The sequence below is a fragment of the Oncorhynchus keta genome, chromosome 19 (assembly GCF_023373465.1).
Source record: "Oncorhynchus keta strain PuntledgeMale-10-30-2019 chromosome 19, Oket_V2, whole genome shotgun sequence".
NCBI classification, from domain to species: Eukaryota; Metazoa; Chordata; class Actinopteri; order Salmoniformes; family Salmonidae; genus Oncorhynchus; species Oncorhynchus keta.
The window spans coordinates 59,567,889-59,710,093 of NC_068439.1; the positions used below are offsets into that span (position 1 = coordinate 59,567,889).

Below are 142,205 nucleotides of genomic sequence, written 5' to 3' on the forward strand. Positions count from 1 at the left end.
TTGGTCATGTAGTATATCTCTCTAAATTACATATATTTTTGTCTCTGTCTTCCTGTCCTTCCTAATCCTTAATACTCTTCATTTTCTCTCTCTTTCTTTGTATCTCTCTTTCTTGTCTGCTCACCTCTCTCCTCAAATGATGAACAGAGATATGGAGAAAACAAAACAAAAAGAGGGAGGGAGAAGATTCACCAAGGTCACCACGGCTCTTCACACCTTATCTCTGTTGTATTCTTTGTCATCCTTATATCTGGTGTTTTCTGTATACACACACCTGCTTCCCAGGCCTATCACGGGGCACATCTCAGGTGTGAAGCCACCAGGGTGGTGCTTACACAGGTGGAATACTGTTAGTCAGCACCTGACCCTCTCAGCAGGATGTCTCAAACTCAGACACCTGCTGACGACAGCAGGAACCTCACACACACACACACACACACACACACACACACACACACACACACACACACACACACACACACACACACACGCACGCAGACAAACAGGCAGACACACTCTAAAGATCGGATTACCTGGCCTACCACCTCACAGTTAACCTCTCTCTCCACAGGTGGTATAATCTTACTCTGGCAGTCGACTTTATACACAGGATTTTTAGGTGCAAATTTCCTCCCACTTCATCCCACCTCTCTTCTGTTCTTCCTCTCTCTCACTCTCTCCAGTTCCTATACCCATTCTCCTTCTTCCATTTTCTCTCCCTCATTCTCATTCTTGTTCTCTCTATCCCCTGTCCTCTCTCTGCCTCTCCTTCTCTCCCCCAATTCCTCTCCACCTTTCTCCTTTCTCTCCCCTCTCCTGTCCCTCCTACTTCTCCTCCTTCGCACATACCTGTCCCTCTCTCTATGCCCTCTACCTCTCCCCACCCCCCTCCCTCTCCCTCTCTCTCCTATAAAGGTGGATCGGTTGAGCAGCAGCCAATCAGCCAGACCAGTGGGTCTCAGCTACGGCAGGAACACCACTCCAAGATTACACACGATAATGACTGGCTTTGGGGGACCGCCATAACTGATGTCTTCCAATTATAGATGTATAACTATCGATCTGTCAACACTAAAGAAAGGGAGGCAGTAGAGGGATGGAGGGATGGGGAGAGTAAAGCTCTGTAAAGAAATGTTTACTTAACCCACGCAACATGGAGTGAAGGATGAACATGTATTGTAAAAATGACAGAGAACAACTCATCACTGACCAACTTGACCTTAGAATGCAGGCGGAAGATTGAGGAATGCAATAAGATAGTTATTCTCAAAACTAACTGTGGGTAGTGGCACACACTGTTTTGGGAGAGCAGGAAGCCGATAGAAACCTAAGTTAGGTGGGTATACCTGAGTACAGGACAGACCTCTCCCACCTGGACAAAGGAAACACACACACACACACACACTCACACAAACATTTATATCCCAGCCCAAATGCCCTCTAGTCAACTGCCCTGGTCAAAATACCCCACTCTAGATACACACTTTCAAATACCCTCTAAATGCCCCCAGTCTAAATACCCCACAACAACATATTTTAACATCCCATCCAGCCCCTGCCCCTGCCCTGTCCGACTCAATACTCACTCTCCCTGTTTCCTCCAGAGCCCTGCAGCCAGCTGCAGTCAGTCAGTCAGTCTCAAGGACAAACGCATTCAGCTCTACCCAGCTCTCTTCCTTCCTCTCCTCTCTGTGCCTTCAGCTCTACCCAGCTCTCTTCCTTCCTCTCCTCTCTGTGCCTTCAGCTCTACCCAGCTCTCTTCCTTCCTCTCCTCTCTGTGGCTCAGCGATGCAGCAGCACAGACTTTTCTCTCTTCTCCTCTGGACCAGCGCTGAGTTCACGTACCCCACTCAGTCCTGAGTGTGTGTGTGTGTGTGATAGGGGAAGAGGATCGAGAGGAAGTAGAGGACACAGCTCTTCTGCATTTGCCATAGATACAGGGATCGCTGTAGCAGCCTTGCGAAGGGGAGGGAGAGGAAGGGAAAGAGAGAGGCAAGAGCATCATGTTTTAGTGAGGTTCTCTGTCAGCATGAGTGAGTTTGATGCAAGTACACTACATATACAAAAGTATGTGGACAACCCTTCAAATGAGTGGATTTGGCTATTACTGCCACACAGTTGCTGACGGGTGTATAAAATCGAGCACACAGCCATGCAATGTCCATAGACAAACATTGGCAGTAGAATGGCCTTACTGACGAGCTCAGTGACTTTCAAAGTGGCACCATCATAGGATGCCACCTTTCCAACAAGTCAGTTCCTCAAATTTCTGCCTTACTAGAGCTGCCCTGGTCAACTGTAAGTGCTGTTATTGTGAAGTGTCTAGGAACAACAATGGCTCAACCGCGAAGTGGTAGGCCACACAAACTTACAGAACGGGACCGCCGAGTGTTGAAGATCGTAAAAAGCGTCTGTCCTTGGTTGCAACACTCACTACCGAGTTCCAAACTGCCTCTGAAAGCAACGTCAGCACAATAACTGTTCACTGGGAGCTTCATGAAATGGGTTTCTATGGCCGAACAAGCCTAAGATGACCATGCGCTATGCCAAGCATCTGCTGGAGTGGCGTAAAGCTCACCGCCATTGGACTCTGGAGAAGTGGAAACGCGTTCTCTGGAGTGATGAATCACGCTTCACCATCTGGCAGTCCGACAGACAAATCTGGGTTTGGTGGATGCGAGGAGAACGCTACCTGCCCCAATGCATAGTGCCAACTGTAAAGTTTGGTGGAGAAGAATGGTCTGGGGCTGTTTTTCATGGTTCGGGCTAGGCCCCTTACTTCCAGTGAAGGGAAATCTTAACCCTACAGCATACAATGAAATTCTAGACAATTCTGTGGTTCCAACTTTGTGGCAACAGTTTGGGGAAGGCCCTTTCCTTTCAGCATGACAATGCCCCCGTGCACAAAGCGAGGTCCATACACAAATGGTTTGTTGAGATTGGTGTGGAAGAACTTGACTGGCCTGCACATACCCCATCGAACACCTTTGGGATGAACTGGAACACCGACTGCGAGCCAGGCCTAATCACCCAACATCAGTGCTCGACCGAACTAATGCTCTTGTGGCTGAATATAAGCAAGTCCCGCAGCAATGTTCCAACATCTAGCGGAAAGCCTTCCCAGAAGAGTGGAGGCTGTTTTAGCAGCAAAGGGAGGGACCAACTTCATATTAATGCCCATGAGTTTGGAATGAGATGTTTGACGAGCAGGTGTCCACATACTTTTGGTCATATTGTGTATATCAATCGAGTTCGTGAGAGAGTACTATTTATGAAGCGTGTTTTTTAAATATTTTTTATTTTGATGTTTTCTTAGGGAGTATTTTTCTGTTGCTTTTTGCTTGAGAGAGCAAGAAAGAGAGACATGGTAAGACAAACTGAACCCACAAACTGAATCTGCTCATACCAGGGGGATTGTTTCACTCAGGCCCTCAAGTTTAATGAACATTACATTGGCAATGGTAACACTTTTTTTTAACAAACCTATTTCAGTTGTTATTTACCAGGTAAATAGAAGACTGTAAAGTGTAACCAATATCATTTTTTCACTTTATAAAACATGTTACGGTCTACTGTACACTCTGGGAATTGTTATTGTAGAGACATTGACATGAGATGGTTGCTACACATACATAGCAAGTACAGCATGATTGGGAAACAGAATTTTGTTTGGCTTCTTTTTAAAGCCCCCCATGCAGTCTTTTTAATGTTACGTTTAAATGATTACTGTATGTCTAATAAAACACTGTGTATTTATTTAATGCAAAATAAGTATGCCTCCTTTTGCCATTGAAATGCTCAGTCTGATCGCCCAACAGCCCTGATTGGCGGATAGGATCGTCTTGGCCAGAGCCTACCCCGCTAATCCCTTCAAAGTAGGATAGGCACGCAAATAAAAGATGACTGGTCATTGGTCAGTATAATCAGATCAGATTGTAATGTCATGATCTTGTCCAAATAACTCCACACCACTTGAACAGGCTGAAATTCCTGGAATTATTTTTCAAACAGCTCTTACACAAAAAGGGCAATATGATCATTTTCACAATTTCCAAGTGTTAATTCAATGTCATAAAACAAAAAACAGGAAATCAAGTTAACTGCACTGCCTTTTTAATAAAATAAACACTATTCTGGATTGTTCAGGGTTGAACATTCTACTTCAATACCATACATACAATGATTTTATTTCAAGATTCATTTCCTGAATTATTCCCACTTCCCTCAGGAATACCATCTTTACGCCGGCAATTACCATATAACCACCGGTTATGGATGAACACCATCAAAACAAAATAAATGTCATAACCGTAAAATAAAATAAAAAAAGCATAATGAGTTGTTTGTTTGAAACAGCTGTGTAGTGCTAGGGCAAAACCTAAATGGGCAAAACCTAAATGGGCACCCGGGAGTTTGGGGGGGGCAGAGCAGAGTTTGGGAACCTCTAACCCTGGCAATTTGACTGGTACTGTATTCAATCATTTCAATGCTGATGTAGAACATTCATCGAATTTATGTTAACTGATGTGGCTAATGGAATGTATTTCTTTGTAGTCGGTTGAGTTGAATCAAAACAAATCACACCACAATTTGATGGGTACACTTCCTACTTTGCTCCTATGGGTACACTTGCAATGCTAGCCAGTCAACCCATTATGCCACTATTGACTTGAATGGGGATGCCCGTCTAATTCATTCTGTTTCTATGGGAGCATATGCAGTCAGGAGCAGAGAGGAGAAAAAAAAATTGGCATCTTAATTTTTATTACCAATAACCGTCATCTACAATCAAATATCACTGCCCGATATCCCAAAAGGAACCATATAGACCCATTTATAAAAAACATTTACCAGTTACATTACATTAGCATTATACCAGAGAAACTACAAGTAGTATAATTGTAATTACCTTAACCTAATGCAGTTAAGGTGCTTCTACACCTGCATTGCTTGCCGTTTGGGGTTTTAGGCTGGGTTTCTATACAGCACTTTGAGATATCAGCTGATGTACGAAGGGCTATATAAATACATTTGATTTGATTTACTTTGCTAACACTTCAGCCATCATCTTTTTGTACTAAGCCACAGGAATAATGTTATTCCATTATAATTACCCTGGAATAACACCAATGTAGCGTCGCAAAACATATTTAAAATCAAATATAAACTTCCACCACACACATTATTTTGATGCGTACAGTGATATTCACCTAAAATATATTTGTCATACTGTGCAATATCAGAACAACCGTTGATTGAAGAGAAATTATATTCTTGTGAAACTGAGCCATTTAGTGTGCTGTGCAGTACACACAGTCCAACTACACAACCTGGCTAGTCTCGTACAATCAAACTCAACAACGCCTGGGTCTTTTCTTCCATTCCTTCCCTTTTCCCTGGTAGAAACATTGAACATCCCAACTACAAATCTGAGGTGGGAACCCCAACGCTCCATGCACTTCCCCTAACCAGGGTCAAAACTTCCCTTATGAGTTTCAGCCCTGGTTAAGAGTGGAAGTGCATGGAGCGTTGGGGTTCCCACCTCAGATGATCCTTTCGGTCTTCCTATTAGTTAAAACTGTTCTTGCCGACTTGCATCCGTTCCTTCATCCAGCTCTGCTGCTCCATCAGAGTTTCTTTCCCAGAGAGAGTTGACCACAGTCCTCCCTGCTCTCGGTAGGGTCCATCTCCATCGAGGCCTACTGGCCTGTTCAGTTGGGGCCTAAAGCCTGAGGCTCATTTAAAACCCAGACCCGCTCCCTTGGGTCTCTGCGTGGCCCGAACGGGCTCGGTGATGCCCCTGCCCTCCGGACCCAGGCCCATGCCGGGGCTCCAGCCCATACTCTGCAGCATCCGGTTGCCCATGTTGGTCTCTGGGATGGGCCCCGCACTCTCACCTACCAACCCTAGAGAAGGAGAGATAAAAGAACAGGAACACAGAGTTACAACAGAGAAAAAGACAGACAAGAGAAGGAAGGGGAGACGGAAAGAGATACGAGCAGATTATCTTGATGATGGCTTATTGATTTGGCTCAATGGGCCGACAGAGCTACAGTATTTAACCCTGACCTCTACCACTCCAACCTAATGATTTAGCACCGGTCTGCTCTACAATGACTGGGTCACAATAGACATCTCGTCTCTCTTCCTTTCCCTTTGCTCTTATGTAGCAAGGAGAGATGAGGGCAGTAGAGCAGACTCCGGTTGCATCACTTCCTATTGTAGCCATTGGTAAATACCTTCATATCCTCCTCCTGGAACCAAGATGGGTACCTGGTTATGACCCATTAACCCTTTAATTCCTCATTCTCATCAAACACACAACTTAAGAGGTGGAGGTGAAGGGTGGGAGGGGAGCAGGTGTGGTTTGGGATACACAGCCGTCATTGGCTTAGGGTTAATCTGGTATCTCTCTGTGACTGCAGAGCCTGCTAACTGACTGCTGTCCAATCCAGATTAGAGAGGAGGGTTGAGAGCGAAAGATGGATTTAACAGGGGATGGATGGGTGAGTCAGGAGTGTGACAGTACAGTGGTGTGTCAAAGAGTTTACCTGTGGGCGGAGGTAAGCCAAGGGGTGCTGCTTTGCGTCTCCTCTTGACATCCCCCGTACACAGAGACCCCAGGTGACCACTCGTCTGCCTGCAGAACCACAACCAGGAAATAAGCATCCATCTGTTGGCAACATTCTAGAAACAATGTGCTGTTGTGGATGGAACAACTGTATCATATGTCTGCTACATCATTCGCTGATTGGACCATTCCTCCTGTACCTGCTGGCCGTCTTTACTGAGCAGCTCCTCCGATGGCCTCTGTCTGACCGTGAGTCCCAGTGCATCTAGAGAGAGAACAAATGAAAAGCCATTAGCAAATGTAAAATGCATCTGGGCATTATCAACCACAAATGTATAATACCCAGTACTGTTCTGAAAGTGCAGCTAAGTGATAAACATGTCTTACCTGTCCATGTTCTCTTCTAGATCCCGGACTAAACCATGGGCTGTGGAGGACACAGATTTGTTTAGTTTATTTGCACAGTCAATTCAAATAGAGAAAAATACAGAATGAGGGAAAAAATTAAATGTATAGACAGATATTCTACAAGTCGGGTGACTGCGAGGGAGGTAAGGGAGACTGACTCGTGTGAGTGGGGGTCCTGGTGGTGTCGTCCCAGACGCTCGTTGAAGGTTTGTCCTGGGCTGCCTTGAGAAGCGTGGCCCCGGGGCCCCCCATGAAGCCGGCTCAGCCTGGCCTGGAACCCTGACACAGGAGAGGCAGCAGAGCGCACACATCATGGACTGGAATAGGAGAAACACTATGGCAGCTGTAGAGAGGCTAAATGATAAACCCTGTGCAGGAAATGCCCCCTACTGGCCATATGACAGATCACAACTCGTTGTATAAAACAAATTCTACAATCATGCAAAGAAAGAGAGAAGCAGGACTGGGCCCAGAGATTCAAACAAACAGGCAGATATATAAACAGACAGGTCAGGGTCCAGCTACCTCTCTGTGCTCCGGGGCTCATGATGGGGAAGGATCCGGTGAGGATGCTGTTGAAGACCGGGTCAGCCAGGTCCAGTTCCTCCCCTGCCTCCCTCTCCCACCAGGGAATCACCCCCGCCACCCCACACGCCCCCCCTGGCTCCCCCTCATAGAACCAGTCACTCTGCTCATCATCACCTGGGAGATCGGGAGGGGGCAGAGGTTAAAGGTCAGGGCTGAGAAAAAAGGTGCCATACAAAACATTTACATTTTGACTAACCTTTTATAAGACATGTTTTATTCTTGTTGATAACACTGCTATAAATTACATACATAGTGGAAGTTAACCCAGTGGTTAGAGTGTTGGGACAGTAACCAAATCGCAGAGTTGACAAGGTAAAACTGTCGTTCTGCCCCAGAGCAAGGTAGTTAAACCAATGTTCCCCGGGCACCGAAGACGTGGATGTCGATTAAGACATCCCCCCACACCTCTGATTCAGAGGAGTTGGGTTAAATGCAGGAAGACATTTCAGTTGGAAGGCATTCAGTTGCACAACTGACTAGGTATCCCCCTTTCCCCTAGTGGGTGCGGGAAATGTTTTTTTTAAAAGCCTAATTTAAAATGTGTTTCTGCTTATAAATTTCAGATATTTGAAAGGATATGTTAGTCAACTTGTTTATAATTAGATACATGCATCTTGTCTTCGGTCATAACTCGCTGACCTATAAAAATCAGTACTCACAACAATAAATGTTACAAATTGATAGAATGAATGCATCAATAATATAGTTGACGTCAGTAAAGTTGTCTGATCCATTACTGCTTCTCTCACAGCATGAGACATCCAGGGAATGGGAGAAAAGCTCTAACACAAGGTCATGATTCTTCCCTTGCTGAAGGCTGTACAACGATCCAACATGTTTCAAATTAGATTTCCACTCGTCTTGGATGCATAATGTTGGGATTTTAATACTGTCTGCTTTTATGAAAAGTGTCAATTGCATATAACGTATCAGGCCACTTGCATTCCCTCAAAAGATGCTGAAAGATATCATATTTCAAAGTTTCTGTTCCAGAGACAAAATTAACATTACGTGCATCATTGCACTGAAAGAAATACTTAATTATGCACGAGTTCAGTTGACATAAGTCTACATGTGAAAGGTTATAGGCCTACAGTCACTGTGCACATTTCAGTTAATGATGAAACTCAAGTTGAAAGGTGTGGTAGACCAGTGGGTGCAGCCACACCCCTTCTTCCACCAGTCCCTGTAAATGACAAGATTTGGTCAAATAGATGGTTACCTTGCCTCCCCTCATCATTGGTGTACAGTCCACCATCACTACTGTTGCTCACACTGCTGGTCTCACTAATAAAAGAGAGATAGAAAGAAAGCGATAAAAGGATAAAAGATGGGAGTGTAAAGGAGAGATGGGACAAGAAGAAGGGAAAAGTCTGAAGTCAATTTTCAATGTCCATCATACAGCGAAACCTCTGAGGTAGGAGACCTTAAACAAGCCTTCTAAACCCTGCTTTCAACCAGGTGAGCGTACATGTGAACGTATAGGCATACACAAAGGAGCAGGGAAACACTAACCACCTGTCACTCATGTCCTCGTCCGAGCCCTTCTGCTCCTCAAACTCCATCTTGTCCTTGGGCCCCGCCTGCCTCATAATGGCGTCCCCACGCTCCACCAATACGCCCTCATCAGTCACCTCCAACCCGAGCCTGTGGGCTGCCAGTTTCCTCTTCTTCACCCTGCACTTCCCGCCAACAGTGAGCTCCATCCCTGCACTGCCCTCAGCTGCACTCACCCCAGGGATCCTGCACCCTCCGTGGGGCTTGGGGACAGGCGGGGGACCTAGCATGGGAGTGGTGCTATTGGAGGTCACTGCCTCCAGAGGGGGATCGACGGCCATGCGTTTGACCTTGCGGCGGCGTCTCAAACTGCGGGACCCCTCCGCGCACCCCACTCCTCCAAGGTCCTCCTGCCAGAGGGGGCGCTTGCCACGTCCTGTGTCAGGGTTCAGAGGGGTACGGCGCTTGGGCCCTAGCTGCTCGTCAGAGTCACTGTTGTCACGGGGGTGACTGTTACTGCTGGCAACGCTGCCTGTGGTGGCACGGTAGTCCTGACAGGGAGGGAGCGAGGGAAGAGAAATAGATTAAGACAAACAGTTACAACACATGTTTAGACAGTTAAACTGACAGTATCTGTGCTCTTAAGGAATCTTCTTACTGTACAGTTACCAAGGTACTGTTCCTTTACAATTACAAGATATGCGAGGTTCATTGAGGACCTGGACCGTCCGAGACCACCTCCCCACCTTATGTTCGTCCAGGCTGGACTCGGAGCCCTCACTGAGGTGGCCAGTCTCCCAGGGAGGGTGGGGATTGTCAGAGCGTCTCTTCCTCCCACGGCGTTTCCGGGCCTGTCTCTTCAGCAGGCAGCCCACAGCCAGCACGTGGTCCCCCCCATCCCCAAAACCCCCCCGTGCCGCCTGCTCCGAGCTCTCCTCCAGCGCCGACACCAGGTCATGGACCAGCTCGTCCATCGTCCGGCTAAAGTGCCTGGGGAAGGAGAGAAAGGAGGTGTGAGTGTGTGTGGTTCAAACAGTGAAGAATATATGAATTTGTGTGTATAGCCAAAATCGTGTGTGTTTGGAAAACTGTCCCTTGGCATGAGTATAAGACCTGGCATCAATCTAATAGTAGTATCTGTGTACATACCAACTTAACCCCAGCTAGCTATTGCTTAGGTAAGTATTAACTGCAGCCAAATGTTGGATGAACTTCCACGCAGAGCTTGGGCTAAACGACCCAGGCACTGCCAATGTGTTAATCCAATCCATGGAGACCTGACCTACATTTAAAAGCTAGCTAGCATAGTTGGCTAAACCAAAAAAGAAAAACAAGCTAGTTAGCAGACACACTATTTATTAGCTGACGTTAGTGGCCCATTTAGCTGTCAAAATGTAAACATCTGATAACTAGGTAGCCGATTAACGTTGTAATGTCTTCAAAATATAAGCAGCTGTCCAGTCAGGTAACTAGCTAGGCTAATCGGATGGCTAGCTAGCAATTTTCTCAGAAATTACTTACCAGCTGGTTCCCGCTTTACTAAAGGTCTTTAAATTAGCTGCACCTGACATTAAAGCCCCCCAAAGCCTGTTACTTTTAACCAAAAATGACGGGAACACGCCTAAATAAGGGAGTAACCATTTTTATAAAGCTAGCCTAACAAATCTGCGAAAGCCCAGAAGAAACACGTTTTCTTCTGTGGTGTTGTTGTGTTTGGCTACCAACATTAATGGTGCATTACGGCCACCTACTGGACTAAAGTGTCTCTCCAGCAACTTTGTGGAAGTACATGCTTTATACACCAGAGGCAACATTAGGCTATTCATTCTTGAAGTTCTTGACAAAATTGCTAAATATGTTTGCTTGGGGATCATTGTTGGACAGCAATCTTCAAATATTGTCACATAGCAGAAATGTAGAGACTTGGTGTGGGTCTGGTTTACGACAAGCCACAGTGATAAGAATAGGAACAGGATAGGATCTAAGAATTGACCTAGGCTTTGCTCTTTTGTTCCAAACTCTTCACTCCTTCCCAAAGCGTAGGCTTACCCACAACGTGACAGTCTCGGAAATCCCAGACCTAGGGCAGCAACAAAGTGTAGGCCTACCCACAACGTGACAGTCTCGGAAATCCCAGACCTAGGGCAGCAACAAAGTGTAGGCCTACCCACAACGTGACAGTCTCGGAAATCCCAGACCTAGGGCAGCAACAAAGTGTAGGCCTACCCACAACGTGACAGTCTCGGAAATCCCAGACCTAGGGCAGCAACAAAGTGTAGGCCTACCCACAACGTGACAGTCTAGGAAATCCCAGACCTAGGGCAGCAACAAAGTGTAGGCCTACCCACAACGTGACAGTCTCGGAAATCCCAGACCTAGGGCAGCAACAGCACTGTTTCTGCACTATAAGCTCAAACAGTATTTGGTACATTGTGGGTGGCAGCCCAGCTGTCTAGAGACTAACACCATGACGCAGCAGTAGTGTACAATTGTTCTGTAGGTCATAATTTTTTGTTGTTAAATATAACATCTAGAATACAATAAAGCATTTATGACTGAAATCAGTTTATTACAAATTATATAATGGTACAAATCAATGTTCATGATGATGCACAAACTGGTATGTAAAATCCATGGCATAACATCTGTAAATATATTCAGTACAACACAAATATTAAATAAATCATTTGGAAGAACAGTGTGAACATAACCTCAAAGTCATAAAAAAAAAAACATGTTTTTGATGTATACCACCAGATATTCACGTACAGTTTGGTTAGCACTTTGCAGTATTTTTATACACTTATACTTGAGTTACATGCATTGTAGCAAAAACAAAATTAATATTGAGAAGTAAGTAGCCCAAAGCTGACATCACCCTTAGCAGCAGTGGTGACATAGTCAGACCAATAGCCAGTCAGATGTCTGTTCTGGGTAGGTGACAAATCCATACATTCTCAATAGCTTTAGGGTCAGTGAACACCATGGCACCATTGATGACTGTAAAAAAAAAGAAGCTTTGCATTTAGCATAGATATGATCTGTTGTAGGCTTAAGTACTTGACAGATATCAAACTGATAAGCAATACTCTAAAACAGCCTGTTAAACCTACATTTCAGCTACAAGTCATTGTTTTTACTGCTTAATTAAACATACTGCTTTATTTTCAGTTCCACGCATGGCTTATGAGGTGTATCTCAAAATGAAAAAGTGCACATTTGGCAAACTAGCCTGAACTCTCACCCAACTAAACTATATAATTATGTTACACATGCACTTTCACAAAATAGTTTTAAAATAGTTTTTTTTTGTCTGTTCTTATTCTTTAACTTACATCTATACAGGATTCCTCACACACAATCCCACATATCCCTGCTGCCTTTGCAGATGGAGGGAGTAAACTGTGACATTGGTTTAGCCCACAACAGCTACATAACTCACAGGCGCTCTTAGTGCACACACACACACACACACACACACACACACACACACACACACACACACACACACACACACACACACACACACACACACACACACACACACACACACACACACACACACACACACACACACACACACACACACACACAGTGGGTATAATAAGGAACTGCTCCATTCTACCTTTACAGAGCTACTAGCACACTACAATACAGTCAATTTATGAGACGGCCTACAGTCATCTTGGGCCAATTTACTAATTTGAAGCATAGGAACAATCTAAGATTTGACCTAGGCTTTGCTCTTTTGTTCCATACCATTCAAACGTTTGGGATCACTTAGAAATGACCTTGTTTTTAAAAGAAAATCGCATTTTTTGTCCATTAAAATAACATCAAATTGATCAGAAAGACAGTGTAGACATTGTTATTGTTGCAAATGACTATTGTAGTTGGAAAAGGCAGATATTTAAATGGAATATCTACATAGGTGTACAGAGGCCCATTATCAGCAACCATCACTCCTGTGTTCCAATGGCGCATTGTGTTAGCTAATCCAAGTTTATAATTTTAAAAGGCTAATTGATCATTAGAAAACCCTTTTTGCAATTATGTTAGCACAGCTGAAAACTGTTGTTCTGATTAAAGAAGCAATAAAACTGGCCTTCTTTAGACTAGTTGAGTATCTGGAGCATCAGCATTTGTGGTTTCGATTACAGGCTCAAAATGGCCAAAAACTCATCAGTCGATTCTTGTTCTGAGAAATGAAGGTTATTCCATGCGAGAAATTTCCTAGAAACTGAAGATCTGGTACAACGCTGTGTACTACTCCCTTCACAGAACAGCACAAACTGTCCCTAACCAGAATAGAAAGAGAAGTGGGAGGCCCTGGTGCACAACTGAGCAAGAGGACAAGTACATTAGTGTGTCTAGTTTAAGAAACAGACGCCTCACAATTCCTAAACTGGCAGCTTCATTAAATAGTATTCGCAAAACACCCGTCTCAACGTCAACAGTGAAGAGGCGACTCTGGGATGCTGGCCTTCTAAGTATGCTCTTTCCCCTCTTTCTGATGCTGTATAGTATATACTGCATTTATTTGGGATCTGGAACATTGTATGACACACCATCCTAACATTCTGTACGCACAGCATTCATATAGAACAAATCTTGAGCATATTCACAATATCAGACAATCAAGTTGAGAAAAGGGAGACTGGTGGTCCGTCAGTTCATTCAGTAGCTTTTTTTCCAAGCTGTAAAATATCCAAGTCATTCAGGAACATTCAATTAATCATATTTTACAAGAAAAGCACAGAACACTGCAACCAACCTCTCTAATGCTGCTCTGTTTTGCCATGTCATTGAAGTAGTGCATCACATGTTCTCATGGACACCTAGGACTGTTTTCATCAGGATTATTACTATGGTAACAAAGTTGGTGCAAGAATGTAGCCTGTCTTGTCTTGGGCATCTGGCCAAGCCTACAGTACTGAGCTACTACACATTGTACAGGACAAGTAGACAAGGCATATGGACATTATTTTGTATACAATCCACCTATTAAAGCAACAAGTTACAACTTATTTTACTCAGCTTTGCCTACTTTTAGTTGAGCTTGTACAAATGTGGAAGAAGCCATTCTAAACAGTGGTACTCAGTTACAGCGGTACTCAATTACAGTACACCTTTACCAGTCAAAACAGATACAGTATACTGTATATCATGATAGTTTTACATTACAAATGACAGTGTGGTGAAGGGAGGCAGTCGCCACCAGCAGATGCTACAGAAACCTGGGAACTCTGATCAGGCCATAAAGTTTGCCCCTTTGGGGCCTCGAGTGGTCCTCTTGGTGCTTTCGTTGGCGTTGGGTTTGGAGGTGGTGGGGCTGGTTGAAGGGCCAGCACCACGCTGTCTGTCCCCAGGCCCAGGGGGCTTACTGGGGGATTTCTTCTGCCGCGAGGGGGACCTGGTGGCCTGTCCTCCTGAAGCAGCAGTAGCCATTGCTGCCACCTTAGGGTTCCCACTGCCAGCTCCACCGGGTTCCACAATGCTGTTGATCACTACAACAACAAAGGGAACATTCCATGTTCTATTAGATTCCGTAGGCCTGCTAGATCATATGTGTTCAGCTTCATTTAGATGTCCTGAATAGGTCATGCAGACATGAAGCCGTTCAGGAAAAGCAAATCAACATCGCATTCCCAGTACATTTTAGGAAGATTATTATTATTTTTTTTATCTACAAAGAAAAACCCATGTGTAACTCTTACTTTCTAGTTGTTTCTGTACTCTTCTCAGCTCGTTCAGGATGGAAGAGATTTCCTGTGACAGTAGAATTAAAATGATTACGATTACACATTTTCCCATATAATGTCATCAGTTTTACACTATCAACGTAAGATGTGACTGTCTACCAATTCTGTACCTTATTTGATGTTTTGAGGATGGGGACTTCGTTTTCAGCATTGATCTTCGCTTCGATCTCCTCCCAGGCCTCAGTCTTGTTGTGGAATAAAACCCTGACAGAAACAAAATACAAAATACTGTATAATCCTTCAGAGCCAGGCAGAGAGGAATACATTGACTAGCTCTTTTCCATTTAACATACAATGCTAAAATTACACAAGGTAAGAGCCAAGGTACATCATGTTCCCTTACTTCATTTTCTCAGCCAGCTGTTCTGTGTTCTCCCGAATGGCCTGAGAGAGCTGAGAAACAGGGTTCAACATCAGATTGTCTAAAATCACCTAGAGGGAGAAAAGGGTGAATGTCAAACACCCAAAGTGTTCGCAAAGTAGTTTCACACACATTAATTAATATATTTAGTCTAATTCCCAGAAGACCAAAATTAACTGCAACAGCTCATTTTGTGTAGCCTGCGTGCCAGTTTGTTTCTGAGTGAGCCTAAGTTTCCAAATCATTGATAATTAGTGAAAGTGCAATTCTAAAGGGAGGAGAAACAAGGGTGACAGGAAAGTGACCTCTTCACGGTTCCACCGTGGCTTAGAGCTTGGGTCTTGGTCATTCATGTTAGGATCCAGGTCCATGACAGCGGTAGAACCCGGCGATAGCAGAACCTTCTGGTAGTTTAAGCTGGCCTCAGGAATATGTTGGACCAGCTGGAAAGAGAATAGAATCAGTGCATGGTCCGCACGTTCTGAACAACTGACATGACCATGACTACTGAGGGAGTCAGTGCCTCAAGGCCTTCTACTGTACTCCAAGGGCACAGTGAGAATAAGAAGTTACAATAGCTCTGTTATTCTGTACTAGAGAAAAATCGACCAGTGTGACTAGTGCTTTGTGATCGCATGCACCAAGGCAACATGCAGGAGTGAGAGCAGTTGAACTGTGAGCAGTGAATTTGAGTTTTGCTGGGATAAAAGCCCATGAAGAAAAGCGACATTAGTGGAAGGTGAAAAGGTGTCTGTTGCAGTGACAGTGAAAGTCTGAAGGGAGCCAGTGGGAAGCAATTATGGTCCAGAAAATCGGTCACCATAAAAACTCATTAAGAACACATAGAACATCCCAGTATGATAAATCCAACAGCATACGAGTGTTTGGATTAGTGATGATAGCCTGAAGAGTGTGGGAGGTGAAGGAAACAAATATCAACCTTTGCAGGAGACAAACAGAGACAGACACAGACACAGACGTATCTGAGGTATGCACCTGAGATGGGAGGACCCCTCGCAAAGATGTACATGGCCTCTGTACAGTAGAGAACAGAAACATGCTCATGATAATCTAAAAAAATGATAAGGGATCCTTTGCACGCGTCACTGGACTTGTACATCATTTTGATGTAAGATCTTAGTGGCACATGGTTAAAATAACTTATAGAGAGGGAAGAAAATTCCCACAGGCTCCAGTGCAGTTGTATTATGCATTAGAACATTACAAATGGATGGAAATAACTGTACATAGCGTGAGGTGCAGGTCAGGTGCATGTTTGAAGTGTATTATGGGTAGTGGGCGGGCTCACCTCTTCCCGGCTAGAAATGGGGATGGTGGATGCGGGCCCGGGCGTGTTGGGTGCAGAGCTGGGGGAGGGGTTGGTGCCCATTCCAGAGGAACTCTGAGAGTCCCCGTCCCCCGCCACGTCATGGATCTCACGGGCCAGGATGGCAAGGTCCTTGGCCAAGTCCTGACTGAGCCTGGGAAGACAGAAACACAAGTCACGACCACATAAAAAAATACATACGTACAGAATGCATGTTCTACAGCTGCCAATCATAAGGCTCAATATGTGGTTTCAGCCAGGTGATCCATAGTGCCATTATGTCACCCTACTTTGCTATCTCGGCGCTGTGTGTGGTCCAGTTCTGGTAGTGGTCATCCTCATTCTGGACCTCATCCACCTCCAACTCCAGTGAGCCGGACTTGGACCGGGCAACTTCTGCAGCCGCTTTCTCCTTCTGGGCCCGGGGGGTCTGTGTGGCAGCAGACATGTGGGAGGAGCGTTTGTGTTTGGGGGTTCCAGAGCTGGCCTCATATTCCTCTTCAGATGTGGAGGTGTAGTCTGAACCCTTCTGCCTTTGACGGGAACCTACCAGATAACAGCACGGTTTTTCATTTGATCCATATCTCATGCAGTTACAGGATACATACAATTTTTTTGTTTTGTTTTAAAGGGTCAGCCATGAAGTGCGGCAACCCCCCTAATTTGCTCCAGGGGAAAGGTGTTTAAAATTCAAATAAAAATTTCAGCTAAAAAAAAAATCATAGTTTTTCTGCAGAAATAGGGACTCCCAGCAGCACCACCTTTATAATATGAACAACATTAGTCATTGACAGACCCTTGGGATTGCAAATACTACGCCACAATATTAAAAACGCAATACGCCAGCTCTGCATAATATGGGTCATTAATTATCAGTGCGGTCAGAAATTATTCACACCCCTTGACTTTTTATGTTTGGCTGTGTTACAGACTTAAATAAAAAACATGGATTAAATTGATTTTTTTTTGTGTCACTGTCCTACACACAATATCCCATAATGTCAAAGTGGAATTGTGTTTTCTGATTTTTTATAGATTATTTAAAATTAAAAAGCTGAAATGTCTTGAGTCAATAAGTATTAAACCCCTTTGGTATGGCAAACCTAAATAAGTTCAGTAAAAATGTGCTTAGTAACAAGTCACATAATAAGTTGCATGGACTCACTGTGTGTGCAATAGTGTTTAACATGATTTTTGAATGACACCCTCATCTCTGTACCCCACACAAAGTTATATATAAAGGTCCCTCAGTCGAGCAGTGAATTTCAAACAAAGATTCAACCATAAAGATCAGAGAGGTTTGCCAATGCTTCGCAAAGAATGGCACCTATTGGTAGACGGGTCAAAAGAAAATACACCATCCAATCATTACAAAGATACAGGCATCCTTCCTACAAAGATACAGGCATCCTTCCTACAAAGATACAGGCATCCTTCCTACAAAGATACAGGCATCCTTCCTAACCCAGTTGCCGGAGAGGAAGGAAACCACCCAGGGATTTCACCATGAGGCCATTGATGACTTTAAAAGTGAGAGTTTAATTGTTGTGTTAGGAGAAAACTGAGAATGGATCAACAACATTGTAGTTACTCCACAATATTAACCTAAGTCAATTAGGTGAAAAGGAGGAAGTCTAAAAATAAACAAAGTATTCCAAAACACGCATCCTGTTCGTAACAAGACACTAAAGTAATACTGCAAAATATGTGGCAAAGCAATTCACTTTTTGTCCTGAATACAAAGTGTTATGATTGGGGCAAATCAAATACATTACTGAGTACCACTCCATATAAAGCAAAGTTGTGGCCTCATCATGTCATGGCTATGCTTGTAATCATTAAGGACTAGGGAGTTTTTCAGGATAACAAATAAACAGAATGGAGATAGGCACAGGCAAAATCCTAGAGGAAAACCTGGTTCAGTCTGCTTCCACCAGAGGCTGTGTTTCTATTGAAACGGAAGCAGGCAGCAGAGGGCATCATCACACAGCTTCGTAGCAACTACACGGAGCTCCTACAGGACAAGCCAAAATACAGCCTACCAGCATGCATCTCAAAAAGGGAGACTGAGTCACATTCACTATGAAGGGTGGAAAAGGTCACTTCAACTCATTGTCAGGCCTTGTTTCAATACTCAGTGGCCCTGTGTTTTTGTGTGCACCTGAATTAGTTTTCAAATCTTAAATGTGATCATATACAGTCCCGTGAAAATGTATTTTCCCCCTTTCTGATTTTCTACATTTTTAATACTGAATGTTATCAGATCTTCAACCAAAACATAATATTAAATAAAGGGAACCGGAGTTTACATTTTTTTATACTTATTTAATTAACAATGTTATGCAACACCCAATAACTGGTTGTGCTGCCACCTTTAGCTGCTATGACTGCAACCAAACGCCTCCTGTAGTAGTTGATCAGTCTCTCACATCACTGTCGAGGAATTTTTGGTCCACTCTTGCATGTAGAACTGCTTTAACTCAGTGACATTTGTAGGGTTTCAAACAGGAACTGCTCGTTTCAAATCCTGCCACGACATCTCAATTGGGATCACCTCTGGATGTTGTCTAGGCCATTCCAAAACTTCAAATGTGTTGCTTTTTAGCCATTTTAATGTAGTCTTGATGGTGTGTTTTGGATCATTTGTCTTCAGCTCACAGACAGATGGCCTGACATTCTCCTGTAGAATTCTCTGATTCAGAGCAGAATTCATGGTTCCTTCTATTAAGGCAAGTCATCCAGGTTCTGGGGCGGCAAATCATTCTCAAACCATCACACTACCACTGCCATGCTTGACCATTGGTATGAGGTTCTTACTGTGGAATGCAGCGTTTGGTTTTCGCCAGACATAATTGGACCCATGTCGCCTAAAAAGTGGACTCCAGTTTGCCAAAAAAGCACCTGGATGATCATCAAAACTCCTGGAAGAATGTTTTATGGACAGATGAGTGAAAAGTATAACTTTTGGGACAACATGGGTCCCATTATGCCTGGCGAAAACCAAACGCTGCAAAACCAAAAACATTACAGGAAGCTTGTGTACGCAGTCATTGCAGATAAAAGGTGGCACAACCAGTTATTGAGTGTAATGGGGCAATTACTTTTTCACACAGGGGCATTTGGTGTTGCATAACTTAGTTTATGAAATAAATTAAATAAGTATGTCTTGGTGTTATTTGTTCACTCAGGTTCCCTTTATCTAATATTAGGTTTTGGTTGTAGACCATTCGGCATGAAAAATATGTAAAAGTAGAGAAAATTAGAAAGGGGGCAAATCCCTTTTCACAGCACTGTGTAACGGCTGTCGTGGGAAGAAGGTGAGGACCAATGCGCAGCGTGGTACGTGTTCATCTTTTTAATAAAGTAAACTGAACACTGAATAACAAAACAACCGAAACAGTTCTGTCTGGTGCAGACACACAAAGACTGAAAACAACCACCCACAAAACACAATGGAAAACAGGCTCCCTAAATATGGTTCTCAATCAGGGACAACGATTGACAGCTGCCTCTGATTGAGAACCATACCAGGCCAAACACAGAAATAGCAAATCATAGAAAACTAACATAGACAACCCACCCAACTCACGCCCTGACCATACTCAAACAAAAGACAAAACAAAGGAACTAAGGTCAGAACGTGACACACTGTAGGACTTTTAAATCATGAATAACAATTCTTTAGTGTAATGTGGAAAGGTGTCTGTTGCACTGACAGTTGCAGAGAAAGTCTGTATTGAGCCAGTGGCAGGCGGGCAGTTATGGTCATGAAAAGCAGTAACCTTAAAACAGTAATTAAGAACACATACACAACATCCCAGTATCATAAAAATATGAATTTGTATCATGACAATCCCCAGTCAGTCTTAAATTTGATCATACTGTATACACTTCTAGAAAAAAGGGTTCTTTGGCTATCCCCATAATATAACCCTTTTTGGTCCAAAGTATAATTATTTGGGGTTCCAGGTAAAACCCAAAAGGGTTCTTCAAAGGTTTCTCCTATGGGGACAGCTGAAGAATCCTTCAGGTTCTAGATACACTCTTACAAAAAAAAGGTGCTATGACTTTTAAATCACAAATTACAATTCAAGATACAAAAACGTGTTCTCTGCATTGCTTTGTGCAAGCAAATAGCATGGCTATGCAGATTGAGGAGTTACTCAATGATAACTTCAATAATACTCACTGGTTGTGCTGGAGTATTTAGTCCCGCTGGAGCGTGTGCGGGTGAGGGGCTGCTTCCCAGGGGCTCCAGACCCTCTTGTGGCCCCCTGCTTTGCCCCTGCTTCACCCACTGATGTCTTCCTGACCGGCCCAGTTGATTCTGCACTCCGGTTGGAGAAGCCAGGCCGGGTTGAAGGGGTGGTGATGGAGGACTCGTTGTCACTAGGCGTAGTGAAGGAGCCTGCTCGCTTCCTGGGCATGGCCAAGATGTCCAGTCTGGAGAGGAGCTTCTTCCCGTCAGCAGACACCTTGGAGGGAGCAACGATGTGGTCTGAGTTCTGGGATCCCCGGTCAGTCTCAGTACCATCATTGTCAGAGGTCTCTCCCAGGCGCGCCCTGCGCAGCATGGATGCTCTGGTGGGCCGTGGTGCCGACAGGCTGTTGGAGCGGATCAGTGCCTGCTGTGCTGCACTCTTGGGGGTCTTCCCATTGTCCTCTTTCTGTAGGGGAGCTATGAGCTTCTTGTTGCGGCTGGCGGGCCGGGAGCCGGTCTCATGGTCAGAGGCAGTGTCAGGCCAGTGCTGGCCAGAACTCTGCTGGTCCTCTGATAGCTCCAGGGAACCGCAGTTCCCCGTGCTGCGCCGCATCTGGAAGCGCTTGGCCTGCTCGGCCTTGCTGCTGGAATTATCACCGGCAGCTGCGTGGCTGCGGCGTTTCTCTGACAGGCGCTCGCGGGCCGTGGGCTGGCGGTGGCCCTTCTCCTGGACAGACGGACTGGAGGAGGACCTGGCAGCCGTCCTCTTCTTGGGGCCTGTGGTGACGTGGGTGTTCTTGTTGCTGACCAGGCTGACGGTGCTGGCTGTATCCACATCGGATTCCCCAGACAGAGAGTCGTCCATGTGACTGGAGGAACCTCCTCTCTTAGAACTGTGTCCGGAGCCTGAGGAGGGTAACTTGACCTCCAGGGAGGAGAGAGAGGCGTCTGCTGCTTCCCGGAGGAAGGGCTGTGGGTCCTTTGCAGTCTCTCTCCTCTGCTCCATGTCCCTCAGGGTGGGGTGACTGGAGATGTGGGGGAGCCTCTTAATCTGGATGTCGTCACTGGGTTGCTCCTTGGTGAAGCTCTCCTGCCTGACGAACGAGGAAGTCCCTAGAGAGTCTTTACTGGGGTCTTTAGACTCCTTGTCCTGCTGGGAGTGGAGGTTGGGGGCTGAGTTGTTCGGCTTGATGCCCAACCTCCGGGGCTCGTGGCTGCTCAGGTGCCTGATGAGGACAGTGGTGGGGAAGGTTTTGGCAGGGGCATCTCGCCCCCTATCAGGCCCCTGAGACAGAAAAGGGCTTCGGGCCAGGTCCGGCTTGCCTAAGATGCATTCCTCAGAACCAATGTAAAAAGAGGTGGACTTGGTAGGCTGAGTCGGAGATAGTTTATCTTGACCCCTATAGTGAGGTCCAGCGTCCCCGGGCGAGGTAGCGCCACTCGTCCTCCCCTGGCTCTTCCTGGTCCTCTCCAGTACAGAGCCATCGTCAGAGCGGCTGGCATCACTCAAGCTGTCTGGGTCTACATCATCCTGGATGCACAGCCTCTGGGTGGAGTCCTGATGCCGAGGCGTACCACTACTCCTCTCCAGGGGGGTTTCTGGGCCTGGGTAGGGGGGTTCGTGGCGGATCAGGATGCTTGGGGTGGGGCTTTCTGGCTTGTCTCCGTCTCCAGGGGGAACCTGGGGAAGCAGCCTCCTGATCCTACAACTCTGGCTCCCCTCTGACTCAGAGTTATCCACGCTGTGGCTAGGCATCAACCGACTCATCAATCGTAAATCTAGGAAAGAGAAACATATTTTAATTCAGAAACATATTTTAATTCCAGTTGGTTCCATAAGTTCTGAGCAGAGCGGTCAGTGGGTGCAGACGACTCACCTCCGTCTGCAAATTCCCCTTGAGGTGGAGTACAGTCTGGTTCTGCACAGCTGTCTGCCAGACTGGCCCAGCGAGAAACCCACTTAGGCCCCTCCTCCTGCGCTGCAGTGTTAGAAGACTGCACCTGAAACCGTGTAGGAAACTATTAGATGCAGTTATACAGAGCACAACGTCGAAGGATACCCACCATTATAATCTCCTTCCAAGAACAATCCTAACATTGTAAGGAGAGACACTGTAGAAGCCAAAATAATAAACTTATTAAGTCCCTTATTTCTCCAGTAGCGTAGGACGGTGAGGTTACCTGGAAGGGGCCTGAGGGGGCCCCACTGAGAGCGGCTGGGTTAAAGCCATGCATAGACACTGCTTTCATTTGATCCACAGTGCTAGCGTCACTAGGCCGAAGCATTGCCGGCTCGTCCTTGCCATCATTAATGATGGGTCTATACACTCCGGCACCACTGTACTCCGGTGAGTCGAGGACACCAAACACCTGTCAGGGAGGGACAGAGCATGCATGAGGTAGGTAGGAGAAGAGAAGGGACAATGGGACTTTGCAAGGGGAAGAAGGAAGGACGGGGTGGAAGGGGATACTGGGTAAGGAGAGGAAGTTCTGAGCATGCGTCCCTCAAGGTATTCCTATTAAGGTATGGTATTGTTTATTCTAGAACTATACCACTTGTTAGAATTGTAGCAATCCAAACAGTGGAGAAGATACAGTACAATAATTATACGCAGCATGTGAAAAGGTCCACCATCCCACCAAAGAAGTCATGGTGGTGACAGACTTTAAAAATGGAGAATGTTTAAGGTGAACCTCCGGCTGCTACAATCTCACCTGGTCGATCATGTTGCGAGCCTCCTCTACCTCTTTGTCCTGGGACTCTGTTTCAATGGTGTACGTGCCGGCATCACTCAGACTGTCCTCTTCTTCGTTCCTCACCACCCTGGAGGCTTTTGGGTCCACCCCACACACCCCCAGACCCAGCGGCATTAGAGGGGTCGTGGAGGGGACGGCTGAGCGAACTGGAGAGGCAGTCTGGACAGGGCTGCGGGACGGGGGCTGAGAGAGGGCTAGGGCTGGGGAATGAGGGGCAGGAGTTGGAGAGTAGGAACGTGGTGCTGTAGTTTGCAAGGGGGTGGAGGGATAGGAAATAGAGGAAGGGGGGTCTAAGGGAGACGGAATGCGGGTGCGAGAGGGTGACATCATCATCACCGGGGGAGCGGACATGGGAGGAGACGTCTTATCTCTGGTGGGGGACAATGCTCTGTGGGCTGCATCCTTCATCAGGAACTCTGCTGCAAACTCCTGGGCCAGCTTGGACTTCTTCCCCACACTGCCAAACAGCTTGATGGTGATGCCAGAAGAAGCACGAGAGGAAGGCCCAGAACCGGAGGAAGAGGAGGCACTACCTCCACTCAGGGGCTCCTCTGTCTTCTCCCTCTTCAGGGAGCTCGACCTCAGAGGCCCGCCATGGCCCTGGCCCTTCAGAGGAACAGTCACCTGCTGGGTGGGGGGGATGTGTCCATGCATGGAGTTTGGCCTCTCCCCGCCCTTCCGCCGCTCCAGCTTGGCCTTGAGGGTGGAGTAAGAGTCTGCGTGGGCGGGGTTGGCCGTGAAGGACTGGGAGCGTTTTTTGCGCGGGTTATCGAAGAACTCGATGATGAATGCTTGCTGGCTGAGTTGCTCCTGGGGGTCGGGCTTAGAGGGGCCCATGGTGGGGGAGCGAACCTCAGGCGGGCTTTCAGACAAGGGCCTCTCAGGGACCACAGGAGAGACTGGGGTCTGTTTGGGAGGAGAAAACTGAGGCTGGAGTAACATTTGTGATGGAACTGACTGGACTGTCTGGTGTGGTTGGACAGACAGCACTGTCTGTTGTGACGGCACAGACTGGTCAGACTGAATTGAATGGTGCGACTGGACTGTCTGCTGTGACGTAACTAATTGGTATGACCGCACAGTCTGTTGTGACGGTTCTGACAGCTCTGACTGGGAAAGCTCAGACTGGATCGAATGTTGCGACTGGATTCGGTGGTGTGACTTGCTTTGCTTCCCTTTCCCTAAAACCGGGTCCTCAGAATCACTCTGGGTCCCATCGTCATGCTGGTGTCCTAGAAACAGATACATTCAAACCACAAATGAGGAACAGAAAACACACACACAGCCCCTTCCCAAACCTCCCCAACACCGTACAGAATTCTATGAACATTTATTTTTTAAAGTACCACTCTCTTACCTTTGAGGCTCTTGATGTTTACGGCCTGGTCACTCTTGACACTGTAAACATCCTCACATGTTGGACGCCTTCTCATCATTCTGACATCACTGTGCACCAACCAATCTGCTACCTTGCACTCGGCTGACATCTCCTCAGTGGGCGTGGTGGCCAGAGTTTTGCCCGACACCTGCTGCTGTTTCCTCTGGCGCGAGGAGAACTTGGTGACATGGTCCTTGATCTTGATCTTGCCTGGGGTGCAGTCGTCAAACTCTATGGTGAAGGAGGCGTGGCTCTGCACCACGGGGGGAGTGGACGAGGTGGGGGTGGAAGGGGCATGGGGCGTGTCCGTGTCCTTGGTGGGAATCTCGTGGAGCTCTGCCCCCGGGGACTTGGGATGCAGCGGAAACTCCTTGGTAGGGATCTCAAAGTAGCTGGGCTCCCGATGGTAGGAGAAGCTGGACTTGCCCTGGGCGTCCCTGTACTCTAACAGGGAGCCATTCACCTCTGAATCTAACGCTGAACCTTCTTTAGGAATCTCTGCAAATGGATAGGTATGAAAGCACCAATGAGGCTACACAAGCAAATCAAAAGACAAGCATAAACCATTCTTTGTTCATTTCTATTGTTTAAAAAAGGAAATGCAAACATTTTTACATGATATTTCCTCAATGAAAATGGTGTGAATCGAAGATTCACTGACCTGGGTGACCCTCCTCTGACCGATGTCCCTCACTGTGTTGTCTTTTGCTGGCCGCATCCTCCTCCCCCCACCATGAGGGCTGGCCATACAATGGAGTGGGCCGGGAGGTTGGAGTCTCTGAACACGCAACACACACACACACACACACGAGAGGACTCATTTCTCTGCAGCAGTCATCATCTACTATTGGTCCACTGGGAGTTTAGAGAAAGAATATTCAAGGTTTGTCTCTAGCCCACTAGAATACATCAAATCAGACACACATAAAGCTTGTTATTTATGACATAGTATTTCATTGAATGTGTCCAGCACATCCAGTTGATCTCGAGGCAGCGCTCGTTCAAGGTTTTTACTGCCGAGGCTACAGTAAACAAGGAGAGTAATTGTGTGTTGATTTGACGGATTCAGTTGTTATCCACTGGATTATACTCATGCCGTCACAGCCTCGCAGGGAAAGCATAACATATCAGGGACTCATCAGCCAGAGGTCACAACACAGGCAGCCTATAAAGCCTTTAGTCGATAGACAGTTGATCGTGACCTGTTTATGACGTAAGGATTACTCTCTGGCAGAGCGATTGGCAGTGGGGATGCCAGTGTGAATTACAGAGCAAAAAAAAAATCAAGCAGGCCATCAGTGCTGAGCTGAGACTATGGGTGCGGTAGCCATCACCATGGAGACTGGAGGTGTCCGCATGCAGCCGCCGACGAGGGAGAGAGAGGGGTGACAAAGAGGGGGAGCATGTTGAAATAGGATGAGCTGATGCTGACATCATGGTCGAGGGACATTTATTTATTATTGAGGAGCAGAGCAAAGTTCAAATACTCATCATCCTCACACACCTTACCCTTCCAGATATTACCGAGTCACAGTTTATAAATCAGAATAATCCTGGATCATTCAGCCAAGTTAAACAGCTGTGTTAGTATCATCCCAAAAGAAATAGAAAAACACACCATGTCCCTCCACAGCAGATGTGGAGGGGCGACATCGGCGGATGCAGTGGATTGAGACGCAGCCCAAAAACAGATCTCTCTAGCTTAAGCTGACGGATTTCGATGGGGATTTTTGTATTTAATCAAAATCAAATATTATGTTCATTAGATTGACGCAATCTTAAGGATTAATCAGTGAGATAAATGAAAAGAGAGCAACCCACTATGTCCCAATTCCCGGAGTTGTCATGAGCTCAAAGCCTCTATAACCTATCATGTAGTTATCCAAACAGGTCTATCAATATGAGCACGACATGTATCTAGACATCCTACTAATGAGCTTTGTTTTATGAGAGAAAAAAAACACATACCGTGGAAATATACGGTGGAAGAGCATTTAAACAGGTTTGAAGCCTTCGCTAACGCTCACCTTGACACAGAGATTTCCTGTCCGTCTTCTCTAGCTTGGACCTGTCATCCAGGTGCTCAGCCCTCTTCCCCTCTGAGGCTCTCAGACCCATCTGCAGCTGGCTGGTGTACTTCTCATGCTGAAACAGCAGGAGGCGCAACACAACTCAAAAAACAACACACTCAGGTTTCCTAAGAGCGCTCCAGCTAAATGACGCGATGGTAGACCAGTATGGACTGAAAAGCTAGTCCGGGTTAGGGTTTATTGTTGAATACAGTTGAGGTTTGCATTAGCATAGAAAGCTGACCTTGAGTGCCTCCTCTGGGACTTTGTGTTGGCTCTTCTCCAGGACGTACACATGGGAATGTAAATACTAGGTTAAAGGCAATAGCCAATCACATCAAAGACAAGCAATTTCAACCAAATTCCAAAGCCAATGTTGATTACGCATGTATGGCACAAGAATTATGCACTGATGACGTGAGTGAGGGAAAAAAAAGGATATTGTATCCGAAGCGAATGACATCAGACAGCTTGAGGGTAATGTAAATCTGGTCTGGGATCCTCAGGTCATTCACAAAGGTCTAGAGGGGAACACAACATAGTTGGTTACTGTAAACAGGAGATGTTGAAGGATCACATGTAACATGAGTCTCCACGAGGTCCTGGGATAGACACTGTGCACCACTCATCCACCTTCAACACAAGCAAGAATTTCAGTGGTATTTCAGTCCAGTACAGAAGAACAACTGTATGGCTAAGGCGAGGGTAAACTAGTGGCACAGCCCACTGGACCATATGTGAAGAGAAAACAACCCGGATGCAAACAGGAGATGTTTGCTCGAGATTTAACAACGCATAGATACAAGCCCTTAGCCTAACGGTAGCGCTGGGCTAATTTGACATTATCTATTCTGTCTAGTGGAAGCTACTTGGAAAGTGTCCATGTTGCCCACCTACTACTGAGGGACGTCTACATCAGCTGCACAACAGACAGTTCAGGAACTATATAGCAGCTAATATCCCGCTGCGACCCTACAATTGCCCATCTCACAGCACTATCCAGAGGCTTTTACAATTTAAAGGGAAAATGGCTGCATGACTACTCAGCAGCACTGTTGGTCTACAGTTGTCATGTTGTATGTCATTATGACCTGGGTAGTTGGGTTCCTGGATGCTTATTAGACAATATACCATGAGTATGACACAATAATACTTGTTTACTGTTCTATTTATGCTGGAAACCAGTTTAGAATAGCAATAAGACGTCGTGACTAAGAACAGCTCTTAGCCTTGGTACATTGCCTTTGGAAAGTATTCAGAGCCCTTGACCTTTTCCACATTTTGTTACGTTACAGCCTTATTCTAAAATGTATTCTATTGTCCCCCCCCCCCTTCAACAATCTACACCCAATATCCCACAATGACAAAGCAAAAACAGTTTAGACATTTTTGCAAATGTATTAAAAATGGAAATATCAAATGTACTAAAAATGGAAATATCAAATGTACATACGTATTCAGACCCTTTAGTCAGTACTTTGATGAAGCACCTTTGGCAGCGATTTCAGCTTCGAGACTTCTTGAATATGACGTTACAAGCTTGGCATACATGTATTTGAGGAGATTCTCCCATTCTTCTCTGCAGATCCTCTCAAGCTCTGTCAGGTTGGAGCGTTGCTGCACAGCTATTTTCAGGTCTCTCCAGAGATGTTCGATTGTCCCTGCCGCTGAAAAACACCCCACAGTCTGCTACCTCCACCATGCTTCACTGTAGGGATGGTGCCATGTTTCCTTCAGCCGTGACGCTTGGCATTCAGGCCAAATAGTTCAATCTTGATTTCATCAGACCAGAGAATCTTGTTTCTCATGGCCTGAGTCTTTAGGCGCCTTTTGGGAAACTCCAAGCAGGCTGTCATGTACCTTTTACTGAGGAGTGGCAGAGATGTTTGTCCTTCTGGAAGGTTCTCCCATCTCCACAGAGGAACTCCATCAGAGTGACCATCCGGTTTTTGGTCACCTCACTAACCAAGGCCCTTCTCCCCCGATTGCCCAGTTTGGCCAGGCGACCAGCTCTAGGAAGAGTCTTGGTTGTTCCAAACTTATTCCATTTCAGAATGATGGAGGCCACTGTGTTCTTGGGGACATACAATGCTGCAGAATTTTTTTGGTACCCTTCCCCAGATCTGTTTCTCGAGCCAATCCTGTCTCGGAGCTCTAGAGACACTTCCTTCAACCTCATGGCTTGGTTATTGCTCTGACATGCACTGTCAACTGTGGGACCTTATATAGACAGGTGTGTGCCTTCATAAATCCTGTCCAATCAATTGAATTTACCACAAGTGGATCTCAAGAATAATCAATGGAAACAGGACGCACCTGAGCTCAATTTCGAGTCTCATAGCAAAGGGGCTGAATACTTATGTAAATAAAATATTTCTGACATTTACAAAAATGTCTAAAACCTGTTTTCACTTTGTCATTATGGGGTATTGTGTGTAGATTGCTGAGGAACATTTTTTATTTAATACATTTTAGAATAAGGCTGTAACATAACCAAATGTGGAAAAAGTCAAGGGGCCTGAATACTTTCCGAAGGCACTGTATATTTTAAGCAATGAGGCACGAAGTGGTGTAGTATATGGCCAATATACCAAGGCTAAGAGCTGTTCTTAAGTGGAGTGCCTGGATACAGCCATTAGCTGTGGTATATTGGCCACATACCACAAACCCCCAAGGTGACTTATTGCTGTTATTACATGGTTACCAACATAATTAGTAAAAAAGTTATTTCAAAGTTTTGTTGTTGTTGGTCATACCCGTAGTATACGGTCTGATATACCATACCACGGCATTCAGCCAATCAGCATTCAGGGCTCTAACCGTCCAGTTTATAAACACCCATGTAAAATAGATAACCAGCTTAAGCAAGCACTTAATGGAACGTATCTACTATGCTAAGCTTAGAACTAGCATTTACATTGTCACTGCACAGTAGCCTACATACAGCATGAGCAGATAGTTTCTGTGTTTCTAACGTCATAGGACAGCTCTTATTCATAATTCTCTGCTTCTTTCAGCTAGCATTAACACACCCATGTAAAATAGATAACCAGCTTAAGCAAGCACGTAATGGCACGTGTCTACTATGCTAAGCTTAGAACTACTTAACAGAACACTGAAACATCTAGGGCCTTTTTATCTCTGTGTGTAGTAAGGGGAGTCCTTGTACCAAAGACCGTTTAACTTTCTATTGAAAGTATTTGAGCTTGTACCTTCCTCTTTACCCCTCCCTCCCCTGGGTACTCACTCCATTGAGGCTGCCCAGGTCTTTGACCAGGTGCTCATCGGTAGCAGGGTTGTAGTTGATGACGGCATGCTGCTTGTCCACACTTCGAGACTGGAAAAGAAAAGGAGAGAACCATGGATGGTTTACTTCCACTGTGCCCTACAATTACAATCTCTTTTTAAATAAATGTCATACTACAGATGGAGGACATTAATTTGATCACCCTATTGCAGGATACATTTCCTGCAATGCAGAAAAAGCTAAACTTGTAGTCCATTTGAGGTTTAAAAAGACTTAATTTTCCCTTACAAACAATGTACCAACCCCTACAAAAATGTCCATGAATTATAATCCACATTTTATCTTGCTACAAGATTATTTTCCTGCTGTAGAAAACTGGCTCAAAAGAAAACTGGCTCAAATTAAGATCCTACACCTGTACCTTAAGATGTACCATTACTACACATGACAGTGACTGTAAATCCTATCATTTACATTCTGCAGTGATGCAATTTGCAAGACTATTTTCAATACCTCCATTACTCATACGAAGTAAGCAACATGTCAATACTGTGTATGATACTCTATACCCTCATGCTAGGAAGTTAACAGTTACAGGCGCATATGTCAAATACTTGATTCAGTCCCTATGGGAACCAACGGAACAGAACCAAAAGTGCAAACTCGTGCCAAGACGACATGTAGCCGAACTCCTGTTTCTCAACTACATGTGAAGGAAAGACTCAATTCAATACAGCTCATGATAAAACTCCTCAAACTAAAGCCACGTGGATTCCATTAACCACACGTGTTATTTTCTCGTGGGACGCGACTACGCAAAAGTTACAACACTCTCACAACCATAACACCATTTCAAAGACGAATAATTCAATCCCACCAGACTATCTAAAAGCGTGTGTCTCAGGAATCTGAGCGATGCATGTCCAACGGGCCTCTATACAAATGCAAGGGAACTGGAGAATGTCTCACTAGATAATTAATAGCATCTAGTTGTATTTGGTGAATTGTATGAATGATGAGCAAAAGAAAAAAGTCCTTTACATTCCCATCCTCCTACTCACTACTGCCTTGAACATGCCTGGCGGGCGTTTGCCTTGATAGTCACTACTAAAGAGCAGTGTTTCTCTATCCATTTCTCAATACATTTCCCACCCACAAAACAAGTTAATGGGTACAGTTACTAAAAAGTTGGCCATGTCAGTTGAAAAGGATTTCCCTACTATGACAGGGGAGAAGGCTAGAGGGAAATGTTCCCATGTGGTTACATCCGGGAAGTGAAATGGGTCAGAGACGAAACTCAACCACATCATGACAGGAGCCACCATCCAGACAAGTATCCAGAGTGCTTCAGATAGAGACCAAAAGCATTCTGCCTAGCCAAGTTTATAGGCTAGTTCAGTGCAAACATCACTGTTAAACACATAATGATGAAAGACCTAGTGATACTGAAGCCTGATACAAGAGACAAAGGGTGGTAGTCCAACTCAGTCGTGAACCACCTCAGGTGGGGGCCCCATACCACTGAACAAAATACTCTATGGCAGTAATGGCACTAAAATGGCTAAGGGCCACAATGCTACTATCAAAACAGTAGCTTTGTACAAGCATTGTATCCATTTTCAATTAATAATAACATCATTCATTACAAATAATCCAGTTCAATAAAATGGTGTAGTTGCACCAGTGTCATATATTCAAAATAGTGTTTGGAGCTACACAATACCATCATTGTTGACAGATATAAGAGGTAACTTTCACCGCTAAACAAATAAACAAAGGTGATAAATAGTGCTGGAATCAGAGACACTGCTGTGGCTCGACAGGTAGGAAGGACAAAGGCCTGTTATCTGTGGCCAACAATACGGAGGAAGTGTAAGTTACACACAACACAGAGAAGACAAGACCTTTGTCCCCTTCAGAGGGCTTCGGGAGGATAATGAGACTAACATTAAAGTGCAGGTATACTAACAAATTGGGTTTAGATTGAAGGAGCGGGTGAGAAAGCATTAGTCCTATAACACAATATTGTTCCCGGATGGCAACAGGCCAACCATTCGCCGTGTGAGGAAAAAGTCCATATCAGCTGTTGCTATTGGCAACAGATGGCCACATCGGAAGACACTGTGGGGCAGACAGCTCTGCATCATCAGGATCTCCGAGCTGGCGCCACGGCAACTGGTAGGAACTATATACAGTATACTGTACATAAAATTTTAAAAAATAGGCCGCATTTTGGAACATGCCAAGGTTAATAACTCCCAGCACTCTAAACGTCCTCTTTTCACTTCAGACTTTTGTTGATAACCGAGGTCTTCCTCTAGTAGCAAATCAGAGTGTATCTAGGTGTTGCTTTTTGTCATATCAAGGGCTGAGGCTTTGACTGGCCAAAGCCTGACACCAATAGTAGATAGTCAGTCGTCTTGTTCAGAGTAACGTTACAGTCATCTGAACTATGCAGTGAAATGGTACATCAATGTGGCTATAAATATCTGTATGTAAAATGACGTTGCTGTTCCACCCACACATCAATAAGGAAGGTAGTGATCTCCAGCCGACAGACAAGAGTGCTAGCCCTAACCAGATGACAACCTTATCGTCATACCATCTCATTGACCATCCCAAAATAAGAGACCTTTGTTGAGAGGCGTCTGCTTCCTTCAGTGATTTCTGTGATGTTTGACATCCATTTCCCCTTTATGCCACCCCTTCGTACTGTATGGTAGCCAATCAGATTGTCATAAAAAGAGCCTTTACCATTACAAATAGTCAGCCAGTGTTTCTGGAAGGATTCTGAGGAGGTTCCCATTTTGTCTTAGCCCAGCACTAACACACCCGATTGAACTAATCAACTAATCACTGAGCCCTTGATTAGTTGAATCAAGTGGGATACAAGAAAATTGGGCACCCCCTGGATGCTCCTCTGATTGGATTTTAAAAATACTAGTCTATGCTACTGCACTGTAGAAACCCTTGCACAGGTCCTCCAGACAGCAAACGCTGACAGGATCTGGATAAGAGTGAGCATGCTTTCAGAAGGAGGATAGATTGACATATTTTGAGTGTTGATCAATTCGTTGTCTTTCATGCTACACAGGAAAGAGACAGCGGCTGAAGAGGCTTTTCTGACTGGGTGGATGACTCACTGTCCCATGGGCACAACAACCTTCTGCTAATGGTGCCCATGGGACAGTGAGTAAACTACCCCATCAGACAACCCTCTTCAGCCTTTCTCGCTTTCCCGTGTAGCATGACAGACAACACAGTTTTATTTACTGCCCTACTCCAGCCACAGACATCATCTCTGAATGATCTTAGTAGTCACTGAGTTTTACTCACAGACTCCCCCTCTTCCTCATGAAGAAGAGGACTACATGGTATACAATAGTATCTCTAGTTATCTGCGCCTGAGGGTAAGATGATGCATTAGATTAGAGAGTAACATCAATATTAAGCTTTTTAAAGGAGGCTGTCAGGGCCAGGGCCACGTCACCTACTTGCAGCATCAGCTCACAGTCCTCCCGGCCCACGAAGATCATCTCTCGTGGAAGACGGTGGCGGGTGCCAGAGCTGCTGACCAGGAACCATGATGTCACGCTCATCTTCACAGGCCCCCTGGGAAACCCCTTTGCATCCTGGGACACACAGGAGACGCATACAGTATGTCAGGGTAGGACACGTGCAATGTACAGTATGGTATCCATTCAGGGAGGTAGCCATCACCATAATTATGAACAATCGATCATACTGACCAATTGTCCCTTAAAATATGTTTACATTTTTTTTTTGCCATCATAAAATGCATCCAATGGGCAGATCTCTCCATTAGATAGACATTTTGTGGCACATAAATATTTACATTGCTCCAGTGTTGTGGTAACACACAAAGTCCAGCACACTGTCAAGTCTTGTAGACACATCAGCAAATAGAGTTAAGCGATGTCTAGAAAACGTCAAAGAACCGTAACCTATTCATCAACTCAACCAACAAACTATCAACTGCTGATTTCAATGCTGTCACTATCCATTGTACATCGATCTGCTCAACGTAGGCCTTGCTATGGACACCCTTGAGGGAGCAGGGCATGAAGTGATTGACCTGTTATTTGAGTTCACTCACAGGACTATTCATACTGCAGTCCCAACATGCCGTGCAGGATGCTGATTCACAGGAAATAACATGAGAGAGGGTGGTGGTATCAGTGAAAAATCAAAGGCAGGCTTATACTTGGGTGGAAATGAGATTGAGAGCATTTTTTCAAATGACACTAATGAAGCATTCCGTGAGAATGATCAGTAACTACTGTCAGTGTGCCTTTACAATGGTTCAATGTCACCAACAGGGAATGGTACTGTAGCTAGGTCAGTGGTGTAGGTAAGCCCATAGCCCTCTGTTTAGAAGTCAGCTCTGTTATGACACCACAAGCTTTGGGACTGGTGGCAAGGGATGTGAAACAGAGGGCCCAAGATGCTACGTTGTAACTAAAACACTGGAACCACGCCCTAGACCAGAGAGGGCCAGCCCTCTCCTAGAGAGCTACTGGCTGCTCAGGCTTTTGTTCCAGCCCTGCTCTAACACGCCTGATTTAACTCATTAGCTGCTCATCAGGATGCTGAGTCACGTGTATTAGATCAGGGTTGTAAAGGACAGGGGGATACTGCTAGCACGGCAATAGCGATATAGCACTGAAATGAAGAGGGGCTTTAATAGCAGCAAACAGCATCACAGGCCTTTGATCTGTAATCTGTAATCTTTCAACAGGGAGGTTTAAGCTTAAAAAAGGGCCAATGTACTGCAATGGACAAGGGTGGTGTTGCTCTGATACCAAAACGAAGGCAACAATGCTCACATTAGAAATAAATGGAGAGAGGAAGATGGAGAGGTCTTTATAGCAGCTAGAACGTGGATGGAAGATCCCTGCCCTATTCCTGCAGCACTGTGATATTACTTCTTAAGACCACGGTTTTGTGTAATATCACATTTCATTGAGGTTTCACACATTCAATAGTTTGTCCCTAAATAGAATCCTCACTACAATAGCTCCGTGTTACAGTGAACACCCGAGAAAGTGGCATTGCTGCTAAGTAAGCCTTACAGACACCCAAAACCAGAGCTGCCCATAACAAATAACAATGTAGGCCTATGGTGATGAATATTATTACTGCATAATAGGTAGCAACATACTGACTATAAGAAAGCAAATGTTAGGCTCATCTCAAATGGAAACAATGGAACATATTTATGAAGCAAATCTTAATGATTCATAAACACACGTATTATTCATACTAAGAATAGGCATCGCATCAATTTCCACACTACATTTACAGGCCGGTGTCAGTAGCCAATGAGATGCACGTGATAGCCTACATAATGTCTGCATGCCCTCTTTAAAACATGCACCGTTATAGGGTCATTGAAATCCCAGTTACATTCAAGCTCAACCTAAATTTGTCCTTGAGGCGACCTGACTCGCTTCTTCAATAGTTTCTCCAACGCCTTTAATTTGTTCATTAAATAACCAGATCAGACAGCGCAGCTGGTGCCGGATGCTCGCGTCAGTGAGAAGCCAAACCGACTGGATGATGATGCCTGCCTTATATGCCCAGCCCAGCACTATTGTTAGTTCAAATAGTCCTACTGCGATACAACGTATACAATTGACTGGGCGCAATAGCCTAATAGCTATAGGCAGAGGATGCAACTGTCGATATGATGCCATGGACAGAATGCTACAATCAATGTAGCTAACATTAAAAAGGCGCGTTTAGCGCCAAAAGGCTGGATGGAGTAGGCTACTGCCCCATTCAGTGAGGACCAGCTAGATCTTTATCGTTTTAATCCAAAATATATCGCCGTCGACCATACCAAATAATATAGGCCTAGGCCACTGACATTATGAAATAATGTAATTTTCTAATATTGAAATCCTCACGACCTACCTACAATATTCCAGATGCTGCTCCCCACAAAAAAGCAACAAACGATGTCACCATCAAATAGACAGCACCAGCCGTGTCGCACCAGCCCAGTCTGTGGTCAAATGTGGCTTCAAATCGATCTCGTTACGCGGGTCCAGGTGAACAACTTGCACTTCGGGTGAGGATATCGATGCTGCTGTTACGGCATTTCTGTCTGACCAGCGCGCCGCCTCCAAACGCCCAGCAGGACCAACGGCGAATATCAGATGCTCAGTTATCTGGTGGTGCACCTGCTCTAATGTATGCCGAATGCAGGATTATATAGCTATGTCTATCCCAAATAAATATGAACAAGCGTTGTCTAACGAAGATTCTTTGCAGATTCTTGCTGAAATATTTTGGGATGTTGAAAATGTAGTTTCAAAATCATTCACGTGAGGGGCATTGGACACCGTTATGTGATGACGTCACGTCTTTTGTTTTCATTATAATAAAAAAATAATTGTAGTGTAGGCTGACAGCGAATTTTGAATTGCTGATACGAATTCAAATGTTGCAAAAGTGTGTTATTATTACGGATATTGACTGTGCCTTCTCATCCCACCCGGACTGCCAGGTAGGCCTGGTAAACTACATGTCTGTAGCTCGCGCTTTTGGATAGCCTGTAAATCCACGCCCTTGATTACATAGTAGCCTACAGGAGGCTATTGAAATTGGTGTAATTTCTGTTAATGGTCAATTATAAATAATGAATTCAAATCAGCTTCCTGTAAAACTATCATGTCATGGATGATTTAGATGCTTAATTTGTCCATTATGTGCCTCAAAAAATCTAATGCTTAACCTTTCATGTGTGTTCTTATTTTGTGATCTTGTTATGATTACACTTTATCCAAGATGGGCATATCTTGATTAAGATTAACGGCAAATAATGCAACCTTCACTATTTACTACATTCAATAATAAACTGCATAGCCTTTTGAGCCAGAAGATGGCGCACTATGCGTGCCAAATATGGCTTTGCTGAAATAGAATTTCCTTGTGGAACAAGCTGAAGAAATAACATCCCAAATGTAATGCAAAATGTCCTTCAAATCTAGGATTGTTTTTTTTAGGATAAGGGCTAGGGGCCAATTGAGAATTCAGCAATTGGCTGTGTTGCTCCCTCCACATGGAGCTCCAGAACTAGACTCACAGCTGGACCCCGAAAACCCTGTGTTTGTCTCCCTCGACCTCTGCTCCCTATCCTGGGCTGGCCTGGGGATTCTGCACTTGGCTCTGGGCCGCCATTGTCAGCCCAATACAGAGATCCAGAGGATGAGCCAACAAATTATGTGCTGGACAATATTTGTAGGCTACTTGATATACTCTTTATACAAGTGGGGAGCTTGAGTGAATTGAACAAATCAAAATCATAATATTTGTCCAAAAAGTCTTTATTTCTGAATCGCAATGAAAAATAATGCCACATTTATGCCCACACAGCAAAGGAAAACATTCTTTGCACAGGAGGTTGGTGGCACCTTAATTGGGGAGGATGGTTTGTGGTAATGGCTGGAGCGGAATCAGTGGAATGGTATCAAATACAGCAAACACATGGTTTACATGTGTTTGATGCCATTCCATTAGCGCCGTTTCAGCCATTATGAGCCGTCCTCCCTTCAGCAGCCTACACTGGTTCTTTGTTCACAAAAGCTGGTGCATTCAATTGTTCAGTTTCTCATCTACAAAGGGGGCATCAAAGGGAATGAAATAACTTAAATATAAATTCTTTAACATTTTCTTACCCCCCCAACTTACATGGTGAATCACCAGGGAAGGACCGGTCGATAAGCAACAATTAGGTCAAGGATTTCAAAATAAGGAAGTAAAAAAATAAGTAAATATACAAAACTGGAATGGGTCAACAAAATTAAATATATGTTTTACATTCATTGATAATTTCTTTAACATTAATTATTAATTGTATTGTTCAGTGAACATTTTGAACATTTTCCTAAATAAATAATTTATATTCAGAGGGGTTTCAACTAACTTCAAATTAAATAAGGCCTTAACATTTAACAAAACTAGAATCTAGGGCATCTGGACACAACGTAAATTACCATTAGCAAAATGTGGATACCCTCACTTGGATTCAATTAAGACCATTGAGGTATTTACATCTCAAATATTTGTGATTTAATATGTAAAAAGTTAAGATTCTCATTTGTTTTCCTTGACTAACATACCAACATAGCCAGTGAGTTTGTGACAAATCACTGATACAAATGCATTGAATTGTTGGCCTCACAGACCTATCCGCACAATCGCTTGTGTACACACACACAAATACATAGTCATCCTTCCTTGATGGTGGATAGTCACAGCCTTGGTGTGTTTCGCTGCACCAGTAACTGTCTATGTACAGTAGCTGTCTGTCTAAAAGGGTTGAGTACTGTAACAGACCTCAGTGAGGTGTTGCTAAAAGAATTGGGGAGAAAACACCCAATAACTGGAAAGGATCGCAAAATAATAGAACAATTAAACGTACAAACAAATAATAGGCTACCTGTTGACAATCTAACAGCAAAGAGAAGGTCAATTTGTTGGTAGAACAGAACATCCACACCATTCATTTTGTACACTCAATTCCAAAGGTTCGTATCAGTACATGAGCATGCCTTTCAGATGATCATATCCCCCAGTTGTCAGTCAGTGCGACTCCGGTAAGGTTAAGGGTCAGGGCGAGGTTGTAAATCTCACACAAACTAAACAAGACTTTGGTCACAGTTCTAGCTAAAAGAAAGACATTCATTTCAAACCATCCATTTTGTATCAGCTTTGCCCAGCCCCCTATCCCATCTACCCTCACAAGGATTCCAGTCACAAATATGTTTGCTCCTTCTTTCCTCTCATATCACAGCCCAATGTTATTGCACAATTACATTTACTTAGACCAGGTAGTCTTCCCACAGTATACAGAAACTGTCCACCAAGCTAAGGGTCTTCAGAATATGTACTGGAACATGGCTGGTAAGAGTTTTGTTATACATTGTTCGGACTGTGACCTGTGCTCTCAATACCAGATAGGTGTGGAGCAACTGCTTGGTTGGTAAATTGTTTTAAAATCTTTACAGGCGAGCTTCAGACTCTTCCGTTGTTAAAGCCATGCATGTGTCAGCATTCAATGGCATGCTGGTAGAAAAACACATTTGTTTTTTAAAGTTGATTTCTATTATCAACATGTAGCTAGCAGCTAACAGGTCTACGAGCATGGTTCTCTGCTAGATATAAAAAGTGACTTTTATTAGCTATCTCATCTCAATGTACTTTGAAGTTGTATATGTCTATAGCTTTGATAGAGAAATATAAACCAACAAAGGGGTTCCTTACACATGATTTCAACAGAGCCCATTTGTTTAATGGGTAAATGGATATAGTGGCCTTTCTAACAAAATAAGTACGTACATCCAGTCATTTCACCATACAACCTAATATGTATCAGGGAAAATACGTATCTTCCCTACTGTGGTTGCAGCAGCAACTTTTGCCCGCTGAGTTGTACCGGAATACCAAGATTGCTATTCGCATGAAAACAATCTATTTCCCAAATCATAAAAGTAACCAGATACACCAACACCCCACAAAAATGTCCTTTATAATCCACACACCGTTTTGTGAATGTCACTCTGCGCCACGCCAATTCACAGATGGTGTGATCCCGTTCACCAAACTTTCACTGTACTGTAGTCACTCTAACTAAGGAAAGCTTAGGCCAGAAGGTGAGGGAGGCCAGTAACACTGAAGAAAAGTAGAATAACAGATAATTCTATAGACTCCATTTCAGTACTCTAGTCCTCACTGCTACTAGAAGGTGTGTGTGTTTGGGAGGATCAACATTTGAGAGGTGAGAGACAGCAGGGTCATGTTCAGAAGTCACAAAATAGGAGAAAGCAAACAGGAGGTGCTACGGCAGGGATGGGCAGCTTTCCAAAAACAAAGTATCTGATTGTTTAGAGTAATAATAGTAGAATACACAAGGTGCAATTTTGAAATTAGGTTGTGCATAAGCAGTTTCTCTTGTTATATCAGTCACTGACAGTCCCTCAATTAGCCCATGTCAGCTAAAATATTATAGATTGGTAGTTAGTCTAACCAGCTATCTAAACTTGTAGTAATTATGGTCAATGTAACGGCCGGGGCCCCCATTGATTTTATTAGTCACTCTCACTCAGATATATTAAAAACTGCAAAACTGCATATTAAAAACATTTCTCTCCACCCTATGACAAAATGTGTAGAATAGTAGCAAATTAGCTGTAAAACTGAAACATTCTCTCTCCTCCCATAGGCAAAATGTGTAGAATTGCAATTCTAACTTAGGGCCCCTCAAAAGGCCAGGGCCGGACTGACTGCATGTGTGGGTATGGATTTGGGTAAGCAGACCCGCGAGCCACTGCGGCCCCTCGTGATGAGTCCCATTTTTTTGTGGCCCCCACCCTCACCAAAGTTGCCCATCCCTGTGCTACGGGAACTTGTTTAATAAGAACACGTATTTTCATTTTCTATTTCAAAACGTTTTGCTTTGTGATGCCCTACTGAACACAACCCAGGTGTGGAGCTTTAGTGTTACCTCTCACAAACCTCTGAATATCTGTGAGTCTTTGAGAGCACAATGGCAGTGGTGGCTAATAGAAGATGGGAAGAAGGAGGACTATTTCAAAAGATCACGCTATGATGCTTCCTTTGCTCCATCAAAATATAAAGCTAATCATTTGTAGAAATAGATAGTGTACCGTTTAAAAAGCTCATTTTCAAAGATTGTTTATAACTGTGCTTCTCTTTTGAGGCTAGCTGCATATGTATCATTGACAGGAAATCATGTTGCCATGAAGAATTAGGTTGGCCGGTCACCACTGTATCTTAGTGACTTTTGACCTCTAGTCCAAGTGTGTTCCTATTGGCAGGCAACCGACTCCTCCCCTCTAAGAAACACAAGTACAGTATTTGAAACACTGGTGACAACAAGGGAGACTCAATAGTCGAAAGTGCCCTTCCACTCCTGATCTCCTCTCCTCCCCTGGACTCATCTGAAGAGGAGAACAGGCTAAGAAGCCACACTAGACAATTGAGATGTGCCCCAACAATTACAGAACAAACAGACAAAAAAGAAGATAAACATGAGTGAGGTCATAGATGGCCTATGAGGATGAGGTCTGTTCAGAGATTGGGGCATTAAGGTGAGAGCAGTATGGTCTATAAGAGGGTGAGGAAAGGGTAGGGGGCCTAGGCTTCGGTTTAGGTTCAGGCTGTTCCACTGGCAGAGTAGGAGAACTGGGGGAAGTGGGGTCTCCTGTCGCTGTCGAAAGACTCCATGCTGTCATCTGGGAAGGAAAAGGAGGGCAAGTTTGAGAAAGAGAGTTAAAGCTAAATTAATTCAAAACTGACATTCATGTTCCAAATTAATACAACTCAACAACAAAGCAATTAAGGCAAATTGTGGTTTAACTAGTAGTATGAAAGCTACTAAGCCCACTAGGGGTAGTCAGTGTGCTATAAATCCATAAACTCTTTAAAGCAGGGGTGTCAAACATATGGCCCGCGGGGGCACAAATTACTGCACTCAGTATCAGAAAATAGGCTGATCCTCTTTGAAGTCTTGTAGATCGATGCATTGCACGTTTTTTGTTTATACAGCCTTTTTGCATAAACTACCACCGTACCCCACTTCTCTGTTAACCTACAGAAATACCAGATATCAGACACCGTCTCAGGCTAACTCTGGAGATCCCTTTGAGCTCAACAGAGTTAGGTAAATCTGCCTTTAGCTATTTTGCACCTTGCTTGTGAAATGGTATACAGAGTTTGCTGAAATTGGATGAATTAGTGCCTCTAAAGTGAGAAGCGGGCAGGCGAAACAAGCAGAGAGGCGGATGAGAAGAACGGGACAGGCAAAGCAGTGACTGTATTCTAGCAGGATAGTCCATCTCTCCAATCATCTTCGCTGATAGCGATGTTGTGTTTCCATGAGTGGATTTTTATTTTACCTTTATTTAAGTAGGCGAGTCAGTTAAGAACAAATTCTTATTTACAATGACCGCCTACCGGGGAACAATGGGTTTTTACAACCTTGTTCAGGGGTAGAACGACCTTGTCAGCTCAGGGATTCGATCCAGCAACCTTTCGGTTAATGGCCCAACACTCTAATCACTAGGCTACATGCTGCCCCATACGCTTAACATACAACATATATAAGGGGAGGGAGGGTACTTTGTCCTGGAGGCGTGATGGTGATGGTCTGCCCGGTGAACTCCACATCAAAATAGCGGGTGTCTGTTTCCGAGGTGACCTGGGGCTTGAAGGGCGGGACCAGCTGAGAAGAAAAGGAAGGAGTCATGATAGTGGGTACCTAGATGTCATAACACTTGTCATAACCATGAGAACAATGAGAACTAGTGGAGGCTGCTGAGTGGAGGACAGATCATAATAAAGGCTGGAACGGAGCGAATGGCATCAAACACAAGGAAACCCTGTGTTTGATGTATTTGATACCATTTAATTTCTTCCACTCCAGCCATTGCCACGAGCTCGTCCTCCCCAGTTAAGGTAGCACCGACCTCCTGCGATGAGAACACATAGAAAGCTAAGGATACCTTCTTCTCATACACGTCTTGCCACTCGATCCCAGCGAAGAACTTGTGCTGCATTATCTCCTTGGCGTCATCAGGCCCTCCACCTAACCTAAAGACACACACGCACACGCACACACAGACACACACACTGACTCAGTGTCTTGCACTACTTTACCTATAATTAAGAGCCATTCGTTTTCAGGCTGCCATAGCACTTCATTTATTGAATGACCATTGTTACAAGCAAGGTGTTTTGAGGTTGTACTTTCAATCAATCAAATGTATTTATAAAGCCCTTTTCACATCAGCCGATGTCACAAAGTGCTATACAGAGTGGAGGACAGCTTTAGCACGTATTGGTCGTTAGCACGTAGGGCGCTCCGATTGGTGTTACCTTAGTCAGTGTTACACCTGTGCTGGTTGCCATCTCGTTAGTGGGAAGGCGTTTCATCTGTGCTGGCTCAGGTGCTATTTAAGAGTGTCTGGCCCAGCGCTCCAGTTGTCTTGAGAGATGTGGAGGGTCAACACCTTTATTTGGCTCTCCTTATTTGATTTCTAGAAAAACATTAATGTCTGATTTCCCTGATCTAATTTTGCTCCACCTTTTTTGTTTGCTTCCTATCTTTAAGTTTGGTGTAAGATTTTCTTTTTGCCTCTTCTTGGGAAAATTTAGTGGACGTCTTTTAGGTTCCAGTTGTTATTGCTCCTAAACCCCCCGTTTCGTTTTGGTTGTTGGTCAGTGACTCTTTGTTAGTTCCCCTTCTGTTTAGCACCATTTTTGGTTTTCTTGCTTGGGTATGTAACGCCACCACATACACATGCAGAAACATACTTCACACACACCCCTGTCTTACCTCTGCTTGGGGTCCTTCTTGAGCAGGCCAGAGAGCAGGGACTTTCCCTCGGGCCCCAGGGTTCTAGGGAAGCGGATCTCCTCCATCAGGATCAGCTCAAACAGCTTCTCATGGTCCTGGTTGTAGAAGGGCAGCCGACCGCACATCATCTCATACATGACCACACCCAGACCCCACCAGTCCACAGCACGACCGTAGTCATTGTCCTCCAGCACCTGTGTGTTAGGAAAGGGGGAGGTAGAACATGAGTGTCATGTACAGGTGGCTAGTAGATCCTCTGGAAGGGCTTTCAAACCCTTAACTTCTATGTTAGTGGTTCTGATTCACTGATGATAGCTTTATATCAGTGGAAGAACAGGGTTGATGGGTAGGTGTTTACCTCGGGGGCCAGGTACTCTGGCGTCCCACAGAAGGTCTTCATGGTGGCCCCGTCCTTGATGCCCTCCTTACACAGGCCAAAGTCTGTGATCTTGATGTGGCCGTCTTTGTCCAGCATCAGGTTTTCCAGCTACAGTAGAGAGAGAGTTAGGGAGGTTCCAATAAGAACACATATTTTTATTGTCCATTGCGAAACGTTTTCCGACTCCTTAACTTACCTTCAGGTCCCTGTAAACCACGTTCTTCTCCGAGTGGAGGTAGTCCAGCGCCGACACGATCTCCGCTCCGTAGAACCGGGCCCTCTCCTCGGAGAACACGCGGTCTCGTGATAGGTGAAAGAACAGCTAGGTGGAAGGAGATGGCGATTGTGTCAATTACATTGTCACGACTTCTGCCCGAAGTCGGTTCCTCTCCTTGTTTGGGCGATGTTCGGCGGTCGACGTCACCGGCCTTCAAGTCATCACCGATCCATTTTTCATGTTTCATTTGTTTTGTCTTGTTTTCACACTCACCTGGTTTCAATTCCTTAATTACATATGGTATATTTTCCCTCTGTTTCCCCCCCCGTCCTTGTTCGTTGAATTTTTCGTTGTATGTATTGGTGCCAAGTATGTTATGGTGTGCGGCGGGTTTTTACCCACTTTTTTTAATTTTGTATGTTGGTTTTCGGAGTTTGTTAGCATTTATTAAATAACTCTGTTTATACCAATTTCATTCTCCTGTGCCCAGTTGCATACATTTAGGGTCACATAAATCCAACCCATTTCCCCTCACCCTTACCGGTATTAAGTTCACTCCCATCAATAGTCTTACATGTAGATTAAGGAACCATGTCTGTTCTATTTATTACAGTTAATCTGCAAGGTTCAGAGTATTTCACCTCACTGATAAGACCTATACCCCCGGTAAAATGCAACACAGTACTTACCTCTCCTCCATTGGCATACTCCATGACGAAACACAAGCGGTCAGGCGTCTGGAAGGAGTACTTCAGACCCTTAATGGTAAGGAGAAGGAAAACGTTTAAGAAACACAATGCTACCCATTTATATTAGGAAAACAGTAAACAGAGGGAACACATTTGCTGATGCACACCAATGGAATGGTCTCTCACCGTTAAGAAGGGGTGTTTGGAGTTCTGCAGTACTCTGTTTTCAGTGAGCGTGTGAGCTACTTCATCCTAGAAAATAGTAAGGAGATGAGCATGATCCAAGTAAAGGAAATACCAGTATGTGCAGACACAAACTGAGACAAAGACACACGCATACACTCGTCTACTCACTTTCGCCACAATCACTTCTTTCTTGAGGATTTTCATAGCGTAGTACTTTCCTGTGGCTTTTTCCTTCACCAGGATAACCTTCCCAAAAGTGCCTTTTCCCAAGAGCTTGAGGTATTCAAAGTCGGGCATAGTCTAGGAGTTGAGAACAGAGTTGGATTAACTTTATTTGACCATATCTAAAACCCTGCTGCCGGTATTTGTCTTGTATTAAAGTAACAAAAAATGCTAAGTAGAAAGGGTTAGGGCTAGGGTTGGGTGTACGCACCACTTTAAGTTTTGGTTTGGTGAGGTACATCTCCATGTCCATGGGGTCTGGCGAGGAGTCCATCCTCTCCTCCTCCTGTTTCTGCAACCCATCAGCAACCTCCTGGATGGCCTTCGTCCACTGCTCCCTAAGGATGGAAGGAACCAGAGGGGGATGACTCTACGGGCTCTATTTTCGGCTGGTGCTAAGGAAGCGCAAGTGTCAAATGAACATTAGTTTGCAATTTCGTCAAGTAAAAACGGACGCACTTTCATTTCCCCCGCCTTAGGCCAGGTTTGGTAATTTACCTGTCTCACATCAACTCGCTTGCGCTGAGGTGGGAGGGATGGAAATAATACGCCAATTTTGGTAAGCAAAAAAAATACAAATAAAATTCAGTCAGTGAAACTAGAGATATTTAAGGCCAACCAAAATCTGGTCTTAGCACTAACTCAATTGGTTACTGGCATTTTGCCAGCAGAGGCACAAACATTAGCCTTACATTAGTGTACATCACTAATGTTTTATTCAAATATCAGAGCAGCAAAACAGTCACAGAACTTCCGCTTTTATATTTATTCTGGACATTCTTTTTTTTCAGCTTCTGTGAAAAGTTTGGACTCATTATGTGTGATGCGCATGAAAGGTGTCTGTAACTTTAGGACGCCTGTTTAGGAACATCAAGTTATTGAAAAAGACTGCTTATAGTTTTTGTTGATCAAAAAATCTTCCATTTTCCTCTGCCGGACCAAACTGTCAAATTCTGGGAGATCTGATCGCTGTCCGTGGTGCTTTATCCGCTTGTAGGCTATATTTGCCCATTTGTTTACCTTTCACGTGGCAAAGCATATCAACGGCAATGATAGGCTATAGCTATATATACACATTACATGTCAAAAGTTTGGACAAGCCTACTCATTCAAGGCTTTTTATTATTTTTTTTTACCATTTTCTACATTGTAGAATAATAGTGAAGACCTCAAAACTATGAAATAACACATATGGAATCATATAGTAACCAAAAAAGTGTTAAACAAGTCAAAATATATTTGAGATTCTTCAAAGTAGCCACCCTTCGATTTGATGACAGCTTTGCACACTCTTGGCATTCTCTCAACCAGCTTCATGAAGAATGCTTTTCCAACAGTCTTGAAGGAGTTTCCACATATCCTGAGCACTTGTTCGCTGCTTTTCATTCCCTCTGTTGTCCATCTCATTCCAAACCATCTCAATTTGGTTGAGGTCAGGTGATTGTGGAGGCCAGGTCATCTGATGCAGCACTCCATCACTCTCCTTCTTGGTCAAAAAGCCTTTACATATCCTGAAGGTGTGTTGGGTCATTGTCATTTTGAAAAATAAATGATAGTCCCACTAAGCTCAAACTAGATGGGATGACATTTCGCTGCAGAATGCTGTGGTAGCCATGCTGGTTAAGTTTGCCTTGAATTCTAAATAAATCACAGACAGTGTCACCCGCAAAGCACACCCACACCATCACAACCAACTGCTCCATGTCATCACAAATGGGAACCACACATGTAGAGATCATCTGTTCACCTACTCTGCGTCTCACAAAGACACGGCAGTTGGAACCAAAAATCTCAAATTTGGACTCATCAGACCAAAGGACAGATTTCCACCTGTCTAGTGTCTATTGCTCATGTTTCTTGGCCCAAGCAAGTCTCTTCTTGTTATTGGTGTCCTTTAGTAGTGGTTTCTTTGCAACAATTAGTCCGTGAAGGCCTGATTCACAGTCTCCTCTGAACAGCTGATGTTGAGATGTGTCTGTTACTTGAACTCTGTGAAGCATTTACTTGGACTGCAATTTCTGAGGCTGGTAACTCTAATGAACCTATCCTCAGCAGAGGTAACTCTGGGTCTTTGTTTCCTGTGGCGGTCCTCATGAGAGCCAGTTTCATCAGAGCGCTCAATGGTTTTTGCAACTGCACTTGAAGAAACTTTCAAAGTTCTTGAAATGTTCAGCATTGACTGACCTTCAAGTCTTAAAGTAATGATGGACTGTCATTTTACTTTGCTTATTCAAGCTGTTCTTGCCTAATATGGACTTGGTCTTTTACGAAATAGGGCTATCTTCTGTATACCACCCCTACCTTATCACAACACAACTGATTGGCTCAAACGTATTAAGGAAATAAATTCCACAAATTAACTTTTCACAAGGCACACCTGTTAATTGAAATGCATTCCAGGTGACTACCTCATGAAGCTGGTTGAGAGAATGCCAAGAGTGTGCAAAGCTGTCATCAAGGAAAAGGGTGGCTACTTCGAAGAACCTCAAATATAAAATATATTTTGATATTCTTTGACACTTTTTTGGTTACTACATGATTCCATACATGTTAATTCATAGTTTTGAGGTTTTCACTATTATTCAACAAAATTAAGAAAAAGCCTTGAATGAGTAGGTGTGTCCAAACGTTTGACTGGTACTGTATATTTGGGAGCAGTATTACAGTGAGTGGACATTCCCACTTTCTCTTCTTCCAGCTCCTATGAAAAGTTTGGATGTGTGTAAAACCCTCCATAGTCTACGTCGTCTTAGGCCTAATATCATCATATGCCCATGTGGAAGAATGATGGTGCCTGTAACTGTATTTAGACATCCTTTTTAAAACAAGTTGTTGTTTTTTGTTAAAAATGTTTTATTAGAATTATTCACTGTCTTTTTAGGTCTCATCAATAATGAATTTAATATTGATTATTGACCATGTTTGGCATGTCCATGGCTCAGACATAATGCATTTTACAGTAGGCCTATTTCAGTGTGAATCCATTTTGAAGCCGTGCAATTTCTTATGCTCAACATATTTAGAAAATATGGGATAGGCCTACATTTTGTTTTTTTTGTTTCTGTAGGCTATTTAACAAACTAGGCTACAACAGACTAACACTCGAATTGGAGTTGTGAAAACACAATACGTAAAATCCTTTACATACACAACTTGAAGCAACCACATATTTAGCCATGGAGCACATTCTGGTTGGCCAGCCAGGGATCAAGCCTAGACACACCCACAAGTTACTTATCAATCAAAACCCAGCCCTTTCGCGACACCGTCAGCTACTGTGCCCATAATTCTGGTTCTGAAAATAGCTAAAGTACTTCAGACACACCCCTGACCCAACCACCATACATCCATACACCTCCACCTTGATGCCAGATCGGTGCAGTTGGGGTAAAGGAGGGAAGTCGAGGAAGCACGTGTGTAACCTACCTATCCTCGGGGCTATCCACGTGGAAGGTGCGCTCTATGACAGTGGTCCACTGCAGGCAGCGGATGATGAATGTGTTGGGCTTAGGGCGCTCTGTTTTCATCAGCTGACATTCTGCTGGTCATAAGGAAGAAGAAAGAGGGAGGGAGAGAAAGACAGGGAGCGAGCGAGAGATATGTCATGCGGTCAAGTGAAACATCAGGGATGCACAGAGTGTAGTGCAAGGCTAGAACAAAAATGTGGAACCTCGGAGGAACTCGAGGACCAGAGTTGAGAAACACTGCACAATTATTTTGTAAAATGTTGTGGTTAGGGCAGAGAGTGTCATAGGTTGCCTTACGTGCTACTGAGAAGTTATTGAGTGGCGTCTCCAGTTGGTCGATGTCTTGCGGTCGCTCCTTGTAGCCAATGAACGTACCGTCGCTCTTCAGCAAGAAATACCTGGGTCTCCAAGTCTTTATGTACTCTCCTGAGAGCAAAAGAGAGAGACACAGAGAGTGAGCGAGTGCATATACTCTGTCATCCTTGGAAAGTGCAATCCTAGAAGAGCATTAACAACACAGTGCTATTGCTGACCCTAGGGTGAGCTAGTAATGATAGCACCTTGGACAAGTGTGTGAGAAAGACAGATTCTCTCACAGTCTGGTTGACCGCAAACTGAGGCCTTTCTCCTGGTGGTTTCAGAGAAAACGGAACTTCTCTCATTAGGCCTTTTCCTTCTGCTTTTTATGTATTTGTATTATTGCTTGTTTATCTCCTCTTTACACATTATGGTGTGTGTTGCCAACCTGTACTGTAGCTTTAAGACAGGCAGCTAGTAAACACTGGTCTCACCCAGTTTTTTTATTTTTATAACTGTGGCTAGAGGTACTTCTGGTAATCAACAACCAGATTCTAGAAAACAGGAAGTGACACACTAACAGCATGGGTAAACACTACAGTTAGAAAAGAACAAACCCCAATCAGGTCTAATGTCAGTGCTGCTGCTGCTGACTCATTTGTTAACCGCTCAAAGGAGGTGCGATGAGATCAGAATCCTCGGAAAATAGTTTTCTTTTCACACGCACACACTGCAATGGCATGCCTAATGAATAAAGCAGCGGAGTGTGTGCATGCTACCGAGCCTGTGCACGTTTTCGTGTGTGCATGCACGTGGCATGGACCGGATGGTGTTTTCACATAGCCAACAGCTGCAGGTGCACAGGATGCTCCCGGGGCAAAGAATGAGCTAATGAACAAGCTGTTAACTTATAAAGTCAATCCATCTCTGTCTATTAAGTGTTGTTGCATGGTGCCTGTCTAGACTCACACACCAATGCCACTCATCTCCAACCCATTTCTTTACAAACAGCACATAACCCTGAAAACATGTTTGAAGGTGCATGTGTTAAGTGGGTGAGCCTATGATAATGTACCGTGCAGTGTGCTGCTAAATAGATACTCTAAGGACAGTGATTTCTAGTGACAGAACTGGACAGGTGAAAGCAATCCATCCATACACCTCCACCCTAATGCCAGATCGGTGCAGTTGGGGTAAAGGAGGGAAGTCGAGGAAGACGCAGTAGAAAATTGAGATGCACACTAATAATGCATAAATGATGGAGAGCTACCCAGGCAGGCAGGAGGTTCAGTTTATTGGGATCCTCATTAGCTACTACGCAGCAACTACTCATCCTGGGGTCCACAAAACGTACAAATACATGACAAAGTACAGAACAGTAATAGACAAGAACGACATGAGATAGTACATTCAATTCAAAATAAATATGAGTTATATATAGGAAAGACCACAAGACAAAATATATATATCGCTCTTTCCATGACAATAATATCACCTGTTAAATCCACTTCAATCCGTGTAGATGAAGGGGGGGAGACAGGTTAAAGAAGGAGTTTTAAGCCTTTAAACAATGGAGACATGGACTGTGTCTGTGTGCCATTCAGAGGGTGAATGGGAAAGACAACATATTTAAGTGCCTTTGAAAAAGGTATGGTAGTAGGTGCTAGGAGCACCAGTATGAGTGCGTCAAGAACTGAAACGCTGCTGGGTTTCTCACGATTAACAGTTACCCATCTGTATCAAGAATGGTCCACCACCCAAAGGACATGCAGCCAACTTGACAACTGTGGCACGCATTGGAGTCAACATGGGCCCGCATCCCTGTGGAATGCTTTCGACACCTTGTAGAGTCCATGCCCCAACGAATTCAAATCAAACTCTAATTGTCACATGCGCCGAATACAACAAGTGTAGACCTTACCGTGAAATGCTTACTTACAAGCCATTAACCAACAGTGCAGTTCAAAAAGAGTTAAGAAAATATTTAACAAATAAACTAAAATAAAAAATAATCAAAAGTAACACAATAACAAGGTGATATACAGGGGGTACCGGTACCGAGTCAGTGTGCGGGGGTACAGGTTAGAGGTCATTGAGGCTGTTCTGAGGGCAAAGGGGGGGTGCAACTCAATAATAAGGTGTTTGTAATGTTTTGTTCACTGTGTATACATATTCAGTACAGTTAAATGAGATCTTTAGAAAGAGGAGAGGCTCTAAGATAAACATATTGTATCTGTTTTTAAAGTTAAACTTGCTTTTTGCTTGAGTAACCTGTGGTGGCAGAACATTCCATGATGACATGGCTCTATACATAACCGAGCGATGCATTAAATCTTTTTTTGGTTTGGGTACAGTGAAGAAAGCCATAGTGACATGTCTGGTGGGGTAGGTACTGTATGTCTGTTTGAAGTGTATGCAAATAGATTATGCATGTGATTAGGCATTTTCAACACACAATTACTTCTTAAAAAATAGTAGTCAGTCAATTTCTCAACCATGAAAGACTATCATGCATGTATTAGATCATCAATGTAATTGCCTGCATCATTTCTATTCCTCCAAATATTACATTTTTTATATATAGAGTTCCTCTGTGGAGATGGGAGAACCTTCCAGAAGGACAACCGTCTCTGCAGCACTCCACCAATCAGGTTTTTATGGTAGAGTGGCCAGACGGAAGCCACTCCTCAGTAAAAAGGCACATGACAGCATGCTTGGAGTTTGCCAAAAGGCACCTAAAGACTCTCAGACCACGAGAAACAAGATTCTCTGGTCTGATGAAACCAAGATTGAACTATTTGGCCTGACTGCCAAGTGTCACATCTGGAGGAAACATGGCACCATCCCTACAGTTAAGCATGACTCACTGTCACAGTCATACGCTGGACCTAGTTTTGTCCCATGGAATAAATGTTGTGGATCTTAATGTTTTTCCTCATAATCCTGGACTATCGGACCACCATTTTATTACGTTTGCAATTGCAACAAATAATCTGCTCAGACCCCAACCAAGGAACATCAAAAGTCGTGCTATAAATTCACAGACAACACAAAGATTCCTTGATGCCCTTCCAGACTCCCTCTGCCTACCCAAGGACGCCAGAGGACAAAAGTCCGTTAACCACCTAACTGAGGATCTCAATTTAACCTTGCGCAATACCCTAGATGCAGTTGCACCCCTAAAAACTAAAAAAATGTCTCATAAGAAACTAGCTCCCTGGTACACAGAAAATACCCGAGCTCTGAAGCAAGCTTCCAGAAAATTGGAACGGAAATGGCGCCACACCAAACTGGAAGTCTTCCGACTAGCTTGGAAGGACGGTACCGTGCAGTACCGAAGAGCCCTTACTGCTGCTCGATCGTCCTATTTTTCTAACTTAATTGAGGAAAATAAGAACAATCCGAAATTCCTTTTTGATACTGTGGAAAAGCTAACTAAAAAGCAGCATTCCCAAGAGAGGATGACTTTCACTTTAGCAGTGATAAATTCATGAACTTCTTTGAGGAAAAGATTATGATTATTAGAAAGCAAATTACGGACTCCTCTTTAAACCTGCGTATTCCTCCAAACCTCAGTTGTCCTGAGTCTGCACAACTCTGCCAGGACCTAGGATCAAGAGAGACGCTCAAGTGTTTTAGTACTATATCTCTTGACACAATGATGAAAATAATCATGGCCTCTAAACCTTCAAGCTGTATACTGGACCCTATTCCAACTAAAAGACTAGAGCTGCTTCCTGTGCTTGGCCCTCCTATGTTGAACATAATAAACGGCTCTCTATCCACTGGATGTGTACCAAACTCACTAAAAGTGGCAGTAATAAAGCCTCTCTTGAAAAAGCCAAACCTTGACCCAGAAAATATAAAAAACTATCGGCCTATATCGAATCTTCCATTCCTCTCAAAGATTTTAGAGAAGGCTGTTGCGCAGCAACTCACTGCCTTCCTGAAGACAAACAATGTATACGAAATGCTTCAGTCTGGTTTTAGACCCCATCATAGCACTGAGACGGCACTTGTGAAGGTGGTAAATGACATTTTAATGGCATCGGACCGAGGCTCTGCATCTGTCCTCGTGCTCCTAGACCTTAGTGCTGCTTTTGATACCATCGATCACCACATTCTTTTGGAGAGATTGGAAACCCAAATTGGTCTACACGGACAAGTTCTGGCCTGGTTTAGATCTTATCTGTCGGAAAGATATCAGTTTGTCTCTGTGAATGGTTTGTCCTCTGACAAATCAACTGTACATTTCGGTGTTCCTCAAGGTTCTGTTTTAGGACCACTATTGTTTTCACTATATATTTTACCTCTTGGGGATGTTATTCGAAAACATAATGTAAACTTTCACTGCTATGCGGATGACACACAGCTGTACATTTCAATGAAACATGGTGAAGCCCCAAAATTGCCCTCGCTAGAAGCATGTGTTTCAGACATAAGGAAGTGGATGGCTGCAAACTTTCTATTATTAAACTCGGACAAAACAGAGATGCTTGTTCTAGGTCCCAAGAAACAAAGAGATCTTCTGTTGAATCTGACAATTAATCTTAATGGTTGTACAGTCGTCTCAAATAAAACTGTGAAGGACCTCGGCGTTACTCTGGACCCTGATCTCTCTTTTGAAGAACATATCAAGACCATTTCGAGGACAGCTTTTTTCCATCTACGTAACATTGCAAAAATCAGAAACTTTCTGTCCAAAAATGATGCAGAAAAATTAATCCATGCTTTTGTCACTTCTAGGTTAGACTACTGCAATGCTCTATTTTCCGGCTACCCGGATAAAGCACTAAATAAACTTCAGTTAGTGCTAAATACGGCTGCTAGAATCCTGACTAGAACCAAAAAATTTGATCATATTACTCCAGTGCTAGCCTCTCTACACTGGCTTCCTGTCAAAGCAAGGGCTGATTTCAAGGTTTTACTGCTAACCTACAAAGCATTACATGGGCTTGCTCCTACCTACCTCTCTGATTTGGTCCTGCCGTACATACCTACACGTACGCTACGGTCACAAGACGCAGGCCTCCTAATTGTCCCTAGAATTTCTAAGCAAACAGCTGGAGGCAGGGCTTTCTCCTATAGAGCTCCATTTTTATGGAACGGTCTGCCTACCCATGTCAGAGACGCAAACTCGGTCTCAACCTTTAAGTCTTTACTGAAGACTCATCTCTTCAGTGGGTCATATGATTGAGTGTAGTCTGGCCCAGGAGTGGGAAGGTGAACGGAAAGGCTCTGGAGCAACGAACCGCCCTTGCTGTCTCTGCCTGGCCGGTTCCCCTCTTTCCACTGGGATTCTCTGCCTCTAACCCTGTTACGGGGCTGAGTCACTGGCTTGCTGGGGCTCTCTCGTGCCGTCCCTGGGGGGGTGCGTCACCTGGGTGGGTTGATTCACTGTTGTGGTCGGCCTGTCTGGGTTGCCCCCCTTGGGTTGTACCGTGGCGGAGATCTTTGTGGGCTATACTCGGCCTTGTCTCAGGATGGTAAGTTGGTGGTTGAAGATATCCCTCTAGTGGTGTGGGGGATGTGCTTTGGCAAAGTGGGTGGGGTTATATCCTTCCTGTTTGGCCCTGTCCGGGGTGTCCTCGGATGGGGCCACAGTGTCTCCTGACCCCTCCTGTCTCAGCCTCCAGTATTTATGCTGCAGTAGTTTGTGTCGGGGGCTAGGGTCAGTTTGTTATATCTGGAGTACTTCTCCTGTCCTATTCGGTGTCCTGTGTGAATCTAAGTGTGCGTTCTCTAATTCTCTCCTTCTCTCTTTCTTTCTCTCTCTCGGAGGACCTGAGCCCTAGGACCATGTCCCAGGACTACCTGACATGAGGACTCCTTGCTGTCCCCAGTCCACCTGGCCATGCTCCTGCTCCAGTTTCAACTGACCTGAGCCCTAGGACCGTGCCCCAGGACTACCTGACATGAAGGCTCCTTGCTGTCCCCAGTCCACCTGACTGTGCTGCTGCTCCAGTTTCAACTGTTCTGCCTTATTATTATTCGACCATGCTGGTCATTTATGAACATTTGAACATCTTGGTCATGTTCTGTTATAATCTCTACCCGGCACAGCCAGAAGAGGACTGGCCACCCCACATAGCCCGGTTCCTCTCTAGGTTTCTTCCTAGGTTTTGGCCTTTCTAGGGAGTTTTTCCTAGCCACCGTGCTTTTACACCTGCATTGTTTGCTGTTTGGGGTTTTAGGCTGGGTTTCTGTACAGCACTTTGAGATATCAGCTGATGTACGAAGGGCTATATAAATAAATTTGATTTGATTTGATTTGATTTGAAGTAGCATCGGACTGTGGGGATGTGTTTCAGTGGCAGGGACTGGGAGACTAGTCAGGATCGAGGCAAAGATGAACAGAGCAAAGTACAGAGATTGTTGATGAAAACCTGCTCTCAGACTGGTGTGAAGGTTCACCTTCCAACAGGACAACGACCCAACACTGTACATACAGTGCCTTGCGAAAGTATTCGGCCCCCTTGAACTTTGCCACATTTCAGGCTTCAAACATAAAGATATAAAACTGTATTTTTTTGTGAAGAATCAACAACAAGTGGGACACAATCATGTGGAACGATATTTCAAACTTTTTTAACAAATCAAAAACTGAAAAATTGGGCATGCAAAATTATTCAGCCCCTTTACTTTCAGTGCAGCAAACTCTCTCCAAAAGATCAGTGAGGATCTCTGAATGATCCAATGTTGACCTAAATGACTAATGATGATAAATACAATCCACCTGTGTGTAATCAAGTCTCCGTATAAATGCACCTGCACTGTGATAGTCTCAGAGGTCCGTTAAAAGCGCAGGGAGCATCATGAAGAACAAGGAACACACCAGGCAGGTCCGAGATACTGTTGTGAAGAAGTTTAAAGCCGGATCTGGATACAAAAAGATTTCCCAAGCTTTAAACATCCCAAGGAGCACTGTGCAAGCGATAATATTGAAATGGAAGGAGTATCAGACCACTGCAAATCTACCAAGACCTGGCCGTCCCTCTAAACCTTCAGCTCATACAAGGAGAAGACTGATCAGAGATGCAGCCAAGAGGCCCATGATCACTCTGGATGAACTGCAGAGATCAACAGCTGAGGTGGGAGACTCTGTCCATAGGACAACAATCAGTCGTATATTGCACAAATCTGGCCTTTATGGAAGAGTGGCAAGAAGAAAGACATTTCTTAAAGATATCCATAAAAAGTGTTGTTTAAAGTTTGCCACAAGCCACCTGGGAGACACACCAAACATGTGGAAGAAGGTGCTCTGGTCAGATGAAACCAAAATTGAACTTTTTGGCAACAATGCAAAACGTTATGTTTGGCGTAAAAGAAACACAGCTCATCACCCTGAACACACCATCCCCACTGTCAAACATGGTGGTGGCAGCATCATGGTTTGGGCCTGCTTTTCCTCAGCAGGGACAGTGAAGATCGTTAAAATGGATGGGAAGATGGATGGAGCCAAATACAGGACCATTCTGGAAGAAAACCTGATGGAGTCTGCAAAAGACCTGAGACTGGGACAGAGATTTGTCTTCCAACAAGACAATGATCCAAAACAAAAAAAGGCCACTAAAAATGTACAGTTTTGTCACACAACACAATGCCAGAGATGTCTCAAGTTGAGGGAGTGTGCAATTGGCATGCTGACTGCAGGAATGTCCAGCAGTGCTGTTGCCAGATAATTGAAAGTGAATTTCTCTACCATAAGCCGCCTCCAACGTTTTAGAGAATTTGGCACAACTGAAGAATTTCTGCACAAACTGTCAGAAACGGTCTCATGGAAGCTCACCTGCGTGCTCATTGCACTCACCAGGGTCTTGACCTGACTGCAGTTCGGTGTCTTAACTGACTTCAGTGGGGCAAATGCTCACCTCCACTGGCACGGTGAAGTGTGATCTTCACGGATGAATTCCGGGTTTCAACTTTATCGGGCAGATGGCGTCGTGTGGGCGAGCGGTTTTCTGATGGAAACGTTGTGAACAGAGTGCCCCATGGTGGCGGTGGGGTTATGGCATGGGCAGACATAAGCTAAGGACAACCAACACAATTGCATTTTATCGATGGCCATTTGAATCCGCACAGAGATATCATGATGAGATCCTGAGGCCCATTCATCCACCACCATCACCTCAAGTTTCAGCATGATAATGCATGGCCCCATGTCGCAAGGATCTGTACACAATTCATGGAAGCTGAAAATGTCCCAGTTCTTCCATGGCCCGCATACTCACCAGACATGTCACACATTGAGGATGTTTGCGATGCTCTGGATCGACAGCATGTTCCAGTTCCCGCCAATATCTAAAAACATTGCACAGGCCACAATCAACAGCCTGATCAACTCTATGTGAAGGAGATGTGTCGCGCTGCATGAGGCAAATGGTGGTCACACCAGATACTGACTGGTTTTCTGATACAAGCCCCTACTTTTTTTCTTCTTCAAGGTATCTGTGAACAACAGATGCATATTTGTATTCCCAATCATGTGAAATCCATAGATTATGGCCTAATGAATTTATTTCATTTGACTGATTTCCTTATATGAACTGTAACCCTGTAAAATCTTTGAAATTATTGTATGTTGCGTTTATATTTTCATTCAGTATATGTTATATCCTTGTATTTCTACTGCTGTATCAAAGGTGCTGTCAGCCTCAGAAAAGGCTAATATATACATTTGATCTTAGATTAGCAAATTATTCATCTCATGAGGCTACACATATTTATATGAGCTAACTTTAATCCTTTCTGAGGTAGCTAATATAAAACTGAACTCAATGATAAATAGGTTGGAGTTCTAATAATTCTATTTATGATAATTAACTAAAGGAATTCATCGATTTTTGAGGAGATTATGTTAAGCAGATGCCTGGTTTAGCTCGGCTGCTGTAATGGGTCCTATGTGTAGCTGGTGTAGAGAGTCAGGCACAGGACAGCAGATATGAGTAATCAACGTACTTTTACTCAAAATGTCAAATACACGTACACCATGACAGAACGAAAATACAATAAACAATCAAAAACAAAAAACAAACAAAAACCCATGGGGGAACAGAGGGTTAAATAATGAACAAGTAATAGTGGGATTGAAATCAGGTGTGTAAAACAAAGACAAAACAAATGGAAAATGAAAAGTGGATCGGCGGCGGCTAGAAGGCCGGTAACTTCGACCGCCGAACGCCGCCTGAACAAGGAGAGGGAAGAAGTCATGACAGCTACAGCACGGTGCTCTATTCTTCGTTCCACTACCGGACTGCTGATCGCTTCTGATTGGGGTGTTGTCCTGTAAGCATGGGGGTAGTGGGATGCGGGGGGGTGCTGTCCAATCTGGAAGGGGCCCGATGGTGCAGGGTGGAGCTGGATTCTCTGCCCGCGGCCCGATGGTGCAGGATGGAGCTGGATTCTCTGCCCGCGGCCTGACGGTGCAGGGTGGTGTTGGCCACTCTGGATTGGGCCCAATGGTGCTGAGTGGAGCAGGATTCTCTGCCCGCGGCCCGATGGTGCAGGGTGGTGTTGGCCGCTCTGGATGGGACCCGATGGTGCTGGATGGAGCTGGATTCTCTGCCCACAGCCCGATGGTGCAGGGTGTTGTTGGCCGCTCTGGATGGGACCCGATGGTGCTGGATGGAGCTGGATTCTCTGCCCGCAGCCCGATGGTGCAGGGTGGTGTTGGCCACTCTGGATGGTGCCCGATGGTGCAGAATGGAGCTGGATTCTCTGCCCGCGGCCCGATGGTGCAGGGTGGAGCTGGATTCTCTGCCCGTGGCCCGATGGTGCAGGGTGGAGCTGGATTCTCTGGATGGGGCCCGATGGTGCAGGGTGGTGCTAGCTTTTCTGGATGGGGTCCAATGGTGCAGGGTGGTGCTGGTTTCTCTGGGTGGGGCCCGATGATGCAGGGTGGTGCTGGTTTCTCTGGGTAGGGGCTGGTGGTGCAGGGTGGTGCTTGTTTCTCTGGGTGGGGGCTGGTGGTGCAGGGTGGTGCTTGTTTCTCTGGGTGGTCTTGATCTTGGAGGATGTATGGCAAAGTTCCTTTTATTTTTGTTTTTTGGTTTGTTCCAGAGCAGTTTCTTGCAGTTTTCTAGCAAACACATTGACACCCTGTTGATCAAATGTACTAGGTTGTACATCAGCTGGGGGTGAATGTCACAGTGGTTCGCTTGGTAAACATTGTCAAAGAGAGCACAGCCTATAGCCAGCTCAGCATTGTTGCTCTGAATAAATGTGGAAGGGCACATCTCCACGTAACAACAGGGTGGACACAGTGATTTTGTGTTAGTTAATCCATCCAACTCTGGCTGCCACTTGCTGCATTGCAGGATCTACATGTTTTCTCATTGCCATCAAATCACTAGTAGCTGTGTGAATTATAATACGTTTGACCCCATGTAATGTGTTGCTTGACAGACTGACATGCCAGTAGTGCTGAACTTTTAGTGCTTTTTAAGGTTGGTTCGGTTTCAGTTCAATCATTAAAAGAACAATCACGGTTTATGCAATTTTTTTAAAACATTAAATTAATTATGAAATAATTCAATTTAAATGATTAGTGCTTTTTCATGGAAATAACAAAGCCAAAAATTGTGAACATTCAACTGCCAAAACCTTGAAAATATTCCATTGTCTCGGTCAGGGCCACATAGAAAAGTAGGAAATTACTATTAAATAAAATATATTTCAATTGTGTATATTACTTAGTTTTATTTTATGACTTTATAATTTTTCATTCCTTAAAGTAATCATCTCATCTCTGCTCAGGCACTAGCAGCCAGCCAGCCAACCATCTAACATCATCTCCGTTCTCCCCATACTATACTGTCTTTAGTCATCCTATTTAGCTAGGCTAGCCTGCCTAAGTATGCCGCAGAATCAAATCAAATCCAATTTTATTTGTCACATACGCATGGTTAGCAGATGTTAATACAAGAGTAGCGAAATGCTTGTGCTTCTAGTTCCAACAATGCAGTAATAACCAACGAGTAATCTAACCTAACAATTTCACAACAACTACCTTATACACATAAGTGTAAAGGGATGACGAATATGTACATAAAGATATCTGAATGAGTGATGGTACAGAACGGCATAGGCAAGATGCAGTAGATGGTATCGAGTACAGTATATACATATGAGATGACTAATATAGGGTATGTAAAGAAAGTGGCATATTTTAAAGTGGCTAGTGATACATGTATTACATAAAGATTTCAAGATGCAGTAGATGGTGTAGAGTACAGTATATACATATGAGATGAGTAATGTAGGGTATGTAAACATGATATTAAGAGGCATTGTTTAAAGTGGCTAGTGATACATTTTTTACATAAATTTTTCCAATATTAAAGTGACTGGAGTTGAGTCAGTATGTTGGCAGCAGCCACTCAATGTTAGTGGTGGCTGTTTAACAATCTGATGGCCTTGAGATAGAAGCTGTTTTTCAGTCTCTCGGTCCCTGCGTTGATGCACCTGTACTAACCTCGCCTTCTGGATGATAGCGGGGTGAACAGTCAGTGGCTCGGGTGGTTGTTGTCCTTGATGATCTTTATTGCCTTCCTGTGACATCGTGTGGTGTAGGTGTTCTGGAGGGCAGGTAGTTTGCCCCCGGTGATGCGCTGTGCAGACCTCAATACCCTCTGGAGAGCCTTACGGTTGTGGGCGGAGCAGTTGCCCTACCAGGCGGTGATGCAGCCCGACAGGATGCTCTCGATTGTGCATCTGTAGAAGTTTGTAAGTGCTTTTGGTGACAAGCCGAATTTCTTCAGCCTCCTGAGGTTGAAGAGGCGCTGCTGCAAACGTGATGATTGAGTTGGAGGCGTGCATGGCCACGCAGTCGTTGGTGAACAGGGAGTACGGGAGAGGGCTCAGTCATTTAATGAACTCTCTATCCCTTCCTCTCATCGTTGTGTTGTCTACATTCCTCTCATGTGCCGGCGTATGTGGTGTGTGTGTATCTAACCTAAAGTAGCCTAAAGTAGCAGGCGTAAAAGTGTATCCATCTGTGTCCGAGCCAAAATAGAACAGGCACAATGGATTATGGTTAGTGTAGTTAATTGCCACGTTTATTTGCTGAACTTGGTTGCTGAACTTGGTTGCTCAAGTAAAACAGCTCCCTTCAGCCCAGCTTCCCATATAGTTCTTGACTTAATTTATCTTGTGAATGATTTGATTTCCCTCCAGAGAAACGGCGCATTGGGCTCACAAAAAAAAACCTAAATGGAACTCAAGTAATTGATCAGACGTCGGTCAATTGGCTGTTTAATAACCGGAAAAAAACATTTGGTTAATCACTAACCACTACATGCTCGGGAAAAGCAGTTTCTCTGAGAAATGTGTCATTGGAGTCACAAAATAAAAGCCATAGGGTGCTCTGACTGTTGTGGGCTGTGGTGTCTGGAGTGATGTTCTTTGGAGTGGAGTAGGGGGTGACCACAGGTGGCCTTTCCTTGTCTCTCTCTCCTGAGGGTCCCAGCATGGCTCCGCTGGCACTCTGGGACTGGGATGTGAGGATCTAAGGGAGGTCTGGTCAGACCTATCTGACGAGGGGAATGTGCTGGTGAGGGTAGTGAGGAGTTACACTGGGTCTGGTTACCCAACTCTTGTGCTGAGTGTCTGAATTCTGGGAGGTCCACTATGAGAAGCTGTGGTACTGCTGATGAGGGGATGTGAGGGTGTGGTAGTAAGGGTTGTGGTAGGCCCCAGTTGTTCTCTCATAGGGTGGATGGCGCTATAGCAATTCTATGACTGCTGACATAAGTCAACAGTGGCTGAGCATAGTGGTGCAGTGACAGGGAAGATAAGAGATACCAGTGCAGTCTGGGATAGGAGGAGGATGTGGTTTCAAAGGAACTGTGTGGCTTATAATAAGAATCCACTTCCTCCTGTACCTCCCCCACACATACACACTCGGAAACACACACCCACACACACTCGCTCTGATACACGCCCACTCGGGGACACACACCCCCACACACACACACACACACACACACACACAAAGGCCTAATCTAATTCAGCTCAGCCTACAGTGTGGTAAACAGGCACCTCGAATAGGAAGTTTCTTCTAAACGAGGCAAACACTGTACACTATTGTGTTGTATGCATGTGAATAGCTACAACAGCAGCAACTCAAACTAAGCACCACCACCTTTATTAGGGGAGCGATCATCCATGTATGTGTATGTATATATACAGTGGGGAGAACAAGTATTTGATACACTGCCGATTTTGCAGGTTTTCCTACTTACAAAGCATGTAGAGGTCTGTCATTTTTATCATAGGTATACTTCAACTGTGAGAGACGGAATCTAAAACAAAAATCCAGAAAATCACATTGTATGATTTTTAAGTAATTAATTTGCATTTTATTGCATGACATAAGTATTTGATACATCAGAAAAGCAGAACTTAATATTTGTTTGCAATTATACAGAAACCTTTGTTTGCAATTAAAGAGATCATACGTTTCCTGTAGTTCTTGACCAGGTTTGCACACACGGCAGCAGGGATTTTAGCCCACTCCTCCATACAGACCTTCTCCAGATCCTTCAGGTTTCGGGGCTGTCGCTGGGCAATACGGACTTTCAGCTCCCTCCAAAGATTTACCAATTGGGTTCAGGTCTGGAGACTGGCTAGGCCACTCCAGGACCTTGAGATGCTTCTTACTGAGTTTTGGGTCGTTGTCATGCTGGAAGACCCAGCCACGATCCATCTTCAATGCTCTTACTGAGGGAAGGAGGTTGTTGGCCAAGATCTCGCGATACATGGCCCCATCCATCCTCCCCTCAATACTACGGTGCAGTCGTCCTTTCCCCCTTGCAAAAAAGCATCCCCAAAGAATGATGTTTCCACCTCCATGCTTCACGGTTGGGATGGTGTTCTTGGGGTTGTACTCATCCTTCATCTTCCTCCAAACACGGCGAGTGGAGTTTAGACCAAAAAGCTCTATTTCTGTCTCATCAGATCACATGACCTTCTCCCATCCCTCCTCTGGATCATCCAGATGGTCATGGACATGCGCTGGCTTGAGCAGGGGGACCTTGTGTGCGCTGCAGGATTTTAATCCATGAAGGCGTAATGTGTTACTAATGGTTTTCTTTGAGACTGTGGTCCCAGCTCTCTTCAGGTCATTGACCAGGTCCTGCCATGTAGTTCTGGGCGGATCCCTCACCTTCCTAATATAATAATAATATAATATATGCCATTTAGCAGACGCTTTTATCCAAAGCGACTTACAGTCATGTGTGCATACATTCTACGTATGGGTGGTCCCGGGAATCGAACCCACTACCCTGGCGTTACAAGCGCCATGCTCTACCAACTGAGCTCGTGATCATTGATGCCCCACAAGGTGAGATCTTGTATGGAGTCCCAGACTGAGGGTGATTGACCGTCATCTTGAACGTCTTCCATTTTCTAATAATTGCACCAACAGATGATGCCTTCTCACCAAGCTGCTTGCCTATTGTCCTGTAGCCCATCCCAGCCTTGTGCAGGTCTACAATTTCATCCCTGATGTCATTACACAGCTCTCCGGTCTTGGCCATTGTGGAGAGGTTGGAGTCTGTTTGATTGAGTGTGTGGACAGGTGTCTTTTATACAGGTAACAAGTTCAAACAGGTGCAGTTAATACAGGTAATGAGTGGAGAATAGTAGGGCGTCTTAAAGAAAAACTAACAGGTCTGTGAGAGACAGAATTCTTACTGGTTGGTAAGAATACTTAATACTTCAAATACTTATGTCATGCAATAAAGTGCAAATTAATTACTTAAACATCACACAATGTGATTTTCTGGATTTTTGTTTTAGATTCCGTCTCTCACAGTTGAAGTGTACCTATGATAAAAATGACAGACCTCTACATGCTTTGTAAGTAGGAAAACCTGCAAAATCGGCAGTGTATCAAATACTTGTTATCCCCCACTGTATATATATATATATATATATATATATATATATATATATATATATAACTGTGAAAAGAGTATGCCATGCAAATTGCTTGTGAGCAGAATGAATGCAAGGGTAGACAGTTCCTGTCTATACTTTGAGATAGACAAGTGGGTCAAAACATCAGTCAGATATCATACCTGTCTCTGAACTCTTCCTTTCAAGCACAAGCACAGACAACAGAGTGTGCCCGTCGTCTTCTGGTCAGCGGCCCCATTTGCAAGCAAATATGAACCTTATGCTAGGCCTCGGTAACACAACAATGTGGTACAGTAAGTGCTGTGTGTATCCCTTTGATAACTCACCACACATTTCTCATCCATATGTAAGTGTTAAGAGGAGCCACCACTACCAGTATGTCTCTGCCTTGCAGCCACTCCTCAATATGCCTCACCTGAACCCGTAGTGTGCTCAACCACACTGGGTCTGAGGACGCTTTTGGTAAGGAAGGTAGGTAGGTACTGGTTGGCCTGGCTGACACATGACCACCCTCTCCCCAACCTACAAATCCTCTGCACCAACTGTAACTGCCAATCTCCACAGACTGATCTCGGTGTACCTGTCTCCTCTGCAACGTTTGCGAACGGAATGCTTTGATCAGGCAAGAGTGGCACACCATCACAAGCCACATAGCCACAGGCTAAAGGGTGTGGCTACTGTGCCATATCAGGAACCAACCAGCTGCCAGGACACTAAATAGTATTTAGGCTGAGGAAGGGATTTAAGAATAAGCCTTTCCAGTTGTGAATTTTGAGTCCAGGAGTCACATCCAAACCACATTTTTCTCCTACCTCGTGTATGACTCATTTGCTTGGAATCAGAGGACTCCGAGCCATGCTGAGATATTGGCAAAAAAAGGGAAAGGTAGATGCGTTCCAGGGAGTCCAGATGTTTTCCTCAGAGCTTTTCCAATGGTTGACTAACACCTTGGTTGGAGCCCCTGCCGTGTTTCAATGTGAAGAGTCCCATGGAGGTCGTCCTAGCATCCATCCTTGGCTTTGATTATCCCTGGAACAGTGGGAAAGTCCAAACTCGGTCTGCAGTGATGGAACCAATGCCTTCAGTAATCGCTTAAACCCAAGTAGTTGACCCACTTCACGCTAAAATACAGCCCTATCTGATGAAAGCAAGAAACCTGGCATAATCGGGTCATTCAGGCTACATTTATATACCTTGCTTCCATTACATACAAACCAGTTCAGCATATTGTCAACCATACAGAGGAGACATGATGCACATTGGCATGTTTAAATTAGGTGACTGGCATATAGTGCTTTAATGAGCATGACCCTCCTAAACTAAAGTTGTTGTATAAAGTTTGAGAGTGACAGTTGGGCAAAGCATGAGCATTTTTAAAATGCACCCCGAGCTGAAAGAGCCTTACAGCACCACCCTGCAGCCTTCATGGTTTCCCATGGGTGATGTCACCATGGCCACATCGAGAGAGAAAAAACATCTCCCCCCAAATCCCTTGTGGGCAAAACAGGCTTGCCGCCACACTAAGCGGCACAAATCCAGCGTCGGCTGCCTTCCTTTTGAACAGGGCCCAGAGCCATTCCGGGTGGTGTCTGTCTGCATAGCTGAACTGGGATGACCCCCAAACTCCTAGACACGGCGCTACACTGTCCGACTGTCCGAGGCTGGAGGGAGGGAGGAGGGAGGATTCTCCTGTAATAACCCATTGGCCTTGCAAACTCCTCGACCGTCCAACTTCCACAGAGTGTGTAGGAGTCTTACTGCTGCTGTCGCCCTCCACCACACCCTTATCCCTACTCCATTGCAGAAGGTTAAGTTGTGCCTCTGTGATTGAAAAGGGGTGTTGTACACAACCGAATAACATAATTCACTCGGAAATATCCCGTGTAGGCAATTAGAGGATTTCATATGTGAAAACAAACATAAGTGGCTGAAACCATCGTTTGTCATTGTCAGTCATTCTCTGAACTCCTTCATTTTGCAATCCGTTCTTCCCCGTGGCTACAGCTGTGTCGAGGTGAGGCGGCGTGCGCTGGCGACAGTTCAGTCATACAGTGGGGGGGGTGTCATCCTCTTTGTTTATAGAACACAGAAAGGGTCAAAGGTGAAGCAGGTGCAAGTGGAAAACATGCACAAGGTTTGGCTTGGGTCACAGCAGAGACCCAGAGTTCAACCTACACACAGACTAATCCAAAACAATAGAAAAGGTTGAAAAACAACCCTTTGAAGTTAATAGTGCATTTCTATCCAGAAAAGGGCAAATATCTTGTTTCACCCACCCAAGTCCTGATATAACCTCTACTAGTGTGTGTGCACTAACAGATTTGTCATGAGGATGTATTCACAGGCCTTAGGTGTCAGTAACAAGCATTTTATGGACCATTAACATTCGTAGAGGCCATTAAATACTTCAGAACAGTAAACATTCTTATAGAGGACCATAGACATTGCATCACTTGCATTGGTGACCTGGTTATCTATGAATGGAGCTGAAACAACAGGAAGCAATCTCAGGAATTTGTGAGACGACTTTATCTGCCCATTTAGGTCAAAAAACAACAGGTTGGCTAATTGAAAAAGATGCAAAAATTACCAGAAAAATCTACAAAGAAATCTACACTTATTTCATATCAAAACAGGGAAAGAATCAATGGAAGATTGTGTGATTTCCAAAGCCTTAGTTAAGAGGGTAGGGGAGATTGAGGGAATATGTATTTACCTCGTTTGTGAAGCCACCCCTCCTTCACAATGACTACTTCGCCCATGGTGGTCTGCGGAGGAATGGGGGTAAGGGGCAGGTTCTGTCCACTGAGGGAGTCCCACAGAAGGAGAGGACACGCTGGTCCCCTTCACTCAAATCAGAAGCGGTCTAGTGCTGGGGAAGGTTTCAGACAGCACTGGTTACCTATTGGAGTAAGACAAAGAGACAGGTTGGATTTGAACTAGGACACCCTATTGCACATTTGTCAATGCTGCATATACAGTGGGGCAAAAAAGTATTTAGTCAGACACCAATTGTGCAAGTTCTCCCACTTAAAAAGATGAGAGAGGCCTGTAATTTTCATCATAGGTACACTTCAACTATGACAGACAAAATGAGAAAAAAAATCCAGAAAATCACATTGTAGGATTTTTTATGAATTTATTTGCAAGTGATGGTGGAAAATAAGTATTTGGTCACCTACAAATAAGCAAGATTTCTGGCTCTCACAGACCTGTAACTTCCTCTTTAAGAGGCTCCTCTGTCCTCCACTCGTTACCTGTATTAATGGCACCTGTTTGAACTTGTTATCAGTATAAAAGACACCTGTCCACAACCTCAAACAGTCACACTCCAAACTCCACAATGGCCAAGACCAAAGAGCTGTCAAAGGACACAAGAAACACAATTGTAGACCTGCACCAGGCTGGGAAGACTGAATCTGCAATAGGTAAGCAGCTTGGTTTGAAAAAAAACAACTGTGGGAGCAATTATTAGGAAATGGAAGACATGGAAGACATACAAGACCACTGATAATCTCCCTCGATCTGGGGCTCCACGCAAGATCTCACCCCGTGGGGTCAAAATAATCACAAGAACAGGCAGAAAAAATCCCAGAACCACACGGGGGGACCTAGTGAATGACCTGCAGAGAGCTGGGACCAAAGTAACAAAGCCTACCATCAGTAACACACTACGCCGCCAGGGACTCAAATCCTGCAGTGCCAGACGTGTCCCCCTGCTTAAGCCAGTACATGTCCAGGCCCGTCTGATGTTTGCTAGAGAGCATTTGGATGGTCCAGAAGAAGATTGGGAGAATGTCATATGGTCAGATGAAACCAAAATAGAACTTTTTGTGTGTTTGGAGGACAAAGAATGCTGACTTGCATCCAAAGAACACCATACCTACTGTGAAGCATGGGGGTGGAAACATCCTGCTTTGGGGCTGTTTTTCTGCAAAGGGACCAGGACGACTGATCCGTGTAAAGGAAATAATGAATAGGGCCATGTATCGTGAGATTCCATCAGCAAGGGCACTGAAGATGAAATGTGGCTGGGTCTTTCAGCATGACAATGATCCCAAACACACCGCCCGGGCAACGAAGGAGTGGCTTCGTAAGAAGCATTTCAAGGTCCTGGAGTGGCCGAGCCAGTCTCCAGATCTCAATCCCATAGAAAATCTTTGGAGGGAGTTGAAAGTCCGTGTTGCCCAGCAACAGCCCCAAAACATCACTGCTCTAGAGGAGATATGTATGGAGGAATGGGCCAAAATACCAGCAACAGTGTGTGAAAACCTTGTGAAGACTTACAGAAAACGTTTGACCTCTGTCATTGCCAACAAAGGGTATATAACAAAGTATTGAGATAAACTTTTGTTATTGACCAAATACTTATTGTCCACCATAATTTGCAAATAAATTAATTAAAAGTCCTACAATGCGATTTTCTGGATTTTTTTCCCTCATTTTGTCTGTCATAGTTGAAGTGTACCTATGATGAAAATTACAGGCCTCTCTCATCTTTTTAAGTGGGAGAACTTGCACAATTTGTGGCTGACTAAATAATTTTTTGCCCCACTGTATTAACACACCACAGAAAGTGATAAAGCAACATTAAAAGACAAAGAAACAAGGACTACAAATGGCAATCAGTTATTATTCCAGAAAATCATTTACTATACAATTACAAAGCAATTATTAAATCACTATGTAACAAAATACAATGTTAGAGTAATTACAGTTTTACTACACATGAATAAGGACAAATTCATGTAGTGTTGCCACTTCTATCTGTATTTTCTGTAGCGTTGCACCCTACTGAACAAGTGTCTGGTATTTATAATTATAAACTGGGTGGTTCAAACCCTGAATGCTGATTGGCTGACAGCCGTGGTCTATAAGACCGTATATTTATTTTTACAATTACGTTGGTAACCAGTTTATAATAGCAATAAGGCACCTCGGGGTTTCTGATATATTGCCAATATACCACAGCTAAGGGCTGTGTCCAGGCACTCCGCATTGCATCGTGTGTAAGAACAGCCTTTAGCCGTGGTATATTTGCCATATACCACACCCCCTCATTCCTTATTGGTTAAATTAGAAGACCGGGTCTTTACTCAGATGGCACCAAGACACAGAACTATGCAGACCGTTTAGCAGCTGTCAAATCTTTCTACCTTGTTACGGCTACCACCCCCACGTATCCCTCCATATCTATCAACGGTGGAAATATTGCAGCAAAATTGTCCCTTGGATATATAGCCTACTTTGTGCAATGCCAAATAAGATCATTTAATACGTTTAAGTGATAATGCCCTTGAAGCCGGTGTTTGAAGGATATATTGGCACGGGTGTTGTTAGGCCCCAGACAAAGTTGAGGGGAGGCAAACCGAGTTACCAACATATTCAAATAAAGATCGACATATTTTAATTAAAAAATATATTTTGATAAATGTATTCATACTATTTCATCCTTCCACAAGATATAGTCCTGACACAGAACTAGAGTTGCTACCCAAGCCAGCTGGTCGTTCGTTCTATCGGTTTGGTTGCCAGAGACACAACTCAGTCGTTCAGTCTTTTTGTACTGTATCTATGGACGCGACCCAGTCGTTCAGTCTTTTTGTTCTGTATCTATGGACGTGACACAGGTCTTCATCCTAAATGTTCCATTGCCATACTGGCTGGCAACATTCTTATCCCTAGCTTGCTAGCTAGCCAACTACAGCTAACTTACAGTCATGTCAAACAGTGCAGCCAGAACAGTAGCTGCATTTGTTTAACTTCTACGATATAGGGGGCGCTCTTTGAATTTTTGGATAAAAAACGTTCCCGTTTTAAACAAGATATTTTGTCACGAAAATATGCTCGACTATGCATATAATTGACAGCTTTGGAAAGAAAACACTCTGACGTTTCCAAACTGCAAAGATATTATCTGTGAGTGCCACAGAACTGATGCTACAGGCGAAACCAAGATGAAATTTCAGACAGGAAGTGCCCCAGATTTTGAAGGCGCTGTGTTCCAATATCTCCTTATATGGCTGTGAATGCACCAGGAATGAGCTTACACTTTCTGTCGTTTCCCCAAGGTGTCTGCAGCATTGTGACGTATTTGTAGGCATATCATTGGAAGATTGACCATTTTACACTACATCTACCAGGTGCTCGCTTGGTGTCCTCCGTCGCAATTATTGCGTAATCTCCAGCTGCGTGTATTTTTCCATTTGCTTCCGAGGAGAAACCCAACTGCCACAAATTATTTATCATCGAATAGATATATGAAAAACACCTTGAGGATTGATTCTAAACAACGTTTGCCATGTTTCTGTCGATATTATGGAGTTAATTTGGAAAGAAGTTTGGCGTTGTAATGACTGAATTTTCAGGGGGTTTTCTAAGCCAAACGTGATGAACAAAACAGAGCGATTTCTCCTACACAAATAATATTTTTGGAAAAAATGTTTTGCTATCTAACTGAGAGTCTCCTCATTGAAAACATCTGAAGTTCTTCAAAGGTCAATTATTTTATTTGAATGCTTTTCTTGTTTTTGTGAAAATGTTGCCTGCTGAATGCTAGGCTTAATGCTATGCTAGCTATCAATACTCTTACACAAATGCTTGTGTAGCTATGGTTGAAAAACATATTTTGAAAATCTGAAATGACAGTGTTGTTATCAAAAGGCTAAGCTTGTGAGTGAATATATTTCTTTCATTTCATTTGCGATTTTCATGAATAGTTAAAGTTGCGTTATGGTAATGAGCTTGAGGCTATGATTACGCTCCCGGATACGGGATTGCTCGACGCAAGAAGTTAAGCAGTTTCTTAGTGACATTTATTTGGATGCATCCATAGGCGCGATTTCGCCTGGCATAGAAAATGTGCTCTATCATCAGGACACTGTTGTTCAGAGGAGTTAGCCAACAACACAACTAATACAATCACTTCAAACTGAAGCTGGAAAGACTACAAGCTAGCTGCACTTCGTTTCATTTTCTTTTCTCAATTGACATTTCTTTGTATATATATATATATATATATATATATATATATATATATCCATAAAAATGATGCCAGCTTTTTCATGATTTCGAATGGCTAAGAAAAGCTGCCTGCCTGCCTGTCTCATCCCGACACGTTCATTACTATGGGACAGCTTGAGATCGAATGTCAGAGAGCCAGACAGCTAGGTTTATACAAACCTCCGCTGTAGAAAACTAAGTGTTAGTCTAAAAATAAAATGTGAGATTACGTATTTTTATAGTGGAGATCAAGTTTACAAATTGCCTGGCAGTCAGATGGAACAGAAAAGACACCGGCTGAAATGCAGTTTTAACCAATCAGCATTAGAAACACCCGTTGTATGAAATTAAATTATAATCAAGGTGGTTCACAGGTTGTGTGTTCTGCTGTTGGACCAAAATAAATCAGGTATATTCAAGGAATTAGGGAAATTGGTAGGCCTAAAAATGTGAATATTGTACTATAACTACACTATGATCACCATGATTAATATTAGTGCTAGGCTAAAAAATAAAGAGAACCGTTGCTGAGCCTTGCAGAGCTTTATTTGTCCTAATCCTCTGGTTGTTAAAATCCTGCCCCCTGACTGCAACCCAATGATATTATATTAAATGACACCCCTGTTCATCAGAATGATATGACTAGCCATGAAAAGAGCTTATAAATGCATTGGCAGAAGATCTGTACGATATAGAGAGGGGTTAATGCAGGTTCACATGATTTAATATGGCTTCAACAGACAGCAGGTGCTGTCTAGCACAGCAATATGCCAAGTGTTTCTACTGCTACTGTCAAACTCTGTATGGAAATGGATGCATTCCAGATATACATTTTCTGCACGTCTATACAAATTACAGGATGGTTATAGCATGTTGATGTGGTTGTGCTGAGATGGTAAAGATGTCATCCAATGACTTCAAGTCCCTTTCATGTCTGTTTGTTTTGGGCTTCTGAACAGTTCACTATGGGCATCTGTTATTTTTCATCCTAGGTTGGGATACACCCACACCATTCTGTTGTTGGGTTACGCCCACCCCATTCTGTTGTTGGGATACGCCCACCCCATTCTGTTGTTGGGATACGCCCACCCCATTCTGTTGTTGGGATACGCCCACCCCATTCTGCTGTTGGGATATGCCCACACCATTCTGCTGTTGGGATACGCCCACACCATTCTGTTGTTGCGATACGCCCACACACCCTTCTGTTGTTGCGATACGCCCACACACCCTTCTGTTGTTGGGATACGCCCACCCCATTCTGTTGTTGGGATACGCCCACCCCATTCTGTTGTTGGGATACGCCCACCCTATTCTGTTGTTGGGATACGCCCACACTATTCCAACACGGAAAAGCTGCTTTTAACATTACATAATTCCAAAAATGTTGGTAAGGAAAACTATTTCACTCATATAAGTCAAACTTCATAGAAATCTGGAAACACTGGACAATTACTTTAATAATTTGTATTAATAGTCATTTCTTATCAAGAGGGGAAAATAAAACATCCCTGAACTGTCCACATCTAAAATGTGTAACTTAATCAAGCAAACATGAGATCGATGGATCTGCAGGTTTACTCTTGTGGGTTTTTGGCTGCAAGCAAGACTGCTTAAAGGCTGTCATCTCCCATTGGTAGAGTTTGAAGAAATCCTGTACTATTGCAAGGTGGTTGCAATTGGCCAGTCAAATCTAACGAGTTAGGCTACCCCACAGTAACAACAACAACAAAAGGTGAATTGCAAAATATTAGAAATCTACACGTTATTCTCTAGCCCTGGTAGGGCTTCAATCTGTGCTGTACAAAGGGGCAAGCCAAGGGTCAAGAGGTTGTGTGTATGCAATGTCTCGTGTAATGAGTTGCCTGTAGGACAGAGCGAACAAACCCGGAGGGGTTCACCAGGAGGTCATACGCAGCTCCCAGAGAGGCATGTTTTGTCTGCGTTGAGGCAAACATGAAGTTAGAGACCTTGCAGTGACCTTTTTTGCTTGCTGCCTTGCAGTACATGGAGCCCCACTGTCAAACCACACTCATGTTGCACAGCACAGAAAGAATGCTGACAGGATAAGCAGAGGTTAAGGTGAGGAAGCCAGGAAGGGGGAGATTGCGAGACAGTGTTTTTTCAGTGATTAGACTTTGTGGGGAACTGTCCGTCAACATAAAACGCACATTTCCATAGGATGTACAAACTCAGCGAGCCACACTATAGGTCAGACTACATTCGTTGTGATGTTTTAAGGCACATTGAAGACATATGTAGTCTTCAACAAGTCAGACAGGCCCCTAACTGTACAGTTGTGGCCAAACGTTTTGAGAATGACACAAATATTAATTTCCACAAAGTTTGCTGCTTCAGTGTCTTTAGATATTTTTGTCAGATGTTACTATGGAATACTGAAGTATAATTACAAGCATTTCTGTCACGTCCTGACAATAGAAAGCTTTTATTTTCTATGGTAGAGTAGGCCAGGGTTGTTCTAGTTTATATTTTCTATGTGGTGTTCTGTTTGATTTTCTATGTTGGTGATTTGTTTGAATCCCGATTAGAGGCAGCTGGTTATTGTTGTCTCTAATTGGGGATCATACTTAAGTAGCATTTTTCCCACCTGTGGGTTATGGGATATTGTTTATGTTTAGTTGCCTGTTCACACTGCATTGTTTTCATGGTTCGTTTGTTCTTTATTTGTTTTGTATTTGCTTAAGTTTCACTTTATTCATTAAAAGTATGTGGAACTCGAAGTACGCTGCGCCTTGGTGAAGTTTGTTAAAGTTCCAGTAGAAGTGATTCCGCACCAGGTCTCCAGTATGCTTTCCCAGCCCAGTACATCCTGTGCCAACTCCCTGTACTCGTCCTGAGAAGTGTGTTATAGTTCCAGTACAATTCATGCCGGCTATACGCACCAGGTCTCCAGTGCGCCTTCACAGCACAGTATATCCTATGCCTGCTCCTTGCACTCTCCCTCAAGTGCGTCTTCCCAGTCAGGTACGTCCTGTGCCTGCTCCTTGCACTCTCCCTCAAGTGCGTCTTCCCAGTCAGGTACGTCCTGTGTCTGCTCCTCGCACTTTCCCTGAAGTGCATGTCCCCAGTTCAGTACGTCCTGTGCCTCCTCCCCGCACTCGCCCTGAAGTGCGTGTCACTAGTCCTGTGCCACCTGTACCGGCCCCACGCATCAGACCTCCAGTGCGCCTCCACAGCCCAGTACGTCCTGTGCCTGCTCCTCGCACTCTCCCTCAAGTGTGCCTTCCCAGTCAGGTACGTCCTATGCCTGCTCCTCGCACACTTCCTCAAGTGCAATTTCCCAGTCAGGTGTGTCCTGTTCCTGCTCCTCGCACTCTCCCTTAAGTGTGCCTTTCCAGTCAAGTGCATCCTATTCCTGCTCCTCGCACCCGCCCTGAAGTGCGTGTCACAAGTCCGGTGCCACCTGTACCGGCCCCACGCATCAGGCCTCCAGTGCGCCTCCCAAGTCCAGAGCTTCCGGCGACACTTCCCAGTCCAGAGCTTCCGGCGACAGTTCCCAGTCCAGAGCTTCCGGCGACGTTTCACAGTCCGGAACCTCCAACGTCGGTCCACGGTCCGGAACCTCCTGAGACGGTCCACGGTCCGGAATCTCCTGAGACGGTCCACGGTCCGGAATCTCCTGCGACGGTCAACGGTCCGAAACCTCCAGCTCCATGGCCGGAGCATTCCCCTGAGCCGATGCCCAGTCTAAACACGGTTTCCAGTCCAGCTCCAAGGCCAGAGTCTTCTTCTGCGTTGGTGCCCAGTCCAGGCACAGCATCCAGTCCCTCTCCATGGCGGGAACTTTCCCCTGAGCCGATGTCCAGTCCGGACACGGCGTCCAGTCCAGCTCCATGGCAGGAGTCCTCCTCTGCGCCGATGCCCAGTCCAGACACGGTGTTCAGCCTGGGTCCATGGTTGGATCCGCAGGATGAGCGGGTGCTTCGTCCAGCACCAGAGCCACCCCCAATGCTGGCGGATGAGCGGGTACTTCGTCCCGCACCAGAGCCACCACCGACACTAGAGACCCCCCTTAACCCTCCCTTTTTGTTTCAGGTTTTGGGGTCGGAATCCGCACCTTTGGGGGTACTGGAACGTCCTGACCATAGAAAGTATTTATTTTCTATGGTAGAGTAGGTCAGGGGCGGGACTGGGGGGTTGTTCTCGTTTATGTGTTCTATGTGGGGTTCTGTTTGATTTTCTATGTTGGTGATTTGCATGATTCCTAATTAGAGGCAGCTGGTTATCATTGTCTCTAATTGGGGATCATACTTAAATATATTTTTTTCCACCTGTGGGTTATGGGATATTGTTTGTTTAGTTGCCTGTTCGCACTGCATTGTTGTCACGTTTCGTTTGTTCTTTATTTGTTTTGTATATGCTTAAGTTTCACTTTATTCATTAAAAGTATGTGGAACTCGAAGTACGCTGCGCCTTGGTCCGACCATCATTATTATGAACATCGTGAAAATTTCATAAGGGTCAAAGGCTTTTATTGACAATTACATGAAGTTGATGCAAAGAGTCAATATTTGCAGTGTTGACCCTTCTTTTTCAAGACCTCTGCAATCCGCCCTGGAATGCTGTCAATTAACTTCTAGGCCACATACTGACTGATGGCAGCCCATTCTTGCATAATCAATGCTTGGAGTTTGTCAGAATTTGTGGGGTTTTGTTTGTCCACCCGCCTCTTGAGGATTGACCACACATTCTCAATGGGATTAAGGTCTGGGGTGTTACCTGGCCATGGACCCCAAAAAATTTATGTTTTGTTCCCCGAGCCATTTAGTTATCACTTTTGCTCCCCAATGCTGGAAAAGGCATTGTTCGTCACCAAACTGTTCCTGGATGGTTGGGAGAAGTTGCTCTCAGAGGATGTGTTGGTACCATTCTTTATTCATGGCTGTGTTCTTAGGCAAAATTGTGAGTGAGTCCCCTCCCTTGGCTGAGAAGCAACCCCACACATGAATGGTCTCAGGATGCTTTACTGTTGGCATGACACAGGACTGACGGTAGCGCTCACCTTGTCTTCTCTGGACAAGCTTTTTTCCAGATGCCCCAAACAATCCAAAAGGGGATTCATCAGAGAAAATGACTTTATTCCAGTCCTCAGCAGTCCAATCCCTGTACCTTTTGCAGAATATCAGTCTGTCCCTGATGTTTTTCCTGGAGAGAAGTGGCTTCTTTGCTGCCCTTCTTGACACCAGGCCATCCAACAAAAGTCTTCACCTCACTGTGCGTGCAGATGCACTCACACCTGCCTGCTGCCATTCCTGAGCAAGCTCTGTACTGGTGGTTCCCCGATCCCGTAGCTGAATCAATTTTAGGAGACGGTCCTGGCACTTGCTGGACTTTCTTGGGCACCCTGAAGCCTTCTTCACAACAATTGAACCGCTCTCCTTGAAGTTCTTGATGATCTGATAAATGGTTGATTTAGGTGCAATCTTACTGGCAGCAATATCCTTGCCTGTGAAGCCCTTTTTGTGCAAAGCAATGATGACGGCACGTGTTTCCTTGCAGTTAACCATGATTGACAGAGGAAGAACAATGATTCCAAGCACCACCCTCCTTTTGAAGCTTCCAGTCTGTTATTCAAACTCAATCAGCATGACAGATTGGGGATCAATCTGGATTGATCTCCAGCCTTTTCCTCGTCAACACTCACACCTGTGTTAACGAGAGAATCACTGACATGATGTCAGCTGGTCCTTTTGTGGCAGGCCCGAAATGCAGTGGAAATGTTTTTGGGGGATTCAGTTCATTTGCATGGCAAAGAGGGACTTTGCAATTCATCTGATCACTCTTCATAACATTCTGGAGTATATGCAAATTGCCATCATACAAACTGAGGCAGCAGACTTTGTGAAAATTAATATTTGTGTCATACTCCAAACTTTTGGCCACGACTGTACATTTGATTTGAAGTCATGTCACCCAGAATGGAATGTACAGTGTAATGAATCTCAGACGGACCTATAGGCAGACCAGAGGAATTTCTTTGAGATGATCCGGTGATAGCAAGGGGGGTGCAGCAAGGGCCCTATTGACTGGGACTAGCCAATGAGAACAGAGACGGTAAAAGGTAGACTAATTCCAGAGAAAAATCCTGCTGCCCCCAGCATACACCCCTCTTCCTCATTCCTTCCTTTCTCCTTGCTAGACACACACCCACCACCCATCAATGTCTGGTAGGGGTGGGCATGAATAATCGAGTACTCAAACAGACGTCAAAACTCAATATTTAACCAGAGATAAAAAATAAAAAATTTAAAGAAAGTATTTAAAAACTATAACTGTAAAACTATTTGGTCAAAATGTTGTCTTGACCAAAACCTTAATTTACTTTAACTCTAGTGTTCCATTTGTACCTGTGCATTTGCGGGACACAAGAAAAAACAAACCAAGCCAAGCATCACACATTCTGATTCCAAAAAACCTAAAAGCCTTTACACCTCCGTGTCTCACTCAATTGTGTTCTGAGCGCTCCCTCTACACACTGGTGTGCCTACAGAAATAAATGCCTTTAAAAACATATCTAACTGATGGGATGACGACAGTTTTATCACAAATATAAAATGGACTGGTTGACTGAAGTAGCGAAATATGTGTTACAATAATGAGCTGCAAGTTTGGAACAATTGCGTAATTTCCCGCTTCAGCTACTTTGCGGTTGTCACTAGCTGCCAGTCACAAAATCAAAGTCTCTATATTAGAAAAACTCATGAATGTTTGGGCATAAGGTTAGCAGTGTGGTTCAGGGTTATGTTTAAAATCTGATTTTATAAAGAGAAATTATAGAAATGCCTCAGGACTACCTGACATGATGACTCCTTGCTGTCCCCAGTCCACCTGGCCGTGCTGCTGCTCCAGTTTCAACTGTTCTGCCTGTGATTATTATTATTTGACCATGCTGGTCATTTATGAACATTTGAACATCTTGGCCATGTTCTGTTATAATCTCCACCCAGCACAGCCAGAAGAGGACTGGCCACCCCACATAGCCTGGTTCCTCTCTAGGTTTCTTCCTAGGGAGTTTTTCCGAGCCACCGTGCTTCTACAACCTGCATTGCTTGCTGTTTGGGGTTTTAGGCTGGGTTTCTGTACAGCAATTTGAGATATCAGCTGATGTACGAAGGGCTATACAAATAAATTAGATTTGATTTAGAAACAGGCAGGGTTTATGATTAACGATTTATTGTTTATGACTTTGTGGCTGTGGTAGCTAGTGATGACCCCTACTTTGCAAATTGCTAGTGCCATTTAGAATTGGTTAGACTAGGGTATAACCACCCTAAATAGACAGGTTCCAGACTGAAAATATGCTAAAACATTATTTTGATAAAGACAAAATTCATATTTTTGTCAGAATCATTAAGAATAGACCTACTCACCAAACACTGGTGTCCAATGTGGAATTGTTAACAGTCAGGATAATCTCAATCAAAATGTCTGTATATCGAAAAGAAGACCAATTTTTTTGGTTTGTACCCCTGAAAAATATTTTTCAAATTGAGCCCAGTTTCAAATGATCACTGTTTGAGAATAAGTGTTCCAGACAGGAGATGTGCATCACAGTTCTATTTTTTACTATAAAATGTGTCTTGACTGTGATAAGGGCTCAGGAAATAAGAGCATATTGTCTGCTAAATTAACAAAACAAGGCTATGCCATTCCACAGCCATAGGCTCCTACAAACAAGCACCACACTGCTGAAGGTTCAAATGATAAAAGCTTAATGATTAGTTGAATCAGCTGTGTAGTACTAGAGCAAAAACTAAATGTGCACCCCTTTGGGTGCCCAAGACCGAGCATGGGAAACCTAGGCATGTAGACAAATTCACCACAAACAAATTCCAGTGCAGGCAATGTGTTCTAAAAACAGCTTTTATTTATTTACTATTAAGAGTAAAACAGTTGAAAAAGGTCAAATGTCCATCCCTAATGTCTGGCGCCTCGAAAAACGAAGTAAGCTTTATGTGACATTCTTTAGTGCGGACCCATCACACTCTTTTGCTTTGTGAATTCACAGATTTTACGCATCAACCAAACTTCTGGGAGAGCGCGATGGACCCTTTCCGATTTCCTTGGTACGCACAGAAAGAGACCACAGTGTTCCTGTGAACGACAGATATCTTTAACAACAGCCCTCTTGCCCATGTGGTTAACTCCCCTGCCCCAACGTGCAGCACAAACACACATTCGTATTATGCCAGCAGAAGCACATGGATGCACAAACACACACTCGTATTATGCCAACAGAAACACACAGATTAACAAACACACACTCGTAATATGCCAGCAGAAGCACACGGATGCACAAACACACACTCGTATTATGCCAGCAGAAGCACATGGATGCACACAAAACAGCTAACACTAAATCATCCAACAACAGACATACAAAACATGTAAGAAACAGAAACACTCACTCCTCTCACACCTTATGAACAGCATGCAGCCCAACACATGGGAGCACATAGAAAAATGTGCAGTAAACACATTATCACAAAAACACCTATAGGCTGATACAAATGGTCATGTCATGCACACACAAAACCAGACTAATAACTCTAACAAATGCTACCGTACCAAAACCACACAAAAATGTCTCATGCATACATACATACATACATACACCCCTTAGGACCTCACACTGACATCTCCTCCTGGTTCAGGCACACTCCTGCAGCCCAGAGCGCTCCACCCCTCCCAAAGACGCCTGCACGCCCCCCCACCCGCCCACCCCGCCACTGCCGGCTGGCTGCTAAGGGGAAAAGAGACTTGGCCCATGGCCAAAACACTCGCTCCCTCAGACACACACACACACACACACACACACACACACACACACACACACACACACACACACACACACACACACACACACACACACACACACACACACACACACACACACACACACACACACACACACACACACACACACACACACACACACACCAGCAGCAGCAGCACTCGAATGAACCCAACGCCCTCACAGCTGGTCACGTGGCCAAGCCAGAGAGGGAGGGGAGGAGAGGGAGGGGAGGAGAGAAGGAAGAAAGAAGGAGAAAGAGTAGGAGCAAGAGAAAGACCGATACAGAGGGAGGGAGAACGAGAGGGAGGAATGGGAAATGAGGGAGGGAAAGAAAGAGGGAAAGAGGAAAAACAGAGGCCCCTTAGGGCTGCCACCGCCACGCCTCGTTCGACATTTGTGGCCTCGTCATGGTGGAGTGTGCACCACGCGCCCCAGTGTCAGGGAGCCAGGGAAGCTGCTGCAGAGAAGAGAGAGGGAGTGTATAAAATACAGCAAGAAAGAGGATGGACTCTTCTTCATGCCACGCAGCTGCACATCCACAGCTGGGATTTGGGGGATGTCAGTGGACATGCCTTGACATTAATTAACATGTGGAGTAGCAGGGTTTTATGGTGAATAGGATGCATCCCAGCAGCGGCTCTGTGCAAGTGTGCCTTTCAAAGTACAGGAGATGTTGGCCCTTGAAAAGGATGATAGCAGGCAAATAAACCTGCAGTTTTGTCAATGGATTGAGTTAACATACAAAGTCTGCCAGGCCCGAAACTGCAGACGGTAGATAATGTGCATGAGACAGTGTGTGCGGTGTAAAGGCTGAGGGAGGACTTTTATGTGGAATCACCCTTAGTCCTAACGACTCATACATGTAGCAGCTGTTTCTGCCAGGTACAGTTCCTGACAGGTAGAGTTCCCCAGGTTCATTCCACTAAATGGGTGAAATGATGCAAATACAAGAGTCAGCCACATTGCCCATACTAGACCAACTATTTTATTTGCTGTTCTGTTTGGTTACTAACCAGGTGACCACTGACCATGTTAGCTAATGATCCCTCACCTTATAGTACACAATATTCTAAAGAAAGACCCCCAATCCTGTGTGGTGTGACTTTCTTCAGATTGACTGTTGTTTCCAATCATGTCTGGCAACTTTGAATAATCTGCCAGAATCAATTGAGACAGAAACGTGACAAACGTTACTCATGTAATCAGTGTGGAGGTAACTTCTGTTAAGAGTTGTTTAAAAGAGGCTGTCAATATCCTCACATTCAGCAGGCTGTCAATATTCTCACATTCAGCAGGCTGTCAATATTCTCACATTCAGCAGGCTGTCAATATCCTCACATTCAGCAGGCTGTCAATATCCTCACATTCAGCAGGCTGTCAATATCCTCACATTCAGCAGGCTGTCAATATTCTCACATTCAGCAGGCTGTCAACATCCTCACATTCAGTAGGCTGTCAACATCCTTTGCATTAATTGCTAATGTTCGGGAACAGGCTGAGCAAAAGGGAACAATGATTGGGTGAATAGCATAGAAGGAGCATTTACAGGACCCAAATATAAAACTCATTTCCAGATCCATTCCTTGAATTCTAATGACTTTGGACAGGGTGGTTCGCCTCTGAATTACAGTGTTTAGATTGTTGTTTGTTTTTATGTTAGGTAACTAAGCAACCACCACCCCCCTTGTTTTCAAATGGACCACCTTGAGTGAGTCGCCACATTTTTCCTGACGAGCGTGAAGATGGGTAACAGAGTGCTTATTTATGCAATTAGTGTACAGCATATTTTACCTCCCTGTAAAACATAAGCATATGAAATACACTCAGCTTAGTTAAGAGAGACTATTACTGGGTGTAACAACTAGGCTGGCGCTGTAAGCTTGACTGGATGTCTGTGCGTGAGAAAGAGTGGAAAAGAGACTGACTATGGATTACAAACAGAAGTGTCTGTTTTAAGGTGGTTGTGGCTAGTTAATTCGTAAACCCTTGAGAAGTAGCCATGATTAGACGTTTCTTCAGACCTCATCTGTCTAGACAATGAATTGGGTTGAAAGACTCAAATACTGACATGTTGTTTGACTGATATCCTTCATGCTGCCCCACTCCTTGACCTCTGATGGGATTCAAAGGGTTATCTTTCTCAAACACACAGAGACAGTGAAATGCTTTGAGGGTTGTAAGAGGTGAGGGTGGACCCCTTGTCAAAATGTCATAGGATCTGGAGGTTGTGTGTATGTGTGTCCGCGCGGTTGACACAACAACTCCTCTTGCCATTTGTCTAATAGTACATCTGAACCTCTTGGCTCGCTGACCGGCACAATACGCTTGTCTGTGCTACAGCAGCAGACTCCAGAGACATTCCTCATATTCAGGCTACAACCAAATATGAGGTATTTACATCCACAGGGCAAACAGTTCACACTACTGCGTACTTCAAAAGGTTGTCACAGCCTGTCTCTTGCACTCTCCATACTCTCCTTATGTTTTAGGTCTCCTGTTCCTCAAAACAACCCCAGGCACACACGTTATATGTGAGACATTCGTAACCATCTCATTTCTGGCTTCAAAATTATTTATCTGCCATGTTTAGCAACAACTGTGAGTATTGACCATGATCAAACAAAGATATTGGCATTTAGTGGAGAACTGTTCCCAACTGGAATGGATTATTTTCATGGCAACTTGTTTGTTTTAAGCCTCAATATGCTCCCCCTTCCTCCTCCGAAAAAATGTCAGTGGTACCCTGGCATCACCACAAATCTGCCTTGAATCCTGTCTGACCTCCTTGTTAGTGTGTGCTCACTCTCTTCTCAAGGTAATCCACACACACTAGATTTTAGGAGCATGTCTAAGAGGAGATAGCAGTTGTGTGAGAGAGACAACATGTGTGCGTGGTGTCTGATTTAATTTGCGTGTTTTTCCTTATGCTCACAATAACCCTGCCCTTGGCTTGGACATTGGTATCGAAAGATGCTGAGTTGGGTACCAGAGGAAAGCCTTGCTACATTTTCACCGGTCACTTTGTCAGTGTAAGGATTTTAAGTCAATTGTTCTGTTATGTAATTGTAGTGTTTTGAGAGGTATTTTTGCTGTAGGCATAATTTCAGCTCAATTATTCCTGGAGATTGATAATGAATACTAGCCTCTGTCCATCACATCTTGTTTTTAAATGCTTCAACACAATCACACAATCTCACTATCTCCTAAACGTTCTATATTTTGTTCTCTAAGTAATATGGAGTAAAAGTAAAAAAATCAAAAATAATCATGGTGATTACTGCACTTACTCGCCTGTGGCAAAATCCATAATTGAGAATAGGCAGATGCACTGCAAATCTGACAGTTTAACATCACATCATTTTTGCAAATGGCATGTCATGACACAAATCTATCACGCAAAGATAGTGTGAAATCTTTTTTTTTTTTATGCACTAAAATAGGTCATTTAGAACTTCATACAGTGGTTGCTTTTCATGAAATACATTTTGTAATCAAATCACCGTTTGAATACAACGTTTCAGCCAATCTTTTAGGGTTGACACACGATATGGATACAATGTTTCCACACTATAACGCAATAAGTGGGGGCCATTGTTTCAGTAGGGTTACAGCACACGTGTTAGCCTACTGCAAAAAGCAGGTTCCCTTATTCTCAATGGTTAGCCTACAATGTAGAAAATATATCAATGGAACAACCTTCAAGTCCCGCTCAGTTATTTTAGGTTCATCAATAAAATAATGAAACGAAGTTTCAACTAAATTAGGCTACAAGACAATAATGAGTGAATAGGCTGAGCTTCACCAAAGAACAAAAAGATGTTGGAAAACTTATTGGACTTGTCACTAATAACACTGTACGGCGGATTTACACTCCTTGCTGTGGCTAACTGATGCCAAGCAGCATTAAAGCAAATGTACTACTAACATAACAATTAATGACAGGGAAATGACTTTAGTTTCCCGAGCACTGTGCGCGACACCTAAAAAAAATACAATTTTACAGTAATTATGTGAACTCTTCGTAAATATAATGTAAGAAATGTAATAACGTGTATTACTGTGGAAATGAGCTATGCGTCACAAAGCTACACATTACACACAGTCGGCTAAGTGGAACAATATCCCGAATTGTAAATATTTCTCATATTTTGGCTCGTTTTTTTTACAGTTCTAGGCCTAGCAGTAGATTGGGTGAAGAAGATATCCGCATCCCACTGACTACAATGGGAACTACCCTTTCTGGCATGACTGAAGACTGAAACAACAAAATAAGAAATCAAACACAGTACTTTACCTTAACCAATTCAAATGTTATTCCGGGCCATTGCTTGGACTCTTTGACAATTTATCAGCAGATATGTCCATGCGTATTCGTTAATGTATCCTCGTGCACAAGAAGTCTAGCCTTTCTCCCATTAAACCAACCGAGCCTTATGTCTGAACGACATTTGAATCGCCCTGGGTCCTAAAGCCAACCCTATACCTGTACCGTAACCTCATTTGCCTTTTCACCCGTTTCAAGAGTTCAGTGTGTGCGTTGCATTGAGTGTGTCACTCAGGATGCAAAATGCCACGTTTTCTGGGACTGTGTTGTTAAACTAGAACGTTATATGGGATGATGATGATAAAATTGAGCACTTTACTGTAGGCAGAAACAACTTGCTTTGTATCTATCTAATGTATTTACGGGTAATTGAGAGAATATTTTATTTAATTGAGAGAATATTCTATCATCATTATTGCTAAAATGAGAATTAATACCCAATATGAGTCTATAATTGATGCCGAAAAATAGTTAGTTATGTAAGGTAATTACTTACAGTATACAGTATAGCAAACCATTAGTTGGGCTCTTCTTTCTTGATAGGTTACATGAATGGCACATATTTACCATAATAATTGGGAGAGAGTGCATTAGAATTATGGAGCAGCGTTTGTGTGTGTGGGGTGGGGGAGTAGTGTGTGTGTGCCTACTCATAGTACACATGAAAGTGTGTAATAAAGGTGTAAGTGTGTAATAAAGGTAATGCCACAATGACAACACTTCAACAGAGTTTCGGTAAAAAGCCTCCATGATGAGATTTAGGGATTCTTTTTTGCCACAGAGGAAATCCCCTGTCAGAGCCTCAGCCGGTAAACAAGAAGTCAGAGCAGAGTGGGTCTGCCAGCAGGACAAAAGGCCTCCATTCAGCTGGCTCAACTACGAGAAACACACACACAGCCGTGCTTCATGAGCTATTTGTTATTGGAAAACTACTCGGACACTTTTCAGTGTTCTGTGACACCACTTTGGTTCATTGACCTCATTTGGAGTAGTTATATGCTTAACAGGGCTACTGCTGTCTAACTGTTCTGTCTCACAGACTTTGTCTCAAAAAGAAACTATATTTCCTTAAATGTCTACACTTTCATTATCAGTCATAATTTGTTTAGTTATGAGATCAGGAAGTGTATATGTAGCTTGTTTATTTCCATACCTATTTACTTTGTGACACAGAGAGTTTGGCTTTCATAGTATTACTGTTGTATAACGTAATCAACAGAAATGGATTAATGAGCAAACCTTTACTGTATATTATACTGTATATTGACCCCCCTCACTCGTTCTCTCTCTTTCGCCCTCTCTTTCTCTCTCTCTCTCTCTTTACAGTGCATTCATAAAGTATTCAGACCCCTTCACTTTCTCCACATTTTGTTACATTACAGCCTTATTCTAAAATGGATTAAATAAATAAAAATCCTCAATCTACACTCACAACCCCATATTTTTTTTAGCAAAAAACTGAAATGCCTTATTTGTATAAGTATTTAGGCCCTTTGCTATGAGACCCGAAATTGAGCTCAGGTGCATCCTGTTTCCATCGGTCATCCTTGAGATGTTTCTACAACTTGATTGGAGTCCACCTGTAGTAAATTCAATTGATTGGACATGATTTGGAAATGCACACACCTGTCTATATAAGGTCCCACAGTTGACAGTGCATGTCAGAGCAAAAGCCATGAGGTCGAAGGAATTGTCCGTAGACCTCTGAGTCAGGATTGTGTCGAAGCGCAGATCTGGGAAAGGGTACCAAAACATTTCTGCAGCATTGAACATCCCCAAGAACACAGTGGCCTACATCATTCTTAAATGGAAGAAGTTTGGAACCACCAAGACTCTTCCTAGATCTGGCAATCAGGGGAGAAGAACCTGATGGTCACTCTGACAGAGCTCCAGAGTTCCTCTGTGGAACCTTCCAGAAGGACAACCATCTCTGCAGCACTCAGCACTCTGCAACCAATCAGGCCTTTATGGTAGAGTGGCCAGACGGAAGCCACTCCTCAGCAAAAGGCATATTACAGGCCGCTAGAAGTTTGCCAAGAGGCACATAAAGGACTCTCAGATCATGAGAAACAAGATTCTCTGCTTGAACTCTTTGGTCTGAATGACAAGCGTCACATCTGGAAGAAACCAGGCACCGCTCATCACCTGGACAATACCATTCCTACAGTGAAGCATAGTGGTGGCAGCATCATCTTGTGGGGATGTTTTTCAGCGGCAGGGACTGGGAAACTAGTCAGGATCGAGGGAAAGATGAACAGAGCAAAGTACAGAGAGATCCTTGATGATAACCTGCTCCAGAGCGCTCAGGACCTCAGACTGGGGCGAAGGTTCACCTTCCAACAGGTCTTTGAGTGGCCCAGCCAGAGCCTGAACTTGAACCCAATTGAATATCTCTAGAGAGACAGGAAAATAGCTGTGCTGCCATCCAAACTGACTGAGGTTGAGAGGATCTGCAGAGGAGAATGGGAGAAAGTTCCCAAATAAAGGTGTGCCAAGCTTGTTGCGTCATATTCAAGAAGTCTCATGACTGTAATCGCTGTCAAAGGTGCATCAACAAAGTACAGAGTAAAGGGTCTGAATAATTATGTAAATTATATATTTTTATATACACTGCTCAAAAAAAATAAAGGGAACACTAAAATAACACATCCTAGATCTGAATGAATGAAATATTCTTATTAAATACTTTTTTCTTTACATAGTTGAATGTGCTGACAACAAAATCCCACAAATATTATCAATGGAAATCAAATTTATCAACCCATGGAGGTCTGGATTTGGAGTCACCCTCAAAATTAAAGTGGAAAACCACACTACAGGCTGATCCAACTTTGATGTAATGTCCTTAAAACAAGTCAAAATGAAGCTCAGTAGTGTGTGTGGCCTCCACGTGCCTGTATGACCTCCCTACAACGCCTGGGCATGCTCCTGATGAGGTGGCGGATGGTCTCCTGAGGGATCTCCTCCCAGATCTGGACTAAAGCATCCGCCAACTCCTGGACAGTCTGTGGTGCAACATGGCGTTGGTGGATGGAGCGAGACATGATGTCCCAGATGTGCTCAATTGGATTCAGGTCTGGGGAACAGGCAGTCCAGAGCATCAATGCCTTCCTCTTGCAGGAACTGCTGACACACGCCAGCCACATGAGGTCTAGCATTGTCTTGCATTAGGAGGAACCCAGGGCCAACCACACCAGCATATGGTCTCACAAGGGGTCTGAGGATATCATCTCGGTACCTAATGGCAGCCAGGCTACCTCTGGTGAGCACATGGAGGGCTGTGCGGCCCCCCAAAGAAATGCCACCCCACACCATGACTGACCCACCGCCAAACCGGTCATGCTGGAGGATGTTGCAGGCAGCAGAACGTTCTCCACGGTGTCTCCAGACTCTGTCACGTCTGTCACATGTGCTCAGGGTGAACCTGCTTTCATCTGTGAAGAGCACAGGGCGCCAGTGGCGAATTTGCCAATCTTGGTGTTCTCTGGCAAATGCCAAACGTCCTGCACGGTGTTGGGCTGTAAGCACAACCCCCACCTGTGGACGTCGGGCCCTCATACCACCCTCATGGAGTCTGTTTCTGACCGTTTGAGCAGACACATGCACATTTGTGGCCTGCTGGAGGTCATTTTGCAGGGCTCTGGCAGTGCTCCTCCTGCTCCTCCTTGCCCAAAGGCGGAGGTAGCGGTCCTGCTGCTGGGTTGTTGCCCTCCTACGGCTTCCTCCACGTCTCCTGATGTACTGGCCTGTCTCCTGGTAGCGCCTCCATGCTCTGGACACTACGCTGACAGACACAGCAAACCTTCTTGCCACAGCTCGCATTGATGTGCCATCCTGGATGAGCTGCACTACCTGAGCCACTTGTGTGGGTTGTAGACTCCGTCTCATGCTACCACTAAAGCACCGCCAGCATTCAAAAGTGACCAAAACATCAGCCAGGAAGCATAGGAACTGAGAAGTGGTCTGTGGTCACCATCTGCAGAACCACTCCTTTATTGGGGGTGTCTTGCTAATTGCCTATAATTTCCACCTGTTGTCTATTCCATTTGCACAACAGCATGTGAAATTTATTGTCAATCAGTGTTGCTTCCTAAGTGGACAGTTTGATTTCACAGAAGTGTGATTGACTTGGAGTTACATTGTGTTGTTTAAGTGTTCCCTTTATTTTTTTGAGCAGTGTATTTTTTAATACATTTGTAATCTGGTTTTGTTTGTCATTATGGAGTATTGTGTGTAGATTGATGTGGGGGGAAACAATTTAAGGCTGTAACGTAACAAAAATGTAAAAGTGAAGGGGTCTCAATACTTTTTGAATGCACTGTGTATATATATATATATATATATATTTTTTTTTTTCCAGTAAGAACTCAGCCCCCCAAAGCAAAGGTCAGATTGCCAAAGCATCTGGCACCTTCTTCTCCCCTGAAGTGTTTTTCTTACAATTACACACAGCCAGAAAAAAATAGAGCTCTTAAATCCAATTAATGAGAAGATAACCATTTCTCCCTTGGGTCTTTGTGATGACACATTTAGTGATGCAAGGTTTTGTTTTCTTCTAAAAGAGAAATACGGTATTGCCCAAGGCAACAGACACCTGCCGAGAACTGTTATAGGTCTCATTTAACACTTTAATTGACCACAGCTTTCACTTTTACACATCTCTACCTCTTCAAAAAGGAATTTCCATGGCAAAACCACAGTATGGTTACTGTATGTTTTAACTCAAGCTGCAATAAATTATTTTTCACTAATATCTGTCAGGTCTTTGAGTGTTATTATGACTGGATGTTTTCCCAGATGAAGCAAAGAGAGAAAGAACGAGAGAAAGCAAGAGATAGAGAGGGGGGGGCAGAAAGCAAGAAAGAGAAAGCAAGAGGGAGAGTGAGAAAGAGAGAAAGCAAGAGAGAGAGGAAGAATGTGAGGTGAATAGAAAGATAGAGCAACAGCAGAATTGGAGGCAGATGGTGTGACAGAAGACAGCGACACCCCTACTGTGCAAAATACTGAGTGCCAGTCTGTGAAAGAAAGCCACACACAGCACCTTTTCTCTTCAAGCCCAATCTGTCTTTGCTGTGTTACCCACTTATAGTGAGGGTCCTACTGGGAAGGTTATTGTAATTGAGCCACACCTACAGTATCAATCTACAACAACGATGTAATAGTAATGCAACTACAATCTAAAGTAATTGCAATGTAACTCACCTCAATTTAAGTATTGTGCTTCAACTGTTCAAGTTCTATGTGGGATTTAATGGCTTTGTTTGAAATCAGAGCCATTTTAGATGGTACATATCTCTCTGAGGTGCTTCTGAAACCCAGACTCTAGCCTGTTGTAAATTACATTACAAGAAATAAAGAACGTGGGCATCCTCCTCAATATCCGTAATTAAAAGTTATCCAATAGCCAGTATAAAGCCAGAGGCAAAGATATGACCTCGCTTCAACATTACGTTAGTATTGGCTCCTGCTGGACCAGAGGAACACAACAGGAATAACAACAAACATCCAGAAAAGAAGGCACAAACACATAAATATAAATGTACAAGTAGAGGAAGAGATGTTAAGTAGCGAAACAGGTGAAAATACCTCCTGTTCCTCCCCTGCAGGGACACAGTTCCAGGAACATTTTCTCATAGCAACTATGGATTTAATGTCAGTAAAAGAGACACAATGGCCCCCTGCTAACCGGATGAGAAACTCCAGCAGGCTTGTATCTAATATGCTCTAACCTTCGAATGACACAGCCCATCCCTGGGTCACGGTCTCTGGCTATTTTCAGGGAAGTGACAGCGGGTGGCGGTGGCCTTCTGGGGTGACACTCAAGAGCAGGTGGGAGGGTCATGGGGACCAGGTGTGGTAAAAGGGACAAGTGGTTGTGATTTAATTTCAAAGGGTCTTAATGAGATAACCTGAAATGGCCAAACAGGAGCCTCATTGCCACCATTTCAGCAGTGAATGGCGGTGCAGTCGTACCGGCCTGTCTGATGAGACTAAATGGAGACAATGTTCCCATCACCACTGACTCAACAGCAGGTTACTATCCACACCGATGCCAAATAAATAGAGGGATTTCAGGTTCTGACAGGTGGAAAGAAAGTCCCTTGAATGACATTTTCCTATGTATTATGTCCACCTATTGTGTTCTCAGAATGGTGCAGATAAAGGTAAGGAGATAGAAAGAGAAAACCCCTTCAGACTGTAGAGATATGCAGCCAATTTAAATAATCCAGTGCGGTACATGATGTCAATTCCACAGTATTCACCAGAGTTGTGCCTACTGTTATCTTTTCTTGACAGAGGGGTGAGCCAGAGATGTACACTACCGTTCAAAAGTTTGGGGTCGCTTAGAAATGTCAGTTTTTGATAGAAAAGCTTATTTTTATTTTCCATTAAAATAACATAAAATTGATCAGAAAGACAGTGTAGATATTGTTAATGTTGTAAGTGACTATTGTAGCTGGAAAGGGCAGATTTTTTTATGGAGTATCTACATAGGCTTACAGAGGCCCATTATCAGCAACCATCACTCCTCTGTTCCAATAGCACGTTGTGTTAACTAATCCAAGTTTATCATTTTAAAGGCTAATTGATCATTATAAAACCCTTTTGCAATTGTGTTAGCACAGCTGAAAACTGTTGTTCTGATTAAAGAAGCAATAAAACTGGCCTTCTTTAGACTGGTTGAGTATCTGGAGCATCAGAAATGATGGCTATTCCATGTGAGAAATTGCCAAGAAACTGAAGATCTCGTACAACGCTGTGTACTACTCCCCTCACAGAACAGTGCAAACTGGATCTACCCAGAATAGAAGGGAAGTGGGAGGCCCCGGTGCACAACTGAGTAAGAGGACAAGTACATTAGAGTGTCTAGTTTGAGAAACAGACGTCCCGGAGTCGCCTCTTCACTGTTGACGTTGAGACTGGTGTTTTGCGGGTACTATTTAATGACGCTGCCAGTTGAGGACATGTGAGGCATCTGTTTCTCAAACTAGACAAACAAAACATAGATAATACACAACAGATCAATGGTATGTGATGTAGCAGATTTATTTGCATATCAGATTTTCACTTGTAAAAGTGTTGCACTAGAAAACTTTTGGGGTATCACAGTGTCATTTTCTTAGCTGTTACAGTACAGTGTCAATGGGGGACATACTATTACTGGGGGAAAAATCAATTTGACTGGCAGAAAGATCCATAGAAACCGAGCTCTAATTGCTACAACAATACATTTGTTTTATATAACCAAATGTGTCACAGAAGCAAAGAACAAGTTCCCTGTGATTTTTCAACATAGTGTGGACAGCAAAACACAGTATTGCACTTCAGTTCATGGACAAGTATCAGGACACATGACTTCCACCTTGACAACAACATGTCATACAACGACCTCATTCTGGCCATTGCACATTGCATTGTTCAAAATAGTTTGACATATCAGCTGTAGTTCTAGCATGCAAGTACTATATTAGACATCAGATACTGGCCAATGTTAATTCAAGTCTAAACAACGTAGATTAGCTGACATGACAGCAATATCAAATCAAAACAATATTCAACAAAAGACAAAAATGCTGTATCAGTGCAAAGAACGGAATTGGAACAGAAATAAGTCTATTTGAACTCACCTAAGACAATTTCATGGTTTGTAAATTGCAACAGAGAAGAACTACTGTGACACAATCAATATAACTATTATTTGCTCACGTTATTGTGCTTTTTTTGAACCATGTATAGTAGAGCATGGTGGTTGCATGTATAATAGAGCATGGTGGTTGCATGTATAGTAGAGCATGGTGGTTGCATGTTTAGTAGAGCATGGTGGTTGCATGTATAGTAGAGCATGGTGGTTGCATGTATAGTAGAGCATGGTGGTTGCATGTATAGTAGAGCATGGTGGTTGCATGTATAGTAGAGCATGGTGGTTGCATGTATAGTAGAGCATGGTGGTTGCACACACTCATTTGAACCTGTTTGTTAGTCCAGGAGTTGGGGTCTGTGCAGCTGCTGCACAGAAGAACAGAAGAAATCTGACCAGAGAAGATAAAGCCATACCACCTCAATTGACATTCATGGAGAGAAGAAGGACAAAGGTCTTGTTGTGTCCTAGAACATCTGGATCATAGACTCCCTGGCCTTGCCCACTCCAACCCATTTGACTGGAAAGAGAAAAAGTTGATTCGGTATTGATTTATTGAATTTTAAAATAACATGTAAGTCCTGCATTTGGAAGAGAATACTTACTGGGTACACCAACGTGGTTCTCCACAAAGTGAATGTAGTTCTGGGCTTTGCCTGGCAGATCTTCCCACTTCCTACAGGCTGAGGTGTCACTCTTCCAGCCAGGCAGTTTCTCGTACTCCACCTCCACTTTCTGCAGGACGTCCATGTTAGCTGAGGGGACATGGGTCATACAGAATATAGAGAAAGGTTTCGTGTTAACAATTTCCAAATGAATCTTATAATGCCAACATCATCTTCTTTGTTTGATTCACCACGTATACATGTATGAAGAGAATATGTACACTTGTAGACAGTCAGTCTTACCTGGAAAATAGGGAATCTTTTTGCCCTTGAGTTTATAAGACACTCCCACTTTGATTTCATCCATCACATCAAGGATATCAAGTTTGGTTAATGCAAACCTGTTATTGAAAAAAAACGGTAAAAACGTAACATATATCTCTAATCTCTTGTCAACCCCTAATTAAATAAAGGTTAAATAAAAAATGAAAATGTAATTAAAAAATGGCATCTAAGCTTAAAGTTCCCAATAAGATCCACTAGGTGGCAAAGTAGCCCAACTTTTCTATTAAAAATACAGGCCTGCACAACCGTAGGGCAGGGCAAATCCTGCAGTGAAACTCACGCCGTGAAGCCGTTTATCATATTGGCGTAACGCAGGATGACCAGATCCAGCCAACCACAGCGTCGTTTCCTCCCTGTGGTCACGCCCACCTCATGGCCCCGCGTCTGCAGCAGCTCCCCAACCTCCTGTAAGAACGGATGACAGCAGAGAAGCTGGTCTGAGCAATCAACTACTCTATTCTGTGTAGACTTGACTACTTTGAGTTGAATTCTAACATCATGTTCTACAATATAGATCTCCTCTAATTTGTATTTAATGTATCATGTTTGGGGTTCGACTCACATTGAGTTGTTCTGTGGGGAACGCCCCGATGCCCACCCTAGTGGTGTAGGCCTTCACCACCCCGTACACATCACCAATGTTCAGAGGGGGGATGCCCAGTCCTGTACACACACCACCCACGGTGCAGTTTGATGATGTCACAAATGGGTATGTACCTGGGAGACGAGCGCAAGATTTTAAAGGAATGCATTTGTGATAGCCTCCTGGATGTGCACCAGACCCAGAACTATCGGGCAATGTCTACTTTTGAAATGTCCTTATTCCATTATAATGACTATATGTGGTGTCAACAGGTGTAAACAAGGACTGTGTAGACCCAAACACAAACCTACTCTAAGGATACATACCATGCCTATGAACATACCATGATTCTCGGGCCAACAGTGCTTACTCATATTCATGCATCTATACCCACCTCGTACGGTCAGCCATAGGGGAGTATAGTATTTCCTTACCAAAGTCAATGTCAAGCAGGGCAGCGTTCGCGCCCTCCACCAGAATCTTCTTAGGGGGTCCATTAATAGCGTCGTACATGAAATAGACACCGTCTCGCACCATGGGTCTTATCCGCTCAGCATACTCCTAAAAGGTTAGACCGGGTGCATAGGTGAGATTTGTTTATACTGTATGGATAGATGGATCATGAGAGCAGAGCTACTGTAATTGTCTTCTGCTTCTCCGATGCTAAATTTAGACATCACCCCATGATGTGGTGCATTTCAGGGTCATTATGGGGTGATGATGATTATGATGAGTTAGGAGTATGCCCAATTCAGACAGACTTTTTTCTACTAGCTGAGGGGGGTTGTTTACCCCATCGCCATGTCAACACATAGTGTACACAAACAAACACGTAAAAAAGTGCACTTCATGAAACTCACCTTTAATTTGTTCAGCTGACCGTCAACATCTACCACCAGTGTGGGGAACATGGCCTGGTACTGCTGAGCAAGGTTCTTGAACCTAGAACCAAGTCACCATCAGAAGAACATGAATATACTGTTATTTTCATAATAAATGTTCCTATTGTCCAGAGAGCCAAATGCCAACTGGTCCTCCCCATAACCTTACCTCGTAGAAAAGTCTTTGAAATCATCTAGGAGGTCACAGATACGCAGCCCCGTACGTGACGCTTTGCTAGAGTAGGTCGGTCCGATGCCTTTCTTTGTGGTTCCAATACTGTATGAAGTAAATGTTGAATTATAACACTAGAATTGAGGAAAATAATATTTCAACACTACAGGAATGCTAATAAAACACTTAATCTGGTAACACTTTGCTTAAAGCCTGCAGGTAATGCTTAATAGGACATGACAAGCGTTGTGTGCCTTTGTAATGAATCATGATTCATGACAAGTCTTACAATGCATTATTCAGTGGTGTCATGTAAGTACTAATTATGTTTGTCTTCTGGGGTATCTGCACTTTACTTGACTATTTATATTTTTGACAAATTTTACTGCACTACATTCCTAAAGAAAATAATGTACTTTTTACTTCATACATTTTCCCTGACACCCGGAAGTACTCGTTACATTGTTCATGCTTAGCAGTACAGAAAAATGGTCCAATTCAGGCACTTATCAAGAGAACATCCCTGCTCATCCCTAATGTCTCTGAACTGGCGGATTCACTAAACACAAATGCTTAGTTTGTAAATTATGCCTGAGTGTTGGAGTGTTCCCCTGGATATAGGTAAATTATAAAAACAATAAATTTGTTCCGTCTGGTTTGCTTAATATAAGGAATTTGAAATGATGTTTACTTTTGATACCTACAGTAAGTGTAGTTGAGCAATTACATTTACTTTTGATACTTACGTACTGTAAATTCACAACCAAATACTTTTAGACTTTTACTCAAGTAGTATTTTATTGGCTGACTTTCACTTTTACTTGAGTCATTTTCTGTTAAGGTATCTTAACTTTACTCAAGTAATGCAATTGTGTACTTTTTCCACCACTGGCATAACTAATGAATCTCAATGCATTACACCTGCAGGCTTTAGTAGTGTTGTTTGAGCCATGCAGAAAAAGGTGTAATTTACTGTTCTTACTTTATCCCGTCCTGTGCTTGTCTCTGTACATCCTGGAGCCCGTCGACTGCCTGGTGGAAGTCAAACACTGTCCAAAGGGTAAACAGGTTATTTCACGCCCTGGACACATAAACACAACAGCAGAACGTGTCATTGGAATATGTGAGCAACATGAGAGTCTATGGGATAAATGTATCTCCATATTCTATAATTATCTGCAACAACTGTTGTTGACAAACTGTTGTCACAACACCAACGCCATGAAGTACAAACATATACATCAATTAGCAATTGATTTGCGAACAATCAGCAATAATCACATCCGTTACTGTGCTTGTTTGTCTGTTTTAAGTGCTATCTGAACTACATGTCCTTTGCCCTCTCTTTTAAATGCAGCTGTTTTCCCATGAGACAGTTAGTTACCAATGTGGGCCCTGTCTGAGATGATCAATCTCTTCTCCCAGTCTTTAAGGCCTGTGGGAAGGAAACATAAAATAGTGAGGCAAAATCACTCTGTCCTCTCATCTGCTGACTGCTGTTCCTTTCTAAATAGATGATCAATGTGAACATTCTAAGACAAACTATAGGCTAATTACACCACTTAACATTGATATCTGAATCTTCCAACCTTTCTTTTCATTTTTTCCCGCTTCTTCTAACAAGCCTGGCAGATGAATGACCACACCATTGCCTGCAGAGACAGAAGGGATGTTTTGTGTAAAAATAGATGCGATTTGATATTATTTTTATATACAGTACCAGTCAAAAGTTTGGACACACCTACTCATTGCAGGGTTTTTCTTTATTTTGACTATTTTCTACATTGTAGAATAATAGTGAAGACATCAAACTATGAAGTATTTTTGTATTTTATTTTTGAGATTCTTCAAAGTAGCCACCCTTTGCCTTGATGACAGCTTTGAACACTCTTGGCATTCTCTCAACCAGCTCCATGAGGTAGTCACCTGGAATGCATTTCAATTAACAGGTAGGCCTTGTTAAAAGTTCATTTGTGGATTTTCTTTCCCTTCTTAATGAGCCAATCAGTTGTGTTTTGACAAGGTAATAGTGGTATACAGAAGATAGCCCTATTTGGTAAGAGACCAAGTCCATATTATGGCAAGAACAGCTCAAATAAGCAAAGAGAAACGACAGTCCATCATTACTTTAAGACATGAAGGTCAGCCAATACGGAAAATGTCAAGAACTTTTGAAGTCTCTTCAAGTGCAGTTGCAAAAATCATCAAGTGCTATGATGAAATTGGCTCTCATGAGGACCACCACAGGAAAGGAAGACCAAGTAAATGCTTAAGAGTCTCAACATCAACTGTTCAGAGGAGACTGAGTGAATCAAGCCTTCATGGTCAAATTGCTGCAAAGAAAACACTACTAAAGGATTGCGTGAATCAGGCCTTCATGGTCGAATTGCTGCAAAGAAACAACTACTAAAGGACACCAATAAGAAGAAGAGACTTGCTTGGGCCAAGAAACACAAGCAATGGACATTTGACTGGTGGAAATCTGTCCTTTGGTCTGAGTTCAAATTTGAGATTTTTGGTTGCAATTGCTGTGTCTTTGTGAGACGCAGAGTAGATGAAGGGATGATCTCCACATGTGTGGTTCCCACCGTGAAGCATGGAGGAGGAGGTGTGATGGTGCTTTGCCGGTGACACTATCTGGGATTTATTTAGAATTCAAGGCACACTTAACCAGCATGGCTACCACAGCATTCTGCAGCGATACGCCATCCCATCTGGTTTGCGCTTATTGAGAAATTCATTTGTTTTTCAACAGGACCATAACCCAACATAACTCCAGGCTGTGTAAGGGCTATTTTACCAAGAATGAGAGTGATAGAGTGCTGTATTAGATAACCTGGCCTCCACAATCAACCGAACCCAACCCAATTCAGATGGTTTGGGATGAGTTGGAACGCAGAGTGAAGGAAGAGTATCCAACAAGTTCTCAGCATATGTGGGAACTCCTTCAAGACTGTTAGAAAAGCATTCCAGGTGAAGCTGGTTGAGAGAATGCCAAGAGTGTGCAAAGCTGTCATCATGACAAAGGGTGGCTATATTCGAGAATCTAAAATCTAAAATAGATTTTGATTTGTTTAACACTTTTTTGGTTACCACATGATTCCATGTGTTATTTCATAGTTTTGATGTCTCCACTATTATTCTACAATGTAGAAAATAGTAAAAATAAAGAAAAACCCTTGAGTAGGTGTGTCCAAACTTTGGACTGGAACTGAATGATTTGACAGTAGGTCTACATCTTCCCGGCAAACCAAAGAGCAGAGTGACTGGTCAGGGTGAACAGTGGCAAACTGCTGGTGATAGGGAATAGAAATGTACACACCGATCACAGAAACAGCTTTGGAGTTGATGATCCCACTGGGGAGGAGGTGGAAGTCATATTCCTTCCCATCCACGACCACCGTGTGACCTGCGTTGTTACCGCCCTGTGGTCCGAAAAACAAGAAGAACAGAGAGGGCACTCAGGAATTGAACAAACGTATGGGTTATTTGATCTAATCTAACAAGTCTCCCCTATCTAGGCCATCCCCTCCTCCCCTAATCCCCTCTTCTCTGTTCCAGCCCCCCCTGCCTGCAGATACACAAGACTGACTAGTCACTCTATAACATGCCCTGGGGGGAAGGGTGCCTGGGGAAATCGTTTTTCCCAGATCAAACTAACCGGCAGTCTGCAGAACTAGACTATAGGCTATTTTAGCAGCAGCAACGATCGGGACAAGGTGACACGACACCCCCACACACACGTACTCCATGTAGTCTGGGATATGGGGAGTGGAGTGCAGTCTGCCCTTCTCATGTATCCATGCTTCCCCAGGCATGTGACTCCTCTTTATCCCCTAGGCTAGCAGGCACACTGGAGGAATGGGGGCATCCCAAACTGACAAACAAATCTAATTTTATTGGTCAGATACACATGTTTAGCAGATGTTATTGCGGGTGTAGGCGAAAAATGCTTGTGTTTCTAGCTGCAACAGTGCAGTAATATTTAGCAAGTAATATCTAAAAAATTCACAATACACACAATTTGAAGTATCTTTGTTTGAGGATGTTAAACGTTACATATAAGGACCTTGCATCATTGTCCTAAATGTGATGTGTACAGTATGTTGTTACTTCCAGTGTCCCCTCTGCAGCTGTATTTCAACCCTGTCTTTCTGCAGGAACCTCTCTTACGTCTCCACCAGTGGGATCACAGACTTACACTGTCAGGTTTACCAATACCCGTCTCAATCCCTTCCTTCGGCAAAGACAAAGAGGAAACGAAATGTGCTCAGGTTAACCAACACGTGTAACACCTCTGCCAATTACAGTAAATAAACATGAAGACATCTCTGTCATCAGCAGAAGCTTACTATAAACACGCTCTGCCATATTTGTAAGGCTACTTTCCGACAAAGACTAGTGTTGCCAGTCAAAGCCAGTCAAAGGACCAGAATGTTCTTGATTCAAATTATTTCCAGCGGAGCACTGAAAATGAATACGGAGTGAACAGCGTGAGGCTAGTATGAAAGAATGAATCTAGAAAAATACTTACGTTAGTCAAACATGCCAATAAAAGTTCCGAGATTAAACACCATTTGGCGATATTCAATAACATAATTCATTACATTATCCATGAAACAGCCTTATCTACACAGACAACTCAGAATGATAGCTGTGGAAGGACCACTAGAGGGCAGGCTGGGCTCATGGATAGTAGCCCAACAAAGCATGGGAGACAAGGTAACCAGAGTCAATTAAGCACAGCTGACGGTACTAATGACATACTCTCCTTCTCCTATAAAAGAGAGAATGGAACCAGCAGAGAGGGGGGAAACTATCTCTGGAAGATGGCCACCGAGAGAGAAGCTGTGCTGAAAGAACCACTAAGACGGTGACAAACCCGTGATTTATGTTTGTTGTAGTTTAAAGATAATCCTATTGTGTTCTTGTTTCATCTGGAGAAGAAGATGTGTGTTTTTCCTTGGAAGATTTTTCATTGATTATGTTAGAATGTTTTTTTTTTGACAAAATACCCTCAATAGAGAACCGTGTTCAATCAAGAAAACCTACTCCTGACTCGTTTATTCCACCTTCCCGCTTTAGAGTGACGCCTAATTACTTGGTACGCTCACATTGGTGGAGGATGCGGGCATTAGGTGGACGAGTGACACAAGGATAAGTGAGTAAATCAATATTCTTCCAGTAGACCCGGAGGAACCATTCAAGAACGATGGATAACGCCCTACTACAACAATTGATCACGGCACAGCAGACAACCATAGAACTCCTGCAACAACAGCTGAGTCGACGAGAATAACCTAGAGTTAGGCCAAGAGCGGCTGCTCACGACATCTTACCTCGTCTCTCCAAGGAGGATGATATTGAGGCCTTCCTCATGACCTTCGAAAGGACGGCCACCTTGGAAGAGTGGCCGCCCACAGAATGGGCTAGCGCATTAGCTCCTCTTTTGACCAGGGTGGCTCAGGAAGCCTATTTTGACCTGGATTCCCACGAAGCTGCGGACTATGGGCGACTAAAAACCGAGATCCTGTCCCGGTACCAGCTGACTGCCAGAGATAGGGCTGTAAAGTTGTTTTTGTTGACAAAATACCCTCAATAGAGAACCGTGTTCAATCAAGAAAACCTACTCCTGACTCGTTTATTCCACCTTCCCGCTTTAGAGTGACGCCTAATTATTTGGTACGCTCACATAGCATTGAGTGACCTTAGGACACTGCTGCCCATTTTCACTGCCAAACACTCTCAATTAGGATGACTGAACACCACTCTTCAAAAATGCAATGGTTTTGAATACCGGATAGAGAATATTTCGGCGTCCAATTGATGGGAGATTTTGGCGCGACGGCGCGGGCAATAACATAACCATGTCTCTTGTGTATCTCTGACTTGTAGTTTTGTGTTGTCGCTGGACAAAGTGGTCACTTCACTTCCCAAGCATCTCAAGAGAGTCTAGATACATTTGGATGAAACGCCAGGGGAAAACACTGTATTTTTCCTTTTTTGTGACCAAATGGTAAACATGCTGAAGCTGCTAAAATTGATTCCTGATTTTAACATCTTTTATCTCAAAACATTCCGAAGACCCCAGTGTTAATCAGAGAACACAGACGAAAGCCAACATGTCTCTGTCACTTTGCATAACTATAACACGGATTAAATTCCCTTGGGTGACATCGGTGTCAGAAGTAGGAGAGATACAGTGGGGCTAGAGTTGCATAATGGAATGCATTATAAGCTGTATCCCATAGGAAGGGGTCAGGAGCCACTGACACGATGGCTACAAACTGTCAAAGGCTTGTGGTCCATTTGCAAAGGGATGCGCTGACAGGGGGACTAACAAGGGTCCAAATCCCAGAAACCACACTGTCACCCTAATTGGTTGCAATATGTTGACAGGAGCCTTTCCAATAAATAAGTAATGTATCCCCTTCAGTCAGGACCGTTTCTAGCTTTTTGGGAGGCCTAAGCAAGATTTGGAGAAAACAATTAGCATTTTGCTATAATTACTACAAGGTTCAGACAGCTGGCTAGACTAACTTACCTGGCAATCTATAAAGTGTGAGCTGACGGACTCAGTGGCAGCCCGTCCATTACAGCATTAGGGGCGGTGCCTCACTATTGCAAAAATATTTACAGTACCAATCAAAGGTTTGGACACACCTACTCATTGCAGGGTTTTTCTTTATTTTGACTATTTTCTACATTGTTGAATAATAGTGAAGACATCAAAACTATGAAATAACACATATGGAATCCCGTAGTAACCAAAAAAGTGTTAAACAAATCTAAATATATTTAATTTTTGAGATTCTTCTATGTAGCCACCCTTTGCCTTGCTGACAGCTTTGCACACTCTTGGCATTCTCTCAACAAGCTTCATGAGGTAGTCACCTGGAATGCATTTCAATTAAAAGGGGTGCCTTGTTAAAAGTTAATTTGTGGAATGCCTTTCCTTCTTAATGCGTTTGAGCCAATCAGTTGTGTTGTGACAAGGTAGGAGTGGTATACAGAAGATAGCCCTATTTGGTAAAAGGCCAAGGCCATATTATGGAAAGAACAGCTCAAATAAGCAAAGAGAAACATTACTTTAAGACATGAAGGTCAATCAATGAGGAACATTTCAAGAACTTTGAACGTTTCTTCAAGTGCAGTCGCAAAACCCATCAAGTGATATGATGAAACTGGCTCTCATGAGTACCGACAACACAAAATAAATACCCAGAGTTACCTCTGCTGCAGAGGATAAGCTCATTAGAGTTAACTGCACCTCAGATTGCAGACCAAATAAATGCTTCACAGAGTTCAAGTAACAGACACATCTCAACATCAACTGTTCAGAGGAGACTGCATTAATCAAGCCTTCATGGTCGAATTGTTGCAAAGAAACCACTACCAAAGGACACCAATAATAAGAAGAGACTTGCTTGGGCCAAGAAACATGAGCAATGGACATTAGACCAGTGGAAAGCTGTGCTTTGGTCTGATGAGTCCAAATTTGAGATTTTTGGTTTCAACCGCCGTGCTTTTGTGAGACACAGAGTAAGTGAAAGGATGATCTCCCCATGTATAGTTCCCAACGTGAAGCAGGAAATCAGTATTTTTGGGCAACGATTTTTTTTTTGTTTTGAATTTTGTTATACCTTTATTTAACTAGGCAAGTTAGTTAAGAACACTTTCTTATTTTCAATGACGGCCTAGGAACGGTGGGTTAACTGCCTTGTTCAGGGGCAGAATGACAGATTTTCACCTTGTCAGTTCGGAGAACCAATCTCGCAAACTTACAGTTAACTAGTCCAACACTCTAGCCACCTGCCTCTCATTGCACTCCACGAGGAGCCTGCCTGTTACACGAATGCAGTAGAAGCCAAGGTAAGTTGCTAGCGAGCATTAAACTTATCTTATAAAAAACAATCAATCAATCATAATCACTAGTTATAACTACACATGGTTGATGATATTACTAGTTTATCTGCATATAATCGATGCAACGCTGGGGGATGATTTAACAACAGTGCATTTGCGAAAAAAAGCACAACTGTTGGATGACTGTACCTAACCATAAACACCAATGCCTTTCTTAAAATCAATACACAGAAGTATATATTTTTAAACCTGCATATTTAGCTAAAAGAAATCCAGGTTAGCAGGCAAAATTAACCAGGTGAAATTGTGTCATTTCTCTTGCGTTGCACGCAGAGTCAGAGCATTGCACGCAGAGTCAGGGTATATGCAACAGTTTGGGCCGCCTGGCTCATTGCGAACTAATTTGCCAGAATATTACGTAATTATGACATAACATTGAATGTTGTGCAATGTAACAAGAATATTTAGACTAAGGGATGCTACCCGTTAGATAAAATACCGAACGGTTCCGTATTTCACTGAAATAATAAACGTTTTGTTTTCGAAATGATAGTTTCCGGATTCGACCATATTAATGACCAAAAGCTCGTATATCTGTGTGTTAGTATGTTATAATTAAGTCTATGACTTGATAGAGCAGTCTGACTGAGTGATGGTAGGCAGCAGCAGGCTGGTAAGCATTCATTCAAACAGCACTTTTGTGCGTTTTGCCAGCAGCTCTTCCCAAGCACAGCGCTGTTTATGACTTCGAGCCAATCAGCCTAATGGCAGAGTCAGGGTACCCATGTGACATGGCTAGCTAGTTAGCTGGGTGTGCGCTAATAGCGTTTCAAACGTCACTTGCTCTGAGACTTGAAGTAGTTATTTCCCTTGCTCTGCAAGGGCCGCGGCTTTTGTGGAGCGATGGGTAACGCTGCTTCGAGTGTGGCTGTTGTCGATGTGTTCCTGGTTCAAGCCCAGGTAGGGGCGAGGAGAGGGACAGAAGCTACACTGTTACACTGGCAATACTATAGTGCCTATAAGAACATCCAATAGTCAAAGGTATATGAAATACAATTGGTATAGAGAGAAATAGTCCTATAAATACTATATTAACTACAACCTAAAACCTCTTACCTTGGAATATTAAAGTCTCATGTTCTGAGCAAGGAACTCAAACGTTAGCTTTTTTACATGGCACATGTTGCACTTTTACCTCTCCAACACTTTGTTTTTGCATTATCTAAACCAAATTGAACATGTTTCATTATTTATTTGAGGCTAAATTGATTTTCATTGATGTATTATATTCAGTTAAAATAAGTGTTCATTCAGTATTGTTGTAATTGTCATTGTTACAAATACATTTTTTTTTATTTTTTATCGTTCGATTAATCGGCATCGGCTTTTTTGGGGGGGTCCTCAAATAATCGGTATCGGTATTGAAAAATAATAATCGGTCGACCTCTATAATTAACCATCATGGCTACCACAGCCTTCTGCAGTGATACGCCATCACATCTGGTTTGCGCTTCATGGGACTATCACTTGTTTTTCAACAGGACAATGACCCAACACACCTCTAGGCTGTGTAAGGGCTATTTTACCAAGAAGGAGAGTGATGGAGTGCTGCATCAGATGACCTGGCCTTCACAATCAACCCAATTGAGATTGTTTGGGATGAGTTGGACTGCAGAGTGAAGGAAGAGCATCCAACAAGTGCTCAGCATATGTGGGAAGTCCATTAAGACTGTTGGAAAAGCATTTTCCCAGGTGAAGCTGGTTGAGAGAATGCCAAGAGTGTGCAAAGCTGTCATCAAGACAAAGGGTGGCTACTTTGAAGAATGTCAAAAGTAAAATATATTTTGATTTGTTTAACACTTTTTTTGGTTACTATGTGATTCCATATGTGTTATTTCATACTATTGATGTCTTCACTGTTATTCTACGATGTAGGAAATAGTAATGGTCGTTTTGTTATATCCCAAAAAGTTTGTTTAGTTGGCACCATCGATTTCAGTAATCCACTCGTTCAACATGCAGACAAAGGAGTCCAAAAAGCTACCGCTAAAGCGCTTTGTTAAAGCAAGCCAAACTACGTTTCTAATCAATCCTCAGGTACCCTAAAATCGAATTAAACTATAATATTTCATACGGAAAGAAGTATGTTCAATAGAAAAGTAAAATTGGCAAGTGTGCACCCACAGACTGATTTCCAACTGTGACTCCTTGTACCAAAACTCAAAATTCTTCCTCGTTTTGGAAGAAACAAGCCCGAAACCTTGAACAAAGAGTTTGACATCTAGTGGAAGCCTTGGGAATTGCATTCTAGAAGCTGGAATTGCATCGGACCCATAGCTTTCCATTGAAAGAGCATGGGATTTTCGGCTACCATATCAATTATGTTATAGTCTCATACATTATTTTAACATTCTATAAACGTCAAAGTGTTTTCTATCCAATGGTACCAATTATATGCATATCATGGCTGGTCCTGGGCACAGCAGTCAGGCAGAAATTCTGAAAAAAGGGCCCTAGCCCTTAAGCAAATATAAAGAGCCCTTAAGCACATAAAAAGAGCTCCTAACCCCTGTTGAGCCGGGTTCATGTTACAACAGACAGGTATTTCCTTGAATAAACACAGGGTCTTTCAACCCAACATTTCACGGTGCTGCGTTGAAATAGTTAATGCCCAATCTGCTTTCTCTCATGCGCCTGGAAACAAAATTAACGTTAAGGCACTATGAATCAATAGATACAGTTTTCACAATGGCACCTAATTTACACTGACTGACATTGCATAGAGATGCACAGCGGAGCAGCTGGAATTGTTAACAGGTGCGTAAAACAATGTGTCCAAATAAACATAAAGGTATTGCAAGTGTAAACTTCTCAAATAAAGAAAAACGCAGACACATATAACAATGAGTACATTTCTTTATGTATTGTATTTCCTCACCTGGCATCTGCAAATGATGTCCGACTCTGTCGCCAACAAATCGACCACTTTCCCCTTCCCTTCATCGCCCCATTGTGCACCAAGTACAACTGTCACCTTGTTCCCCTTTTCGTTTCGAGGTCGCTTCCCCCCTGTGCCAGGGTTTGTATAACAACTTTTGTGAGACATATTTATCCTACGCCAGCGCACTGCTCGCAGTAAAATGACAACTCGTATGTGATGAGAAAAATGTTCGGTCTAACCAAAAACGGGTTTGCCGCCTGATTACGAGGGGGTACACCAACCGTAGTCTAGACTGCACATGATCTCGTGTCTATATTTACCGTCAGACCCTTATCCGTTGGTCAAGACGACCACGAAAGCGAGAGCCAGTGCTTGTCTCGTTTGGATGAAACTACTCGCACACGTTGCGCACACTATGTTGACCGGCCATATGCAACACTTTTAACTGTGAACATACTGTCCCTAGCTATTAACACACATATAAACGAGATAGAGAAATCGAATAAAAAAATACATGGGAGTGTATCAGATTATTTTATTGTATTTTGAGTATTTTTATAGCCTACTAAATCCCTGATTAGCATAGCCTTTTTTAAATGACAGTGTTAATGCAGAGTGCAATAAGAAACAATAACTGTTACAAAAGAGACTAGAGCAAATTATCACTATAACATTGTTGTTTCTGGAAAAACAGGTGAGTTTATTATTATGGTCTATCTATGCTGTTACCTTTTATATTTAATGGCTAACTGATCATGAACCAATATTCATTACAGTCATTACAACAATGCTTGGCTGTAGGCAAAAGAGGCCCTCTATTTGCCAAATGAAACGAGAGTCTGTATCAACAAGTAAACATAACATGTAGACCTACTATAAACATTTGTCTCAGTATTAAATTGAAACATTCTATTATTATAGACATGTTGATTTTTGTCAAATAATGTATAATATTTCAATGAAATTGTGTCCAATACATTGAATGTCCATGATGAAATTGTAACATGCAAATTATCCCATCATCATCATCATCATCATCCATACTTCCTGGGGTTGGTTGCAAAGCAGTTCCTGTCATATCATTGTCAAATCCTGTTATTGATGTAGTAAATCATACAAAGACCCCACTATAGGGGCTTAATAAGGAAGTCTCCATTTTGAAAAACAAGCATCACCTAGGTTCGTTAGGTAATCCTTTGAAAAAAGTAGGAAAAACATGCATGGCTGATATAGATATTTGTAAGTACAGTATAATGTTAATGTATACCATAGTATTTGTTTGGCAGACAGGGGTGGAGCACTGGAAGATGGCGTCAACATTCATTGTTTCTTTTTGCCTTTGGCCTTGTCCTTCTTCTTGCGTCCACCTAGAAATAGAGATACAAGATAGAATCAGTGTTGTTGCATATACCAACCACACAGCTATAGCTAATTTAATTTCACCCAGAATACAAGACGATAGACAGTTGAGACCCGTTGCTACACTAGGAGCTGAAAGGAATAAGTATAAAGTAAATCAACAAGATGAGAGCGCATGGAAAGGAAGCACCCCCAAACAATGGAGACAAGGACACAAATATAGGTTAAGCTTGATGTTGTGGGATTTTAGTGAAGCTGTGTATGTTCAGGTGAAGTCGGTAGAATTGTCCCCTGACAACTGATCTAGGGTCAGATATTTGAATTGCCCTAACGATAAATGGTAATCTGTGAATAAGGACAACTTCTGCCTCAAGTGTTTACATAACAAGGAAAGTGTACTGAGCGTCAGACCCATAACAGTCCCTCTCTCCAGACTGCACACTGGCGGTTAGAAGATAATAGACCCATAGACCCCACAGGAATGTTATCTTCAGCGGACATCTGTGATTTTAACATCCCTTAGCAGAGTGACAAAGATTTACAGCACACGACAAATTCCTTCCCTGACATATTCATTTAAAAAATAAAATAAAAATGGGGGCAAAAATTCATGAAAGAAACAAAAAATGGGTGAAAATCTGGTAAAAAGTATTAGTTTGCAGTAGTAAGTTCCCACTGGGCTCACACTGGTTGAATCATTGTTGTTTCCACACCAATGAAATTACATTGAACCAACGTGGAATAGATGGCATCTGTGCCCAGTGGGTTGTTCTTAACATCAAATGCAACATCATTTTTATAGAGACTTGTTCCTTGTTAGGCACTACATGTAACATACACAAAATGTTGCTCAAACCGAGTGAATCAATAACAATCTAGAAATGACCCACAAAACCCACTGGCCCAGATCTGATCTAATTCAATGATTTACTCTGTGTGTGTGTGTGTGCACGTGCATGTGTTTGTGTGTGGTGGTGGTTGTTGGTAGGGAGAACAGGCAGTTCGACTGAGGTCCTGCAGTGTTCAGTAGGTCGGTATGCGTTCCGCCAGGCGCGAGGTGTATCACATCTCCCATCATAAGGTCACCTTGGGTACTGGGGGGATCCAATGATGGCAAGCCTACAAATCTCCAACCACCCAGTGCTAGCTGACAGACAATATACACAACCAACAAAAAGCCCCTGGGAGTCATCCATAAAGCACCAACCCATAGCCAGCCAGGCTAACCATACCACATACCCCCAGACATGGAAGAGAGTTGGAGCAGGAACAGTAACTGGTGTATGAAAGGTCACTGAGGAAAGGGGAGGGATATGCAGGATGGACAAGACAGAATTGAAAGGAAACCAGTGAAACAGGACCCTTAAATCACCCATTTATTATTACGTTTTTTAAAACTAGTCAAGTCAGTTTTAAGAACAAGTTCTTATTTTCAACAACGGCCTAGGATCAGTGGGTTAACTGCCTTGTTCAGGAGCAGAATGACAGATGTTTACCTTGTCAGCTCAGGGATTTGATCTTGCAACCTTTCGGTTACTAGTCCAAAGCTCTAACCACTAGGCTACCTGACGCCCCACCAATGACCTGGTTAGATCCATGCAGGGTTAGTGGATGGTGTTTCTGGGATTCTGAAAAGCCTGAAAGGAGGAGAACCTACCTCAATGTAACACACAACTCTTTTTAGGTTTAGTGTGGCCTTTTCCATAGCCTGTTTTTAGGGAATTAAAGACAAGAAACAACGTTTTCCTTACAGGACAAAAAAAATCTAGATAAGCAAGAATGGTTCATTTTCTATCAAGATGAGGCTAGTTCTGAAGACATTACCTTCTCTATGTCTCTTAGTATCCCCCCGTTTCTGTGCCTGTGGTTTGGGCTCTGCGTCACCAGCAGCTGTGTTTGAGGGGGGCTCTGATGATTGACTCTCCTCTAACCCCTTTCCATCAGCTCCACTTTCCTGGTTCCCATCTATCTCTGTGTCTCCGCTCTTTGGAACATCTCCACCTGCTGAGAATGCATTCCTGTTCACATCCTCAACCTCTGAATCAGCAGCCTTAACCCTCTCCACCTCTGGGGACTCCTCCTCGACCAGGCGGTCAGCCAAGGAATCCATCCCAGGTTTGAGGTCCTCACTCTGTGTTTGATCACAGGTTCCCTGGTCCTTGGTGGTGGTGGTATGGAGGTCTGAGGGGCCTAAGGTTTCGGGTGAATGTGAAATGAGTGAGGGGTGTGTGGGGAGGCCGGATGAGGACTCCGCTACGACTGAATCTCTGTCTTGTTGTCTTTGGTCATTGGGTGATGTCACCTTTTCAACTTCATCTCCATCTTTAGCATCCATAGCAGGCAATCCCTCAGGCTGTGTGCCCTGCTCTAGGGGAGGAGAGAAAGGACAATTATTCATTAAAGATATTAACATAAAGCACAACTAACTACATTTACCTCCTCTACAAACCTCTTCTACATTCTACATGCAAGCCTTTCAGATCTACACAAGTGCCTAGTGCTTAGAGGTAAGAGGGTGTTTCTGGACAGGGCCTTAGTAATATCTTTCAAACAGCTCAAGGCAGCAGCAGAATCAATGGCCAGTCCCATCCTCATGCTCACCCGGCAGACTGCTGTCCCTTTTCTTGTCTGCAGAGGGCAGGCTTGTCCTGTCGGCCCCGGGCCTGGTCTTCCTCAGTGCATAGCCCTTCCTGATGTCAGATAGCAGGTGGTCGATTATGCAGCCCTCTTCCTGGACTGGGGGGGCTTTACGAACTGGGGTTGAGGGACAGAGGGTTCATCTCAAAACAGTCAACCCTGATACATGCAATGCTCTGGTAGTGCGTTTGAATTTGGACTGGTGAATTGCAATTATCAAACATGCACTTATAGGTGTCAACTGTCCTTAGAAAGTGGCATAATTTCCTAGTCTCCTTTCCTTAATCTGCACTGAAAGACTGGACAGTTAAAGGCAATGGAAACCTTCTATTTTGTGGAGGAGGAGACGAGGAAAGGGATCTTCTGAAGACTATTGAGACACAGCCAGGGAGAATCCCTTTCAGAAGCTACAAATGATCCATGTATGATTATGATGTTGGTAATGGGACACTGTTGAGTTATGACTATAGTAACCAGGGAGTGTCTTGAGGTAACAGTGTTATTTGGAGTGTTGGCTGGCAGTTAGACTCACTTATCTTCCCGTTATCCCCTCTTGGTCGCTTGGAATCCTCCTCCTCCTGCTGTTTCTTCCTCTTCTCTGCCTTGATGGCTTGCTCTCGGCGGGTCTGATTGTCCTGGGATTTTAAAAAGCAAGAGAAAACAGTAATAGTAGGTATCCAGAATGTGAAACCATAGCAATGTGGTATTTAATCTCTGAACAAAATTGGAGGACCTATGCAGTCAAAATGTATGACCCGGTTTGTGGAATAAACACAGAAAGATATACTTAAATTGAATGGTTTTATATAGGAACGTCAATAGGTGAAGTAGGTCCATTAGTTATGTGTTTCTCTCACCTTGAGAGCTTTGATGAAGAGTCCCCTGAAGGTCTTTATAGTGCTGAACAGCTCCTCCAGAGAGAGACGGGATGAGTCCTCACACAGATACAGTGCCAGATCCTCCTTCTTCCTGTCAATGGAGAAAAACCTCTCCTCCAGCTCCCTGCAGGCCTCCAGGCTTCCCTAGAGTAGACAGCCAATTCAGGGGGATTTATTTAGTTATGATCTGGCAACAATCACGATGAAGTCACAAATCTCTAAAACCATTAAAGGGGAGCTTTTGCGAAACTACAAAGTCACCTGCTCTCTGGTGGTGAGGAGAGGTATTGCAACCCACCTGCATTGCCGTTAGATACTGCTCCCTGATGTCCTCCACAGAAGAGGAAGCCACCTTCTTCTCTGAATCGTTCAACCGCTTGATGAGCGAGCTCACCTCTGTCTGGATAGACTCCAAATTCACACTGTGGAAGTAAACAATAAACGTGGTAAGGTTAGCATAGCCTCCATATCAAGCTTTGATTAGACTCCACAATGTTGTATACAGCTTTTTCCAATACCCAGCAGCCTTTTCACAGATCTCCAAATCATCTGGAAGGTTCAACAGGTCATCATGGTTCTGCTCCGCCTCCTGTAGGATGTGGTGGAGCAGAGTTATGCGACTTTTATTGGCCTTGGTCTCAGTGAGCTTTAGCAGGGTTCCGATCTTGAAGCCCTCCGCGTTCCCCGTGTGGCTCCCCTGTAGAACAGAGATAGACAGACAGTTCTCTCACTAACAACTAACAACATTGTTGTGAGACCATCTTTTTTGTGTTTGGTTATAAACTCAGCAAAAAAAGAAACATCCCTTTTTCAGGAACCTGTCTTTCAAAGATAATTCGTAAAAATCAAATAACTTCACAGATCTTCATTGTAAAGGGTTTAAACACTGTTCCCCATGCTTGTTCATTGAACCATAAACAATTAATGAACATGCACCTGTGGAACGGTCATTAAGACACTAACAGCTTGCAGACGGTAGACAATTAAGGTCACAGTTATGAAAACGTAAGACACTAAAGAGGCCTTTCTACTGACTCTGCAGACGTGGCCAATGCCCTTACTGTGAGACGCCTAAGACAGTGTTACAGGGAGACAGGACGAACAGCTGATCGTCCTCGCAGTGGCAGACCACGTGTAACAACACCTGCACAAGATCGGTACATACAAACATCACACCTGCGGGACAGGTACAGATGGCAACAACAACTGCCCGAGTTACACCAGGAATGCACAATCACTCCATCAGTGCTCAGACTGTCCACATTAGGCTGAGAGAGGCTGGACTGAGGGCTTGTAGGCCTGTTGTAAGGCAGGTCCTCACCAGACATCACCGGCAACAACGTCGCCTATGGGCACAAACCCCCGTCGCTGGACCAGATAGGACTGGCAAAAAGTGCTCTTCACTGACGAGTTGCGGTTTTGTTTCACCAGGGGTGATGGTCGTATTCGCATGTATCATCGAAGGAGTGAGCGTTACACCAAGGCCTGTACTCTGGAGCGGGATCGATTTGGAGGTGGCGGGTCCGTCATGGTCTGGGGCGGTGTGTCACAACATCATCGGACTGAGCTTGATGTCATTGCAGGCAATCTCAACGCTGTGCGTTACAGGGAAGACATCCTCCTCACTCATGTGGTACCCTTCCTGCAGGCTCATCCTAACATGACCCTCCAGCATGACAATGCCACCAGCTATACTTCTCGTTCTGTGTGTGATTTCTTGCAAGACAGGAGTGTCAGTGATCTGCCATGGCCAGCGAAGAGCCCGGATCTCAATCCCATTGAGCATGTCGTGGACCTGTTGGATCGGAGGGTGAGGGCTAGGGCCATTCCCCCCAGAAATGTCCGGGAACTTGCAGGTGCCTTGGTGGAAGAGTGGGGTAACATCTCACAGCAAGAACTGATAAATCTGGTGCAGTCCTTGAGGAGGAGATGCACTGCAGTACTTAATGTAGCTGGTGACCACACCAGATACTGACTGTTACTTTTGATTTTGACCCCCCCCTTTGTTCAGGGACACATTATTCCATTTCTGTTAGTCACATGTCTGTGGAACTTGTTCAGTTTATGTCTCAGTTGTTGAATCTTATGTTCATACAAATATTTACACACGTTAAGTTTGCTGAAAATAAATGCAGTTGACAGTGAGAAGATGTTTCTTTTTTGCTGAGTTTGGTACTATATGCCATCACATGTTATGGATTCTTACGTAGTTAAGAAAGTTTCCAACGTCCAGAATGAGCTTGCAGAAGCTTGGCAGTCGAGTGCTCACCCTCAGACCTTATAGGATAGAAATAAGAACTGATTAAAGAGAATAAATAAAAGGAATTTTAATTAGTCGTAGGGGTGATGAAAGTGGTAGGGCAGCCAGCCTGGTGCCTGGACTTACTCTCACAGGCCTCATCCAGCAGCTCGGCTTTAGGCTGCATCATCTGTAACACTGAGCTGATCTCCTCACACAGCAACATGCACTCGATCCTCAGGGCATAGCTGGAGTTCAAACACATACACACAACCAAGGTCAACATCCAGGGTGAATCGGTCCTAGCTCATTGAACAGCAAAAAGGTGGAGAACTTTACCAAGGAACAGCTAGGAGCTGTAGATAAAACTGGTCCACACCAGCTAACTTCTGTCTCTCTCCCTGGTAGGATGTGAGGTTATCCATCTGAGTGGTGGGAAGGAAAAAACCTTTCGATGAACATAAACTGACAACAAACATTTGGTTCCCAACACTATGTCCCTATCAAAACGGGAAATGTATTTAGATCTAGAAATACAGTGTGGCCGCTTGAAATTAACCAATGAACTTGGCAGGGATTCCTGTGCCGGCACGCACCTCATGCTTCTCTGGTTGTAGCTTCTGTAGCTGTTTCAGCACCTCCACATCGAACTTGGAGCGGTCCCCTTTTCGGATCATGGCCACAATGTCCTCATGTGAGCTGTTAGGGGACATACAAATTACAGTGTCTTCAGAAAGTATTCATACCCCTTGACTTATTCCACATTTAGTAGTGTTACAGCCTGAATTCAAAATGTATTAAATTTATTTTTTTTATCTCTCCCATCTACACACAATACCCCATAATGACATAACATGATGCAGCTACCACCATGCCTGAAAATATGAACCGTTGTACTCAGTGATGTGTTGGATTTACTGCAAACATAACACTTTGTATTTGTATTTCTTAAAGATCCCCATTAGTTAATGCCACGGCAGCAGCTACTCTTCCTGGGGTCTGGCAAAATTAAGGCAGATATACTTTTAAAAAAAACATTCATTACATAATTCATAACACATTAAGTGTGTGCCCTCAGGCCCATACTCCAGTACCACATATCTACAACACAAAATCAACACAAATATAATGTGTATATCTGCATGTGACTGTGCCTATGTTTGTGTTTTTTCACAGTCCCCGCTGTTCCAGAAGGTGTATTTTTATCTGTATTTTTTTTAAAAATGATTCTACTGCATGCATCAGTTACCTGATGTGGAATAGTTGTCATGGCTCTATGTATAACTGTGCGCCTCCCATGGTCTGTTCTGAACTTGGGGATTGTGAAGAGACCATTGGTGGCATGTTTTGTGGGGTATGCATGGGTTTCTGAACTGTGTGCTAGTTGTTTTAAACAGACAGTTCAGTGCTTTTCAACATGTTAATACCTTTTAAAGGTCCCTTTTTGTGGCACCTGACTACAAGACTGAACAGTAGTCTAGGTGCGACAAAACTATAGCCTGTAGGACCTGCCTTGTTAATAGTGCTGTCAAGAAAGCAGAGCAGCGCTTTTGTATTGACAGACATCTCCCCATCTTAGCTACTGTTGTATCAATTTGTTTTGACTATGACAGTTAACAATACAGGGTTACTCCAAGCAGTTTAGTCACCTCAACTTGCTAAATTTACACAATGATTTGTCCCAAATACAATGCATTTAGTTTTTGAAATATTTAGGGCTAACTTATTCCTTGTCCCCCATTCTGAAACTACCTGCTCCTCTTTGTTTAGTGTTGCAGTCATTTTAGTTGCTGTAGTAGCTGACGTGTATAATAGTGTTGAGTCATCTGCATACACAGACACAATGGCTTTACTCAAAGCCAAGTGGTATGTCGTTAGTAAAGATTGAAAGAAAGTATGGGGCTTAGACAGCTGCCATGGGGAATTCCTGATTCTACCTGGATTATGTTGGAGAGGCTTCCATTAAAGAAAACCCTCTGTGTTCTGTTAGACAGGTAACTCTGTATCCACAATATAGCGGTAGGTGTAAAGCCATAACACATACGTTTTTCCAGCAGCAGACTATGATGGATAATGTAAAAAAAACTCACTTGAAGTCTAACAAAATGGCTCCCACAATCTTTTTTTAATCAATTTCTCTCAACCAATCATCAGTCATTTGTATAATTGCTGTGCTTGTTGAATGACCTTCCCTATAAGCGTGCAGAAAGTCTGTTGTCAATTTGTTTACTGTAAAATAGAACTGTATCTGGTCAAACACAATGTTTTCCAAAACTTTACTAAGGGTTGGTAACAGGATGATTGGTGGGCTATTTGAGCCAGTGAAGGGGGCTTTACTATTCTTAGGTAGCGGAATGACATTTCCTGCCCTCCGGGCATGAGGACACACACTTTCAAGTAGGCATAAATTTAAGATATGGCAAATAGGACTGGCAATATCGTCCTCTATTATCCTCAGTCATTTTCCATCCAAGTTGTCAGACCCGGTGGCTTGTCATTGTTGATAGACAACAATATTTTTTTCATTTTCACCTCTTCCACACTCACTTTAAGGAATTCAAAATTACAATTCTTGTATTTCCTAATTTGGTCAGATATATTTGGATGTGTAGTGTCAGCGTTTGTGGCTGGCATGTTGCTGGCAAGTTTGCCAATGAAAAAATTATTAAAGTAGTTGGGAATATCAGTCAGTTTTGTAAAGAATGAGCCATCTGATTCAATGAATGATGGAGCTGAGTTGGCCTTTTTTTCCCAGCATTTCATTGACGGTGCTTTTTACTATCATTCTTTGTCATTTATCTTTGTTTCATAGTGTAGTTTATTCTTCTATTTATTCAGTTGTCACATGATTTCTCAATTTGTAGTACGTTTGCCAATCGGTTGTGCAGCCAGAATTATTTTCCATTCCTTTTGCCTCATCCCTCTCAACTAGGGGTTGCAAGGGGTTGGAAACTTTCCAGTAAATTTCTGGAATTTGTACAACATTTTCCATGGGAATTTAAGCCCTGGAATTTGGTGAATTTTGATAAAATTCCTCAAAAAAGCTTATAACAGTGGACCTTTTTTTAAGGCAATTCTAGGTCTTGTGGCATATTTTGGTTAAACTATCCCCAATTCAATGGAATTACAACCCTCTGCATGCACAGTGCATTCTTCCATCACATGTGCAGTGCACTCTTCCATCACATGTACAGCTGATTCTTAAGATCTTCCACCCTAATGAGATGCTATTGAGCCCACACTACTACACTGTCTAAGCCAAGGATTGCATTCTTTCTGGTAAGTTTTGATTACAATACTCAGTGATGTGAATATATTTTATTTGACATGCATTATTTTTTCTGAATTAGTAAATAGTAATCTACAGCAAAGTGTGTTTAAATTATTTCTAACTAACAATTTCTGCTAGTTAGTTTTTGCTACCATGTGGGATCTAGCTTGCTTGAGCCTGCTAAATGAGGAGTGTTAATTTGCCTGTTTCCATACATGTTTCATTTGAAAACATTTATCTTACAAAGGAGTTGTTTAATCTAACTGCTTAACTATTTATCTGTACATAGGGTTTATTTGCCGTTTTTTACAAAAAAAATCTTTACAGGAAAATGCCACGGGCACTATCTGATGTGTGGAGACATTTCACTGCAGCTAATGTAGAAGGAAAAGCTGTGTACATTTGCAAATACTGTGCCAAATCATATGTAAAGAATGCAACAAAGATGCAGAATCATCAGGCCAAGTGCATAAAGTTCCCTCAGCGCTCACAACAAGCAGCCTCTGACAAAAGTCCCTCTACTTCTATTTGAGGTGAAAATTATGAATCGGTAGCAACAGCTCATGGTCCTTCTGGAATCAGAAGTTTTTTTTTACTCAATGGAGGAACGTAGTCAGAGAAATGCTGACAAATGTCTTGCTTAAGCTGTGTATGCAACTGGTTCACCTCTGATGCTCACAGGCAATGTGTATTGGAAGAGATTTCTGAATGTTCTTCACCCAACATACACCCCTCCAACCAGACATGCTTTATCTACTCATTTGCTGGATGCAGAGTTCAACATAGTTCAAGTGAAGGTCAAGCAAATCATAGAGAAAGCACACTATATTGAAATCATCTCTGATGGGTGGTCGAATGTTTGTGGGCAAGGAATAATGAACTATATTTCCACCCTTCAACCAGTATTCTACAAGTGCACAGACACAAGGGACAACAGACACACTGGTCTCTACATTGCAGGTGAGCTAAAGGCAGTCATCAATGACAACAGAAGGTATTTTCAGACAATGCTGCTTGGTCTAAAGTGGAGGAGTCCTACCCTCACATCACACCCACCCAAGGACATCATGGCACTGAAAACAATGGATACACTCTACAAGAGATCCAAGGAAATGGTTAGGTATGTGAAGGGTCATCAAGTTACAGCAGCAATCTACCTCACCAAGCAAAGTGAGAGGAATAAGAGCACCACATGGAAGCTGCCCAGCAACACCTGTTGGGGTGGTGCTGTCATCATGTTTGACAGTCTCCTGGAGGGGAAGGAGTCTCTCCAAGAAATGTCCATATCACAGTCTGCCGATATGGACAACCCCATCAAGAGCATCCTCCTGGATGATTTATTTTGTGGGAGAGTGGTAAGCAGCCTGAAACTCCTGAAACCTATAGCAGTAGCCATTGCACGGATTGAGGGAGACAATGCCATCCTGTCTGATGTTCAGACTCGGCAGAAACGGCAGTCACAATACATCAAAAAGTGTGATGACTTCTGCCTGAAGCCCATACGGAGTAGGCACAGCGGCTGCAGACACAGGTAACCCCAGCAACGAAGGTGCAGGAAGATCAGGCCCCAGGGCAGCAAAACTATTCGTTGTTTGTATCCACTCCAGGCCTCTCATTGGGAGTGTAGTATTGCTTTGCGGCAGGCCGCTGGCTTCGATTTACATGGCTCGTGACATGTGACCATAGTTGATTGCCATGCTCCTCTTGCTGTGCTCCTTCGACTCCGCTATCAGATTGGGGAGAAGAGGCAGGAGATGGCTCCCCTGGCGAACAAACTCCGGGCAACACCGGCCAGTCCGATAACGACAAACGACAAGACGGAGATGCATCCAACATGTGCGGAAGCCATCCAGCAACCGGCGTAGAAAAGGTAAACATTTCACTCTGTGTTTTTCCCAATTTCTTACGTAGGCTGGCTACATGCGGGATCAAGGAAGCCACCTCAAGCCTATAATCCTCGACAAGCAAACATTTGCCGCATTGTAACTCTGAGTGATCCAGTTTGTCCTAAAACACAGAATAATAGATACAACTCCTACAGCGCTGGAACCGTTCATTTACCTCTCCAGACAAAGAGGGCCCCATTGGAAAACTCATCTGGGACTAACTTTGTTAGCTTTATGGCTAACGTTAGCAGCTTAGCTAGGTTAGCGGCTCTTTCAAGCAGACTTTAACCTGTATTCAGGACATAAAGTTAATTTATTTGCCATATTTTTTGCAGTTTTACTTTAGTAAAACTTACTTTATTTACTTTACTGCAAAGAGGATGCATATTTTGAAATATTTTAATTCTGTACAGGCTTCCTTCTTTTCAATAGGTGCCCTTCAAAGCGAAGTATTGGAAACACTCCCTGGTCTTTGTGGTTGAATCTGTGTTTGAAATGTACTGCTTGACTGAGGGACCTTACAGATAATTGTATGTGTGGTGTACAGAGGTGAGGTAGCCATACAATAATCATGTTAAACACTATTATTGCACACAAAGTGAGTCCAATGCTACTTATTATGTGACTTGATAAGCACATTTTTACTCCTGATCTTATTTAGGCTTGACATAACTGTCACGACTCCCCTTCCTGTTCGGGTGGCGCTCGGTGGTCGTCGTCACCGGCCTACTAGCTGCCACTGATCCTTTTCCTCCCCCTTGTCTGTTTATTAGTTACACCTGTGTTTTAGTTAGGTTAATTGGTTGGGCTTTATTATCCAGCCGGCCCGCCTGCTGGGGGTGCGGGATTGTTTTATGTGTACTCTAGTGCACGCCTGTAAGTCACGGTTTTGCGTATACGTGTGTTGTTCGGGACTGTTTAATTCCCCTGTGTTTTGGGGCATTTGTTTGAGTGGCGTCGTTTTCACCTTAGTGGTGAATAAAGAAGTATCGCTACTCTGAACTCTCTGTTTCCTGCGTCTGACTTCTTCCTCCACTACATCCCGGCATTACAATGAGTTGAATACTTATTGATTCAAAACATTTCAGCTTTTCATTTTGAATTCATTTGTACAAATTTCAAAAACCATCATTCCACTTTGATATTATAGAGTTGTACGTGTAGGCCAGTGACATAAAATGTCATCCATTTTAAATTCTGTCTGTAACACAACAAAAAGTCAAGGGATGCGAATACTTTCTGAAAGCACTGTATTTCAACACTCTTCTACAGTACCTATCAATTCTTGTGTTGCCTCCTTTACTAAGACTCTCTTCTTCATATTTCTTGCCTGAAAATACTCACCATCTGAATTGTTTTAAGAATATGTTCAGGTTGAGATTTTTCTTGGCATCGATGAAAGAAATCTGTTGATGGAGAAAAAGTGTGATGCTTGAAATTAAAACAGGGGATGTGTTAAGGAAAATGACAATAATGATGAAGGGAGAAGAGAGAGTGAGATTATAAGGCCATTTCAAAGTCTAATGGGATGGGGTAAGACCACATTGATTACTCTCTCTACCTCTTTGGGCTCCTGTTTGACCGCAGGGGCGCTGCCTTTGGCCTTTGACTCTGTCACTGGCAGACAGAAGAGCTCCTCAATACTGGAGTAGTCAGGCTCCAGAGAATCTGATTGTACCGATGTCCACATGGAGTGACTGTCTGGAGCAAAATAACAAAATGGTGTACAGTATTTGAATTATGACTTATACACTACACTCTTGAGTTGAAATGTATCCAATTTGCACTTGTCAGGGTCAACTGTATTTGTTGGTTTAATTCAATGGTGACACAATCTGACAGGTCCCTTACCAGTCACCACTCTGGATGGCAGCTTCTGCCAGTTGAGCTTCTTCATGCGTAGTGTGGGGCAGCGGCCCGCCTTGGGTGGAGGGGCATAGTAGGATCGGCCCAGCGTCTGCACACTCTGGGCCATAATCATGTCACCGCCACCAGGGGGAGGTGGAGGGCCCATACCAGGCAGTGGTGGTGGGGGTGGGGGACCCATCCCAGGCAGGGGTGGTGGTGGTGGGGGACCCATCCCAGGCAGGGGTGGTGGTGGTGGGGGACCCATCCCAGGCAGGGGTGGTGGTGGTGGGTAGGGACCCATTGTGCCAGGTAGGGGTGGTGGTGGGGGGGGACCCATGCCAGGCAGGGGTGGGGGAGGTGGTGGACTCCCATACCCCATCCCTGGTAGATGAGGTTGGGTAGGAGGGAGACCAGGGAGAGGCGGGGGAGGGGGCAGCATCCCAGAGAAGCCAAGAAGTGGTGGGGGTGGAGGTTGGGGTGGGGGTGTGCCGAAAGCTGCCATGCCTTGTAGTGGTGGTGGTGGAGGAGGAGAAGGAGGGGGGGGTGCAGTGGCAATAGGGGAGGTAGATCCTTTAACGAGGACGACCAAATGATCGGTCAATCTTTCTCTCAGGTCTATCTGAACGCCCCTGTCTGTGGTCTTGACCTTGACCTTAGGTGACCCTTGCTGAGCCTTGGAGGACACCAGACGTTCCATCAAGCGCTCGGTGGAGTCAACTTCAGCTAAAGAACACACACACACACACACACACACAGACAATGTCAGAGTGACATAATATAAACCAGCCAAAACATGTCAGCGTACATGGCCATACTAAATAAATGGTGAAAATTATGTTTTTATGGACTATGAAGGTGATTGATCTCAGACTCACGTTCCTGTGCCAGCAGACTAGCACGGTCAGCCAGAGCCTCCAGGGCCAGCCACACCTCACTGTGTTCCGGCCCCAACAACAACAGCGCGTGCAGGATGGACAGCAACTGCACCGAGGCAGGGGAGCTACTCACCTGGAGCGAGGGGAGGGGGTTAGATTACTTGTATTACCTGCTGTGGGTTTTAATTACAAATAAATACACCCTTAATTAACCTCTTGACCCTCTGGGGGCAGTATTTCATTTCGGATGAAAAACGTTCCCGTTTTAAACAAGATATTTTGTCACGAAAAGATGCTCGACTATGCACATAAAGAAAACACTCTGACGTTTCCAAAACTGCAAAGATATTGTCTGTGAGTGCCACAGAACTAATGCTACAGGCGAAACCAAGATGAAATTTCATACAGGAAGTGAGCCAGATTTTTGAGGTGCTGTGTTCCAATGTCTCCTTATATGGCTGTGAATGCGCAAGGAGAGAGCCTACACTTTCTGTCGTTTCCCCAAGGTGTTTGCAGCATTGTGACGTATTTGTAGGCATAAAAATTGACCATAAGAGACTACATTTACCAGGTGTCCGCTCGGTGTCCTCCGTCGAAACTATTGCGTAATCTCCAGGTGCGTGCATTTTTCCATTTTGAACAGAGGAGAAATCAAACTGCCACGAGTGACTTATCATCGAATAGATATGTGAAAAACACCTTGAGGATTGATTCTAAACAACATTTGCCATGTTTCTGTCAATATTATGGAGTTAATTTAGAAAAAAGTTTGCATTGTAATGACTGAATTTTCGGGGTTTTTTCTTAGCCAAACGTGATGAACAAAACGGAGCGATTTCTCCTACACAAATAATCTTTTTGGAAAAACTGAACATTTGCCATCTAACTGAGAGTCTCCTCATTGAAAACATCCGAAGTTCTTCAAAGATAAATTATTTTATTTGAATGCTTTTCTTGTTTTTGTGAAAATGTTGCCTGCTGAATGCTAGGCTTAATGCTATGCTAGCTATCAATACTCTTACACAAATGCTTGTGTAGCTATGGTTGAAAAGCATTTTTTGAAAATCTGAGATGACAGTGTTGTTAACAAAAGGCTAAGCTTGTGAGCCAATATATTTATTTCATTTCATTAGCGATTTTCATGAATAGTTAACGTTGCGTTATGGTAATGAGCTTGAGGCTATAATTACGCTCCCGGATACGGGATTGATCGTCGCAACAGGTTAATTGGTGCTTACTTTGGTGAAGAGTATGGCGAAGACTTCCTGGTGACTGCTCATGTCAATACCTCCGTACATGCTCTCCATCTCAGCATCATCATATGCCATGGTGTCCTCAAAGGTCTCACACTGGATGTTCAGGTCCACATCATCCGTCTCCCTGTAACACACACACAAACATACACAAATACGTATTTCCACAGGAAAAAAACAAGTAGCAGTGTGAAAGAAAATTGGTGTGCTGTGCATAACAGAGCATTTGCTTATTCCGAAAAAGTTTATATATATTTGAAATAAATAAAAATGTATTTTGCAAAAGACTCAACTTGCCTCAGTTTTGGAAGTAAATCCAGTAATTGTAGCCCTGCGAGACAAAGAATAAGTCACAGTTAGACATTTTCATTCAGTTTGACATGTCCACATAGAGAAGTGGCTATGTTACAAATCCTAAAAGTTCTACAATGGGATGAAAATGGCAGCCATGTTGGACAGGGAGAAATCCAAACCAGTCTAATTGAATTAATGGCAGTAGAGGCATAATCCTGATTTTACTTATGAAGTAAGGCATGTGATATATATCATAAATTGTGTAATAGAATTATTGTCAAACTAAAATATTGTCATATAATTATAAATACTGTTTAAACAGGTTTTATACCATTTTTTGTATAAAAAGCATCTCAAATATATTTAAACAGAACATGTCAACATGCAATTGTGTATACAGTGTATATATAATAAATAAAAAAAATATGTTTTACTATTTTGCTGATAGGTGCAGTGAAATGTGTTGGTTTACAGGATCAGCCATAGTAGTACAGCGCCACTGGAACAAATTAGGGTTAAATAACTTGCTCAAGGGCACATCGACACATTTTTCACCTTGTTGGGTCGGGTATTCAAACCAGCGACTTTTCGGTTACTATCACACTGCGCTAACGGCTAGGCTACCTGCCGCCCTATTATTTGATACAATATCAGTGCTTGTTGCATTTACAACTTTTCTAAGTCCTATCATCTACTGATTTCCGCCAGCGTATGGCTGTGGACTGCATTGTTTGGATATTGGCATACTGGCAATTAAACAAATTAATGGAATAATTCCTTTAAAACTGGCTGGCTATCAAACTAACAAACATACAGTGCAGATAAATTCTTCAAATTCATTATTTTACACAATATCTTATCGCAGCACGGGCAAACCATGGTTGACCAACTCCCTGACCAAAATGGCTGACCTTAACACCATCATAAGAAGGTTCATGACCATCCTAGTACTCTAGTGCTTAAGTCTATGAATGTCCATCTCTATTTCCTGTATTCAAGGCATTGTTTATACCGACTGCAATATCTTCATCATTATGATAGATTTTTCAACATATGAAGCACTCTACACCATGTAGGCTACTGTATATAAGCATTATTGTGGTACTTCTTGATACTAGTAATACATTTGTGCATGGTTGATCTTTAAAGGGCTACAGACACTCCTTAAGCCTCTCCGTTTCCTGGGCAACAGTATTGGAAGGTCAAGTAGACATATACATGGCAATGGAAACCTTTCTCAAGAAACAATATGTGAATCTAAATAATAAAAAGCATTATTATTATTATTATTGGAGGTAGTGAAAGGGTCTCCATTCACACCCGTGCTTCTCTATGTATGTGAGTGTTGAAAAATCATGATGAAGAGGTAGTGATACCGATGAACTCTTTGCGTAGTTTGTCCCTCTTTCTCAGGTCCTGTACCCTGTAGATGATCACGTTGACCACACTCATGAGGATGACCATATACGGCACGTTGTCCGTCGCATGCAGCTCATTCATGATGACGCTGAATCGGTACTGGTGGATCTTCAGACTCTGACAAAGATATATAGTTATGAAGATAACATAAGTCAGCATCCCTAATTCATGAAGAGCAGGGAGATAGATGCCTTATCTAAAGTAGGTTTTCCTTAACTTAGACGAGGTACAATACATTTTCACAGGCCTCCTTTAATACTTTGTATGAATTCAAGGGGGTATCAATGCTGCTTCAGCTGACATTTGCTTTGAAAGTAAACCATATGAAAATAATTATCAGAATTTGTCTTTGTGTATATTTATGCTGTTCTGTATAAAAAAAGGGGATGGCAGGGTTACACCTTACTTTATAGTGATCCAGGGCGTCCATGACCAGGTGGTGTCCCTGTGGGTTGAACATGGTGAGGGCTGCCAGCAGCTCAAACACCTGCATCTTCACCATGGTGTTGGACGTGTCCAGTGCTGCCAATCAAAAAAAGAGATAATGTTCAGACAGACAGACAGACAGACAGACAGACAGACAGACAGACAGACAGACAGACAGACAGACAGACAGACAGACAGGCCTTTGCCAAAACTCTTGCCACCCTTCTTACGAGCCCTCTTTCTCACCTTGTGACAGGGTCCTGACGTATCCCTCATTGTCCAGTATAAAGTGCAGCCCAGCGGAGGAGTTCATCACTGCCTTCACACAGGCCACACAGGTGAGCTGGAGGATGGCATCAGCGATGCGGGCACACCCACGGCCAGACAACCTTTCCAGGGCCTCCATCAGCAGATCCAGCCCATTGAGCTCCAGGAACTGCACCATCCAGTCCTGGTCACTCCCCTCCAGACGCCTCCGCAGCCCTGAGTAGTTGACCACCGTGGGTACCTGTAGCAGTCGTATGCATAGCTCTGGATCTGCGTTCTCCAAGTTGGCCTCTAGGTGAGCATCTGGGTCCGGGGGGCTGCTGGTCAGGTGCTCCTTTAGGGCCTCCCACTTCCCTTTGGATGCCTTGGCTGCCATGGCAACCAATAAAGGTGAGCTAGAGGTAGAGAAAAATCGTGTAATGTTCGTGTTGTGACACATACGAGTGAAACAGAGACCCACAACAATTGAAACAAAATGTAAAAACAAGTCTGTAAATTATGCATTGGTTTGATTTGGAGGAACTACAAAGCATTATTGGAGAGATACACAACACTAAAATTGGAGATCGTGAAAGCAGGTGCTCCATTGTCAAAGACCTGCCTGAAGAGGAACTTCCTCTGAACTCAGGGGGGGGTAAAAGAAGAGGAACTCATCAGGAACTGCCCGAAGAGGAACTTCCTCTGAACTCAGGAAGGGTAAAAGAAAAACAAACATCCTTTTATGCTGAAACTCTGAAAATCCTACTTGTGAACTGGGAGCAACAAGTTGTGTCCATTCACATGCTTTGAACTTGGTGAGAACCCCTAATTGGCTAATGGCAAACAAGCTGTGTCAACCATGAACTAAAAGTACAGCTATCATGCTCATAACCAATTTATAGTGTTCAGAAACCATATTAATAGATGCATTTTTATAAATAATGTTTTCTTGTTGCATTTAACAGCAAATAATGCTGTTATTGAGGTAATTTCCTTAGTATACTAGGTGCTATCTATAGGATAACCCATAGGATAACCCTTTGTAGAACCCTTTTTGGTCCTAGGTAGAACACTTTTGGATTCCATGTAGAACCCTTTTCACAGAGTGGAGACCAAAAAGTCCTCTCCTATGGGGACAACCGAAGAACCCTTTCGGAACCCTTTTTTTCTAAGAGCCTTGGTGACGTCAGAGTTCATCACGGAGCTCAGGATGAAATGACACAAGAGTTCCACCTATCAATTAAGATTTGGAGGGGCGTTGAAGTGGATTATTCCCAGTTGTATGTTCACATTTACGAATATATGAGATGCTATGAATGCAGCGTTAGCATTGTATAATATGCTGAAGTTGGTTGCTGTCGCTTGTAGAGGTCGACTGATTATGATTTTTAAACTCCGATGCCGATTATTGGAGGACCAAAAAAAAGATGCTACCGATTAATTGGCCGATTTGTATATATATATTTGTAATAATGACAATTACAACAATACTGAATTAACACTTTTATTTTAACTTAATATAATACATAAATAAAATCAATTTAGTCTCAAATAAATAATGAAACATGTTCAATTTGGTTTAAATAATGCAAAAACACAGTGTTGGAGAAGAAAGTAAAATTGCTATATGTAACATGTAAAAAAGCTAACGTTTAAGTTCCTTGCTCAGAACATGAGAACATATGAAAGCTGGTGGTTCCTTTTAACATGACTCTTCAATATTCCCAGTTAAGAAGTTTTAGGTTGTAGTTATTATAGGAATTAGTTCTCACTATACCATTTGCATTTCATATACCTTTGACTATTGGATGTTCTTATAGGCACCATAGTATTGCCATCCTAATCTCGGGAGTTGATAGGCTTGAAATCATAAACAGCGCAATGCTTGAAGCACAGCGAAGAGCTGCTGGCAAACGCAGGAAAGTGCTGTTTGAATGAATGCTTATGAGCCTGCTGCTGCCTACCACCGCTCAGTCAGACTGCTCTATCAAATATCAAATCATAGACTTAATTATAATATAATAAACACACAGAAATACGAGCCTTAGGTCAATAATATGGTAAAATCCAGAAACAATAATTTTTGAAAACAAAACGTTCATTCTTTCAGTGAAATACGGAACAGTTACGTATTTTATCGAACGGGTGACCTCCCTAAGTCTAAATATTGCTGTTACATTGCACAACCTTCAATGTTGTCATAATTATGTAAAATTCTGGCAAATTAATTACGGTCTTTGTTAGGAAGAAATGGTCTTCACACAGTTCGCTACGAGCCAGGCGGCCCAAACTGCTGCTTGCACAGAACACAAGAGAAGTGACACCATTTTTCCAAGTTAAAATAAATTCATGTTAGCAGGCAATATTAACTAAATATGCAGGTTTAAAAATATATACTTGTGTATTGATTTTAAGAAAGGCATTGATGTTTATGGTTAGGTACATATTGGTGCAACCTCAGTGCCTTTGTCGCGAATGCGCTTGTTAAATCATCACCCGTTTGGCAAAGTAGGCTGTGATTCGATGATAAATGAACAGGCACCGCATTGATTATATGCAATGCAGGACAAGCTAGATAACTAGTAATATCAACCATGTGTAGTTAACGAGTGATTGTTAAGATTGATTGTTTTTTACAAGATAAGTTTAATGCTTGCTAGCAACTTATCTTGGTTCCTTGCTGCACTCGCGTAACAGATGGGCAGCCTGCCACGCAGTCTCCTCGTGGAGTGCAATGTAATCGGCCATAATCGGCATCCAAAAATGCCGGTTACAGATTGTTATGAAAACTTGAAATCGGCCCAAATTAAATCGGCCATCCCGATTAGTTGCGAGTTGCTGGGGTGTCTATTTTGTGAAGTGCACCAGTCCCTGCTGCAGCAAAGCACCCCCACAACATGATGCTGCCACCCTGTGCTTCACAGTTGGGATGGTGTTCTTCGACTTGCAAGCTTCCCCCTTTTTCCTTCAAACACAATGATGGTCATTATAGCCAAACAGTTCTATTTTTGTTTCATCAGACCAGAGGACATTTCTCCAAAAAGTACAATATTTTTTATGGTGGTTTTGGAGCAGTGGCTTCTTCCTTGCAGAGCGGTCTTTCAGGTTATGTTGATATAGGACTTGTTTTACTGTGCATATACTGTAGATACTTTTGTACCTGTTTCCTCCGGCATCTTCACAAGGTCCTTTGCTGTTGTTCTGGGATTGATTTGCACTTTTCGCACCAAGTACATTCATCTCTAGGAGACAGAAAGCGTCTCCTTCCTGAGCGGTATGACGGCTGCATGGTCTCATGGTGTTTATACTTGCGTACTATTGTTTGTACAGATGAACATGGTACCTTCAGGCCTTTTGGAATTGCTCCCAAGGATGAACCAGACTTGTGGATCTACAATTTTTTTCTGAGATCTTGGCTGATTTCTTTTGATTTTCCCATTATGTCAAGTAAAGTGGCACTGAGTTTGAAAGTAGGCCTTGAAATACATCCATAGGTACACCTCAAATTGACTCAAATTATGTCAATTAGCCTATCAGAGCTTCTAAAGCCATGACATCATTTTCTGGAATTTTCAAAGCTGTTTAAAGGCACAGTCAACTTAGTGTATGTAAACTTCTGACCCACTGGAATTGTGATACAGTGAACTATAAGTGAAATAATCTGTCTGTAAACAACTGCTGGAACAATTACTTGTGTCGTGCACAAAGTAGATCCGAAATGACTTCCCAACATTATAGTTTGTTAACAAGAAATGCGTGGACTGGTAGAAAAACAAGTTTGAATGACTCCAACCTAAGTGTATGTAAACTTCCGACTTCAACTGTACCACTTTCAGTATAAGATCCAGATTAAAGGGAAATTAAAGTTGGGTGAACTATCACTTCCACTTCAGTTCTGAGTGTTGACTGTTTGGACAGAGTTCTATAGAGGGCACACTACTAGTAGGCCTATGCCCTGTCCCAGACAGCAAGCTCAAATATCAGTCGGTATCCCTGTGTCTTTCACTGAGGTCGTAAGATCTGAATCCAGGTCATGCAACTGGAGATGGACGGCATGTGGCAGAAATTAAGCCCCATGGGCCAGCACAAAAAGGAGGTGAAAAGTTATACTGGACGAATCTGAGAAGAGGGGCATTTACTGATAGACAAGACAGTTAATAGACGATCACCGAGCCTCTTTTGACTTTGATTGAAAAAGTTAAAGGCTTTTGTATAGTCATGTTCAATTGAAAAGCCATTCTGTAAAATTTGCTGCAACCAACAGCCATCAGCATAATATGGGATAATGCATAGTACATTTGGTGTCATACTTGCTGAATTTGCAACAGCTCTGTGAGTATACTGATTCAGTCCCATTGTTGCTTGGAGCTGCGGCTTAAAGAGTATTCAGTGCCATTGGGATATAGATTAGCGACTGACAGATTGGCACATTTACAGCCACTCAACTTTATGAGGACAGACAGACAGGGAGTGACCTAGGCTTGGGCGGTATACCGTATTTGCCGTATACCAGGGTATTATAAAATACCGATGGCATGATTTTCAATACCGTCAAGCTTGAGTTATAAGCCACTGCTTAGAACTAACTATAAGTTAACTATCTAAAACGTGCCAAATGTATTATCTCCAGCTCAGGGCTCCAGCTATTTATTTGGTTTGCTAACTTGCTGTCTAAGTGGCTAGTTTGCAAGATTGGTTACAGTAGAGACAATCAACCCCCTCCTGGATGAAGATCCCTGATGCCTATTTTTTATTAAATGTTTTCTTTTGGAAAGAAATAACGCCCCATATGTGCACTGCCGGTATGCTACAGGCACAGTATAAAGGTATGACAATATGGATACTGCCCAACCCTAGAGTGACCCAGTCAGCTATTCAGGCCTGTTAGCCAATATGATCACATCCTTCGCAGTGAATCTGATATGAGTGCTCCGTCTCTCTCTCCCCCTCACAAACACAAACATTTTTGTCCTGTCTGTCTCTCTCTCTTGGACACGTCCTCCCTTCTATTTCTCTTTCTATGACTCTTTTTCCCTGACCCTCCCCTTTTCTCCCTCTCTCACTCACCCTTTCTTTGTTTCTCAACTTTGTTAGAGTCTTTCCAAACCAGTAGTAACAAATAGGAACTTCAGGTGGTATGACATCTTAAACTGTCAATGGGTATGTTTCATAGATTAAAGCAAGTGTCAGACTCTTACCTCAATGAGGCATTTCTCAAGTGGAGCTGCACCAATTGTGCTAATTTTAACAATTTCCACTGACGATTTACCAAAAACATATTTACAGGAAAAACTGTGCAGATGCAAAGTTTGGTAACAGAATAAAACTGTTACCAAACATTTCATCTACAAGTTTTTCCAGTAAATGTTTTTCTTTTACTGTGTAAATTGTTCAAAGTAGTCATTGAGCATAGAGTTGTATGGTTTGTTAAACTTTGAAATCAATTGTTTTTGTTTAGAATACATTTTAAAGCGAAAAATCTGAGTCTCAATGAAATTCCTTTGCCATTGCCCTATGGTAGATACATCCACATTCCAGTGATTGCACAAGAATGCAAAGAATCCATGCCAGACTTATTGGTGAGGTTGGAGTATCCTCCTTCTAGCATAGGGAGAAGGAAATCAATGAAGTGCTCCTTTAAGAGACCATGGTTCTGAGAATGGGTGGGGTCCACATGAGCAGAAACCTCAATGTGCAGAATGCCCTCTGCACTACACTATGGAGACATCCTACTAAGGAAATGTGACTCACACAGTTCAGGCTAGTGAATCATATCCTCCCGCTGTAGTCTGTGTTCTGTCCACTCTCTCTCTCTATTACAGTGCCTTTAAACTCTGCATCCGTTTGCATCGATTATCCAAGCCAGGTTTGAAATATACTACTGACAGAAAAAAATAATTCATGAATAAACTCTGAGGCAACTGTTTCCAACAGAAGCTACATTATGACATCACGTGTGTGTCTATTTGAAGTTGTGACATCAACTTCGAGGACAGTTTGAAGGTTTTTAATGTTGCGCTTTCCAGTGGTGCTGGAGTAGAAAGGCTAAGATTTTACATAAACACAAAATCCTGATCTGTGCTGATGGCTTTTTTCCCTATTGCTGCTCACTAATCCTCAGGCTTCCTGTCCAACCGGAATGACACCATACCTCTAACTTAGAACATGCATACGGGGCTAACAAGTAACAACCAATCCACACTCAGTGGCATTATAGGAAAACAGTCTTGCCATGTGACTGGAATGTTCATGCTTCATTTCCTAAACTAAGCACATGCTGACATTCAACAAGTTGTGGAATTTCGGGAGCTACAATGACATAGTCTTGAGAACACATTACCGTGGATACAGAAATCCCTGGTCTGAAAGGGTACATTATTTGAACAGGCTTCTGCTTCTATGTTGCCTGGAAGGGAAAGGCTGAAGGAAACAGACATATTTCCTGCAGCTTAAGATGGGATGGGGACAGACAGAGAGACAGAGAAAAATACTCTTCAGGAAAGAATGATTCACTTTTGTTGTGTTATTCTCTCAGTCACATTCCTCCCAAAGTTGACCTGGAGTCATCTATATGGATTTGCTTGTTTATATTGACAGAGATTTGTGAAAGAGCCCAGAGATCATTATTGGTTCATATAGAGACCTCAATGGCAATACCATGCAGTTATCAACAAGGTTGGGTTCAACTGAATTAAATCAATTCAGGAACTAAACAGCACGAGCACGGATGTGTTTGCAGTCTAAGACGTACAGTACTGTGTCGGATGTGATACGCATGCAAAGTATGCAGAAACTCTGGTTATTCATTCATTCACACCTCACTGCCATTTACGCACATTCTGTCCCGTAGAATGTGTTGCATGACATTCCTGGAGTGCTGGATATACTGTACAATGGGACTTCTTGTCAACATCAACATTATCCAGACCAGCATGACCCTGGCAGAGAGAATCTTCCTGGAGTCATGTGAAATAAGGAACCAGGCCATGGGCTATGTAATGTGACCTCCTTAAATGCTTACAGAGCAACTGAGCAATCTATGCAGTTTATGATGATGGAATCACTATAAAAGACCTGAATAAAGATGTTAAGTAGCCATGGAAGTTTGAAACATAATAAACCTTGGCTCATCTCATGCAAAGGAATGGTTTTATAACAATATCATATCTGGTGCAGTCAGTGGCGGACAACTAAGGCAATTGCCTGGGGCCTCACATCCATCAGGGGCCTCGTGAACTTCCCATTATTTAGTTTAATAATACATCATTTCTCTGTTATCTTGCCTCCTCCACTTGAGGCCTTCTTCCACTCGTGAGTTACCTCCGAGGTACGCTATTAGCAGTAAACGGAGCGGTTTCTGTTTTGTTCATAAAAATGTATCATTTGACGCATCTCAAAATCCTTTTGTTTCTTTGAATTTGGCTCCAGCTTTTGAACGGAAGCTATTACCGATTGATGCAAAAAAAGTGAGATGGTTTGGGATGAGTTGGACGGCAGAGTGAAGGAAAAACAACAAGTACTCAACACATGTGGGAACTCCTTCAAGACTGTTGAAAAAGCATTCCAGGTGAAGCTGGTTGAGAGAATGCCAAGAGTGTGCAAAGCTGTCATCAAGGCAAAGAGTGGATACTTTGAAGAATCTCAAATCAAAAATGTGTTTAACATTTTTTTGGTTACTACATGATTATTTACTACATGTTAATTTCATAGTTTTTATGTCTTCACTATTATTCTACAATATGCAAAATATTAAAAATAACGAAAAGTCCTGAAATGAGTAGGTGTGTCCAAACATTTGACTGGTACTGTAGGTATTGGCCAGAATTTCTATCCACCATAGAGATGGATAGAGATCACTACTTGGAAATAACCAGTTATTGCATGGACATTGCCATTGAGTGCTTCCACCATTTTGAAGTACTCAACTGGGTGGGACTTAGGTCAAGGACGGATCACATGATCTCATCTAGGTCATCAGGTGGGCTCAGCCAATGAATTCTACTTGTGAGCATTCCATAATTGCAGGTGGCAGTAAATCACCAACATTGACATCATACATGTTCAAACAACAAAATGCAGGTGGCAGTATGTACCATTTAAGTTTGTTTACTGAGTCATAGAAGTAGTAGAAGAAGAAAATTGAGTACTTCAAAATGGAGATGGCCTCAATGGTGCTGCCCGGTGCTCTCACAGACACCATAATGGGACAAAAGATGAGTTGTCTATGGTCCCTAACTTGAACATCTAAAACTAAATAGAAAACATGTAGAAATGTTAATGGACTTATCTATTTAAAAATAACTGCCCTTTTCTGGCCCGCAAATTGCTTTTGATTAACAAATGGGTCCGGAACAAAACTGACACCTCAATGTGACCCTCGGACCAAAAGTATTGCCCACTGCTGTTCAATGTAGTGATACAAAGACCTTACTAGTGAAGGGCATTTTGGTTCATTCATCTAAAAGAGCCGGCCCCCGAAAAGCTCTTCGTTCAGTAGCCATGAATGTGTTTAATGGACATGGGCAGTGGCCTCAGACTGGCCTCGGCATAGGGCCTCCAAATCACTAAGTCCGCCCCTGGGAGCAGTAACATAATCAACAGTTGTTGACCTTCTACCTAGCTGCATGTGCACCTTAGTCAGCAGAGGATCTCCACTAGCAGTTCCTCTTCCCTATAAATCCAGGGCATCACCCTCTGGGACCCAGTCAGCAGATTGTTAGTCAGCATCACCATGCCAGCACTAGTGGTGCCCGGGTCACCCGCACCCTTCTGCAATTGCTAATAACCCATCGTCAATCACCAGATTATATGTGATTAGGTAAAAACCTGAGGCCAGCACCGGCCCTAGCCCACTAATATAGAAAATGCGCTGTAGGCTACAGTCAAAGACAGCTGAAGATTTAACCCATCTAAACAGTAGGCTACAGTTCCCTTGAATTTCCCTATTTGAAGTCCCCATCTTGTGGCTGTTGAATTTGTATGGCTCTTCACAATCATCACATATAGTCCTAACATAGCTGCTATCATCCTCTTTTAGCCTACCATTTCACCAAATCTTTCCCAAACATTTACTTTTCTGTCCCTCTTTATTTTCAACTCTCCATTTCACAGCTTTTCTCTAATTAAACTGCGACATTGTCCTTTTTGCCTCTGTGGATTGACGAGTTCCCATTCCCAAAAACATGTGGCGATTGGCGTGTAGACTATTTGGCACGCCTACGGTTAGGCCCTAAAGCTTATAGGCTTACGCACTAATGCCATTTAGCCTAAAAGAATTAAAGAAAAACCTATAGCCTATAGATATAAATTGCACAATAATTATACATTCATGGATTTTTTAAGGTATTTTTTTCTCTTTATTCAATCCGCCCTTCATCCACACAATATTTAATGACCCTAAACCCATCTGCCCAGTGGATATAACCGCGGGAACTGCAGGGTATGAGTCAACCCGTGCCTCACTAGCCAACACAACACAAATATTATTCTGTATGAAACTGTGCTTAAACATTCATTTGTCTTGAGCTTCCTAAATAGCATGGTCCCCATGTAAATAAATCATGTAGCCTTCTTAAACCTATCGAATTTCATTCTAAACTAATGGGCCATTCTGTCTTATTAACAGCAACATCAAACAAGAGCAGTTCAGTGAATGAAGTGACCTTTGTCTTCTGATCAAATCCGGTCAATGATCTACATCATTGATATTGAATCAAACACATACATCTAATTGGCCGCATTTGTGTGGCTGTGTTTTATTTTGTTTACAGAATGCATGGTTGTGCCGCATGCACAACTGCATACAACACATAACGCACACACCCCCATCTCATCTGATCTGTAAAGCCTATGTGCCTGTAGAAACACCAGACTGTCATGGTCAGCTGTGTTTGTGAGATGGGCATGCCATGGTAGCACTGACTGCCCCCTTGTGTCCGTCCCTTTGTGTCCCTCACACATGTAAACAATACATGGACATAGGAACAAATGAGTCCCTCTAGAGTTCAGTGGACATAGCCCACTTACATAATCCAGTCATTAAACAGACATACATGTCACACTATCACCTAGCCATATCTATGACTAAAAAGAAAATACCTTTTCTAATCTGAATTCTTTGTATCTCTTCTTCGTCAAAGATATGGCTAACAATCACCAAATGTGAAGTGCAATGTCAGTTCTCTAGGAACAGACACAATCCCATACTAACATTTGTACATATATCTTGATCTTTACTACTAATTGGTAAACTAGTAGTAAAGAAATAGGCTACCTTGTGACATATTGTGCCCGTTGCTATCTTCACAAGCCTGACACAAAAGTGGCAGAACATTGAAGGTTTGCAGTGGAAGGTCACATTTGCCCCAGCCTGGTCTCTCACACTAGATGTTACATAATACATGTACATCTAACACACTCAAATTAGTATAATTAGTATAAATTAGTATAATGTTAGGTTTGGTATGGTTACATAAGACAGAAGGATACCTAAGGCAAAAAAATGAAAGTAAGGTGGTTGGTCAGGATAGGAATATATAACGTGAACGTCTAGCAACCCAATGGTTCGTGTTTGAATCACTTCACAGACAACTTTTAGCTAATTTAGCATTTTAGCTCATTTGCAACTTTGTAACTATTTACTACTTTTTAGCTACTTTGTGACTACTTAGCATGTTAGCTAATCCTAACCCTTAATCCGTATCCTTAACCCCTAGCCTAGTTAAAGTTAATCACTTAGCTAATGTTAGATTAGCAACCTAGCCACCCTAACTAACTACAGCTACAACAAATTGGATTTGTAACAAATCATACGTTTTTGCAGATTCGTGACATATTGTACGAATTCCAATTCATAACATAAGAAATTGATGAAGGACATCATCAAATGAGTACCAATGGAACTTAACATACAGCATCATACTAATTAGAGTGTGTATCCCGGATTTACATTTACTATGTTACGTCTACCCCTGAGTCTAGGCTGTTTGCCCAGGCTATGAACGAGCAAGACAATAGAATTCGCATCATGGTAAAGTATACAGCTATCTTATGTTGGACAAAAAGTTATTGTTAATGAGTGATGTGGTTCTCTCCGTACAATTGCTTAAGTTGAACAAATTACAGATGTTACCATTCTTTCCAATAAAGTCTTCATTATGAAATGTGTTACTCTTACGTTACTGAGTCCCTTAGCCTGCACGAAGGACGAATTCCACAGCAAATCGAAGGCAACACTTATATCGAAAAGTAACCGCTTTCCCACAATTCCTGCGTTCTAGTAGAAACTATGGAATATAGACTGTTGTGTCCAAACCCTGCTGCGCTGTTCTCTGCAGCTCACGGACTGCGCGTGACAAAAATTGTGAGGGTGGAGAGTAACATAGCTCCGCCTCCTCACCCACACATCTGGATTTTGATGAATTCAGCGAAATGGACCAGTCTGGACCAGTCGTCCTGTTCGTTGTTCAATGGCTCAATGCTCTTGTTATATCATTCATCTTCTCAAATGTTCTAGACGAGGTCATATGAAAAGGGTTGTCATACTGAGGGAAAATTGGTTTCATATTGGATATCTGTACCTAATATTTTATCTCATCAAGTTGTTTCCTACTAATTATTTGCCTACTTTAGCAATGTCATCATATTTCCATGCCAAGTTAGACGAAACAGTCACATTAGCCTGAGAGGTGCAATGCATATCTAGGGCCTTCATCTTCCCCTGATTCAGAATGTCTCATTTTATATTATGTATTTATTTTGGATCCCTATTAGCTGCTACTCTTCCTGCCCTGTTCTGAACCAATTGCAATTTACCTACGTCCCTATTAGTGGCACCTGTCCACATGACTGAACAGTAGTCCAGGTGCGACAAAACTAGGGCCTGTAGGACCTGCCTTGCTGTTAAGAAGGCAGAGCAGTTATGGACAGACTGTTGTATCAATATGTCACCTCATCTGGCTCAATATCCACATTATTCATTACAATATTTAGTTGAGGTTTAGGGTTTAGTGAATGATTTGTCCCAAATACAATGTTAAACTATTTAGAATGAACTTATTCATTGCCACCCATTCTGAAACCAACTGCAACTATTTGTTAAGTGTTGCAGTCATTTCAGTCGCTGTAGTAGCTGACGTATATAGTGTTGAGTAATCCGCATACACAGACACACTGTGTAGTGGCATGTCGTTTTGTAAAGATTGAAAAAAGTAAGGGCCTAGACAGCTGCAGTTCCTGATTCTACCCGCATTGTGTTGGAGAGCCTTCCAGTAAAGAACACCCTCTGTGCTCTGTTAGACAGGTTACTCTTTATCCACAATATAGCAGGGGGTGTAAAGCCATAACACATATGTTTTTCCAGCAGTAGACTATGATGGATAATGTAAAAAGCTGCACTGAAGTCTAACAAATCAGCCCCCACAATCTTTTTATCATAATTGTCTCTCAGCCAATTGCTGTGTAAGTGCTGTGCTCGTTGAATGTCCTTCCCTATAAGTGTGCTGAAAGTCTGTTGTCAATTTGTTTACTGTAAAATAGCATTGTATCTGGTCAAACACCATTTTTCCCAAAAGTTTACTAAGGGTTGGTAACAGGCTGATTGGTTGGCTATTTGAGCCAGTAAAAGGGGCTTTACTATTCTTAGGTAGGGGAATTACTTTTGCTTCCCTCCAGGCCTGAGGGTAAACACTTTCTAGTAGGCTTAAATTGAAGATATGGCAAATAGTAGTGGCAATATTGTCCGCTATTATCCTCAGTAATTTTCCATCCAAGTTGTCGGAGCGGAGTTTGCCATTTCTCCCAAAATTTAATTTAAGGTGCTCCAAAGCGTTTAACTATCATTCTTTATGTAATTTATCTTTGTTTCATGGTGTAGTTTCTTCTTGTTTTTATTCAGTTTAGTCACATGATTTCTCAATTTGCAGTATGTTAGCCAATCGGTTGTGCAGCCAGAATTAGTTGCCATTTCTTTTGCCTCATTTCTTTTAATTTAATTTTATTTCACCTTAATTTAACCAGGTAGGCTAGTTGAGAGCAAGTTCTCATTTGCAACTGCAACCTGGCAAAGATAAAGCAAAGCAGTTCGACACATACAACAACACAGAGTTACACATGGAATAAACAAGAGTACAGTCAATTACACAATAGAGAAAAAAAGAAAGTCTATATACAGTGTGTGCAAATGGCATGAGGAGGTAGGCAATAAATAGGCTATAGTAGCGAAGTAATTACAATTGAGCAGATTAACACTGGAGTGATAAATGAGCAGATGATGATGTGCAAGTAGAGATACTGGTGTGTAAAAGAGCAGAAAAGTAAATAAAAACAATATGGGGATGAGGTAGGTAGATTGGGTGGGCTATTTACAGAAGGACTATGTACAGCTGCAGCAATCTGTTAGCTGCTCAGATAGCTGATGTTTAAAGTTAGTAATTGAGTCTCAGAGAAAATCAGAACATGAATGCCATCTGTTACTAGCAAATTATTGATTTAATTAACCTTATTTCTTAAGTTACATGTGTTAATGTGGGCTATTTTTAGCACTTTTCTGTTTTTATTGCTTTACTCGGAAGCTTAGCAGAGGTAGACATGCTCAGGTTATTTACGTTAGTGTAGGGTGAGCTGCACACAGTGGACTTCCTGCTAGAGGACACCGCCTCATTGTCAACAGTATACCTCTGGTTCATAGGCATTGATTGTGATTACCGCATACAATAGCTGTAGGCTCAGCAGAGGCATTTAGGACAGTAAGAGGGACATACATTAGGGTACTTACATTAAGTCCTTCAGCCCCTCTGGGATAATGTACATTTGCTGAAGCATTATGACAACTCAGCAACACAATGGTAGGGCTTAAATGAGCTGGGCTTGAGTCATTGATAAGTCATTGTTTCAACGCAGCCTTAAATTGTTGTGAAAGGATCCAGGAGTCCAAATGATGTGGGTGGATCCCATCCTCCTTATAACATGAGCTTTGTTTCCAGAAGGTATCAAAAGTGTCAATAAATGTAACACCCGCAGAGCTTCAATAGTCTCGTAGCCAGTTATGTAGGGCTAAAAGTCTGCTGAACCGTTCAATGCCACGATTTAGGGATGGCAGAGTGAGCCAATCAGTTCTTTAAAATACATCTTCAGCTGTTCTGAGCTGCCCTTTGTAATGTAATTGAATACCAAATGAACTATGAAAGACTCAATTTCCTGATGCTGGTTTAACATATTTGGGAGCAGCTTATTGATGTCCTGTACTCGTGCTCCCAGATAGCACAACAATTTTGCTCCAGGGACTGAGACATTTCTTGCCATTGAACTGTTCAATACAACGGCCGGAGAAGGGAATTCCCACCCCTCACACAATTCGTTGAGTCTTTCACAGGCCCATGAGAAGCAGATTAGCGTATGCCCGCGGATCGGTCCAGACCTCCCACAGTAGGCAGTGCCCCGTCAGATGAGAGAGCGAAAGGAGCCGAACTCGATGACGAAGCCGCTGCTGTAGTCAGCGTAGTTGGAGTTAGCCCTGCCGTCGCAGACACAGGCAGTCCCAGCGATGAAGGTGAAGCTATTCCTTACGTCGATCTGCTTCGAATCTCAGTCATTCCCATCCACTTAGCAGCTTGCCGCTGCTTTCAGTTTACACAACTTGTGATATGGGACAAAATAACGACATTTCATCAACAAGAACAACCTGTGGATTTTTTTTTCCTGGAATGCTGGAATGCTTTTCCAACAGTCTTGAAGGAGTTTCCACATATCCTGAGCACTTGTTGGCTGCTTTTCCTTCACTCTGCGGTCCAACTCATTCCAAAACCTCTCAATTTGGTTTAGGTCGGGGGATTGTGGAGGCCAGGTCATCTGATGCAGCACTCCATTACTCTCCTTCTTGGTAAAAATATACCTTACACAGCCTGGAGGTGTATTGGGTCATTGTCCTGTTGAAAAACAAATTAGAGTTCCACTTAGCGCAAACCAGATGGGATGGCGTATCGCTGCAGAATGCTGTGGTAGCCATCCTGGTTAAGTGTGCCTTGAATTCTAAATAAATCACAGACAGTGTCACCAGCAAAGGGGGAACAACCCGAACAGGAAGATCAGGTCATTGTCTCAACCCACCCAAGTGACGCACCCCTCCTAGGGATGGCATGGAAGAGCACCAGTAAGCCAGTGACTCAGCCCCTGTAATAGGGTTTGAGGCAGAGAATCCCAGTGGAGAGAGGGGAATGAGTCAGGCAGAGACAGCAAGGGCAGTTTGTTGCTCCAGTGCCTTTCCGTTCACCTTCACACTCCAGGGCTAGACTACACTCAATCATAGGACCTACTGAAGAGATGAGTCTTCAATAAAGACTTAACGGTTGAGACAGAGTCTGCGTCTCTCACATGGATAGGCAGACCATTCCATAAAAATGGAGCTCTATAGGAGAAAGCCCTGCCTCCAGCTGTTTGCTTAGAAATCCTAGGGACAATAAGGAGGCCTGCTTCTTGAGACCTTAGCGTACTTGTAGGTATGTCAGGTAGGACCAAATTGGAAAGATAGCTAGGAGTAATGCTTTGTGGGTTAGCAGTAAAATTGAAATCAGCCCTTGCCTTAACAGGAAGCCAGTGTAGAGAGGCTAGCACTGGAGTAATATGATCAAATGTTTTGGTTCTAGTCAAGATTCTAGCAGACGTCTTTAGCACTATTTATTTACTGTTTATTTAGTGCTTTATCCGGGTAGACGGAAAGTAGAGCATAGTCTAACCTAGAAGTGACTGTAAGAGGTGCGTAACTGGCTGCAGGGAAGTCAGGCGCAGGAGAGCAGAAATGGGTAACAACCGGAGCAGTTTAATGAGTCAAAACAAACTGCACAAAGAAAAACAACAAATTACGGGTTGAAATAATCGCAAACCAGTCTGAATTGCACCTACACTTTACAACAAACAATTCCACACACAGACATGCACGTCAAGTAATGAGGGAATGTAAACCAGGTGTGCGGAAAACAAGACAAAATAAATGGAAAATGAAAGATGGATCGGAGATGGCTAGAAGACCGGTGACGTCGACCACCGAACGCCGCCCGAACAAGGAGAGGAACCGACTTCAGCGGAAGTCGTGACAGTACCCCCCCTTGACACGCGGCTCAAGCGGCGCGCCGACACCGGCCTCGGGGACGACCCGGAGGGCGAGGTGCAGGGAGATCTGGACGGAGAAGGTGCGCACTGGAAGGGGGAGAGGTTAGTGGAGGAGTGGGGAAGTGAGTTCTAGGCCATCTCTGCCCAGGGCACGAACGCTGCCCACTCCCCCAGCCGGTCCTGGCAATAAGACCTCAGAAACCTACCCACATCCTGGTTTTCTCTCTCGTACCTGCCCGTTACTCTCGGGGAGAAAACCTGAGGTAAAGCTGATTGAGACACCCAGACGCTCCATGAATGCTCTCCAGACCCTCGATGTGAACTGGGGAACTCGGTCAGACACTATATCCTCAGGCACCCCGTAGTGCCGGAAGACGTGAGTGAACAAGGCCTCCGCAGTCTGTAGGGCCATATGGAGACCGGGCAGGGGAAGGAGACAGCAGGACTTGGAGAAATGGTCCACAACGACCAGGATCGTGGTGTTACCCTGTGATAGGGGGAGATCTGTGAGAAAATCTATCAACAGGTGAGACCATGGCCATTGTGGAAAGGGTAAGGGGTGTAACTTACCTCTGGGCAGGTGCCTGGGAGCCTTACACTGGGTGCACACCGAGCAGGAGGAAACATAACCCTCACGTCCTTGGCCAAGGTGGACCACCAGTACTTCCCACTCAAACAGCGCACTGTCCGACCGATACCTGGATGACCAGAGGAGGGTGACGTGTGAGCCCAATAGATCAGCCGGTCACGGACAGCAGACGGAACGTACAGACGCCCAACGGGACACTGGAGGGGAGCGGGCTCTGCACGTAACGCCTGCTCAATGTCCACATCCAGCTCCCACACTACCGGCACCACCAGGCAGGAGGCCGGGAGTATGGGGGTGGAATCCATGGGCCGCTCCTCTGTGTCATACAGCCAGGACAATGCGTCTGCCTTGACATTCTGGGAACCTGGTTTGTATGAAAGGGTGAAAACAAAATGGATAAAAAACATGGCCCAGCTTGCCTGGCCAGGATTCAGTCTCCTAGCTGCCCGGATGTACTTCAGATTGCGGTTGTCAGTCCAGATAAGAAAAGGATGTTTAGCCCCCTCAAGCCAATGTCTCCACGCCTTCAAAGCCTTGACGACAGCCAACAGCTCCCAGTCCCCCACATCATAGTTTTGCTCCGCCGGGCTGAGCTTCCTCGAGAAGAAGGCACAGGGGCGGAGCTTCGGTGGCGTATCCGAGTGCTGAGAGTGCACGGCTCCTATCCCAGCCTCGGACACGTCCACCTCCACTGTGAACGCCAAAGAGGGATCCGGATGGGCCAGCACAGGAGCTGAGGTAAACAGGGCCTTAAGGTGAACAATAGCCCTGTCCGCCTCAGCCGACCACTGCAACTGAACCTGACCCCCCTTCAGCAGTGAGGTAATGGGAGCCACTACCTCACCAAAACCCCCGGATAAACCTTTGGTAGTAATTGGAGAACCCTAGAAAACGCTCGGCCAAATATGCACGGCTGAAATGTGGTCACTCTCCATCTCCACCCCTGAGGTGGAAATACGGTATCCTAGGAAGGAGACGGACTGCTGGAAGAACAGGCATTTCTCAGCCTTGACATACAGGTCATGCTCCAACAGTCAACCAAGCACCCTGCGCAACAAGGACACATGCTCAGCGCATGCAGGGGAGTATATCAGAATGTCATCGATATACACCACTACACCCTGCCCGTGCAGGTCCCTGAAAATCTCGTCCACAAAGACTTGGAAGACTGACGGAGCATTCATCGACCCGTATGGCATGATGAGGTACTCATAATGCCCTGAGGTGGTACTGAACGCTGTCTTCCACTCGTGTCCCTCCTGGAAACGCACCAGGTTGTAAGTGCTCCTGAGATCTAGTTTCGTGAAGAAGCTGTGGCTATGAGAGGTAGCAGGTAACTGTACTTCACAGTGATCTGGTTAAGAGCTCGATAGTCAATACATGGGCGCAGACCCCCCTCCTTCTTCTTCACAAAAAATAAACTCGAGGAGGCGTGTGAAGTAGAGGACCAAATGTACCCCTGACGCAGGGATTCGGAGACATATGTTTCCATAGCCGCCGTCTCCACCTGTGACATTGGATACACGTGACTCCTGGGAAGTGCGGCGTCTACCAGGAGATTTATCGCACAATCCCCCCGACGATGGGGTGGTAATTGAGTGGCCTTCTTTTTGGAGAAGGCGAGAGCCAAATCGGAATACTCGGGGGGAATGCGCACGGTGAAGACCTGGTCTTGACTTTCCACCGTAGTAGCACCAACGGAAACCCCTAAACACCTCCCCGAGCACTCTCGCGACCACCCCATTGCCATGAAAC

The 142,205-nt window shown here is 43.5% G+C and overlaps 5 protein-coding genes and 1 long non-coding RNA gene across 16 annotated transcripts; all 6 read right to left on the reverse strand.

The window, feature by feature from the left end:
- Positions 1–3,413: 3,413 nt before the first annotated feature.
- On the reverse strand, positions 3,414–79,646 carry LOC127909435 (uncharacterized). Its single transcript, XR_008071102.1, has 2 exons — positions 78,014–79,646; positions 3,414–4,941 (listed from the first exon to the last, which is right to left on the reverse strand). It is a non-coding gene; the product is annotated as an uncharacterized LOC127909435 (long non-coding RNA).
- gpatch2 (G patch domain containing 2) lies at positions 4,748–10,743 on the reverse strand. 2 transcript variants are annotated; one of them, XM_035794073.2, is made up of 10 exons: positions 10,586–10,743; positions 9,811–10,054; positions 9,083–9,615; positions 8,790–8,854; positions 7,505–7,681; positions 7,138–7,258; positions 6,959–6,998; positions 6,772–6,836; positions 6,552–6,640; positions 4,748–5,906 (listed from the first exon to the last, which is right to left on the reverse strand). In XM_035794073.2, exons 1-10 carry the CDS (start codon positions 10,633–10,635, stop codon positions 5,737–5,739), a joined length of 1,554 nt encoding a protein of 517 aa, XP_035649966.1. In that variant the 5' UTR covers positions 10,636–10,743; the 3' UTR covers positions 4,748–5,736. The 2 variants fall into 2 exon arrangements, with proteins under 2 accessions (XP_035649966.1, XP_035649967.1); XM_035794074.2 differs by having other exon boundaries at positions 9,086–9,615; positions 10,586–10,742.
- On the reverse strand, positions 11,619–36,655 carry LOC118398583 (centrosomal protein of 170 kDa protein B-like). Of its 2 annotated transcripts, none has more exons than XM_035794076.2 (19): positions 36,104–36,655; positions 33,661–33,798; positions 30,167–30,256; positions 27,362–27,440; positions 27,164–27,222; positions 26,878–26,995; positions 25,512–25,628; positions 24,830–25,348; positions 23,431–24,704; positions 22,897–23,085; positions 22,593–22,716; positions 20,704–22,494; positions 16,805–17,060; positions 16,497–16,668; positions 15,493–15,630; positions 15,170–15,258; positions 14,937–15,030; positions 14,782–14,833; positions 11,619–14,571 (listed from the first exon to the last, which is right to left on the reverse strand). In XM_035794076.2, the coding sequence occupies exons 2-19, from the start codon at positions 33,763–33,765 to the stop codon at positions 14,315–14,317; spliced, it is 5,523 nt and encodes a 1,840-aa protein (XP_035649969.1). In that variant the 5' UTR covers positions 33,766–33,798; positions 36,104–36,655; the 3' UTR covers positions 11,619–14,314. The 2 variants fall into 2 exon arrangements, with proteins under 2 accessions (XP_035649969.1, XP_052326841.1); XM_052470881.1 differs by adding an exon at positions 16,184–16,222 and having other exon boundaries at positions 27,164–27,440; positions 36,104–36,654.
- Positions 37,503–84,231, reverse strand: LOC118398585 (RAC-alpha serine/threonine-protein kinase). Of its 2 annotated transcripts, none has more exons than XM_035794078.2 (14): positions 84,065–84,231; positions 66,667–66,852; positions 49,029–49,157; positions 48,691–48,802; positions 45,476–45,602; positions 45,211–45,342; positions 45,043–45,108; positions 44,857–44,925; positions 44,147–44,272; positions 43,930–44,058; positions 43,551–43,765; positions 42,718–42,805; positions 42,335–42,437; positions 37,503–41,448 (listed from the first exon to the last, which is right to left on the reverse strand). In XM_035794078.2, the coding sequence occupies exons 2-14, from the start codon at positions 66,710–66,712 to the stop codon at positions 41,369–41,371; spliced, it is 1,422 nt and encodes a 473-aa protein (XP_035649971.1). In that variant the 5' UTR covers positions 66,713–66,852; positions 84,065–84,231; the 3' UTR covers positions 37,503–41,368. The 2 variants fall into 2 exon arrangements, with proteins under 2 accessions (XP_035649971.1, XP_035649970.1); XM_035794077.2 differs by having other exon boundaries at positions 48,691–48,805.
- Positions 84,232–91,110: 6,879 nt separating this feature from the next.
- On the reverse strand, positions 91,111–105,531 carry LOC118398587 (adenylosuccinate synthetase isozyme 1 A). 5 transcript variants are annotated; one of them, XM_035794084.2, is made up of 13 exons: positions 105,124–105,531; positions 97,642–97,744; positions 95,909–95,971; positions 95,704–95,754; positions 95,302–95,368; positions 94,317–94,424; positions 94,127–94,208; positions 93,701–93,827; positions 93,246–93,400; positions 92,964–93,088; positions 92,642–92,739; positions 92,339–92,488; positions 91,111–92,253 (listed from the first exon to the last, which is right to left on the reverse strand). In XM_035794084.2, exons 1-13 carry the CDS (start codon positions 105,289–105,291, stop codon positions 92,201–92,203), a joined length of 1,350 nt encoding a protein of 449 aa, XP_035649977.1. In that variant the 5' UTR covers positions 105,292–105,531; the 3' UTR covers positions 91,111–92,200. The 5 variants fall into 5 exon arrangements, with proteins under 5 accessions (XP_035649977.1, XP_035649980.1, XP_035649982.1 ...); XM_035794087.2 differs by lacking the exon at positions 97,642–97,744 and having other exon boundaries at positions 105,124–105,255; XM_035794089.2 differs by lacking the exon at positions 97,642–97,744 and having other exon boundaries at positions 95,302–95,400; positions 95,704–95,971; positions 105,124–105,153.
- A 113-nt stretch (positions 105,532–105,644) lies between these two features.
- Positions 105,645–135,103, reverse strand: LOC118398586 (inverted formin-2-like). Of its 4 annotated transcripts, none has more exons than XM_035794079.2 (22): positions 134,934–135,103; positions 123,758–124,173; positions 123,492–123,607; positions 123,043–123,202; positions 121,670–121,703; positions 121,358–121,499; positions 120,120–120,252; positions 119,248–119,967; positions 118,958–119,097; positions 118,741–118,802; positions 112,836–112,938; positions 112,579–112,664; positions 112,387–112,487; positions 112,207–112,277; positions 110,519–110,697; positions 110,299–110,422; positions 109,980–110,144; positions 109,655–109,757; positions 109,087–109,239; positions 108,310–108,852; positions 107,982–108,122; positions 105,645–106,493 (listed from the first exon to the last, which is right to left on the reverse strand). In XM_035794079.2, the coding sequence occupies exons 2-21, from the start codon at positions 124,152–124,154 to the stop codon at positions 108,022–108,024; spliced, it is 3,633 nt and encodes a 1,210-aa protein (XP_035649972.2). In that variant the 5' UTR covers positions 124,155–124,173; positions 134,934–135,103; the 3' UTR covers positions 105,645–106,493; positions 107,982–108,021. The 4 variants fall into 4 exon arrangements, with proteins under 4 accessions (XP_035649972.2, XP_035649974.2, XP_035649975.2 ...); XM_035794081.2 differs by lacking the exon at positions 107,982–108,122 and adding an exon at positions 108,143–108,193; XM_035794082.2 differs by lacking the exon at positions 107,982–108,122.
- Positions 135,104–142,205: the final 7,102 nt, after the last annotated feature.

Bases quoted from the DNA above. Each gene is read 5' to 3' on its own strand.
- gpatch2 (XM_035794073.2), bottom strand. From the start codon at position 10,635: ATGTCAGGTGCAGCTAATTTAAAGACCTTTAGTAAAGCGGGAACCAGC. The intron at 10,055-10,585 runs GTAAGTAATTTC...CTCCTTCCCCAG, and splicing joins AGTAAAGCGGGAACCAGCTG to GCACTTTAGCCGGACGATGG. The intron at 7,259-7,504 runs GTAGCTGGACCC...CTCCTGTGTCAG, and splicing joins GAGCCCCGGAGCACAGAGAG to GGTTCCAGGCCAGGCTGAGC.
- LOC118398583 (XM_035794076.2), bottom strand. From the start codon at position 33,765: ATGAGCGTGACATCATGGTTCCTGGTCAGCAGCTCTGGCACCCGCCAC. The intron at 25,629-26,877 runs GTGAGCGTTAGC...TTGCGTGTTCAG, and splicing joins CAGGAAATCTCTGTGTCAAG to AGACTCCAACCTCCCGGCCC. The intron at 22,717-22,896 runs GTAACCTCACCG...ACACGGTTTCAG, and splicing joins CCCCCTCAGGCCCCTTCCAG to GTGCAGTCTTCTAACACTGC.
- LOC118398585 (XM_035794077.2), bottom strand. From the start codon at position 66,712: ATGGGCGAAGTAGTCATTGTGAAGGAGGGGTGGCTTCACAAACGAG. The intron at 49,158-66,666 runs GTAAATACATAT...TTTTGCTCTCAG, and splicing joins GGGGTGGCTTCACAAACGAG to GAGAGTACATAAAGACTTGG. The intron at 42,438-42,717 runs GTATCCTTAGCT...TTTTCTTCTCAG, and splicing joins AAGACGTGTATGAGAAGAAG to CTGGTCCCGCCCTTCAAGCC.
- LOC118398587 (XM_035794084.2), bottom strand. From the start codon at position 105,291: ATGTCTCACAAAAGTTGTTATACAAACCCTGGCACAGGGGGGAAGCGA. The intron at 93,828-94,126 runs GTGAGTTTCATG...CTAACCTTTTAG, and splicing joins GTCAGCTGAACAAATTAAAG to GAGTATGCTGAGCGGATAAG. The intron at 93,401-93,700 runs GTAAGGAAATAC...CTCGTCTCCCAG, and splicing joins CCTGCTTGACATTGACTTTG to GTACATACCCATTTGTGACA.
- LOC118398586 (XM_035794079.2), bottom strand. From the start codon at position 124,154: ATGGCAGCCAAGGCATCCAAAGGGAAGTGGGAGGCCCTAAAGGAGCAC. The intron at 110,698-112,206 runs GTAAGAATCCAT...TCTGTTCTACAG, and splicing joins TTGGAAACTTTCTTAACTAC to GGGAGCCACACGGGGAACGC. The intron at 108,123-108,309 runs GTAATGTCTTCA...TCCTCCTTTCAG, and splicing joins TACTAAGAGACATAGAGAAG to GCTTTTCAGAATCCCAGAAA.